The sequence below is a fragment of the Melopsittacus undulatus genome, chromosome 11 (assembly GCF_012275295.1).
Source record: "Melopsittacus undulatus isolate bMelUnd1 chromosome 11, bMelUnd1.mat.Z, whole genome shotgun sequence".
NCBI classification, from domain to species: domain Eukaryota; kingdom Metazoa; phylum Chordata; class Aves; order Psittaciformes; family Psittaculidae; genus Melopsittacus; species Melopsittacus undulatus.
In genome coordinates this window covers 261,428-376,909 of record NC_047537.1, presented here as the reverse complement: position 1 = coordinate 376,909, position 115,482 = coordinate 261,428, and the positions used below count along the sequence as shown (strand labels likewise).

General features: G+C 53.2%; 5 protein-coding genes across 14 annotated transcripts; 3 read left to right on the top strand and 2 right to left on the bottom strand.

Annotated features, from left to right (window-relative positions):
• The first annotated feature begins 634 nt into the window (after positions 1–634).
• Positions 635–21,186, top strand: SARDH (sarcosine dehydrogenase). Of its 4 annotated transcripts, XM_034067606.1 has the most exons (22): positions 635–908; positions 993–1,093; positions 1,581–1,881; positions 2,752–2,930; positions 3,305–3,484; positions 4,072–4,213; positions 4,329–4,429; positions 5,728–5,832; positions 6,267–6,396; positions 7,225–7,311; positions 7,436–7,526; positions 9,181–9,322; positions 10,570–10,653; positions 11,374–11,487; positions 12,002–12,140; positions 12,676–12,789; positions 14,177–14,324; positions 14,676–14,769; positions 18,408–18,570; positions 18,892–19,060; positions 19,443–19,578; positions 20,791–21,186. In XM_034067606.1, the coding sequence occupies exons 3-22, from the start codon at positions 1,584–1,586 to the stop codon at positions 20,914–20,916; spliced, it is 2,742 nt and encodes a 913-aa protein (XP_033923497.1). In that variant the 5' UTR covers positions 635–908; positions 993–1,093; positions 1,581–1,583; the 3' UTR covers positions 20,917–21,186. The 4 variants fall into 4 exon arrangements, with proteins under 4 accessions (XP_033923497.1, XP_033923496.1, XP_033923495.1 ...); XM_034067605.1 differs by having other exon boundaries at positions 635–1,093; positions 4,105–4,195; XM_034067604.1 differs by having other exon boundaries at positions 635–1,093; positions 4,072–4,195.
• A 2,100-nt stretch (positions 21,187–23,286) lies between these two features.
• DBH (dopamine beta-hydroxylase) lies at positions 23,287–36,779 on the bottom strand. The gene is made up of 12 exons (XM_005142487.4): positions 36,432–36,779; positions 34,181–34,327; positions 32,693–32,950; positions 30,965–31,141; positions 30,462–30,564; positions 28,920–29,086; positions 28,186–28,329; positions 28,049–28,087; positions 27,114–27,173; positions 26,458–26,585; positions 25,780–25,939; positions 23,287–23,421 (listed from the first exon to the last, which is right to left on the bottom strand). Exons 1-12 carry the CDS (start codon positions 36,771–36,773, stop codon positions 23,287–23,289), a joined length of 1,860 nt encoding a protein of 619 aa, XP_005142544.2. The 5' UTR covers positions 36,774–36,779.
• An 8,477-nt stretch (positions 36,780–45,256) lies between these two features.
• On the top strand, positions 45,257–63,958 carry FAM163B (family with sequence similarity 163 member B). 4 transcript variants are annotated; one of them, XM_005142475.3, is made up of 3 exons: positions 45,257–45,354; positions 63,207–63,322; positions 63,472–63,958. In XM_005142475.3, the coding sequence occupies exons 2-3, from the start codon at positions 63,230–63,232 to the stop codon at positions 63,859–63,861; spliced, it is 483 nt and encodes a 160-aa protein (XP_005142532.1). In that variant the 5' UTR covers positions 45,257–45,354; positions 63,207–63,229; the 3' UTR covers positions 63,862–63,958. The 4 variants fall into 4 exon arrangements, with proteins under 4 accessions (XP_005142532.1, XP_030899058.1, XP_030899059.1 ...); XM_031043198.2 differs by lacking the exon at positions 45,257–45,354 and adding an exon at positions 56,272–56,511; XM_031043199.2 differs by lacking the exon at positions 45,257–45,354 and adding an exon at positions 57,621–57,681.
• A 2,758-nt stretch (positions 63,959–66,716) lies between these two features.
• Positions 66,717–91,224, bottom strand: ADAMTSL2 (ADAMTS like 2). 4 transcript variants are annotated; one of them, XM_034067414.1, is made up of 19 exons: positions 91,070–91,224; positions 89,581–89,692; positions 88,515–88,657; positions 87,802–87,877; positions 87,288–87,390; positions 85,547–85,692; positions 85,327–85,450; positions 84,323–84,403; positions 83,160–83,335; positions 81,898–82,240; positions 80,831–81,212; positions 77,014–77,117; positions 75,157–75,283; positions 72,764–72,977; positions 71,261–71,416; positions 70,083–70,253; positions 69,794–69,970; positions 68,797–68,941; positions 66,717–67,577 (listed from the first exon to the last, which is right to left on the bottom strand). In XM_034067414.1, exons 2-19 carry the CDS (start codon positions 89,689–89,691, stop codon positions 67,459–67,461), a joined length of 2,898 nt encoding a protein of 965 aa, XP_033923305.1. In that variant the 5' UTR covers position 89,692; positions 91,070–91,224; the 3' UTR covers positions 66,717–67,458. The 4 variants fall into 4 exon arrangements, with proteins under 4 accessions (XP_033923305.1, XP_033923306.1, XP_030899045.1 ...); XM_034067415.1 differs by lacking the exons at positions 75,157–75,283; positions 77,014–77,117; XM_031043185.2 differs by lacking the exons at positions 88,515–88,657; positions 89,581–89,692; positions 91,070–91,224 and having other exon boundaries at positions 85,552–87,390; positions 87,802–87,830.
• A 7,934-nt stretch (positions 91,225–99,158) lies between these two features.
• MYMK (myomaker, myoblast fusion factor) lies at positions 99,159–107,782 on the top strand. The gene is made up of 5 exons (XM_034067754.1): positions 99,159–99,516; positions 102,109–102,223; positions 104,620–104,768; positions 106,486–106,602; positions 107,600–107,782. The coding sequence occupies exons 1-5, from the start codon at positions 99,382–99,384 to the stop codon at positions 107,744–107,746; spliced, it is 663 nt and encodes a 220-aa protein (XP_033923645.1). The 5' UTR covers positions 99,159–99,381; the 3' UTR covers positions 107,747–107,782.
• The last annotated feature ends 7,700 nt before the right edge of the window (positions 107,783–115,482 follow it).

The following is a 115,482-nucleotide window of genomic DNA, read 5'->3' as shown; positions in this document are numbered from 1 at the left end:
GTCTGTTTTGACCCAAAGGTCATATTTATAATTAGTGCATGCTGATGAAATGGTTCTGGCCTGTCAAACAGAAACACCCCCCTGCAAACAGGAGGTTAGATTTGTTTGCATCTCTGTGGTTTATTTTGTGCAATTAGTCCATGGAGAAGTTTGGAGGTACTGGGGCTCTTGCTTTAAAACTTAGACACTGATTTTATCTTTGGGAGGGAGAGAAATGCTGCCTGAGATAATGGCTAACGCTGGAACAAGGAACCCCTCCACTGCTGTTCAGACCCTTCCCGAGCTGGGGTATTTGCATGCAGGCTGCGTGTCCCAGAACAAGGGCGCAGGGTTGTGGGGAGCAGTTGAATGCTGGGATTCCCCAAAGTACCATCCCTTGGCTGCTGGGGGCTCCCTGAGGCAGGGAGCTGGGATGTTGCTGGGACACTGTGCTCAGCCCCAGCCCTTCCAACCACCGACACCACCCCGACCTCTGCATCCTGAGATACCAGAGTCCTCCGGAGCCACCTTTGCAACGTATCCTGCCCAAACAGGCCCTAATTCCAGGAGTGAGTCCTGGGAGACGTAAATGAAACGTTTGTTTTCCTGCCCACTCTAAAATACGTGGTTTTGCTGCTCCCACCCTCACGTTGAGCTCCCAGGGCTGCCTTAGCAAATGTGTGAATTGAGTTTAGTTCTGCTCTGACAACGTAACTGTTGGGAACGCAGTCAGAAGGTCAGATGGTGCTTTTCTCTCCGTGTTTGCTTTCAGGCATCCAGCTGACGGATCCCACTGGCCCTGGCTGGGCTGTTTGCTCCCTGCTGGGCACGGAGCCGGGCAGAAAACTGCCGATTTCCGCCCTGTTTTGAATTTCTCTCTGCTGCCTGACTTCATCCTTTATTGGGAAGCAGCAGAGCCACAAGAAGGGGTAAGAGGGACGTGAGCCTCCGCTTCCCGGCCGCCGGGGCTGGCTCTGCTCGTCTCCGCTGCTGGTTAATGTTTCTTGCAGCAGGGGCCGAAGGGGCAGCTGTGCACGGAAGAGGAGGAGGAGGAGAGCATCGGAGGAAGGCAGAAGCGGGGGAAGGGAGAGCTGGCCCCGAGCGCGCCTCGCTGGTGAGTGGGGTGCTGGGAACGGCCGCGGGGGGTCCGAGCAGGGTCTCGGTGGGGGAGCTCAGGGAGCCCCGTCCATGGTCTGTGCGAGGGGGGCTGGTGCTGGGCTGGGAGACCCCCTCTGCGCCCCGGGAGCAAACCCCGAGGGGAGGGGGGTGCCTGCAGGCAGGATCCTACCCCGTCTCCAGCCTGCAGCTATTGCACCGCCCATGTCTGACAGGGACAAAAGTGTGCCTCCGCTGCGGTCACACAGCTCCTCAATACAAGAGGGAGAAAGGAGATAGCTCCTGCAGGCGTGAGCGAGCGCAGGCGTTGCCGTGCCCTGAGCATTTGCAAGCCCCTTTTTAAGTGGGGCCCCTCGGAAGGGTGTTTGGGGCTGCCCACGTGTGCCCCCGGATCCCGTTTCCCTGCTCAGCGGGCTCCCAGGGCCGAGCCCCGGGGTGCGCTCCGTGCCTGGGAGCTGCTCGGTGCCACCGAGGTGTCTTTGCAGGACATGCGGTACCTGCGCTGTGCCCCCCTCCTGCCCGCCCCATGGAGGAGCCCCCGGCCCCGCGGCAGCGCCATCGGCCCCACCGCCAGGAAGAGCGTCCCGTACGAGAAGACGCTGCAGGAGGAGGGCTCCGGGAGCCGGGGGCCCAGCCGGCCCCCCCCGCGCACCGCAGAGGTGGTGGTGGTCGGGGGGGGCAGCCTGGGCTGTCAGACCACCTACCACTTGGCCAAGCAGGGGGTCAGCAGCGTGGTGCTGCTGGAGCGGGACCGCCTGACCTCGGGCACCACTTGGCACACGGCTGGTGAGATGGGGGGCACGGCGGGGCTCAGCGGGCACGGGGATGCTTTGGGATGGGCTGGTGTCCATGGAGCGTGTCTGTGGCACAGACTGGCTCTGGAGGTGCTGGAGGGGCTTTCACTGGGGTGAATTTCAGGGTTTCCAGGTTTTCCTTTGACACAAATTTTCTTGAGAAAACGGCCCCCAGGTTTTCTTTTATTTTTTCTTGAAGTTTCATATGGCCATAGGGAAAAGGAAAAAGGTTATTCACAGACTTTTTTTAATTCAACAAGCCAATTGGCTTTTGGGGGTTTTGTCCTTTTGGGGCCATCTGCTCCATAAAACCTTTTTTTTTCCAATTAATTTAATCCCAGACAGGTTTGGGTTGGAAGGGACCTTAAAGCTCCTCCAGCTCCAACCCCTGCCAGGGCAGGGACCCCTTCCACTGGAGCAGCTGCTCCAAGCCCCTGTGTCCAACCTGGCCTTGAGCACTGCCAGGGATGGGGCAGCCACAGCTTCTCTGGGCACCCTGTGCCAGCGCCTCAGCACCCTCACAGGGAACAGCTTCTGCCTAAGAGCTCAGCTCAGTCTCCCCTCTCTTGGGCAGGTTCAAGCCATTCCCCTTGGCCTGTCCCTACATCCCTTGTCCCAAGCCCCTCTCCAGGTTTCCTGCAGCCCCTTCAGGCACTGGAGCTGCCCTGAGCTCTCCCGGAGCCTTCTCCCACGGAACAGACCAATGATTTGCAGGGCTCCCACATCGCCACGAGATGGAGCGAGAGCCCCGTCAAGGGCCTCCCGTTCCGCGGGGGGGGGGACGGGGGACGGGGTCCCCTCCGCGTCCCACCGGTGACGGAGGTGTCGGGGCCGCGGTCCCATCCGTGTCCTGCATCCCCAGGTCTGCTGTGGCAGCTGCGTCCCAGCGACGTGGAAGTGGAGCTGCTGGCGCACACACGGGACGTGGTGAGCCGGGAGCTGCCGGCAGAGACGGGGCTGCACACGGGCTGGGTGCAGAACGGGGGTCTCTTCATCGCCTCCAACAAACAGCGCCTTGATGAGTACAAGAGGCTCATGTCGGTAGGGAGAAGCCCCTCGGGGTGTCCCCAGACTGGTGGGATTCTGGGCCAGCCTCCTGGCTCTGTGAGGCTGCTTGAAACAGGAAAATGCTGCAAATAGGCAATATTCAATCCAGCTGTGGATTTTTACCCCTTCAGATAGTGGTATCATTTCTCCAGCTGCACAGTCAGTTTGCATTGAATGTGGGACCATATTCCCTAAAATCTGTGCAGACCATCCCATGGTCGATTTAGGCTTCCCTTGGGCAGCAGCTGTCTCATCTGGGAGATAAGCGCATCCTAGGGAGTCTCTTTCTCCAGCAGCAATGGATGAGCAAAGGTTGTGGCTTTGTGTGCCTGCCTGCCTGAGCTCCTGGTTTTCTGTCCGGTTGGCAGCTGGGGAAGGTGTATGGAGTTGAGTCCTACGTCCTGACCCCATCAGAGACCAAGGACCTGTACCCGCTGATGAACATCAAGGACCTGTACGGCACGCTGTATGTCCCCAAGGATGGCACCATGGATCCCGCTGGTACCTGCTCGACTCTTGCCAGAGCAGCAGCTGCCAGAGGCGCTACGGTAGTTCCTAATTAGCAATTAATGCCTGTTGAGCCTGGGAGGAGATGTTATCCTCTGCCTTCCCCATCTCCCTCTTTCCTGCTGGAGCAGAGCTGCTCCTGCAGCATCAGACCTTTGCCCAAGAAGGGTGTTGTCCTGTGCAGCTTTGGTGGCTGTTTGGGTCACAGTGACAAAGCTGGCAGGAACTGTAAGATCCAGGGGAAATATAGGATGAAAAGAACCTTTAGGAGCAAGGTGAGGCAGTGCCCAAGGCAGGTTCCTTTAGAGAGCAGAGGTTTTAGGGTCAGGTAACACAATCTACTCCTTAAGACAGGGACTGCCAGCCTGTCCTTGGTGTGTTGCTTTTCTCACGTCAGATAAATAAACAACACCCTCTGCAAGTGCTGGGGCACAGAGCAGCGGTTTAAGTCTGCAGCTGGGGAGGGGTATGCTGGTGTCAGCACTGACAGCAATAGCTGTTGGATAGGGCCCTTGCCAAACCACTGCTCAGATTCACCTTTCCAGGCTTGGGGGCTGGTATCAGGTGAGCTGATGTCCTGCAGCCCTTGCGGTGCTGCCGCGATTCTGCTGCCCTTCCTCTTCCCCAGATCATTGAGAACTGCCCAGTCACCGGCATCCAGGTCAGAGCTGATGACTTCGGGGTGAGGAGGGTGTATGCGGTGGAGACGGCACACGGCACCATCCAGACTCCCTGCGTGGTGAACTGCGCAGGTACAGGGTGCTCAGCAGGTGGGACAGGGACTGCAGGGCAGGGGGAGCTCTGCCCCAGTCCCAGTGCCCCCAGGTGTGACCCACAGCTCCCAGGGGGAGCCCAGGGGTGCTCAGCACTGGCTGCTCTCTGCAGGGGTCTGGGCATCAGTGCTGGGCCGGCTGGCGGGGGTGCATGTGCCGCTGGTGGGGATGCATCACGCCTACGTGGTGACCGAGCGCATCGAGGGCATCCAGGTGAGTCCCGCATGCTGCAGGTCCCTGCTGTGCTGCAGGGCACAGCACTGGCTGCTGCCCCATGCATGCAGTGGGGCCAAGTGGGGATGACCCCCATGGATCCTGAAACCTGTGGGAGCTTCCCAAAATCCTGCCTGCAACACAGGTCGGGCTCTGCACCCAGGGAAGTGCACACCCAGCAGCTTCTGCTCCTAGCAGGACTATTGTGCTGCCCTTAGTAGAGTCACATTTAGTATTTAACAACGTTATGATGAGCAGGATAATTGCCTCTTTTTTGATCTCAGTAAAATTGTTATCAGGTCCCTGGTGTGTTTGCTGTCTGATGGCAGCATTCATAAAGATGCCAAGCACTTTCTGAATGAGCCACAGTCCCTGGCAGGCAGAGGTGCATTTCGAAGCTGTTGCAGGAGGTCTGTTCCTGTTCTTTGGCTATGGAGAATTGTCCAGGAGCCAAAGGACACTTCTTTCACTCAGGCACGAGGGCTTTGAGGGTGACACGTTCAGTTTCCATCATGCTGACACAGTCTGTGTCTGACTTTTCAGTCCAAGATGCCTCATTTTACAAAGTGCTGGTGCCCATGGTGACATTTGCACCCAGTCACTTGCTATGACACACAGTGAGAAGGACTTTGCAGAGAAGAGGCTGCATATTGCAGACCCCAGCACCTCCTGCTCAATGCACTTAATCCCATTTGTCAGCATGGCTCGCAGCAGGCCTCACACCAGTACTTCCACACTGTCTGAGTGCTTCTCTATCCATTATTCACAAGAACAAATCCCTGATTCTTTGCGCGCTGCTGCCCTCGTGTTTGCTGCTGCAGCCTCTGCAGAGCTGGGGGGCAGAGCAGTGATGCTTCCCAGCTGGGATCAACCAAAGGGGCTCCCCCCGAGCACTTCACGGTGCTGTGGGTGCCATGGAGGAGCAGCTGCTGCCCTGTGCCGGGGCTGCAGCACAGCTCCTGCCGGCAGTGCTGTGTTCCAACAGCTCCTAATGAGGCAGGATTTGTGCCAGGCATGGCTTGAGCTCGGGTGCCTGGTTAAGCCGCTTTGCCTGTGGCTTGGCTGGGTTTTGACCTGGGTGCCTTCTTCCTGGGACAATGTGGGCATCCAGATTTCAGGACTGAGAGAACCTCTGCAGAGCCACCGCTGCTCCCATCCTTGGCATGTCATTGGCCACAGGTCCGGAACCTCTGCCCCAGGTCCCAGCTCATCCCGCTCAGCCCCGCTGGGTGCAGTGGGTGATGTTGGGGTCTCCCTCGGCCCCTCTCACCCCTCTGCTCCCCCTCCTTGTTTCTCAGAACATGCCGAACGTTCGCGATCACGATGCCTCGGTCTATCTCCGTCTCCAAGGCGATGCCCTGTCTGTGGGTGGATATGAGTCAAACCCCATCTTCTGGGAGGAGGTGAGCGGTGCCGGGAGGTTTCTGGGGGAGCGAGGCAGGTTTCCAGGGAACCCACCCCAGAGGGTGTGCGCAGGCGCGTGTGCCTCAGCCCCGGCGCCTGCAGTACCAGGCATGGGATTGCATTTCCCCTTTGGGTCTGTTGTGGCAGAGATACGAGATGCAGAGGCAACAGGAATGAGATGCAAAGGCTGGGCTGGGGAGATGTAGAGGCCACCATTTGATCCCTGCCCTCCTGCATCATCCCTTATCCAGGTGTCTGAATTTGGGCTCACCGCAGACCTTTGGCTTGTCTGGGCTGTTCACAAAAGACCAAAGAAACCAGAGCCTGCAAAGCAGCCTCGATTTCCCACAGTCTCCAAGGCTGCCAGAGACAAGAGGTTCTTAGGCCATCAGCTGTGCTCTGGTTTGTGTCCTGACCCGTTTCCCATCTTCAGGTATCTGAAAAATTTGCTTTTGGCCTCTTTGACCTGGACTGGGATGTTTTCATGAAGCACATTGAAGGTGCCATCAACAGAGTTCCAGTGCTGGAGAAAACGGGCATTAAATCCACTGTCTGTGGGCCAGGTAACGTGGCTGCGGTGGCATCAGGGTGGCTGCATTCCTCCAAGGATCCTGCTGGAGGCAAAGGGGAACTTCATAACCTGGGGAGAAGACAACACAGAGAGAGTGCCTGTGGCCTGGCTGCAATGGTGTCATCTCCAAGGGGTGGCATCGAGATGGGAATATTCTTTCCGCTCTGCTCTTGCTTCTCCTGCTCACAGCAGTCCTGGGAAACTACTGAGCATTGCTGGGTGGGAGATGCCTTCCCTCCTTCTTTGATGGATGTACAAACCCTGTAAGACAGGGAGGAGGGTTGCACACCTCTTCCAGGGCTCTGCCCTGTCCCTCCTGGCTGAGATTTACACAGGGATCATGGTTGAAAACACTGTAGGGAGCAACAGCTGCAGCGTGAGACATGGTTAGTGCAGGGGCCTTGGGCAGCATCAGCAGCAATCTCTCAGCTGAATAAAGTAGCTCAGATTCATGGAACTTCCCAGCAGAAATCAATGAGGGTGACAGTCATCATCATGAAATACAGCCCAGCTGCTGAAAAGGTAACAAACAGGTCGGTACAGCCCCCTTCACTGGCGGGCTGGGAGGTATAAAGAGGCTGCTTCAGCCACTGCAGTACCCACACACTTCTAGCTGGGGATTCATTCTGCTGCACAGGTGTTTAGTCTTAACCCTATGATCAGGGTGCACTCCTCATAGTGCTGGTGTGCAGAGGGGGGGGCATGGCTACCCTGAGCCCCAGATGCTCACCCTGCAGGGGCAGGTGATGCAGTGCTGCAGAGGAGCTGCTGTGTGAGTGTCCCCAGAGCACTGTCCTGGCACATCCCCTCTGTCTTGCAGAGTCGTTCACAGCCGACCACAAGCCGCTCATGGGGGAAGCCCCAGAAGTCCGAGGGTTCTTCCTTGGCTGTGGGTTCAACAGCGCTGGTAAGAGAGAGTTGGAGGGATCACACTTCAGGCATCCCTGTGAGCATCAGACTCCTGGCAGAGTCAGGTACCCACAGCTGAGTTAGCCTTCTGGCCTCAGCTTGGTCCTTGCTCCTTCCCCCAGGGATGATGCTGGGAGGTGGCTGCGGACGGGAGCTGGCTCACTGGATCATCCATGGGCGCCCGGAGAAGGACATGTACGGCTATGACATCAGGCAGGTCACCCCAGGTCCCTGCGTGCTCCATCACTCATATCCCTCATCCTTAGGTGGTCCTTGGGGATGGTTTTTGAGGCTGGATGCTGACATTAGGAGTGGGTGTCTGGGCAGCATCTGTGCCACAGCCTGTGTCCTCCAAGGAGGTGGAATCAATTATGCTCAATGGCTTTAATGAATTTACACGTGGGGTTTATCTCATTTGCCTCATTCCGCTTCTATGCAAACAGCTTCCATCAGACACGAGGAGATTGCGGTGATGGGAAAGGACAGGGTAATTACATTTGGGTTTTGTTGTTGTTCAATTAGCGCTGTGCCTAATCCTCTAAGCTAATAACTGGGAGTGATAATTTCAACAGGAGAAAGATTAGCTTCCCCCCCCAGCATGACAGAGCTTTGGCTGTACAGATGTTGGCTCTGTAATTGCTTTTGACTTGCTTGATTATACTTGATTGGGTTTGGGCTTTCTTACAGGGCTGCTAGAGACAGCAACCACCTTGTCAGGGACAAAGCCTTCAAAATCATATTGCTTGAGTGGCATAGCTGGTAAACACACCATTGACTCGGACTGGGAGGAGAGGGGAGTCAGTGCTGAAGCCCGCAGAAATCATCAGGAGATGCCAGCCCTTGTGTCTGGATTAGCCAAGCATCCCCATATCCCATCTGCCCCATCATCAGGCTGGTGTCAGTCCCGATTTTTCTTTCGGTGATGATTACTGAGCTCCTTTTTAAGTAACTCCCTTTTGTGCACATTTAAATGTTTATCCTCTCAAAACACCCGCTTGTAAATATTTCATCTGGCCGTTGCTGCTCCTCTTGTTGCTGTCGGCATCTCAGCTCATTGGGGAACGGGCTGGGGCTGATGGGGCAGATGGGATCCAGGGATGCTCTGGTCATGGCTTTGGAAGCATCACTCGCACTGCTGCAGTGCTCTCCCTGGTGCCTCTGCTCTGCACTCAAGCAGGGGGGAGGCTGAAAGTGGTGTTTTAAAAGGCCCTAGAGATGACTTCTGTCTTGCCTTGGCCAGCTCCAGCCTCCCTTTCTCCAGCCCTGGGAAAGGTGCCACTGGTGCCTGGGGCTGCTCTCCATGAGTTATAGGTCTCTGGTAATAACAACCTGAGTGTGTGCTGAGCTGGCACATTCTTTCAAGCTTTTCTGTTTGAAAGATGAAAATATGTCAAAACAGATTTAAAATGCTTTGGGTTTTATTTATATTTCAACCTAAGGAGAACTGGATGAAAAATGTAAGGAAAGTCCAAGGCTCTTTCTCTGGTCAGGGCTGGGTTTAAACCTGGCTCTGTGTGAGCTGCATTCTGGGGCCAGCCCCATGTTGAAGTGGAGCAGAACTAACATCAAGTTTCCTCTTTCTGTTTCCCATGGCCCAACAGGGCTGGTTCTGCTCCTGATTGCTCTGGGGTTGATGTGCCTGGAGCAGGGCTGGGGAGCAAAGTGGGGCCTGGCTCCCAGGGGCAGTTCTGCTGCATGGCCAGCACAAAGCCCCTGTGGTTCCTCTGCTCTCCCAGCCATGACCGGGGCACAGGAACTGTGGTTTACACCACAGCAGCTCCATCTGCAGCTGGGTCTGGCCAAGAGGGCCATGCTGAGGAGGCAGCCTGGAGCTTATGGGCTCATCCGGACCTGTCCCTGCCTCCAGGAGGTTTCACCATTCCCTCACCAACAACAACCGCTGGATCCGGGAGCGGAGCCACGAGTCTTATGCCAAGAACTACTCTGTTGTCTTCCCCCACGACGAGCCGCTGGCGGGGCGCAATGTGAGGAAGGACCCACTGCACGAGGTAGGACACAGACCCCAACCTGGGCTGCTCTGCAAGCAGTGATGGGAGACCCTGCAGCATTAAAGAGTTGCCAGGAGAGGCTGCAGCCGTATCACTCAAGAGGCTTATTCCATTCATTGCCTGTCTGGAGTGAGGGCTGTGGGATGCTGGATGCTCCCCACGCACAATGCGGGGCAAGGCTGGGCCATGAGGAGGGCTTTGGGAAGCGGGGAGCAGCAGTTCCTCTGCAGGGACCCATTGCTTGCACCCCCTGAGTCTGGGCTGGTTTCACTCCCTGGAGCCGCCAGCCAGGGCTGGCTCCGGCTCTGCCTCCTCCTGCACACCCCTCTGGAGGTGAACACTTCTGAGAGGCAGCACTTGAGATAAAACCTCCCATTTCCAGTGTTCTCCTGCACCAGCACAGTCCTGAGCCCCTCAAGCACCCAGCACTCCCAAGGTGCTCAGGGTGACTCGGGGCTTGTGCCTTGTCTCACATCCCCTAGCAAGGAGCAGCCACTTTCCTCAAGCCCATTCCTCCTTGTCACCAGTTCACACCACTCCCCTCCCGATGGAGAGCAGAGGCTCAAGTGGTAGAGCAGACATCCCTCCTGCCGGCCCCCGGTGTTTGCTTGACAGCTCAGTTGTTTTCTGTCACTGAGGATGCAATTTATTTCATAATAGCCTGTCTAATAGGCAATGCCCATTTGACTGACAGCCTGGTATTTATACACGCTGCTCCAGAACATGTGCTGTGTTTTATAAATAGGCACTGAATCACTTCTGAAACGTTCAACAAAATCTATTCTTTTCCAAACAGAGGCGCCAAACAAAAATATCTTAATGGATCCCTAATTAATTGTGTGCAGAGATTTTCCTGAGAGCACAGAGGAGGGATGAGAAGGTTGATGTATAAATCTTAAATGTTACTGTATAATTACTCTTGTAAGCACTGGGGAGAGTCTTCCGCTCTGGATTTAGCATCTCGGTTGGTAATGCCTGCACCGTGTGCTCTGGGGAGGTGCATGGCTGAGCCCGATCCTGGCTATTGAGGCAAACACATTCCTGGGGACAAAAAACCCAGGCAATTCGCAGGCAGTTTGGGTTTGCCACTGTTTTGAAAGGCAAACTGCAGAGCTGACTGTGGCTGCTGATAGCCAAAGCCAAGGAGTCACAGGTCCGGTCTCTGGGAGCGCAGCCTGGGCCGCTCAGAGAGCAGGGATAAGGCTTTTTAACCATTTGTTCCCATTTCTCTGGCTTTGCTCTTGCAGGAGCTGCTGCGGCAGGGCTGCGTTTTCCAGGAGCGGCATGGCTGGGAGAGGCCTGGCTGGTTCAGCCCCAGGGGCACAGCACCGGTGAGCACAGTGTGCAGTTCAGGGTGTTCATGGCACACGTGTTTGGGGGTATTTGTGTCCTGTGTTCAACCTGGAGGTGCTGGCTGTTCGTGGCATGTGTAGGATGCGTCCTGTGTGTGCAGGGTGTGTGATATGCTACAAGTAGTGCCATGTCCCCAGAATGGGTCCAGAAAAGCTGTTGGGCTTTAATTCAGTGTAACAGCGGTGAGAGGGAGATCCATGTGTGCACAGTGTGTGTGTCTGCCTGTTCCTCCGCAACAGAGAGCATCTGCTTGAAACGCCCCCAGAGGACAGGCACTGATCCCACTTCTATGTATGGAGAAGAGTAGTGGGCAGGGATGCCAGGGAGGGGACCCATCACCATGGGCAGGGATGCCAGGGAGGGGACCCATCACCATGGGCAGGGATGCCAGGGAGGGGACCCATCACCATGGGCAGAGATGCCAGGGAGGGGACCCATCACCATGGGCAGGGATGCCAGGGAGGAGATCCATCACCATGGGCAGGGATGCCAGGGAGGAGATCCATCACCATGGGCAGGGATGCCAGGGAGGGGACCCTTTGCCATGGGCAGGGATGCCGGGGAGGGGACCCTTTGCCATGGGCAGGTGCAGCACGGGCCCATTCTTCTCCTGGCATAGGGTGCATGTGATTTGAGCAGCCCCTTGGCTTCAGCCTCACATCATCTTTCTCCCTGTCCCCATCCTCCCTTTCCCCCAGGTCCTGGATTATGACTACTATGGTGCGTACGGCCGGGAGCGCCATAGGGACTACACCTACAACCGGCTGCTGGGGGATGAGTACACCTTCGACTTCCCCCCCCACCATGATGTTGTAAGTGTAGGGAAGAAGCAAAACCGCTGGCGCATCTGGAGCCAGGGTTTAGAGGCGGCAGGACCCCTGCCACAGCACTGCCTTAGGTGGAGTGGGTGAGGCTCAGGGGGAGGGAAGCAGCTTTGCCCAAAACTGGGGGAAATGTTCCAAAGAGATTGAGAGAAGCACATGGCCTGTGCTTGGAAACCTCAGAGGAGAGGCCATGGGGATTTCACTGCAGCTTTCTTCATGAATTGCAACTAGCTTTGGGGGGGAAACCCTATGTGATAAAGTTTAACTGTTATTATTGGTAACTGTCCCTGTGTAAGTGAGGTAAGGAGTGGGATCTTCGCATACAGGATGGCCTCTCGGGCTTGCTGCTTTCAAAACCTGGTTTTCCAGGCTTGTTTTGGAACTGCACTGCCTCTGAAGGCACTGGGCGAGGGCCCGGTCTTAACGTGCATCTTTTAATGTGCATCTCCTCTTGTGGAGTGAGGACGTGGCTCAGCTGCAGCAGCGTTTGCTCTAACTGCAGATCAAGACCGAATGCTTGACATGCAGAAATGCACTGGCGCTCTTTGACATGTCTTACTTTGGGAAGTTCTACCTCGTTGGTCCTGAAGCAACAAAAGCGGCAAACTGGCTGTTCACTGCTGATGTGAGCAAAGCACCAGGTACCGGCTCTGCCCCAGGCGGTCACATCCTGCCCCAAACCAACCCAAACTGGCTTTCCTTTCAAATGCTGTATTGCGGAGGGCATGGAGGTGTGGAAGTGACTGCTTTCCCCGCGTTCACCAGAGGCAGGATTCTGCTCTCATTGACACAGGGGCAATGTGCTCTGAGCTGGGGGGTGAAGGGTGAGGGGTGTCTGTCCCTCTGGCTCCAGCTGTGGCTCACAGCTGGAGATGTGATGCATGGGGTAAATCAAGTACAACCCTCTCCAGCTGTGGTTTGCACATGGAGAAGCTGTCCCCATCTCTGGGGCTGGGCAGCAGCTTATGGCATTTCTAAGGATGTAGCTTCAGCTCCTCCTGCAAGCCCCAAGGGGAAAGGGCATCGCTCTTCTCCCCCTCCTGGTGCTGGGACATTCAGGGTCAGTCAGGGCATGCCCATGAGTGGCAGCCAACGTTAGGATGAGCACAAACCTTCCTCTCCCCGTGGCTCTGTTGAGGGCTGGCTGATGGCAGCAGTGCTGGTCTCTTCCCACAGGCTCCACCGTGTACACCTGCATGCTGAACCAACGTGGTGGTGTGGAGAGCGACCTGACCGTCAGCCGCATCAGCCCTGGGGCCCCGGCCTCACCCCTGGCCCCTGCCTTTGAAGGTAAAACCCTGATCAGGGGATGCTGGATGTGGGTTTGTTTCTGCACAGCTGTGGGATCTTTCCCTGGGGTTACACACCTGCAGCTCAGCTCCCAGCCTTCCACAGAGACCTCCCCAGTCCCAGCAGCGGTGGTGACAGGCTCGGTCCAGCATCTCCATCCCTGCCACACTCAGGGTGATCACATTTACCTAATGGCAGCCGCCTGCTTCTCCCACCTCTGCCTCTTGGTCCCTGTAACCAGATTATCCCCCTTGTCCCTGGGGCCCTGCTCTGCTCATCGGTGTTATTGGGTTTGTCCAGCCCTGGCTGGCAGCTCTGACCTCTCCCCATGTCCTTATCAGCTGCAATAAAGAGGAATTGAAGCGAAGCAGAGCAGCCAGCCCAGAGGGCAGAAATGGCATTAGGCAGCAGCAGCAGGGGAGGAGGAGGGTGTTGAGCTCAGCTCCAGCAGCCATCAGGAGAGGTTCTCACTTGGGTGGCCACAGAGCCCTGTCCCCATGCACTGGCACCTTCAAGGGTCCAGCTCAGCAGTAGGTGCAGCCCCAGGGCTAGGGCGGTGCAGGGGTGGCCTCAGTTCTTCACCCTGGGGTGGTCAGGTACTGGTGAGCAATTCCCACCCCATGAGAGAATCCTGCATTGCTCTTGTCTGGGTGCTGGTGGGGGCAAGGGTGGTGGAAGCGGATGGCAGAGCTGCAGGTCTGTCGGGTGACGGAGGAGTTTAATTGCAGCTAAGTCTATTTCTCCAATGACAGTGGGTGGCCGCACTGCTGTCATTGTGACAGAGAGAAACTCTGTAGTGGCAGGAGAGACAGAGGGAAGATTGATTCCATAGTAATCGGCTCTCAAACTCCATCCCTGGGGATTTTTCCACCCAGGATTACTGATGAGATGAAATTCCTCCTCATACACAGAGCAGCCCCTGCACTGGTTATGGCCCAGCCGCTGCTGCCCTCTGCTCCCACGGGCATTTCGCACCTCCCTCCATGCTTTGGCTTCCATTCTGTACTGGGACAAAAGAACGGATGCTTTTGCTGTTGATCTCAAGGGACAAAGAGTTTTTTCTCTTCCCGTGCTGCTCACACACACAGAGGCACCTCCAGGGCTCCGACAACATCTTTTACCTTCTCCCAGGTTTTAATGATCATTTGTTTTTCACTGTGCTGAGTCCCACAAAAGGCAGCATGGATGTTAGCAGAGCCCAAAGCCCTCCTTTGACCCAGCACTATTTAATCCCTTTTCATGGCAGTCCCCCTGGGCTGTGCAAGTGAGAGGGGTTCAGGGCTGCAGCTCAGCCTCTGGAGAGCAAAACCAGCCCTGATCTGAGCTGGGCATCACTCCCAGCCCCACGTTCTCGAGCCTGAAAGGCTGCCGGGGGGGTGTCTTGCAGGGGATGGCTACTACCTGGCTATCGGCGGGGCTGTGGCTCAGCACAACTGGTCACACATCACTGCTGTGCTGCAGGACATGAAGCTGCAGTGCAAGCTCCTCGACTGCTCAGAGGAGCTGGGCATGATGAGCATCCAGGGCCCCCTGAGGTGAGGAGTGTTGTGTGCCCTTCCTTGCACACTGACCATAGAGAGTGGGTGGGAGGGATGGATGGAAGGATGCAGGGATGGGTGGAGGGATGTCTCAGGTGGAGGTTCCTGTGTCAGGCAAGGGTGGGTGTGAGCCCCATGACAAAGGCAATGCTCTGGCTGGAGCAACACTCAATTTGCTGGGGAATTGGCATTTCTTTTGAGGCTCTCGTAGCACAATGTCACCCACGTCAGCTCTGCTCTGGGGGGAGACCTTTGTCTTGCCAACAAGACAAGAAAGCACATTTAATGACAGCCCTCAGAGCAGGCTGGGAGCTGCACCCATAGTGGCTGTTTGCTGTTTCCCTACAGCCGCGTTGTCCTCCAGGAAGTGCTGGACACCGACCTCAGCAACGAGGCTTTTCCCTTCTCCACTCACAAGCTGGTCACGGCCGCAGGGTGCACGGTAGGATGGGGATGGCCCTTGAGCTGCCCAGGAGCTCTGTTCACTGCCAGCCTGAGCATCCTGCTGGGGAGCTGCCTGCCTCCACAGGGCTCAGTGGGCAGCTGGGAGGTGTCATTGGGTTGGTTTGGGTAGAAAAGGCCAAAAGCCACGGGGGGAGCAGGGTTTTCCCCCAGTTGCCTGCCTGGGGCCACCTGCTCCCCCAGCCACCCAGTGGTGTCAGAGCCAGGCTCAGCTCAGGGAAGGGACATGGTGACTTATGGCTTTGCAGTGATGTTGGAGGGACAAGAGACATCTCTCACAGACCAGGGCCCAGCTCTGCTGATGGAGAAATTTCTGACACTCTAGAAACTTTCTTCTTAAAAACACAGGGGGATGTAAAGTGAAGCATGTCAAGTACTGGCAGCGAGGGCTGGGCAGCCTGTGGAGCTGCTGTGTTTGATCACAGGAGAAGTCTGACAGCCTTAAGCCTCCTGTGCAAGCACAGATTATCCTGCTTTTGCCCAGACTTCAGGCTCATGTCAGTGGTTATGCAGGAAAGGCACAGAAATGCTAATGCTCCATGCTGACACCTCGGGCTAAGCTCCTCAGAGCTGGAGCAAGGGGATGGAAGCTCTTTGGGGTGGGTGGAAAGCAGCACCAGTGTCAGCTCGTGAGCCTGGGAAGAGTCAATGAAGGGGGGATGCTGCTGGCTCCTGCCCTGCTACCAAGACTTCTTGATTTGTGAGTAGGAGCCTAGTGAGGGTTTAGAGTGGTTTAACTAAGACACAGGTTTTGCCCAAGTCACATTAATCCTTCAAACTATCCCCATCAGTGCGCCCTGTGCTCCAGGTGCCAAAACCCCACAGTGTGACCAGTGTCACCCAATCCCTGTTGCAGGTTGTCCAACACATTGCATTTCAGCCTCCACCAGGGAGCTGTAACCCCCCCTGTGGCAACTGGTCACATCTCATAATAACCTCCTGACTCCCTGGGAAAAGTGATGAATGTTCCATTTCTGGGGTGTGATCCGTTTATTTGCAGTTCACTTGAAGTTTATACACAATAATCCAGCTGGAACTTGCTGTAGACATCTTGTGGGTGCTTTGGAGTGTACGTGCCCTGACTCTCAGGAGAACAGCCCAAGGGGTGTGTGAGGGCTCTGGACTGGGGGGTCTCTGCCTGCTGCTGGGCCACCCTTCGGGAGCAGCCCCCGCTGCATGGCGAGCACAGGAGAACCCATCCCACACCCACATCAGGGTTCTCAGGACAGTGGCTGGCACCTTCCTGACATTATTGCTTTCCAGAGGCATTAAACTGAGCCCAGCATCTTTAAAAAGTTATCACTGAGATTTTCATGCATTAACTCAGTAGTAGAACAAGATCAGCTGGAGTGAAAGGAGAGCTCCAGCAGAGCTAATGCCTCTGGAAATTACCGACTGGTTTGTGAGTTTATATATAGCGACTCTCATTGTATTGAGCAGCAGCGAAAGATCTCCCTTTGAATTTCACTGCTGGATACAGGGTGAAGTTCAGGTTTTCATTTTCTAGATACTTAAAATGCTTTTGAATTGCTGCTCAAAAGCCCAGGAATTGATGCTATTGCAGAGCTCTGCTTGAAACCTAACAGCAAACCCTGTTCCCAGGGGAATGCTGCAGGAGGCCGCAGGAGTGACTGAGACCAGCCCTCAACATCCCCCTTGGCCTCTGTGGTGGGATTCACATTCCTGCATGGAGTGCACACATGGGGCACCCCAACCCAGCCTGGCACAGTTAATGACTGGTACCCTGGTTTTCCCAAGGATTCCTGTTTTCTCTGGAGCCCTGCTCCTCCACTGCTCTCCATGGGATGCTTGGAGCAGTGTGTTGAGGCAGCTTCTCCCACGAGTAACTTGCTCCTGAAATGAAGTGCACTTCAGGCAGAGCCCTGGCTGTGAGCTGCAGGCAGGGTCAATGAGCCAGGGAGGAGCCTGTCAATCCCAGAGCATCTCCTGCAGGATGAGGATGGCAGCTGCCTGCAGTGGCTTCAGCGCTGGCTGCTCCCTAATTCAATGACACCTTTGTGTGGAGTGAAAAGCTCCTCCCTGCCCCTTGTGCCTGTGTACTTGCAAAGCGGTTGCCAGCCTTTGTGCTTCACCGTGGGGTCTGAAGGGTGGCTCACAGCTTGGAAGGAGGTTCAGAGTAAATTGCCCATCCCTGTGGCATTCCTTCCTCCTCTCCACTTCCACTGTAAAGGTTGAGGCATCTTAAAACCTGCCCTAAATTCTGCTTGAGGATATTATTTCTGCACATAGGTAAAGCCCACAGGTGCTGGGGAAAGCAAGGATGGGTTTGGGTTCTCAGCCAGTGCCTGTGACCATCCCCACAGCAGCCTGGGAAGCCCTTTGTTGCTTCTCGTGCCTGTCACCGCCTGTTGTTGTTTGTACCTGGGGTTAGAGAGCAGAGCTGACACCAGCTCCCAGTTGCAGTGAGAGCTCAGCAAAGGGCAAGATGCAGCCTCTGCTGCAGAGGCACCTGGAGCCAGTGTGGGCAGGACAGAACCAGCCTGGAAGTCTATTCCCAGGTGAAAACTGCTTTGGTAGTCTGCAGATCACAATCTAGTGTGAAGCTTGAGTTACTCTTCCTCCCAAGTGAGGTTTGCATTTGCAGTTGATGTGCATCTGAAGGGATGATCCACAGGGGTGGAGAAATCCAAAGGAATGCAACAGAGGGAAGCACAGCTCAGCCTCAAAGGCCATCTCCAGGGAAGGTGCCTGAGCTGGGGTGGCCCCAGCTGGCCTGGAAAGCTTTGGGAATGCAGACTGTTTCAGTAGGGACAACAGGAGGGTGCTGTCAAACATGGTGAGCAGGGGGAGGAACACAGGCAGGGCGATCTGAGCACGGCCCAGGGATCTGCAGGCAGGCGCGTCTCCCTGGATGAGGCTTCCCCTGAGAGGCACCAAGTCCCCTGTGCTCATTCCTCTTCCAGGCTTCATGCTTTTCTGGAGCTGATTTGGCAGCAGAGAAACAACACTTTGGGACACAGCCTCCACTGGGGGGACCCTGAGCATCCCCCTGGGGTGAGCGGTGCAGGGTGGGAGCGCAGGGCCTTTGGGTGCTGTGCTCTGAGAACACTGCACCAAGTGGGGTCATCCTCAGAGGACAGCAGCCACAAAGTACCCCACAGCAAGCCAGTCCTGCTGGGGATTGGCTTCCCCTTCTGATGGGCTGATCGGGGGAGATGCAGGGCTAGGGGTGCACACAGGCTTTCTTCTGGTGCTGATGGATCAGTAGAGGGAGACAAAACCTGGCTGGAGCGGGAGCATCACAGCTAATCCCAGCCTGGGTGGAGGCAGAGCATCACCTCTAACCCCAGACCATGTGGAGATGGAGCACCACAGCTAACCCCAGCCCTGGCTCTGGCAGCCCTGGGATCAGTAGCCAGAAGATGCTGAGCACAGCCACCTCCACCCGCAGGCCATCCCTGCTGCTTACTGGGAAGAGTTGGGTTTGAGGTGCCAAGTTCAGGCAGTCAGAGATGAGAAACTCAGGGAGAGCAGGGAAATGCCATCCCCCAGAGCCGGGTGCTCCTGGACAAGCCGGTGTTCCCCTGCGGCTCGGCAGCCTCTCCATGCTGCACAGCCCGGCTCCATCACAGCAGCATTGACTCTTGCCTTTCACAGGTCCGTGCCATGAGGCTGTCGTTCGTCGGGGAGCTGGGCTGGGAGCTGCACGTGCCCCGGGCAGACTGCGTGAAGGTTTACCAGGCGGTGATGCAGGCGGGTGCCCGGCACGGCATTGCCAACGCCGGCTACAGGGCCATCGACAGCCTCAGCATCGAGAAAGGTTTCTTGGTTTCCTTGCAGCAGTGCTCACTGCTTTGCCTCTGGCCAGGGACCAGATGGGCTTTTCCCAGCTTCAGGGATGGGTTGGTGTGAGACCAGAGCTCTGGTAGCTACTGGCAGGGATGCTACTGGTCCCAGTGCTCCTTGCTGAGACTTCACCAGTATGGGCTCCTCTTGAGGATGCTTTGTTCAGGGCCAAGTGAATTGAGGGACACAGGGGTGTCCAAGAGGCAGGGGTGATGTCTTGACCTCCTGATGTTGCTCACCCTGGGCTTGCTGCCATGGTAGGGAGAGGCTGTGGATCCGTGCTTGCTCTCTGCAGGGTACAGGCACTGGCACGCAGACCTGCGCCCCGATGATACCCCGCTGGAAGCAGGCTTAGCCTTCACCTGCAAGCTCAAGTCCAACATTCCCTTCCTGGGCCGGGAGGCTGTGGAGGCTCAGAAAGCCAAGGGCATCTTCCGCCGGCTTGTCTGCTTCACCACCGAGGAGTGAGTACCACCGGGTGCCCCAGGAGGGGCACCTTCAGCTGTCCCCATTCACCCTGTGCCTGGGCACACACATGGAGCTCCACTGCAGGCTGGCTCAGCTGCTTTCCACGCTCCAATTCTGTCTCTAATTTAAATCCCACCACAAATTCCCTGCCGGATGTTTAATGGGAGCTGGAAGCAGTGTGTGACAGGGAGTGGGTTTATCTTGCTTCACCCACATCAACAGGAGGTTTTGCAAGTCTGTCTGGGATCAGCACAGGGAGGTTCATGAACCTCCGAGCACTGGGACCCCTGCATGTGGGGTGCAGACTCCCCAGATCCCTCTGCCCCATGGGGTCCTGATGTGGGGTTTGCTGAGGGCAGCTCTGCCCTGTCCTTGCAGGAAGGTGCCGATGTTCGGCCTCGAGGCAGTCTGGAGGAATGGGGAGGTGGTCGGCTTCATCCGGCGGGCGGACTTCGGATTTGCCATTGACAAAACCATCGCCTACGGCTACATCCGTGACCCAGCGGGGGGCCCGGTGAGTGCAGAACCCAGGAGGACGTAGCACTGGTTTGGATTTGAAGCCACCTGCACAAGCCCATTGGATGCCAAGCGATGCTGCAGCTCGGCAGCAGGGTCGGTCTCCAGCTCAGGTGCTGCTCAGTTAATTGCAGCCGAGTAATTGCAGAGGTGAATTAACTTATGTCCTACAGAGCAGTGTCCAATAGTCGTGCAGCAGGTTCTTAATTAACCCTGGCTCTCCTGGTAGTAAATCAGATGCCCTCATTAAGCAGCATGCTATGTGCAGAGGCCAGGGAACTCGTGTGGGGACAGGAGGCTGCAGATGACGTCCCCAGAGATCCTCCCTGTTGCAAACCAAGAGCAGTGCATATGCTTGTGCTTTTATCCTCTTGCCTTGATTTTCAATCTGGCATCACTGGAAGATTCCCAAGTCAAGTGGTTTTGTGTTCCAGTTGCCCTCTCAGACCCTGAAGGGATCTTTTCTCCTTATGATGAATGTTGTGGCCTAAATGTTCCTTCCCTTTCTCACTCTCTCCTTTCCCTGTTACTCTCACTCATACCCACCTCTCCCTCCTTGCAGCCCCCAGCACAGCTACTCAGCACCTTGCCGTGCTGCTTGTAAGCCCATTAGTATCCTTCCCAAGGATGTGGCCCTTCAGTGAGCAGGTGTGATCTCCCTGGCTCTGGGAACAGGGCTCCTTGATGGAACGTGTCTGCAGCATCGGGGCTGTCACAGGAGCACAAGAGGTGCAGGGGGTGAAGCAGGGAGGAGAGAAACACGTTCTGTGAGGATGAATTACAGTTTCCAGCACTGGGTGACCCCATGGGCTCAGCTCTCACCTGTCACATCAGGTGGTGACATCCTGGCTGCCACCACAGTCCCCTCCTGCAGCCAGGGCTGACCGTGTGGTGTGTAAGGGTTGCCCCTCTGGCAATGAGCTCCCACAGCCTGGCTCTAAGTGCGCTTCGCACCAGGTGCCAATGAGCAAATGCACAGAAAACCCCAAAACAACCTCTTGAAAAACAAAATAGTGCATTGGTTTTGATTGGTTTTGGCTGAGTGCTTTTAACAACTCATGTCCCTCCTCCCTGTGCACCCTCCTGGGGCAGCAGAGCTGGGGCTCTGTGGGAGCTGGCCCAGTGTTGGAGCTGGGATGCTGCTGGGGACTGGTGCCCACGGGGGTCTCACGGCACCTCTTGGGGTGTTCTCCATGGCTCGGCCTTGCAGGTCTCCCTGGATTTCGTGCGGAGCGGCAGCTACGAGCTGGAGCGGATGGGGGTGCCCTACCCTGCACAGGCACACACCAGGTCCCCGTTCGACCCGGACAACCAGCGAGTGAAGGGCATCTACTGAGCACGGGGCCAGCAAGCGGGACTGTGGCTGCGATGGGAGAGGAAGATGCCATTGGAAGCTGCTGGCTGAATTCCTGGCCCCCATTGCCCCAGGTGGCCACAGGGTCTGCTGGGAGAGCCGGGGAATTGCCTGCAGCGAACTCATCAACCAAAATTGGGTCAAATGATTGGGGAAGATGAGGAAGAGATGCCAGAAAGTCCTAAGATGTTGTTGCTCTGTTTTCTAAATGAAGCGGTACCACTAAAGCAATAATTCTTTTCCTTGGGTTAAGTGGCCTGAAAACAATGTTTTGCTCGACTGCAACTGAAGTGGTTTCAATTTTTGACTTTGCTGGAAACTCTTTCCTTCAAAATGTAGTTTCACACTGTCTGGAAATGGATTCTTTAAGCCAACTGCTGTTAATACAGCTGTAGCCTCCAGCACTGCCACCCCTGGTCCCATCCTGCCTCAGTGCCTGATCCAGAAGTGTCCCCTGCCCTGGCTGTGCCGGGGGCACCCAGAGCTGGGGTGGGAGCACTGGGGGGTTGTGGAGGCCCAGGACACTCACACAGTGGATGCTGTGCCTGCTGCAGGGTTGTTCCGCACTGTGAAGCTGTTGGCTTTATCCAGGGGGTTCCAGGCATGTTTTTCCCCTCTCCACCAGCACAGGTTTGTCTCCATCCCCATCACAGCTCCAGCTTGAGGTCCTGCTCTGGCAAAATGCTCCACTGTGGCTCCAAAGCTCAGGGCGAGTTTAAGCACCAAGCTCTGGCAATCAGCACCTTTAGGAAACGGAGCCTGGGGTGTGGAACATGCAGTGCCCACCTCGGTTTTGGTGGTGGTGCCCCAGTGCTGTCTCAGTGTGCAATGGCTCTGCTGGAGGGTCCATCGAGGTCTGAACGATGACCTTGTCCTTCTGTGGGAGCAAAGGTGAGGCCTGGTTTTCAGCTGTGGGGATGGGGCTGTGTTGGTGCCTGGGAGCCCCTGGGTTTGAGATGAGCAGAGCACAGTGATGCTGTGCAGCCCTGGGACCGAGGAGAGGCTCTGGTGCTGTGTCCCAGAGAGTGAAAGAAGCTCCCAAGGGTGAGCGCTGTTGGAATCTGGGTCCTTGATCTCTGCTGAAGCTTTTACCTGCCTGAAGAAATAATCAGCTGCATGCTTTTCACTTTATTTCCCTCAACTAGGTTTGCTTGGTTTATAACCTCTTTAGAGCTGATTTCAGTTCCTTGGCTTCATGCAACAAGTGCCGTGGGCAACAGCCAGAACTCTCAAATGCTTTGGTTTTACTGGGAACATTGAAAAACGAGTTTGAGGTGAATTTTTCTCTGAACAGGAGGTGATTGCACCCCCTGGTCTTGCCCTGGTGAGAGCAGAGGAGGTGGCCCCTGTCCCAACCATTTGTCCTGGGGATAACTGAGGGACCAAGCTCGCTGCCTCCCTGCCAGGCTTCCACTGCATGCCTGCCAGGACCAGGTTTTGCTTCAGGCTTTCCCCTGTGTTCTGACCCAAGATCTTCCTTATCCCAAGCTGGCAGGGAGGGGAGGGCTCTGCTGCCGCCTGCCCTGGATCACCACTCCCCAGTGCAGCAAGGGGCAGGTGCCCAGCCAGGACCAGCGGCTCCGTGCAGCACCAATGGCCTCTCCTCAGGCAGTTTCCCCTCTGAGCACAACAACAAAGTGCAATTTCTAATTGATTTTTTTGCAGTTACATGTTTAATGGAGTCGTTTTTCCTGCAGAAAGGTTTGTCACACACAACCCCCCCCCCCCCCCCGTGTCCCTCCTCCCCATCCCTCCTCCTTTCTAACCCAACCACCGAGGTATCATTTGTTCCCAGCCATTGGCATCTGGTGGCATCAAGACAAATAATCCCCAGCATGGGGGAGCAGGAGAAGCATGGCAGGGAGCTTGGTCCCTGCAGCAGGGAGGTGAGTGCTGGGGGTTGTCCCTCCATCCTCCTGCCTCTGCTGCCAGTGTGGGAGAGTGCCCATGGGCTAGATGGGACTGTGGGGTGCTGGGAAGGCTTGTGTGCTGCTTCCATCCAGCTCTGTGCTCTGTGCCTCAGTTTCTCTGCAGGAAAACAGGCTTCTCCCCGCTCCCCAGGGCCACGCTGGGTTCAGCACAATAGCAAACCTCCACGTTATTATTCTGGGGGCGGAAAGCAGCATTACTCAGAGCCAGGATTGCTAATAACACACTAAATATAGCGCCTTCCATCTCCAGAGTACATTCTGAACTCGAGCTCATGAGCCCTAACCCCCTCCCAAGGCAGGGGCCAGGGCACCAGCCAGCACTCCTGTGTGGGCAGGGATCCGGGAGAGCAACAGGACAACGTTCCCATGGATGCTTCTGCCTGGAGGCGCTTCCCATGGAATGGAAGGAGCAGACGTTGGGTCAGACCCTCCTGAGCTTGCCCAGGTCGAGGGGGATGGGGGCCACAGGCCGAGGCCCCGGGGCAGGCGGGCAGTGTGGGACCGGTTCCCGCAGCCTCTTGGTGATGGTGGGAAGTGGCTGCTTCTCCCACTCGCCCTGCAAGAGAGTTCAGCACCATGAGACCAAGCCAGGGCTTTGGTACTCGGGGAGTCCATATTTCTCCCTACGTGTAAAAATGATCTCTAACGCTGCAAGTGTTTCTCACCCAAACCAGGATGTTTTCTTATGAGAGGTTACTAATGTATCTGTATTGTAGAAGCACCTACACCTCCCCTTAGCAGGTCAGACATCTGCAGTGCATCATGTTGTGCAAACCCAACACATGTAGGGAGCTTCCACCCCGAAAAGTGTTACCCACCAAATCAGATGGAGGTAACTCAAGCCACGGAGTGGCACCGAGCCGCAGCTCAGCCCTGAAAAGTGCTGTGTCCCAGGTGCCAGCAGGAACGCTGCTTGGAGGTGACACTTACACCATGCATGTTCATGGGCAGCTGCTGCAGAGCAGGAGGATCAGCAGCCTGGTGAGATGCTGCGGGGCTGTCACTGCCGTCAGTGCTCAAGGTGACCACAGATGGGGCAAATGCCCTGCTCTGTGTGTGCATGGGGGCATCTCGTCCTGGCAATGCTCCCTGTAAGGAGCAATCTGCCAGGGTCAGACAGTGCCAAGAGCTGAGCATCTGGGCAGGATCTACCCCAGATGTTGTGTGTTGATCCAGGTTGGTGGCTGAGGGGCTGTGACAGCACTGCAGGCTCAGGCTGGGCTCTGGTTCGGTGATGCCACTGTTTGGCTGTGCCGCAGTGTGAGCAGGAGGAGCGGGTTCTGCATGGGGAGTGAGAGCCATGAGTCACAGCAAGAGGGAAGCTGAAGTTGTGTTCAGATGAAATGTCTCATTGCATGGCAAGTGAAACGAGCAAACCCTGGGAAAGGTGGAGGGTGGTGGGTGCATGGGAGTGACTGGAGAGGGGACATCACTGCAGGAGATGCACTTCACTCCATGAACTGGAGAAACAGCTGTTTTCCTGCACCCTTATTGCTTAAAAGAACAGTTAATGGTGTTCAGGGTGCGCTTGCTCCAGTCCTGGGCCCCAGCCTGAGCCTGCCATCTGCCCTGCCAATGCATCCAAACCCTGTGCTCACTCCTTGCTGGCCCTTGGGGTAGGTCAGAGGCATTTAGATTGTTTTTATAGTTGCTTTCAGTGCTTTTGAGTGGAAATTTGAATGTAGAGAGCACAGAGAGTTCACTGCAAGCCCTTGTATTTGCAGAGGACTTGGGGACAGAGAAGTCCCTGCAGCCACTCACAATTGTTACCCTGAGATTCTGCTCAGTAATTAACAGCACTCAATCCTTCCAGAAATCTCTTCAGATTTGGGATCACTGAACTGCAAAAACACGAGCTTAATTAGAGCTGGTGCTTTTCTCTTGGCAGAAGCAGCGTGGAATAAATGAGATGTCTTGAACGGGGGCTGGCTCTGCACACACGGGCAGAGCAGGAGGGGCAGCTCAGCTCCTTCGCCCTCGCTGCCATGCTCCTGACCCAATTTGTGTTGGCATCAGCTCTGCTCCTCTCAAGGCACTTCCCAGCCCCCTCTCCCCCCAATCCTCTCTGAAGTCAGAGACGCGTCTGGGCCATAATTGTGAGGCTTAACTCATAATTGTGCTGCTGCACAAAACTTCTGCACCTTCTTTCCCTGCAGTGGAGCTCTACATGGCCAAGAGGTGCTGGGTCTCCAGCGCCTGGGTTCTGGGAAAGGGTTCCGAGGGACTGGAAAGGTTTCTGCCCCTTCAAAGGAGACTTTGCCAAAGGCGATTTACCGGGGCAGAAAGCTGACGATCTGATACAATCTGCTCCTCATCCTCCAGTGCTTCGGTGGATAGCACTGGATGCAGAAATAGCGTATCACGTAAGTTTGTTATACTGATGAATGGTGTTGGGAGCTGATGGTGATAGGGACCATGGAGCATCAGTGGTTTTAAAGGCTCACCACCATCATTGTCATGGCCATCACTGCTGGGCCTGGTTTTCATTTAAATATCTCACAGCCCTTTTATCTCTCACGTTCTGCCTGGTCGCTGCATTCGGAGGCTGCACAGATGCTGTGAGTAATGTGCTCGCTCTGCTGGGACTTGCTGTGCTTTGCCAGAACCCTAAAACCCACCTCGTGCTTCTCCTTGGTTCTGGAGCCAGCCCTGCTGAAATGCTCAGCAGCCTCCAAACTGCCTCAGGCAAAGGCAGCTCTGGCTGAGCCTGGCTGGGCACAGCCACAGTGGCTCCAGCCAGGCTCTTCTAAGCACCAGTGCTGGGTTCGGTGCCCCTCTGCCACCAGCATCCCCCCAGGAGCTCCAGCTCCCTGCCCTGAGCCCGTGGGGATCAGCCTTGTCCTGAGCTTTTACAAGCTGCCTTTTACCTGGGCCAGGAGCTGCTCTGTGGGGCTGGCTGTAACACTGTACATACCGGGAACCGGACAGCAGAGGATTGGTTGCAGTGCATTGAGATCGGAGCAAAGCTGTAGAGGGATTTCAGCACATCCCTGTTGAACGTGTTCCAGGGGATGGAGTAGAACTGCTGTGGGACAGAGACCTGCGGGCACGTGCACACCTCCTCATCGTTAAACCTGAAGGTAGGAGAAATGAGATGCTGAGAGGCAGCAGTGCTGTCCCTGTCAGCACTGAATGGGTCCAGTTCTCCCTGCTTAAAGCTCAGCCTGGAACAGCTCCAAAGTTGGTGCTGGGAGCAAGGAGAGTCCAGCACAGCCGGCAGCTCCATGGGGAAATCTAGGACTGCCTGTGATGAGGACACCCAGTGCAAGGGCAGCATCTTGCTCCCATGGCAGGGATGCTTGGAGTCTGCCTTGGGTTACAACAAGTACTTTGCATGCACTGGCACTTTCTGGGATGTCTCTTCCTGGGAATGCTCTCCCTTCTTGGCAGTTCTCCTCTTCAATTCCTGGGTTTGGCTGCCCATGCTGGTGCTGGGGAGGGCAGGTCTGTGCTCCAGCTCCTGAACCTGCCCTGTCCCAGTGCTCCCCATGCCCACTGTACAGCCAGCGCCTCAGAGCCCGTGCTGAGCTCTTTCCCAGGGTCACAAGCCAAGGGTGCTGCCCTGTCCCTCTCCCCTGAGCACAGCCGGTACCTGTTGACAAGGTTGAAGTACCGGTGCAGGTAGCCTGGATCCACAGCACTTTTGCAGAGCTCCAGCTGGATCCGGGGGTAGTAGTGCACGTAGTTCACACACATCTCCTCCAGGATGCTGAACCCTCCCTGTGCACAAGACACCAGGGTCCAGCTCTGGCCTGCTAGGGCACAGAGCTCATACCCATGTGCACACACACCTATAGATGCACCCCTTCATGTGCAGGGTGGGCAGTGCTCTGCTCATCTGCCTTTTATGCAAGGACAGACTTTGAGGCTAAATTGTGTGTTCTACAGTAAAATGCAGATTTCCTATAATCCCTCTGCTATATTTAGTCTTGTGTCTGTTGATGGTACTTCTGACAGGCTCTTTTTTTACTGCCTATGTAAGAAAATAACATGAACTGTCAAAAAATGCCACCTCTCTTTAATTACAATTAATCCCCAGTGGAAGAGAGTGTGATGGGAATTAGTGACACATGCTGCTTCTCAATTAGCTCCTTGGCATCCTGCTGCAGGCAACAGAGCCCTGTGGGCTCACTCCGTTACCACCCTCCCCCTGGGTTCTGGCTGTGATTCAGCCTGGGCTCATGCGGGTGCCTGTTTAGTGGGTGTCCCCAGCCCTGGGGTGCAGCACAGGCCAGACCCTGCACTCACCACCGTGGCTCGGCTGCGGTCCTCCGTGTTGTAAGTGCAGGTCGTGATGAGCTCGTCACCCTGCGGGGTTCAGAGACACGTGTGGGTGTCAGAGCGGCGGTTCCTGTCTCTGCTCAGGGGATGGGGAGCTCGGAGCGCAGCACATCTCTGCTCCCTGCAGCGGAGCAGCCCCCGGGGCAGCCTGTTCCCTCCAGCACCGCTGCAGTGCTGGGGGAGCACCGGCTGCATCCCCCCAGGACATTCCCTTTGGCAGCATCCCAGGGATGGCGTCTCCCACTTCCCTTAAGAGTCTTTGCAGGGCTGAAGCAATGAAAACCGTTCACTTTGGCAGCATTTTGAACTGCCAGACCTGGACCCGACGTGATGGCACAACTGCCTCCCTGGCGCAGGTGGTGCTAGAGCCCACAGGGACACCCTGGAGCACAGCCTGGGTATGGTTTCAATGGATGCTGTGTCTTTCGAGCAGGTCTTGGAGCACAGTGGCTCCTGTAGGCTCCCTTCACTCTGCAGCCAGGTCCTTTCTCACCCACACAGCACCAGGGCACTCCCGGCCTCTGTTTTTCCACCTTTTCCCACCACATTTTCTGCCAAAGCTCTTCTTCCACAGGGAAGGAGATGGCACCTCCAGTGCATGCATGGGCTGCCCTCACACCCTGAGGAGCCTCCCTTTGCTAGAGGAAGCCCAGCTAAATGAGGTGTTTCATTTAGCTCCCGGCACTGCTCATTTGCCCACATGGTGGTTTTGTGCCATATGAGATGGGCCCTGGTGTCCCCAAGGCTTCCACACAGGGGAGGGAATGTGGTTGGGGGCACAGGGATCCTGTCCTCCTGCACCCCCCACAGGTGGTGGAGGGGGTGAGGTGATGCAAAGGGGGAGCTCAGGCTGCGCTGTCATGGGAAGCTCTTTGTGCTCTCTAGGTTTTGGAGCTACTCACTGGGAAAACGGGAACCACCTCCTTCAGCATGCGGATATCCTGCAGGGAAGGAAGGGGCCGTGTCAGGGCAAGGCAGTGGCTCTGCATAGGGCACCCACAGGTGATGCCCAGTGAGACCCCCCCCCCCAACCCCATACCTGGAAGTGGGGGCTGTAATGATTGTCTGAGTTCACAACCTGCTGCTCCCGCCCATCCCGTGACAGCACCGTCACCACCTTCCTTCCTGCCAGGTGAGTGTGGAGCTGCGAGGCGAAGATGCGGATGCCGGCAGCAGGCAGAGCCTGTGGGAAGGATGGCTCAAGCCCCTGTCTCTGACCCCATCCATCACCCATCTCCACTCTGGAGCATCCCCTTCTTGTGTGCTTGGGACCAGCCATTCCCACACTGGCTCCCACACAGGGGTTTGGGATAGCACAAATGAGCCCATTTGGGTAGGCCCTACAAAAAACCCTACTAAAGCTTCCCTGAGAGGAAGGAAGGCACTTTGAAACCATCTGTGAGAGAGCTCTTGGTGAGCTCCTTGGAAGCAGATGCCAATGTTCCCATCACCATGGGGGAAAGCACCACTGGGGCACAGCCAGCTTGGCAGTAAGTTTGATGGGAATGGTACCCTGGAGAGCGGAGCAGATGGCTCCCCAGGAGAGCTGCTTTGAGGGGGACTCAGCGCATCCCAACCAGCTGCTCACTGTTTGTTCTACATGGCAGATTTTTCTTTCCAGTGCTACCTCATAGTAAGGGGCTCAGGGACTTTAAAACTGGGAATAGGGAGCCCAGAGCTTTGTGCCCTATCACTGCTGTCTGGGACCTTGGAAAAGGCATTTACAACCTCTCTTCTCCAAGGCAAAGCAGGGCAGAGAGGATGGGGACTCACCAACTGGGTGCACTTGTCGGTGCAGTAGCCTGTGAGGACAAAGGCGTCCTCGCCCGGCGGAATGGCCATCACTGGGGTGTAGACCAAGCCCAGCTCCATGATGCCGGCATCGTGGCGGCGCAGGGTGGCCGTGTAATAGAGGCGGATGCCTGAGGAGTCGCGGCGACCTGCGAGGTGAGAGGACACGGCTGCAGGTGGAGATGGCACCAGCCTCATGCAGCTTCTTCATAGCTGCAGGTTTATATCCCAGGTATTTCCAAGCAAGTCTCTATTGAGTGGCCCCAGGCACATACCCGGTCCCCTGGAGAGGTCACCAACCTGAGGCTGAATTTCTCCCAAGAGAGTAAGGTAAGAGTGCCTTTGGAGAGCCCAGGGTACAAGGGCAGACCCCTGCATGCTGTGGAGAACACCCCCAGAAATATGGCTCATTGCATCTTCTTAACTGATGCATGCAAAAAGCTAAGGCCATGCTGTTATTTACTGGGGGCCTGGCAGGAGGAGACATCCCTGTGGAGCAAGGACTCCTTGTGTTTGGAAAGCTTCTGGTCCCTCCTGCCTTTGAGTTTGCTCCATTTAACTTCCCCTCAGGAGGTGGTGGGAGCTGGAGAAGACCCTGTGCCCATGATGTGCCCTGGCAGGTATGGACTGTGGAGCAGGTGAGGCAGCAGTGAGCTCTGCTGAGATGCAAAGCCAAGCTCTGGCTCCCATTTGCTACCCAGCTTTGTGAGCAAAGGGAAAGAACAGGATCAGTCGGTCAGGAGGGGCCAGGCCAGCTCTGAACTCCCTGTCTCTGGGCTGGAGCCACCCAGGGATAAGAATAACGGGGGAAACACTATTGGTCAACATGCAAAAGCAGAATCATTATGAAAGATACAAGCTCTGTATTTATAGAAGTGTTTCTTCTTGAGCTGCTGAATGTGCTGTGATTGATCTACAGTACATATGCTCTGGTCTCCTAAAAATATACTTGGGTAGTTAAGAACCTACTTGGGTTTATGTTAATGAAGAAACTGAGTTGTTTGTAATCCTTTTTTTCCCAAATGTGTCTCCTGACGATGCTATGAAGCAGGAGCACCAGTGAAACAACATCCCAGGCAGGATGCTGCTGTCTCTCTGGTGACTGGCTCTGGGCTCAGCCCCACCATCCCCACCTTGCACAGACACTGGAGGGGCACCCTGTGAGGCTCAGCTAAGCACTGCTGTTGCCTTGGATCACAGCCCTTCAGGAACACCGCGCAGGGCAGGTTTCTGCCCTTGGGAATCAGCCAGGCTCCCTTCCCCAAGCATCCCTCCAGCTGCTGGGCAGGCAGGAAGATGGGTGCAACCCACAGTGAGGGTGGCTTTGCTGAGACCCCAAAGGCAGCATCTTGGTGAGGATTTAACACATTTCTCCTGCTAGGACAGGTCTGGGCTATCAGGTCTCCAGAAGGTTGGTTATGGTTTTGGCCAGGTTTCTCCTGTGTGGAAGGTGGAGCTCCCCAGCAGGTTGGCGTTCCCTGGCTTTACCTGCCCCTCGCCAGGCATCACCCATTGCACACTCACCTTTAAATATCAGGGGATTGTGGTAATGAACCTCGAGGCGCAAGTATCTGGAGGAGCCTGGGCCACCAAAGGCAACACCTGCTTCTTCAGGGTAGTAGAAAGGCTGGAAGCAGAGGGAGGGTGTTAGGGGAGATGTGGGATGGCTTTCCTGGGGACAGGGCTGAAAAGGGAAACGTCTGGGCATAATCTTTACCCCACTGTGGGCTGAGGGACATTACTTGTGCTCTTGGTTGTGCTTGGAGAGCTGGCCTTGCTGCCAAAGGCTTCATGCATGCCAACATACACATGCAATGGCATAAGTACTGAGCAGGAGCATCACACTGACCTGTGGTGGGTACGCTGGGGTGAGGTGGAAAATCGGACTCATCCATGGGGAGGATGGGGAGATCAGGTAGGGCTGCATCCAAAGGGGCAACCAGCATGGGGCAATCCCAAGGTGCAAGCAGGGAGGGTGGGGAGGCAGTAGGAATGCACCCATGGTGCTGGTCCCATCTCGCACCCACCTGCGCTCCCATGGCCCATGCCGCAAGCACGTGCCTGCAGTAGTTGAGCCGCTCGGGCTTCATCTTGGAGTCACAGGGCCCGTTGTAGTGGGGGAAGCTGTCGAACTCAGCAGCACACTGGAAGACTTCCATGTGGTGGACCAAGGCCTCGTTGCCCGCCGTGATCACTGGCTCATACTGCAAAGCAGCACACAAGGAGGATGCATTAAGAGCGTTTGTGGAGCCCAGCACTGGCAGCTGCTGCCTGTGCAGGCTCTACCAGAAGCCCAAGGCAGGGACGTTGCTGCCTGTTACCGATGGGGACAGTTTCTGTTGTGTGATGTCCACCACAACCCACAGAGAAACTTTGCGTCCTTTCTCCAGTGACAGATGCACCTGATCAGCAGAAGATCTTCATCTGCTTTGTGATGGCCGAGCCCTTTGCCAGGTTTTAGGGCTGCGGTGACCCTGGGGACATTGCAGTTTCCTGCAGAGGGTCCTCGCCCCCTTGCAGTACCTGTGCCCACAGCTACAGGGATTTGGTTATAGCCAGCAGCTGCTTGGGCACAAAGGGGGATTTGGGGTAGAAAGAGACTTCAAACAAGCCCAAGGAAGGGCTCTGGTTGAAGGCACCAGCTGCAGACATGGTCTGCAGCAGCAGGAAGGGAGCAGGAGTTACGCACTTTTTACTTACACACAGATGATTCATTTCACACCATCTGTTGCAGAGAAAATCCTCCTCCTGAGCTTTCCTTTGCAACATCGTCTCTACCCTGTAAATGGCTATGCACTTGCTTCAGTCAGGTTCCCCTCTCCCACTGCGTGCTTTGGCCCTGGGTGAATGAGGGCACCCCCCGAGCCTGGACAGGGCGACCGATGCTATTGATGCTCTGCCAGCAGCCCAAGATGGGCCTCAGATCAATCTCACCCTGTCCTTCCCTGGGCCCAGGCTGCCTGCACGGCTGCCTGTGTGCCACAATCCTGACTGCACAGCTCCCTGTGTGCCACGATCCTGCCTGCATGACTCCCTGTGTGCCACGATCCTGCCTGCATGACTCCCTGTGTGCCACGATCCTGCCTGCACGGCTCCCTGTGTGCCACGATCCTGCCTGGATGACTCCCTGTGTGCCACGATCCTGCCTGCACGGCTCCCTGTGTGCCATGATCCTGCCTGCACAGCTCCCTGTGTGCCACGATCCTGCCTGCACGGCTCCCTGTGTGCCACGATCCTGCCTGCACGGCTGCCTGTGTGCCATGATCCTGCCTGCACGGCTCCCTGTGTGCCACGATCCTGCCTGCACGGCTCCCTGTGTGCCATGATCCTTCCTGCACGGCTGCCTGTGTGCCATGATCCTGTCTGCACGGTTCCCTGTGTGCCACGATCCTGTCTGCACGGTTCCCTGTGTGCCACGATCCTGCTGCGAGTCTGCCCTGACAGCTACAGCTCTGCCTCGAGCAGGGATCAGCTTTGGAAGGAAGCTGTGTTGAGCCTGCTCTGGTACTTGCTCAGTGTGCCGGGTGGATAGTCACCAACCTGTCACCCATTCTAGGTTCTCCAGGAGATGTAAGGATGCTACTGGCTGGTGGGATGGCTCTGGGAAATGGTTTAGTACCGTGCTGGGAACATGTCTGGGTCTGAAAGCTTCCCTGTGAAAGGGTGAGGAAGAGGTGAACTTTGCAGTGTAGCTGAATGTGAACACGATGGCTGATCTGGACCAGGGAAGGCAACCCCCTTCTCCTGCCTCTTACCATGATAATGTGGTGCTTGGGGAAGCCATGTGGGAGCTCTGCCATGTAACACCAGTAGGTTGTCTCCCGGCTGGGAATGACAATGTCAGGGGCTGTTATCTCCATGGTCTTCATGTCGCTGGGCAGCTCAGGGATGGTGATGTTGGGCTTTAGCAGCTGCACCCTCTGCAGTCCCCTGTGGATGGCAGAGATGTTGATGGCTTGGAGGGAATGGACCGGCTTCTCCAGGATCCCATAGATGAGGTGCACGGTGCCATCCTGAAGAGAGAGTAAAGTGTATCACTCAGTTTTTCATGCAGGTGTCATGAATCCAGGAATGTGCCTTTTGACACATTTTGACACATGACCTAACCAGTATCTCACTTTGTTGTCCTAAGACTGTAGATTACAGGGCATTCCTTTGGCTGACATGATCACAGAGGGTTTCCTACCAGCTGGGAGACTCTGAAGTTTCCTTTGAGTGGCATCAGTAAAGGTAACATCTCCTTTCTGCTCTTTCAGAGCCCCTGCGCTGGAGGCTGGGACAGCCACCCCAGGGCTCATCCTGCCCTGCAGCCCCAGCCTCGCCCCCAGGCAGCAACCTGGGGAGGGAGAGCAGAAACAAAACTTCTCCCTCAGATCTTCCCTTTCTCCAGCTTCTGTTGGGGGCACCACAGGAAGCTCTGCTGAAAGCCTACTGCAAGCAATGAAGTTGCTGCTGAACCCAGTGAGCTCTGGACAGGAGATCGGAAAGAAAGGAACAAGAGCACAACTTTCCCTTAGAGGACCAGAGAACAGAGACCTGCAAGTCTTTTCCCAGTTCACACAGCAGGTTTTCTGCTTCCAGGGCTCTCTGTTTTGGCAGGCGGTAGACGTTTCTCACCACACGACAAGCTTCTGAAAAGCAGCAACAGAAAGTCGAGGGTGCTCTGTGCCCACGTTGGCTTTAAAATATCCTGCCCACCAAAGGCTTTCATCTGCAATGAGCCTTGCACCGATTCCTGCCTGCACCTGGGTCAATGGCTGAGACCCTGAAGCTCTTTGACGTCTCCCCTGGGAAGGTTTTTCCATATCCCATCTCACAGGTGAGTGGTGAATGCAGATCCCGAACCACACGCAAGTGCACTGCAGCAGTTCTGCTTGCCTCCAACTCCTGCCATACCCCTCTTTGCCTCCCATTGAACATCACCAACACCTTTCTGTAACACTCCAAACAGTTGGCTCCAGACTGCAAACCAGAGTGATGCAGGAGGGTATTTATATAGACCTAACACATGCTTAACAGGAGGGGATGATGCAAATGAGCTAAAATATACACTTTATAGAGGTTTATAAGGGGTTGTAAATAGATCCTGCCAAACATTACTCATGTCCCAGGACTGACATCTGTAGCATGCTTCCCTTCTGCCCTAGACAGCATAATCACCTGATGCTGCTCCCGAAACAAAGCACTGGTCAGGTACAACCGTGCAGGTTGGGTTTGGAGCCCTGCCCAGGGTGGTGCCGTACCTCTATGAGATAGTCCTTGGGGTCACAGGTGCTGAAGGCTCTTCTGAAGAGGAGGTAGAGCCCCTCCGGAGCCCCCCAGGCCCCGAGGAACTGGTAGTCCTGCTGAGAGTCCATGTGGAGCTGCCCCTGGGCATCGCTCCAGGCATCCTGTGGGAGGAAGAGCAGGAGCTCAGTGGGAGCCAGGCGCTGACCACCAGCGGCACCGCACCGTGAGTCCTGCTCACCCACAGTGGAGGGAGCCTGGGTTTCGGTTGCCCCAAGCCTGGTCCAGCAGCCCATGGCCTTTGCCATGGCAGCCCTATGATATAAGTGACCCAGCAGTGCCAAGCTGCAGAAAGACCTTCCCAAGGTGAGATGCATCTGGGGGAAAGCCCGGAGGGACATGGGGAGGTGTTACATCAGTCTGTGCTGCGGTTTGAGTGTACTTGGCTGGGGAGGGACCTTCAGGGGTTGATGTGCTCTGCCAGACCCCTGCCACAAAATGCTCTCAGTTCAAACCCAGACCCTGCTGGGCTGTAGTGTCACCAGAAACTGCCATGTCAAAATCCTTCATTTGCTGTGGCCAGATGCTCCCGGTAGCCCAGCATGGCCTCCCCAGAGCTGCTCGCTGGTGACAATGGTGACGAAGGCACATGGAGAAGCAGGGCAATAACTTACTCCTGTGCTCGTGCATTTCAAAGTTTGGAATATGAAATCATGCAATAATTTGGATTTGAGCAGTGCTGTTGTCTCGTTCTTTGCATCACCCATTGATATCTTTGGTTTACAGAGAGAAAGCACCTAGGAAGTTCCTCACTGTACATACACCAGTGGGACTGGTTCTCTTATCTTGGGGGAAAAAAAGAAGACAAAAAGAATCAAGCATCTTGGCTCCATTTCAGCCAGAAGTGTAGAGTGATATTTCGAGAACATATTGTCCTTAGAGGGGGAGAGTGAAATCAGCTCCATGAAGCTAGCATGACATTTGTCTTCATAGGAATATGGTGTGCAAATTGATCTCATAGTACATGGGGGGCTAAGCAAATTTGGATCTTTTTGAAAGCTGACATACTTGTCCAGAAGAAAGGCTGTTTGGAGAGAGAAAACCAGGACTGGAAAGACTTACAGAAACCTCCTTGCAGGATGCTGATGCTGTTCACCAACCGAAAGAGAAAGCCCAAATGCTGCCCAGTGCTTAATGCAGTGGTGTTTGTCATTCAATGAGCACATGAAAACAGATTAAAAATGACCCTTTATGTTTTCTTTACATGATTCTGTGAAATGTTGTAGCATTTGAGCCACCACACAACTGGAACGCTGGTAATTAGCAGGAAAACAGTACAGATAATAAGCCCTTCTTTTCATCATTTCATTATGCTGCAGCTCACACTGTGACTGATGGTGAAAGAATGTGTTTTATGGTTAATTTGAAGTAAGCAGAGAGGTAAAATTTAACTTACTGGAAAGCCTTACATGCGGAAAAATATGAACTGCTTTCTGCAGCCAGGCACGGTTGCAATGAACCCTTTTGTGGTGCTCTGGGGACAGGGAGCTGCTGGAGAGCAGGGGTTGTGCCTGCAAGTGCCACCCCAATGGGAAGACAAAGCAAACACAACCCTGTACAAGCCACCAGCACCAGGAAGGATGGGGATTGCGGCAGCACAGTCACATCAAACAGCAAAATGAGCCGTGTGTCCCTGGGCTGCACCAGGCGTTTGCAGGGTGCCCAGAGGTGTTTGCATGTGGGGTTCCTGGTAACGCTGCTGAAGGCACCGGAGCAGTTTTCCATGTCCTGCCCATCCCTGCGGCCGTGGCCGGAGCAGCCTCTGGCTGGTGACTCCTGCACTGGCTCAGTGTCATTATGGGAGCTGTGGTTAGCTTTTACTGTGACTGATCACAGCCCACAAGCGAACCAGGGCATTGATAAACCCTGTGCGCGTGTGTGAGCTGGTCTCCACAGCCACCGGTAGCTCTTTGACCTAAGCACAGCAGAGACACCCAGGCTCTGGCTTCACTCTGCCTTGCTGATGTGTTGCTGTATTTATTCTTTCTCTTTAGATTTAAGATCCTGTGCCAAGCCCATAGTGCAGACCTGATCTGTGGGTCCCTCTGGCATAGAAACCTCCAGCCCCTTCGGGACCCCTTCCACCTGAGCAGCAGCAGCGGTCCAGCATGTGCCGTGCCCTGGACCAGCCCTGCTTTCAGACCACAAGCCAGATTCACCTTTGGGGAGGCAGCCCCAAAGCAGTTGTGCAAACACACAGCAACTCACCCCAAAGTAGGAGTTGTGCCCATCGCTCCAGAGCACGGCCAGGTCCGCATTCTCGAACTCGCCCCTGTCCGACATTCCGAAGAGGAGCCCGAACTGCAGGTCCCTGACAAGGAGCTGGAAATGCACGACTTGCTTGGGATAGCTGACGTTCCAGGAGAGCTCCAGCAGCCCCTGGGGATCCAGGGGCACCTTGTAGGGAAAATCAGTCCCACGGGGTGCCAAGCCCTGCAGGGCCACCACCAAGATGACCAGGAACACCGCGATCATGGTAAGGTACACGGATGCTACTTCCCTTAGCTTGAAGCTGGGACAGGAGCAGGGCTTGCTCCTGGAGGTCTGCATGCTGGGCAGGACGCACCCGCGCGCCCGTCCTTGCCCATTTATGTGCTGGCCCTCCTGGGCAAGCCGGGTAAGTGAGAGACCTTAATTGCATTTGGTTGTTGGGAAATTGGACTGTTCTATTGACCCCCCACCTCCTGGCCAAACACTTGTCATTTGCTGCTTCCCCTTAATTGGCTCTAATTGCACATGGACATTATCAATAGCAATTGAATTTGACTGGGCTGATGTTATTCACTCTTAAATCTTCCTTAGTGGCCGTTTGCTCGCAGGCTGCTCTCGCTGAGCCCTGCGTGGACATCTCTGCCCTGCCTGTGCTGCCTCCTGCCCAGCTCTGCAGCCAGCCCTGCCTGTGCTCTGCAGGGCAAGAGTCCCGGGATAGCCCCAGGAGCATCCCAGCAACAGATCCCAGCCTGGGATCACGTATCACTGGAAAGGTGGCCAGACTAGGGGAGTTAGACCTCACCACAATACCCCATGGGGATGTATTGTCTCTGGAGGGCTCCACAGGGTCTCAGTTTACTTTTCCATGTGGAAAAATTACAGTTTTAGTTAGTAACTGTCACAGGCACTGAGTTCTGCTCTTCTCAGCCTCCTGCCCTGGCAGCTCCCAGCTGCTCCTCTCCCCTCTCTCCTCACCACAGGGCTTTGCAGTACACAGATTTCACTCCTCAGAGCAGCTGGGAGAAACAAGGGCTCAGCAGTGCTGCCCCGAGCAGCTCCTTAGGATGTGCTTCTCCTCTCAGATTACTCTAGGATGGGACAAGACGAGAGTAACTGCCCTGCACTGATTACTTAGATAATTATCCCATGATGTTGAGTATCTCAGGAATAGGAAGGCAAATGGGAGATGCTGCAGGCTTTGAGATTTGCTTTTCTGCTTTCTAACAATGTAATTAGCAGAAGGAGCCCTGATTGCAAGTAGGACCTTGTCTGAGCTCCCAGGCATCAAGTAATATTGTGTTTGGGATATTTTCCCTGCAGAGCTAAATACCAGAGCAAACACCCATTTCCCTCAAACCCTCCTCAAGGTGGAACCTACCTGCACCTTCAGAGATGTTAAATATTTGTTCTTTCTTTGCTTCTGTAGCAGATGGCACTTTGGCAGTTTAAAGGTGCCTTTTGTCTCTTCCGCCTCCCCCTTCTCGTTTAAGAGCTGATGTATTCTCTTTTGGTTATTAGCTTTTCTACATTAACTGCAATGGTAATGAACTGTCTCTAGCTCCTTGATGCACACACTCGCCTTGCTTTAGTCTCTGAGTTTGTGGTCTTGTTTTATTAATGCCCCTCACGTGACAAGTGATGCTCTCGGATGCCTTCCACGTGGAGTCCCCTCCAGTCCGCCTGTGTCTTGGGTTTCACTTGTGGTGCTTGCAGCAATGTCACAGGGCCAGATCCATGTTTCCCAGCCCTGTGTAATGAGGGGAAATAGATCCAGCTCAGTGCCCGGGTGTTTTAATGAATCATCAGTGAGTGCATCTCCATGTTAATTTTGATGAGGTTTTACTGTCCTAAGACACAACCATTGCTCAGGAATGCAGCAATTGATCCGGAGTATCTCTCCTTGTCAAGTGACCTGCTGGGAAGAGGTTTGGTCTGTCGTTAGCTTTATCAGGCAAAAGGCCAAAGCAGAGAGAACTGGGAGCTGCGCTCTCCCCAGTGAGCACATCCCTCACCCCATCCCTTGCCCCACGGGTGCAGTGACCCCACACACAGCACAGCCTCACACCAGCCCTCATGCTGCTGTGTCACCTCTAAAAGCCCATGTCCGGGTAGCTGTGTGCAGGAGGTCATTAGAGCTGCTGGGAAGGCTCTTGGGGCCACATTCAGGGGAGGTGTGAACTGAACCCAGCCGTGCCCCAGGCTCACAGCAAGGAGCTGGGTCTGAACCTCTGCTCATCTCCTGAGCGAGGAGGCAGCATCCTCCTCTCTTCCTGAGGCTCCTGAGCTCATCCCTGGACACGCTGTGCTCCAGGATTCTGGTGTGAAGGCATCAGATGGAGGTGCCTTGTCCTGCAGCCCTCCTTGCTCAGGCAGGCGTCTGCCTGAGTTACAAACCCCTGAGAACAGATTTTTGCTTTGCCCCATTCTGACCTCCAAGCACAGATTCACCCACTTCTTTCTTGGCTTTGTTTCCTCATTGTAAAGGGAAAGAAGCAGAGCTGCCAGCATGGCAGGAAGGCAAGTGATCCTCACTGGGGGATGTGGGGTCCTTTGCTAATGTGTTCTGCTTCCATCTATTAGAGATGGAACCCCAGGGTGCTGGTGTGTGTGAGTGGAGCTCCTGAGCGCTCCTGTACAGAAGGGATTTGCAGCGGAACAGCACAACATGGGCAGGTCAGCTTGAAAACAGCTGAACTTTGCAGATAAGCAGTGGGAATTTATTTAAAGAGAAAAGCATATGTATATCTCTGTCTCCCCTTCAGTTTCTGCCCAGTCAGTGCTCACAGATCCGGGTGCAGGGCAAGGATCCAGCTTTCCGCTCATTGCTCCTGGTGTTTAAGACTTCACTGAGATGTAGACGTGCCGGTTTCCCAACTCTGGCTGCCCAGGGGTGGTGCAGAGCTGCATTCCACTGCCGGGGCAGCACCGGGGAGGCTGTAGAATGGGAGCCGTGGGTCCATCCCTCTCCTTTTGCCCTAGCTAACGCCAGCATGGCTGGAGGGAGCACAGGAGCATCCTGTGCTGGAGACAGACACAGATATCCTCCACAGCCCTGCCAAAATCCCCACAGAAAAGAGCTAAAGGTGCAGTAACGCACAGGGAATAACTAGCACATGCTGCAAGCCCTGGAGAAGGGCTGTTCCTAATGGACAGTGGTCACTGAGTCCTCAGGCACATGAACCCCAGCACCAGTGTTAATCCCCTTCATATGTTGCTGACCCCATCCTCTGCAGAGCTGCACATCCCGGTGACGTGCTGAAACTGCCGTGGCCTTTCACTGCTGCAGGACCCTGGGTTCCAAGCCAGCCCTAAAGGGAGATGAGTCGTGGTTTCCAGAGCCGGGAGCAGCAGTGCCTGGTGTATGCACATGGAGCTCGGGAAGCAGCTGCCTCCCTCAGCAGGAGGCAAGGGCTGCCTGCCTGGAACAGACACTGACTTACAGGTAAGTGGGTTTAAACACAACTGATGCACCAAATTAGAGATTGAAGCAGGCAGCACCCCTCCGAGCTATAATCCATTGCCTTGCTAACATAAATGGAAATTCAATTTGGGTGAGGACAGGGAGGGAAGGAAGGGAAGGGATGCTGCTGTCTGCCATGCAGCTCCACTGCCCCAGGGCTCTGCTGTTAGAAGCCCCCCTCTGCAGACAGCCAGTGCCAGGATCGAATCTGCCTCAGCATTGATGATGTTAGGCAGTGTCTGGCTCAGGCTGGACCTGACATGGTAAAATGAAGGGGAAGAGAGGGCTGACATGTAGAGGAGATGCTCACATGGACAGGCAGTTGTGCGGAGCCCCCTGCCCTGAGCAGTGCTCTGTGCTATTTCCAGATCCACCCTTCAACCCAGAGCTGTAGAGGCTGGACCAGCCCCATGGCTCACAAGAATTGTCTGATAACATCCCAGGGGAGGGAGAATTGTTTATTATCCTTTTAAAAGGATCACTTTTGCTCAGTCCTGTTCCCATCAGGAATTGGAAGGGGTCTGCTCCTTGGCTTCATTGTGCACCAAGAGGGTGCTGGGCTGAAAATCTGACTTTCCATTTGCCCAACGGGCAAATATTTAATGTCTCTGTGTCACCTGCACCTTGGGCCACAGTGCAAATGGTTGGAGTGGCTGTGCCTAGCACCTTGTCATGGTGAGCTGGGGATGGAAGAACAGGAGAAAGGCAAAAGTTATTGATAGGAGAGCACCATTGCTAGGCCCCTTGCACTGGGCTGCTCACACAGCTCAGCAGCCCAGAGAAACTCCCTCCCTGGTGCTGCCGCAGCTGAGCCACCTAATGCAATGTAGTCGCCTGTGCATGCTATATTAGGGTTACCATGGATATGGTGCCACAAACACAGGGCTGTGGCTTTGTTATATAAACAGGAGAGGTTGCCACAAATACCCGAAATATCTGAAAAGGACAGGAAGAGACAGCAGCGCTCCCTGGGTGTGTTTGTGAAGGGTTGTCTGGTCTGGTGGGAGAGCTCTGCGTTAGCTGGAGCAGTGCAGCACAGCGGAGCGGGGGTCTAGGACTCGACAGCCCTGGGGACTCCTCCAACCTCTAGCAGGGTCTGTCTGAAACGCTCCACGTCCTGCCCCTGCCCATCGTGGGCACTGGATCCTGCAGCACACACTGACAAGAGCATCGTTCCTCATGCTCAAGTTCGTCCCAGCTGAGCAGATCTTGGCCTTACCCCATTGCTGCCATATGCAAAGAGATCCTGATGCCTGCAGCTGTTGCGGGCCAGGACTGGGAATGGTGGTTGAGACCTACAGTCATCAGCTCTCCCAAAACTGGCCATATGTGACCCTGCTCAGCAAGACCATCCAACTAATCCTGTACCATTTCAGGTACAGAAAGTCCCGTGTACAGTTCAAGGAATCATGAAATTTGAAGAAAAAGCTGCTCTAGGAATGGAGGTGGGATGTAAGGGAGATAGAGACATCAGAGTGGCTAAAATTGTATTGTACTCCCACTCCCCTGCCAATAAAACCACCATAAATAAAGTGGCTTTGCAATAACCATCTCCACGCAATGTAACACAGATCCACATGTCCCTGCAAAAGATGCTCCAAGCAGGATAAACCCGAGTCATGTTCTGCAAGAGGGGCATGACAAGCTTGCTCCAGTCCTATTATGGCAATGACTCTTCTCTTCCCAGCAGGTGCTACCCCCAAGCTCCCAGTCTCCACCAGTACTTCCTCCTCCCACCCTCCATGCTCACCAGCGGGTGACATTCCCAGCCCACGTCTGTTTCAGTTCCTCCCTAGCCTTCCAGATGCCCTTCTCCATGGATGACCATCTACTGCTTGTTTTCTGTCCTATTGCTCTCCCTGTGAGTCCAAGCAGACCTCTTCCCATGCTTTGACGTGGTGGAGAATACCAAGCTCAGTAAGGAAAGATCTGCTGCGTCACTTAAAACCACACCAAATCCATGTGTTGCTCTTCAGATGCAGCCTGCTTTGCCCTCCCACATGACCTCTCTCCCTCATTTTGCAGGACCTCTCTTACTTTTGTCGAGGTGACCTCTCATGTCTCCAGAGCCGTGGGGAAGAGTTCTTCAATGTGGTAAGAAACAACAGCAGAAGGAGCTGGAACATGCTGTGGGCATGGGTCCAGGGCAGAGTTGGCTGCCATATAAGTGTTCAGGGGGTGGGCTTGTGCTGAGTCCTTCTGCATGGGGCTCTGCTCTTTGATGACAGCCTTTCTTGTTGCTTTTCCTTGAGCCATTGCGTTCTGGCAGTAAGCTGCTTCCTGGAGATTACACAGCAAGCCAGGATCAGCATCAAGAGGAGCTGATCCAGGAGGAGACATGGGGCCAAAAGAGCCTGAGGAGTTTGAAGATGCGGCTTTATCAGCTTAGCAAAAGGGTTGATGCAGTGAATGACAAAGGCTGTGGGCCCTGCAAGCTTGAAGTTTGTAATAGGCAAGTAAAGCAGAAGGTTGAATAAAGGGTCAAAATACTGGATAAATACACTTTCCTTTGGAAAACTCAGTATGACTTCCCTACAGGGAGTGCTTGCCCTGTGAGTCTCTTGACAGCCTTAAAGGGATCAATAAGCTGAGGGGGAAGGTGTTGCCAGGAGATGCAGTCTCTTTGGCTCTCCTAGACTGTCACAGAAGGCCCTGCATGCTCCCACTATGGCCCAGATACCCATGGAAGGATTATTTCCCCAGCTCCTCCCGAGCCCCTTCAGTCCAGCAGCCCCCTGGTATTCCTGCCTCTGCAGTGAGGACTGAGTAAAGGGGCCTGAGGGAGTCTGTGATGAGCATCCTTAAACTCCCTGCTGCCTCTCTAAGCCCTCCCTGGGCACTGCTACCCAGCACAGTGACTCCACAGGATCACATCCTCATTGTCATGAGCTGACAGGATGTGCCAGGGGAGCCATTCCCCGATGCAGCCTTGGGGCACCTCTGCCCACGCTGCCATGGCTGGGGCTGGTGCCACCCGCCAGCCTGGGCGTGCGGTGTCAGTCGTGGGCTGGGGTGTGAATGCTGCGAGCGTGGAGCACACTGGCCTGTGGCACTGGGCAATCCGTCTGTTCAGGTTAAAGCACTTCCTTCAGAAGCAGTTTCTCTCTGTGGCTGCTTTATTAATTCTTTTAAGCAGATACATCCCTTGCCACTCAGGTTGTTACCTTCAAGGACAGAAATCTCAGAGTAGCACTTGGCAGCCCTGGCCCCAGGACACCTTCAGCTCCGAACCTGCCTGAAGCCGAGGGGTAAGCCACAGGGACCCGTGGGTGCGGGAGGGACACAGAGCAAGGTCATGGCAATTAATATTCACAGAACTGCTCTTGGAGTAAGCAGAGCTCATGCCAGAGTCCAGAAAACAAGTCCTGTACTTGTACAAGGCAGCCCAAGCATTCGCAAAGTCCTTGTTCTAACATTGTTTTTCCTTGCTTCTGTCCTGGGCTCAGATGAGTACAGAATTGCTTTGACATCCTCACTGGGAAGCAAGGAGGCTGTTTATTGCAGTGCAAGAGTCCAGGCATAGGAACTGGAATGAATGGCACAAGCAAAGTACCTCCATCATTCATATTTCTGAGCAGGGATACAGTGATAAATTGCCAGACAATGACATTTGACCCATAGAAGTAATAAAAAGCTAAAATTGTTTTTTTTCCTGGCATAGTTTGCAATCTCTTTTGCACATAGTCCAAGCAACCTTGAAGGAAACTGAACTGGAGCCATGATATAGCCAGCTCAGTACTAACTGATGCAGTCCATAATAATTAAACAATAATAATCTTAAGCAGACTCTCTAAAGATAAACCGTATTTTGCCCCCTTGCTTTCATTTCTTGTCATTAGGCTGCATGACTTGCTTTTCAGATCTCTGCACAGGCATTTGAACTGCATGCAAAGTGTGCTGAAATTACTGGCAGTAATTAGTTTATTTAGAGAGCAATTAATTAAATGCAACTGTTTCCCTCTCTATAGATTAAAAGAGTGCTATAAGCGATACCATCTTAAAAAGAGCAGATGTGCTATAAAAGGACCAGAGACTAATTATTCTCATCAGTCAACAAGGACAGAACAAGTATCAATGGGCTAAAACTGCCAAAGAGAAAAATTAAGTTAGCTCATAGGGATAACTCTGGGACTGGAAATGTGAGTCAGGGAATAAACACTGTGGGACAAGGGTCACAGATCCCCACAGCCAGAGGCACTCCAGGCTGGACATGCTTGTCCTCCTTGTGCCGTCACCGGGGGGCTGGCCAGGGCAGTGGCCTGCAGAAGGGTCCCTGTGGCCTGAGGAGGTTGATGTCTCACAGATGACGTGGGTGACAGCAGCCAAGGCTGATGGCAGCCAACAGACACCCCGAGCATCCCCCCCTGCCTGGGGAGCAAAGGCACTGCTTTGCTCAGGGCGACTGCTGCTCTCAGGGATGCAGCGGGAGGGCTGGGGCAGGTTTTGCCTCCCTGTCACAGCAGCCTGGGGATGGGGACAACCTCCCTGCGTGGCTGGGACAGGCGTTCAATGCCAGTGCCTCTGCAGGTTGCCAGCCTGCTAAGGGGTGATGCCAGCTCCAACCGCAGGGTTGGTCCAAGTTCTGCTGTTACCAAGCACTGGCTTTTTCAGCTCTGGGCCGTGACACCAAAGACTTGTGTCTTGTGAATCACCACTGCGAGTGCCCAGAATGCCCTGTACAGCGACGGTGACTTCGGAGGAAGCTGTGGACAAGGGCTTCTGCAGTAGCTGAGGCTGTCCTGGAACAGGTACGGGTTTGGGAAGAAATCTCAGTGGTGGCTTGTACAGAAACCAGCTGGCAAAACCCTCAACATAGCACCCGAGAAACATGCATGGGACAAAGTCGCAGCTCATGTAAAGTGTCCCATAACCCTTGTGGGGCTGAAGGGGGAATGCTGTGGGGTTTTCCTTGGTTTTCTATTTTTCCCCGTGGGAGGTGGGGTGGGTTCCCTGTGCTGGGGATGGAAGCTCCCTCGGCCAAACTGAGGTGTTCCCAGCTCTGTGCGAGGGAATCCCCCGGTTCCATGAAGTGTTCCCAGCTCCATAGGGTACACATAAGGTACACCGATTCCAGGGAGGTCACTCGGGTCTCCTCTGCTTCCCCCCTCCATGACCCCGAGGTCAGGCTCGCAGCCCTGGGGGGGTGCGGGGGGTGCTGCGGGCGGTGCGAGGCTCGGGGGGGGGGGCCGCTCCTCTGCTGCCGCCGTCATTGGCGGCCCCGGCGGCGCTGGGGCGGGGAGGGGGGGTCCCCCGCGGAGCCGCGGCTGCGGGGCTCGGCCATGTGCCGAGCGTAGCGCTGCCGGTTCCGCTCCGCCCGCACCCCGGCAGCGTCCGCGCCGCGCGGGGCCGCCTCCATCATTCCCTCATCAGTTCCAAGGGTTTCCTGTCGGGCTCTCCGGGGAGAGGCTTCGGGAGCTGCGGTCCTCACCTGCGAGATCCGGCACCATTCCCCCGTTGAAGGTAAGCGAGAGGCAGCGGCGCGGGGGCTCCGGCACCGCACAGCACAGGCACCGCCGGTGCCCGGCTCCTTGTGCCCGGCTCCCGTCACACCGAGGTCCCTGTTTACTTCTCTCCCACCACCCCCTCGGCGCATCCGGAGCCCCGGTCGGCAGCGGCGGGATGGGAACCGGCGGAACCCGCGGGGATGCCGGCAAGGGGGAAGGCGGGGACAGCCCCGGCTGCGGGAGCTGGGGCTGGGAAGGGATTGGGAGCGGGGTCCGAGCGAACAGGGAATGGAGAACTGCACAGCTCCTGCTCCCCGAGAGCCGGGCTCAGGGAGACTGGTCAGTTACCAGGGTGCCCCAGGCTTGGTTTTCCCTCGTCCTACAGCATCTTTAGTTTCCAAGCCATGCCTATAAAGGAGGTCATGAAAGCATCTCTCAGGGATGGGGTGGCAAAGCTGTCCCCATCCCCTGGCTTGCCTGAGTTACATCCTTCTCTGCCCCAGGGACAGCTTATCCTTTGCACCATCAGCATGGGGCTGAAAGTGAACATTCTTGGTAGCCTGTCTGGGCATCTCACCAGGACAAAGGTTTGTTTCTGTCTTGTGTCCTGGCTCCAAAGGACGTTGGGACCCCCCATTCCATCCAGAGGAGTTTGTAGAGAATATCCCAGCCCCAGGTTAGGCATCAAACCACCCAGCTTGCTCACACACAGTGAAGCAATGGTAATGGAGAGGACTCCAGGTTGAATGTGAGGAAGGCAACAGCACAATTATCTGTGGGCTGGGTTTTATCACTGTTTCACTAATACAGCAGCTGTCCAGGTCTGTGCTTTCTGAGGCACATGGACGTTGTTCAGGACACTGAAGGTAGTCTCTGGGCTCGGGGGGGGCTGTGGGAGGGAGAGAGAAATCCCCCAGGGAAGATGGCTTTTCATTTCCTCGTATCGCCTGGTTTCAGACAGGATTATTTATATTTGACATAACAGATCACCAAGCCTGGAAGGCAGTGGGGGTGTGCTCATACTCATTAAGGTAGACAGTTTTCTGACAGAATAAATTAAAGGTAAGAGAAGACTGCATTTTGAGGTTCAACAGATTGTCTCCTAGCCTAAAATGAGCAGTGAAATCAGCATAAGACCTAGGAGGTAAAATCACGAGCTTTAGTCTTTCATGACGGATGTCTGTCATTTTAGGAACCCTGGTGGATATCCCAGTGTTTAGAGTGCAGACAGTGCTCCTGGGTGACCTCGACTGAGCAACAAGCCCAATGAGATGGGGTTTTGGTCATTGGGTTTACCGTCACTGAGTAAGCATCTAAATTGCATACCCCTAAGAGAAAACAGTTTGCACCAATTGTGTGTGACCCTGTGGGTGCCTGAGCTGCCCCCCACACCTGTATTTAGGCTCCTGCCCCTTGCGATGGTGTGTGAACAATGGAAGGCTGTTTGCAGTCTTTCGCAGTTGGTTTTTGTCTTGTCTGAACTGAGCAGGAAGATGCATTATGGCTGTCAGGTGGTGAAAAGAGACTTCAAATACCTTAAAGACTGTGCAGCTGTAATTAGAAGTGAGCCTCCTTCCTCTGTGTGTCAGGATTTCTGTGCAGGATGATGACAGGAATGGTGCTGGTGCTCAGTAGATATAAAGAACTTCAACAAAATCACCTGCAAAGTGACTGATGTTGATTTATCATCCCTCGGTGCATTGGTTCTCACTTAAGAAGGATAGGGGGTTGTGAGGTTAAAGGAAGGAAACAGCAGTAAAAATACAGGTAGCTATTAAATACCTGTGCCTCCCCGAGCACAAGAGTTGCAAGACGCTGCCAGCGCTGTGGTTACTGGATGGCTCTCTGCTGGGCTTCAGTCTGTTTTCCAGCAAAGCCTGGATCCTTCTACTGTCACGTCTCCTCATCCTTTTCCATTGCAACTGCAGCAATCCCTAACCCCTCATGGAAGTGACACAAGAGTCAAGCTTGAAGGTTTGGTCTCATGGGCTTTGCAATCTAAGACCATGTTCAGGAGTGACCAAGTGACAGGAGACCTTTTTGCTGTCAGTGGCATGTTGACCCAACTTTTTCTAAAGGCATTCCCATGTCTAGGGCTGATTGACACCCACTGACCCTGAACACTCCTTTAGAAGCCTTTGAAAGTTCTTCCAGGCACCAGATTCAAAGAGACAAAGGAGTTTAACTCAGACAAGCATTTAGTGCAGCCCAGAGAGCTCAGCTGCTTACTCACAGGCTCAAGAAGTCTGTGCCCCATTCTTTGGGCACATCAGGACACATCCTCAGTGCCCAGTACATGGGTCAGGGAGGGTTTTGCCTAACTCAGACCTTTCCATGTGGCTGTGCAGTGCCTGGCTGCATTACTGCTGGTGTAAGAAATGGAGATGACTTGGTACCTTCTTGCTCGCTGTGTTCTGGTACCTGTCTGTCATGTTGTCATGGATATGGATAAGGACATGGCCAGTGAAAAGGTGCTTGTTGCTGGCAGGCCTCCGGCAGCCACAGCTTGTGATACAGCTTATAACATTGAAGAAGAGCAGGGAAGGGATGGGGAGAGATGGCAGATGTTGGGGCTGAGCTTGCCATTTGTTCTCATTCTAATTTACACTTCTTCCCATGACATTGTTGTCTCCTTCTGTCCTCCTGATCTAATTTATTACAGTAAGCTGGGTGTGTTCACCCTTGGCCTGAGAAAAAGGCACTATCCTAGCCCCGCAGATTGCAGAGGGATGACAAATAGGTTGCGTGATGGATTCTGACCTTCTTCAGACCTTTCAGATCACAGCTGAGGCCAACCTGGACAAGGCTGGGGCCTCAGGAGCCTGTGATCCCCATGAGAACAGCCCTGAACAGAGGTCAGCTGGAAAGGTTGAAGAAAAAAACTGAAAGTCATAACAACATTTTGAAACTCCTTGGACACTTCTGTCCCTGGAAAGCTCAGTAACAGCCATGACCCATTAACAGCAGTTCAGGGCACCAGAGGGAGGACCTGGCTCCAATGGACTGTGCGGTTCTCAAGGTGCCTGTGTCAGAGGCAGCGCAAAAGGAGGGACAGGAGCCAAGCTGCTTGAGGCCTAAGTCACACATCAGTGACTGTGCCCCATCCTCATGGCCCAGAGTGCAGATTCCTCAGTGCAGTTGGAGGGCAGTGGTGTGAGGTGCAGCCCTGGATGCTGCTGCTGGGCATCTCCATGGCGCTCTTCTGGGCAGGCCACAGAGTGGAGACAAGCGATGAGCCAGGGGCTGGAGCAGTTCTGTTCACCCACTTCAGGCAGAGATTTATCCTGCCCATTGAAACAAGCACCTGTGTTTGATCAGAGCTGGTGTTTGTCTCCATGCAGAATAAATGGCACTGAGACATCTTCCCCCATTCTGCCTGGCCACGAGGTAGCTCAGCCTCTCCTCTGTGCCTCCAGTGCTTCTCTCCCCACCACTGACCTGCAGGACACGTGCCACATGCAGCAGCACTCACCCAGCACAGCAGCATGGGAGCTCTGCCCAGTCCAGTGCAGGAGCCACTGGAGGCACTGAGGTGGAGGCTCACGCAGCTCTGCCGCCCTGAAACCATCTCTGAGCTTTGGTCAAAGAGATGGAAACTTGTCACATTCTCCCTACAACACCATCTGACATCAGCCAAGCAATTTGCCTGTGGTGTGTTTCCAGAAATAGGCCTACGGTAGACACGGGTGACATCTGGATGCATTACTGTTGCATTCAGAAACATGCAGTAAATAAGACAGGATCTATTGTTTAAAGGTCATTTCAAAAGACTCCTGGCAAGTTGTCTGGCTGTGCAATGGATAAAGCCTTAATGGCACTGTGCTAATTGCCTTTTTCTAAAGGACATTTTAGAGGAAACTTAGCAGAAACCCAAAAGCAAGACTCAGCGCACTCTTGCCAGGCCAGCGACCTGATCCAACCTGAAAACAGGAGGAGATTTTCCTTTTACTTCAGTAGTGGATGGATCAAGCCAGGGCCAGGTGTGCCTGGCTGTGGGGAGCACAGGTGGGGATGGAGAGGGGACCACCAGCAGTTCAAAAGTAAAAACCAGCCTGAGATCAGCATAATAGGGCAGCAGGGTTCACATCAGCAGGGAGGTCAAGAGAAGGAGTCCTCCCCAAGGCTCTGCAAAGAAAAGGAGTATGAGCAGTGAATAGAGCAGGTGCTGCTGAGCACCTGAGCAGAGGGCGGCAGCTCTGCAGGGAGAGGGAGGCTGCAGCACTTGAGGCCGCTGTAGGAGACGCTCTGCAGCCCACACCTTTATTCATCATGTCCCAGCCCCGGCAGCAGCCTTAACACACAAGGGATAGGAGGGCAAGTGAATGTTCATCAGAAGCCAAGTGCCAGCATCATCCCCTTCCCTCGCTCGGGTGCCGGATGCTGCTCACATGTGGCAGGAGGGAAGTGATGTGACTTCAGTTACTCACTGGCCTTGCATCTGTACCCACTCCTGGCAGAAAGCGCTCCCAGCTCTTACTTCAGCCCCAGGCAAACACAGTCATTCTCACCACTGGGTTCATGCCCCTCGGAGGGCCATGATGGGAAGGAAAGCGAGTCACTGGTTTTGTCTGTTCGAGGTGGGGAGATCAGAGGGTGCTGGTGGAGTCCTGGAGCCAACTGGGGCGCTCTGCCCACACCAGGACTGGCTCCAGCCCTCCTCAGCCTCACCCAGTGCTGCCGTGAGGCTGTGTCAGTGCTGTGGAGCACCCCAGCAGTAAGTACCAGCTCTGGGATGCCCAGGGGTGTTCAGCAGGGCTCAGGGATGCTCAGGACATGCACAGGCCAGGCTGCCTTCTCCCTCCTGTTTGTGTGCCAGTGCTCCTGCCCTGCCCTCACTCAGGTCAGCCACTGCTCCTGTTCTGCAGCAGTCTTCTTCTTCCTTCCTTTCCGAGATATCCATTACAGAAGGCTTAGGTGCTGCAATAACTGGTGAAGCTCAGCCTGAAAAATGGCCTTGGGTGACAAAGCTTGGTTTTGTTGTTTTTTTAATTGCTGCCAAACTCCAGCTTCGGCTCCTGCAAGGCTGCACTCGGTGGCCTCTCTTGGGCAGGGGATAGAGGAGATGATCTTGTGAGGTGGGGGATGAAGCTCTCCACACTGCCAGCTTTAGGTATGGCTTTGAGGCCACACTGTGGCTTTTGTCCTGGTACAAGTTCATCAAAGGGTCTGAGCTGCAGAAGCTCATAAGCTTATTATATTGGGGGCATTGCAAGCAGTGGGCATGGCACACAGCTGGGATTTCCTCCCTTTCTGCTGGGGGGAACTCTTAGCAAACTGGGAGGAGAAGTCCTTTGAGGTTTCATTTTTTCCTGTGCAGAGCAGTCCCTTGTCCCTCAGCTGCCTGGAAACCTGGGCTGGACCATGTGAACAGAAGTGGCCTTGTGTAGCACTGACTGTTCTGCCCATACCTGCAGAGCTGGCATCAGTTAAAACCAGGCTGTCTCTGCTCACAGAGAGGTTTGGGCTGTTTGAGATCAAAGGGGAAAGCACACCAGCATTAGTGAAAGGCAAGCGGCTGCCTGGGGGAAGGTGAATAGTCAGGTTGTGGGGTGATCCAGCTGCTTGGAAACCCTCTGGGGACAGCCGCAGCCTCCTGATGGATCCAGAAGTCATTGTCCCCACTCTCCACTTCTCTCCATCTCAGGTCACTTCAACTGAAGTGGATCAAAATGTTTTGAGGTTCAGACTCGTAAACTGCCACCAGTCACAACAGGGAGATGTCAGACTGCTGCAAAAGCTGGTGCATGGGCTCCATGGATGCTGGTGCATGGGCTCCATGGATGCTGGTGCATGGGCTCCATGGATGCTGGTGCATGGGCTCCCCAAATGCTGGTGCTTTGTGGTGAAGCAGAAATGTGCCAGGAGACAGGGAGTACACAGGCAAGTGCCAGATGAGTCCCCAGCAGCTGTGTTACAGCCTGCAAGTCACAGCACTGCTAAAGCATCCCCTCACGTTTCCTGTGAGAAGAACTTGCCTACAGATAGCTTTGCTCATGTTTATTCCCAACCTTCCACCTTCGCTCGTCCGGATTGTTTGTTCTTTTCCCTAGGAATCAGTTCAGTGTTTCTGAGGTGATGGGCAGGGACAGTGCAAACCCATTGCGGAGCTGCTGCCCTGGAACCTGTGTTTGCTTCCCCATTTAAGCAGGGATATCGCTCGTGCTTTGCCATGTAGTTTACATCTGTATTCTCTTTGCTTTTGGTATGGATTTGTTTTAAGACCTGGTGTGGATCTTCCTGCCTGAACTCTGGCAAACCATTAAGTCTCTCCTTTATGAGTTGTCTGCCTCCATAGCTGGATTACAGAGCTTGTTCTTCCTGCTGGTTTCCCACCCTTGAATGCACAGAACCACACCGTGCAGGTTGTCACTCTTTAGTTACACAATATACGTGAGTTACAGAGTGAGACATTGGTGCCTTTTGTGTCAATTTGAGTTAAACTCCCGCCTGGGAAGAAAATGCAGTGTGGAGGCTGCTTGAGGCTTGCTTTTGAGCAAGGGCTACAGTGCCCTGGCTGAGGAAATGCAAGGCCTTGTTGTTGGAGATCTCTCTGTCTCCTCTGTGAGCCAGTGCAAGCAGGGATTTACAGGGATGCAATTTATAAGGCTCTCATGTGGAAGGAAAAGGAGGTGTCTTGGTTTAATTGGTGTTGCCTGCTGGGTAGTTAAGCCCTGGGAAGATTAGTGGTGGGATCTGGGGAAAATAGCCGTGCTGTGAGAGTGGGAGTGGAGTTGGGAGGGAAGGATAATACATGTTGATATGGGTTTGCTATTAGGAGAATTCTGTGGGTTTATTGTTATATTACACAAAGGAGGGGCTGGGGTAATAGTTCCAGATCATGAGTGGGATGCTCTGACTGTGCTGCACAGGGAAAGTCTGGTGGTATCCCTCCAGCCAGGGCTGGATGTGACATCCTATGGGCAGGAGTCACCCTGAAAGACAAGCATAATATGTGTGTAATTAGTATTAGACAGTCCCAGCTTGCTGCTTCTGATCCACAGCAGCTCAGCGTTACTGTCTTCTCAAGAGTTATTCCTGATTCTCACAGTAGCTCGTGGGAGCAGATTCAGCCCACAGAAAGTGGGGTTTTCTTGGCTGCACATATTTTCCCTTGTGTTTCTGGCATCACATCTTTGTTTTTGTTGTACTTTTAAACAAAACAACATAGGTTATAGAAAACACAAGACTGTGATACCAGTTTCTGAGAAACTAAGCACTGATCTTACTTGCTTTCTGGGTACCTTTGTAAATCTTGTGTTATGTTGTTGAATGTTAGGATTGACAGACAACAGGTTGGTCGTTAAAACACTGTCTGGCTTGATTGGTAGTGAATATAAAGCATGAACTTTGCTGGGCTGTGGCAGTGCTGTTGACCTCAGAGTATTAGAGTTGCCCAGGCTCAGAACTCTTGCTATAGCCAGGGCTTGGGTCTTGCTCAAAAACTTAATGCTTCCAAACATGAACAAAAATGAGAACACTTGCAGGAACCTGAAATGACATGCTTTGTTTGGTAGGAATGCTGGCATTGCCTGTAACCTGCACATCACAGCCTAGTGCAGTTTCACCATATCCTAATTCAACCCATCAGAAGCGTCCCATGCTCTCAGCAGGAGCTCCTGGTCCCTCTGCTGTCAGGCCCAGACACAGGCAGCAGGCTGCAGGGTGTTTTATTAAACAGGCCAGTGCTTTAGGCAGCAGTGAATGTATTTCCAGTTCCCAGAGGAGACCTGTGGTCTGTTTAACCTTGTGAGGGGCATCTCCTGCAGGCAGAGCTCTATCGCAAGTCAGGCACCTGGTTTCTGATGGGCTCTGGTCTGCCAAAGAGCACTCCCAGGCTCAGGGCACATTTGCAGGTCTGGGTTTTGTAAGACTAAAACTTCAGGTTCCTGTACAGTTTGCCATTGAGGTGGGCTGTTAAAGAAGTGCTCCTTTTGGTGCTACAGCATCAGTATCTGATGTCCAGGGGTGATGTCCAAAGAGCCCAGAACATCAGCATAGGTTCAGTGAAAGGTTTTGATGCTTTGGTTGTGAGCTCCCAGTTCATCACAACTACAAGGTTAGTGCTGGGGCAGAAAGTGGTATTTAACAGTACAACATACCCAATTTCCAGCAAGTTCAAGAAAACACATTCAAGCAAAGTGAACTCATGGTGCAAGTAGAGAATGGTGAAATTCAGTTGGGATTCATAGGGTGGAGGGGGGAAGTGCTGATGTGTGAGTCTCCTCTTGCTTTCCAGGATGGATGGAGCCATTTCTTCATGGTCAGGGGTTTTAGTGATCTGACATTGGTGGCTGCAGGGAGCACAGCCCACTGCACTGCAAGAAGAGCTGCTGTTGGTTCCCTGCCCTGTCCACTCTCCAGAAAGGCCAAGGAAGGGCTCAAGATGCTCAGGGGTGATTCACACACTGGTCTGAGGCTTGGCTTTCAAAGAGGAGACGTTTGATGTTTTCTGGTCCTGTGAGTGCTGCAAGCCAGACGTCATTTAAGCAAGGAAGGCAGAAAGTGCAGCCTGCTGGGGAAGCTGCTGGCACTGATCTGCTGCAGACACGAGGAGCTGGGGAGAGCAGAGCCGGACACGTGTGGCAGTGGTGGGAGCTCCTTCCGCCGGTCCTGGTGCCACTGGGTGCCCGTGGGAGCCCTGCTCTGGCTCCTGGAGCTGGCAGGAAGGGAGCATGTGGAAGCACGAGCCACCACATCGCTCCCAAGGGCCTCTCGCACAGGAAGGAGTCATTTCAAAGACAGGGCTTGCATCGTCCTAGTGCTGATGCTGGGCAGAAAGGCCCATTACGTGTATTGTGATTTCTGAGAGATGCTGTCCCTGGGAACTGTCTAGATTTCAAACATCCGATCCCAGCATCAATGTTAAGACCAAGTGCTTTCAAGTAGAACAACTTGTGTGGGTTTCCTGATTCTTTATTAGCCTTACGATGGTTTTCAGCTGAGCTGTATAAATTACTTTATCTTTTCTTCTTTTTTGCACTTCATTTTGTTGTTGTAGGTTTGTTTTTTTTCCCAGGAAAAGCTGTAACAGAATTAAGGTGGGAAAAAGGAAAATTTACTGGAACTGGCTCAGTGTAAGTTGCCAAGATTCTGAAAATTACCCTCCCAGACAGTCTGTATTAATTCCCCTGATGCAGCAATGATAAATCCTTACTAAAAAGGATAACATAAGGAGATTTTACTGCCTGTAGGAAAACTCCTGGTCACAAGCAATGAGGAAGCTCTTCGCCCTCTTGTTCATGACCAGAGTGGTTTGCAAATGTGTGTGTCCTTCTGCATGAGCCACGGTGCTGGCACCAGCCCTAAGTGTGTAATTTTTGTACGAGGCATGGATAAGAAGCAAGGGAAACCCCATGTCCCCAGATCCTACAGGCAGTGACTCCACTGGCAGCAGCACAGATTCACTGCTTGTGCTGGCTCCTGTCTCTCTGAAGTCCAACCCTGGGAGCATCATGTGGGCAGCAGTTTAAATGATGTGATTTTGGCCTCTGACCACATCAAGTGGCATGCAGGTGTGTGCCTCACTCACCATGCAGACAAGTGGGAGCTGTGAGGGCTCCTTCCCTCCTTTCCTACAAATGCAACCCATGCCCCATCCAAGCGATGGGGCAGGCAGGGCAGGGAGCACAGCGCTAGTGGCAGCCTCACATCCTGGTCCTTAACATTCAGCTGTTATTTCCAGAATCACTGAGCTTTCTCTCTCCCCACTTCTTTATTCATGCACCATGCTGCCTTGTATGGCTGAAGTGGGAAAAACACTCTGCTTCCTTATCATTACATGGGTTGAACCTGAGTCTGTGCCAGAGGGATGTAAAGCTGTAGCTATGGAAACTACGGAAGCTCCCTTCCCCTTTTTGTGATGTGTTTTCTTGAGGCAGCATCATACATCCCTGCTGGTCCTGGCTGGAGCTGCTGGTGCTGGGTGGTTGTGGAGGCAGCTCCCAGGAGTCATCCAGTTCACACAGGGTGCAGGGACTCTGTCATGAGTGCAGAGGAGCACGAGGAATAGGCAGTTTGCCTGGAGAGGCAGAGCCCAGGACAGCTCAGGAAACAGCACATGTCAGAGGGGTGCTGGTCCCCCTCCTGCACCTCAGTGTGGTGGGATGGAAGGAGGTCCCTGGAGCTGTCAGGTTGCTGCACTTCATGAGCATCAAGGAGATGGTGCTCCCACCTCAGGAAATCCTGAGCAATGAGAGTGAGTTGTGCAGCTGGAAGGACTTCAATCTGCTGAAGCTCTTCCCATCCTGAGGAGCTCTGTTCATACCTCTTGGAAATGCAGAGCTGCTGGATTTACTCTCAGCCCCTGGTTGATGGATCATCTGCATCTCAGGACATCTTCAGGAGCCATTGGGTCAGGTTTGGGACTCATCCTTCCCAGCCCCTGGTGTAAGGGGTGGAAGGAGAGTGGATCTGACCCCAGCTCACTGCTTACCCAGTGCCTGGCCTGATATCTGATAGATTTCAAGCGGCCGAGCTTCAAAAGCAGAGCCTTAACCAGCCCAGGGCTCAGTATCCCTGTCTGTAAAACAGGCTTTTGGCATAGCAATGCCTTCTCTCTCGGCAGGGTGTTGCTTCGTTTGCCAAAGCCAGAGGGGAGCTGAGGCCTGAGGCCCAGGGCTGAGCCAGGGCTTTAGCTGGGTTATTGCACAAAGGCTGGTGCTCAGTGGGGCTGCTGCTCCTGGTGCTGTGCAGGGAGCTGCGTGGCTTTGTGGCCGCCTGGGCCAGAGGCACAGACACAAGCTTCAAAGCATGTAGTGTTTCCAATAGCACAGGACTGAATCCCAGCACGGCTGACTCAGTCCATCTCCCGCAGGCCAGTCCTCCCAGTCTCCCATAGGAATGAGGCTTCGTGCAGACACTGCTGCATGGCCAGAGCCAACAGATCTCTGGAGCTAAAGCAGCTGCTGCTGGGGAAGCCACCAAGAGGGTGGCTGCTTCTGTTGCTTTTTGTGGCCATCAGAGGGTACCCAGCCCCTGCACAACTTCCCTGGCCCCTAAATGACTTGTCCCAGGACCACAGTGATTGGGAATGCCAGACTCACCCCAGCCGGGGCTGGAAGGCAGCTCCAGTGCCCAGCCAGGGCTGGAATCTGCCAGGAGCAAAGCTGGTGACTCTGGATCTCATCCTGGTGCCCCACCAGCCCTGTCTGAGCCGTGAGACCCTGCCCTCCAGGTATCTGCTTGGAGATGGGACAGCAGGAAAGCTGCTGTGAGCTGCTGGGGTAAGGCACCAGGTCCCCCAGGGCTCCTCTGCCTGGGCTGTGCTCCTGGGGCTGGTTTTCAGCCTGAAGAACTTTTAAAATCCAGGTGAATGGAGCAGTTTTGGAAAGAGTTGCTCTTTCAGGAGAACAAATTCCTTTTTTCCTGCCTTTGGTGCCTCATTTCAGCAGCGTTTTGTAACAGCGAAGGCTTTTTGATCTTTCTGTGGGCGCTTCAGCAGACGGTGCCTTGCTGGGGGCTGCACTGAGCTCTCCTGAGGGATGCTGATGGAGAGGAGTGATGCCTGCTCGGTGAATTGTGCAGGAAAAGGTACTGATCGGGAGTCAGATTTGTTGTCAGTCCTCAGTAAGATAACCTCAGCTTTTCAGGTTGGCCAGGGGACATTTCCAGTCCCTGGGGTGGGCTGGTGGGTGCTCCCCACACTGACTTATTTGCACTCTGCAGTGATTGCAGTAGCTTATCTCAAGCTGCTAATACCAAACCCTGCTCTCTCTGATGCTGGGATCTCAGGCTGACTAACCCGTAATGCAGAACATGATTAAGTGATGGAGAGCCTGTCTTTCTTTTTTCTTTTCTGGGTTATTTGGGGGTTTTTTTTGAGGAGTTCAAGCTGCTTTTGTGTGTTTGGGATTATGGCCTGCTTGCCAGCTGATTTATGGAAATAATTCCTGGTACTTAAGCAGAATGTGAAGCAGAAAGGTGGGACTGGGGAGGTTAAAACCATCTGCTGTGGTTTGACAGCAGCTCTCAAATCCTGACAGCCCCTGCAGCAGCTCACTGTGCGTGGGTTGGACCTGAGGTGAGTCCGTCACATCTGGAGCAGCTCCTTCCTTGTGCCTGGGTTTAGGGCAGATGACAGTGCAGGCTGGTGTCCAGTGATGAACTGCTGGGCAGCACCAAATCACTAGCATCCCTGTCAATGTCACTAGCATCCCTGGTGATGCTTTTTAGGATGTGGCTGTACGGTTTTACAGTGAGTCAGAAGAGCAGAGCAGGGTGAGCATACTCTGCTTTATTCCAGGTGATGCAGAACTGCCCACAGACACCTTCTCTACTACCTCTGAGGCAAGATAGGAGCACCTTCAGATGGCCCCAGGGGCACTGGATGGGAAGCGCTGTCTGGGTAAATGAGCATTTCCCCCATCCCTCCCCAGCAGCACTGTTGCACTCTGTTCAGCATCTGAAGTCATTGAAATTCACGCCGGCAGTTGTGCCTGGGAAGCCTCAGTGCCACTTTGATGAGCTGTGCAAATATTTTTCATTAGGCATAATTTGGTTGTATTAAATGAAATTATTGCCTCATCACTGCAGAGCACAGACTCCCTCTTGCGCACTTCTGGGGCCGGCATCCCCTAGACTGATGCTCTTTGAAAGCAGCCTGCTCAAGTGTGCTCTCTAAAAGCTAATCTCTGCTTCAAAAACTAATGGCAATTGGTGGGATGGGATCCTTAATTGTCCCAAGAAACTACTGTTTTTTTTAAGCTTCAGAAAAACCCCAAACTCCAAGTGGCAGTTGCTGTGTGATGTATCTCCTGAATAGCCTGGGCCTCCTTTGCTGGGTTTTATTGCTGATGAACTGCCCTGGCAGTGCCACCACTGACAGGAACACCTGCAGGGGTACGTACACTGTGTGTCCTCACCCACTGGAAACGGCTGACACACTGGTAAGCACCAGAAGAGCAGTGGCTTGTCTAGGAGGTTTTGGGCTGCCATGCGATATTTAACTGAACAGTTTGGATTATAAAATTATGTGTTTTAATGATATATAATAATTATATTGGATGATAATAACAGACAAATGGAGCAGGTCACTGTGACATTTGAGCATCTGTATTCCCCGTTGCAGCCCAGCCATCACACTGCTCTGAGAGCACAGGGGAGCTTTCTGGCTGTAAGGGCTGAGCTGAGAATGGGCAGAGCAGCAGTTCCTGGCTGCAGTTTATCATGGGGTGTGACTGATGCAAATACAGGGGTTACAGCCCCGTATCAGCCCGATGCTTGTCTTGCACTAGTGTGATGTACCTGCAGGCTTAACCCTCCCTGCCAGGGCTCTAAAACAAGCATGAAGGTGGCTGATCCAGTGCCCAGAGACAGCCCAGCTCTTGGCACCTTTCCCTGGTCCCCAGCACAGCCTGCCCCAAGCTCCTGCCTGGAGGTGGCCAGGATCCTGTTCTGCAGAGCTCAGCAGTACTACAGCAATGTCCTATCTGCTGAATAATTTATCAGGCACTGTGTACAGATTGCCTTTGAAATCTGGTGCTCCTGCTCTGGGCATCAGCAGGAGTAAACACCTATTTTCTGGGTAGGGAAAGCCCCTGCTGACTGCAGAAGCTGCCCTGGAAAGGACCAGTGTCCAAAAAGAGATGGGACGAGCACAGTACCGGTGAGCACAGATAGAAGGACAGAGCTGCTGGGATCCTCAAGGCATCTCCAGCACTCAGGAGGCCCCGTCTCCTATGGATGAGCCTCAGAAATTGTGAGAAGCCTTCCCAGAGGGGACAGCAGGGAGTGAAGGGCAGTATGTTCATAGGATGCTCAAAACAAACATGGAGGTCCCACACAGGAAGTACTTGCTGAGATGGGGAAGGATTGATGAGACAGGTCTCATCCTTGTGTTGGCGGGTGCTCAGGTGCTCTTGTTGAAGTGACGGGTCCACAGGCACGGAGCCTCCCCTGCTCTTTCCCACCCCCCCCCCCCCCATTAGGCCTGGCTGTTCAACTCCCTGCTATTTACAGAGCATCAGCCCCCAGGCCAGGAGTGCTGCTGTCAGGAGGAAGAGAGAGAAAGCAAACAGAAGTGATGCAGGCCTTCTGCTCAAAGTGGTTCTCGTATGGAAAGCCGTGTCCTGTGCCTGTGTTTCTGGCAGGTGCCCTCTCTGCTGGCTCTGGCAGTGTGATGTCTTCGCTGGCACGCTGCCTGCGGCTCCTAGCACCGGCTCTTGTTCATTGACTGGGTAAGATTACAGGAACAGGGTAAATGCAGAAATAAGGCTGTATTTGCCACCAAACTGGTTCTGGATCCTAGTTTATTTGCTTCTTTCCTGCCTCCCAGGCTGGTGGCTGATGGTGGGAAGTGGCTTTTCCTTCACACTGATGCTCTTTTGGGTTTACCCTTGGCAGAGCTTTGGCACTTCTCTGGTGGCACCAGAGGGGAAACAGGGAAGTGTGAGCCAGGCTCACACAGAAACTTTGCAGCATCAAGGGCTCAGATCCAGCCTGCTCTGCCTTCACCAGTTCATTATACTGTGTTTTCTTGTTACTCTGTGCTGCCTGCACCCAGCTCTAGGCAGAAAACAGCAGCAGCAGCTTGGGGAAGTGGCATCTCAGACATCGAGCATCACTCGTGTGTTCTTCCATTTCCTTGGCTTTTTGCTGAGCCTTTCCTTTCTTCTGAAGTGGGACTTCGTCAAAAGTGTTGGCATCATGAGTCATTGTGTGTGGATGAGCTGGGAAATCACCACATTGCCCACCAAGAGCAAGACCCACAGAGGTCGTGACTTTGGATGATTTCTCATGCCCCTTTTCCTCTCTGCATTATCAAGTGGAGTTCTGTGCCATCCCATTCTCTGTTGCTCCTGAGAAGCTTTCTCCAGCCCCCTGGGTTGGACTGTAGCATGTTAGGAAGGTCCAACAGTCCCCCATAGCCATGCCCAAGTGAAGGGGAGAGTGGAAGCTAATGCAGTCCTGGCTCCTGAGCAGTGAATGTCTTCAGCCATGCAGGGACATGCAGGGGATGTCAGCAAGGATAAAGGCTGCCAGTCTGGGGCTGGAGCTGGTGTGAGCTCTGCTTGTGTCTCCTCCAGGCTGCAAGGAGTAGGAAAGGACATTTTCTTGCACTCTGGGATTTCCCGGCCCCTGCAGGGCAGCAGGGATGGTGCTGCTGTAGCTGCAGCAGAAGCCCTGGGAAAAGCAGGCAGCTGGTACACGGGTTGTGTCTAAAGCCGAACAGCTCACCCAGGAGCAACCTGAAGCAACCACGCATTGGTTTTTGCAGTGTGATCTGTCCTTTGTGCACTAGGAAGTTAAAGCAGGGTGGGGTGCTGGGGAAGGAGAAAGTATTGCACCCAAGCTCCTGTGTGCCCCAGCCAGTGTGGCAGCTCCTGGTAACCCCAGGAAGCACCATCCTGTCACCCTGCAGCACTGGGACGACTTTCCTAAAGAAAAGGGTTCCAGGGCTGGCAGCATCAGCCTGTGCAGAGTTAACATCCCCCCACAGCCCCTTCCCTGCCTTCTGGCAGTGATGGAGAATGTGCTGGGGGCTGGATTCAGATGGGGCAGACGGGCTGGGGGCGTTCACTCATCTTCGGTAGCTGGAGGGCTCCTAACGTTACTGAGGGGGAGGAAGAAGCCAAGCGGCCCGTCTGGTGGGACCACATCTCTCAGTGCCTGCATTCCTCATACCAGGGCTCCTGCATACTTTCCCCAAGACCACAGTGGAGCTGCAAAGCACTTCCTTCTACCAGGATATTTATTACTAAATATATGAATCTGGGAGCCTGTGGAGCGTGAAATTAGGAACAAATGTAAAAAGAGGTCTAGACAGGAATTGTTCTGCTTATGGGCCTCCACATGCTCTGCTTTCCTTGCCCTTTGCATGCTGAAGAGTTTAATGCTTCCAGGTACACAGCTTTAATCAGACAAGTATGTTATGGGGGGATAGAAGAGCAAATGCCTTGCTCTGTACGGAGCACGTCCCCTGGCTGCAGCTGGGCAGAAACAGGGGGCACTGCTCCGTGCAGCCCTTGCTTGTCCCCCGGGTGAGGGAGCCAGGGCACAAGGTGCTGGGCAATGATGGAGTGCACAAGACACTGCAGGCCTGAGTCTGCTCTCCCCAGGGCCAGGTCCTGCCCTGCCCGGCCCTGGGCTCCGTGGCCACACTGTGATTGCACACGGGAGCAGCCCACAGATGGGCATTTCCAGCCAGCTCTGCTGGGCCTGTGCGTGTGCCCACAGCACCTGAGGTCTGCAGCCTTCATCCCTCTTTGAACAGGAATCAGTTTCCAAACAGGCAGTGCCCTGTTTTACAGACCCTTCCCCTGACTGCATTCCCCCCATGAGCCACGTCAGAGCATTTTGCCTGAGGAATGGGTCAGGATTTGGCCAGCACTTGCCCTGTGGCTGTGCTGCTCGAAGGCATTCAGACATCCTTATAAATTACCTTCCCTCCTGCAGCGCTGCTCAGCAGCAACATAAAATATGATACTGCTTTATCCATTCAGCACTTGCCCAACTTTAGCAGGACATTACACGCCTGAAAATATGCCACAGATTTATTTTCTTTGGAAGCGAGTTAAACCCTTGACAGATACGGTTCCTTTTCCTCGGGTGCTGAAGTAATTTGGGTCTGGGATGGCTGTTTTTTTGTTTTAACCCGATAGCATGAGCTGAAGGACAGCTTTGCTAAAGCGCTTGTAGGGTAGGTGGTCAGGGTATGACTTTTCTCCTAATGTGCTGCTTCTCCTGCTCCCAGCCCAATGTCTGTGGCACTGAAGTGCTGCCAGAGCTTTAGCTGTGGAGGGGTGCTGGTGTTAGTGCTGCTGTCTGCATCCCTGCAGGTGTGTGCAGGCAGCTCTCCCCAGCAGCTCCCCAAGCACCCTTCCTGTAACAAAGAGCTTGGTCTTATTCTGTGTGGGAGGAAAGGAAACTCAAGTTCTCGCATGAGCCCCTGGCATAGGGATGCTGAGAGCAAGACATGTACTGGCACTGCAGGGCTCATGCACAGCATCTGCCCTCTGGGGGAGACCAGCAGTGTCAGAAGTAGGGACCTTCCACCACTACCACTCTGGCAGCATGCGGCTTCCTCTAAGGGACACTAAGGAAAGAAGGGTGCAGGTGGTACCCTAAAACACAAATATGGGGTGAGCTGAACCATGGTGGTACCCTAAAACACACATACGGGGTGAGCTGAACCATGGTGTCTCGGTGATGCCCAGCACACTGTGTCCCAGATGCACATTTTGCTGTGGTGGGACTGAACAGCTTGCCTGAAACTGTCAGAAGCATCATCCCGAGATGTCCCACATCCCCCCAACCCTGTGGCCTGGCTATGGTGAAGGCGAGGAGCTTGGTGCCTCCTGCAGCCAGCAGACACATCCCAGGAGGCGAGAGGCCTGTCCCTGCTGTCATTAAAGGCTCACTTAGCAGCTCCAGTTATTCCAAATTAAAATACCACATTGTTTTCATGGGGAAAATGGATTATAGGCTCAGAGAAAAATGTGTCCAGCTCAGAAATCCTTACAGCAAAGCTCCTTCTCCCTTCACTGAAGCTCACTGCCACCAGGCAGGAGCCGAGGGGTGCCCTGTGTGCTGCTGCTGATGGATAGGTTTTATTTCCGCTGAGTCCTGCATGCAGAATAGCCCAATGTGACCCCAGAGCTTCTGCTCACTCAATTCCTCACCCACTACATGAACCCTTTTTTATCCCCCTGCACCCCTAAGGTGGCATTTAGTGGGGATGGGGACTCCCTGATGGCTTTCACAGGCACCCAGTGCCAGGATCTGGCCTGATCCTGTCCCTCACCTCCCAGAGCTCTCCCGATGGCCAAACCTGAGCTGAGGGTTTGGGGAGCTGTACCCCGGTGCATCACCCAGCACCAGGCTCACCACAACCACCCCACACCCCATCACCTCCTGCGCTCACTTTTGCAGGCTGTTAATGGAGAAGAGTGCGGATGACAGCCGGGACCGTGGTCATCACAGGTGGAATATTAGCGACTGTCATTTTGCTTTGTATCATCGCTGTCCTCTGCTACTGTAGGCTCCAGGTAAGGCTGGGGACACATCCCCAGGGCTGCTGCAGTGGGCTGGGAGTGCAGTGCCTCCGGGGCTGGCACGCAGGGTCGTGCCCCTCAGTGGCTGGGTGGGAGATGGGGACGCGGCTGAGCTGCAGCCTCACGGGGCTGTCCCATTTCAGTACTACTGCTGCAAGAAGGATGAGTCCGAGGAGGATGAGGAGGAGCCCGACTTCGCTGTGCACTCCCACATGCCGCCGCTCCACTGCAACCGCAACATAGTGCTGACCAACGGCCCTTCCCTCTACACCTCGTCCCCCTTCAGCAAGAAGCCGGCCCCGAGCCGGCCGGGCTGCCCCAGCTGTGGTCCCTATGAGCCCCCCACCTTCCTGCTGCAGGAGCCCCCTGAGGAGCTGCACAATGGTGGTGACCGCGTGAGCTACACATCAGTGAGCCAGGAGGACCTGGAGCTGCCGGTGAGTGTGGCCAACCTGCAGGCACTCAACCCCAACCGGCTCTCGGCCATGCGGGAGGCCTTCTCCCGCAGCCGCAGCATCAGCACGGATGTGTGAGGAGCTGCTGCCTGCCAGCCCACAGCAGCACAGCACCCATCACCACAGCAGCACAGCGCCCATCACCACAGCAGCACAGCGCCCATCACTACAGCAGCACAGCGCCCATCACCACAGCAGCACAGCACCCATCACCACAGCAGCACAGCGCCCATCACTACAGCAGCACAGCGCCCATCACCACAGCAGCACAGCGCCCATCACCGCAGCAGCACAGCACCCATCACCACAGCAGCACAGCACCCATCACCACAGCAGCACAGCACCCATCACCACAGCGACCATCACCACAGCAGCACAGCGCCCATCACCACAGCGACCATCACCACAGCAGCACAGCACCCATCACCACAGCGACCATCACCACAGCAGCACAGCGCCCATCACCGCAGCAGCACAGCGCCCATCACCGCAGCAGCACAGCACCCATCACCACAGCAGCACAGCACCCATCACCACAGCAGCACAGCACCCATCACCACAGCGACCATCACCACAGCAGCACAGCGCCCATCACCGCAGCAGCACGGCGCCCATCACCGCAGCAGCACAGCGCCCATCACCACAGCAGCACAGCACCCATCACCACAGCAGCACAGCACCCATCACCACAGCAGCACAGCGCCCATCACCACAGCACCCATCGCTGCAGCAGCACAGCAATTCATGGGAGAGTTTTGCAAAAGAAAGAAAAGGGAAAAAATTACTGTGTTTCTGCACTGTGTAGGCAGAGCCATGCTAAATGGTGGTACGGAGGGGTAGCAAGAAACCAAACCCAATAGGGGAGCACAGGGAAGGACCTTTGCAGCTGGGACACAAGGTTTCCTAGTGCTGTGTTGCATCTTTTCTCCTTTTCTAAAGAGGATTTTGATATTGTGCACCCTTAAACGCTCCCCCTCACCATTCCGTGGGGCACATGGTTGGCTGCAAAATGACTCCTGCTGTGAGTCAGCAGGTGCCTGCTGCCAGGCCGTGGGGACACTCTGCAGCCGACAGCACCTAGCTCTAGTGCCCATACACACTTGTATACACACACACAGAGCAGGGCTCCTGTTGCCCACCCTCCTGCCACCCCTCCATAGTGCAGTCCTGTGTTTGTGTGCACAGCCCTGCCCTATGCCCAGCTCATCTCACACTCGTGTTGGTCACTGATTCCCAGGTGTGAGGTGCAGTACTCCTCAGGGTTATGATGGCCACTGGGAGCACAGCACTGCCCCTGGAGCCCGGGGGCAGCCCCATGGATCCCCTGTGGAGCTGGGCTGGGGAGGGTAGTTTGCAGACCCATTGCATTACCTGGATATGGGAATAGCACATGGTGTAATTTACACCCACAGCTGGCCTCTCTGAATAATCAGCATCCCTGCTCCAAATAATGAATCCCACATGTGACTTCTGAGTGCTGAGCAAGCAAGACCATGACCATGTATGTGCCCACTCTCCTGCATGCACACATTTACATGCATTTGTAGGGGGGTTAAAGAAAAAAAGCCATGACACTTTCTGTCCATCCAGAAACGTGTTAAAACACTGTCAATTTAGGCAGAGCCCCTTTTTCACATCTTTCCCGCAGCCCTTCCCCACAGCTGGGCAGTCCAGAGCCACCAGAGAGGAGCCATGTCCCCTGCACTGATTGCTCTGGCTCCTGCTGTCTGTCTGGATTCCCTGCTTCAGCCTCATGCTGCTCCCACTTTGTCTGATCAAACACCCTCTTTCTCCTGGACCGTGCATTATTCAGGTTAAAAGCACCACGCTGGACCTGGGGACAGTGGTGGAGGACGGACTGGATGCAAAAGGACACGGATGGCCTCGGCTGTGCTCTGTGCCAGCCCCTTTTTAAGGATGTGATGGGAAGGAGAAGCTGCAGCTTCAGCCCCATCGGCTCCCATGCCTTGCACGCACCCAGCTGGACAGTTTACTTTTAACCATGAGGGTTTTTAATTCCATAGCAAATCTTTTGAAGTATGAGTCAGTCTTTGCAAATGAGCATCTTTGACTTTCTCGGGGGGGTCTGTTTGGGGTGGGAGGGGACTAAGTTTGGGTTTGTATGTGTTTGATATTCCTGGCTTGGTCTGCGCAGTGCCACCTCCGGGAGCATGAAGCCTCTGCTCTGGGGGTCAGCGCTGCCCGGGCCCTGCTCCTGTGTACAGTGCTCACCAGGTTTTCATGCATCGAGCCCTTCTCTTGGCATTTCTTGTGACTGTAGTTCTCTCACCAACCTTCCTTCCCTCCTTCCTTCCTTCGTTCCTTGCTTTTGTTCTCTGTAGCTTGGATTCTGAGCAGAGGGTTGGTGGCTTTCCCTAACCCTTACCTGGTGATCTGTTGTACAGGGAATCGGGGGGAGGGGGGAGGAGAAGAAAAACAAGAAAATAAATGACTTTGTCCTGGGATCTGGGGCTGCCCTTTCTGTCCATCTTCAAATACAGGGGGGGGCTATTTGCAAAGCTTCCACACAGGCACAGGCATTTCCCTGGTGGAGGTAACCACAGTGCACACACTGGTACGGGCAATGCTGAAGAGACTCTGGCTCAGCCTTGAGTCACCTCTGCAGAAATGTGGGGCAAGGAAAGGCTTTTTCTTGCTGACACAGTATCAGGCCTCTTTATTAGCAGACTCCTGAGAAGCTTCAGGGTCACAGCTCCTAAAGCCGCACACATAACCCCAGAGAACCCCTAACCCAGAGCAATGGTCCCATAGTCTGCCACTGCTGGGACCTTTCCTTGCATCCCTGCCCAAACAACCATGATTCTCCTTAGACTATTCAGGACTATGAATGAGCAAGATCATAGCCCAGACTCCAGTGTTCCCAAGTACACAAGGCAAACACTCACTACAAACTGGAGAATAAAACAAGATACCACCATAAATATGACAACTTTATTAAAATATACATATGAGTACAAATTAGTGATTATATGGATAAAGTTCACTGTCTGTAAACAAATATATTAAAAAAGAGCACGTCTTTTTTGTGATATAAAGTGCAGTTATGTTTCCATATTATATACAATATGTCAGCATTATGGGGAGGGTTGGAAGGACTATGGAACTAACATCTGATTATAAGATAAAATTCTCTGAAAAAGTATACACCTACATATTACAGAAGAAGGGCTTGGGCTGGAGCTTATTTAGCAAACAACAGTCTGCTTCCACCACCTTAACACAGCTAACGAGAGTGCAGGGCTCACGACAAATTAGGAGAGAGGCACTAAACCCCTTGGTGAAGGGAAACTTGGGACTTCACAGAGTTCACTCCTTCCCCTTGTCAACCCCAAACTTGCACAGAGGAAAGAAATCAAAGGACAAGACCTTGTGAAACACATGCATGTGTCTGCAGTTCAGGGGAATCAAATATACACGACTTTATGTACAGCTCTGATAATGGGGGGTACCAATGTACAGAGGTAACAGCTTTGCAACCAAGCCATGCCAGCACTGGTCCTTACACAGGAGAGGGATGAGGAGAGTAGTTCTGCATCAATGGGAAAGACAAACAACCCAAAAGCCTCCGTAACACCAGTCTGTGCAGTGTGTTCTGCTTACTAAATGGCACAGGGAGCCCTTGCTGTGGGAAGCGCAACCCGGTGCTGCCGGGCACTAGGAGTGGGGTGTGCGGCAGGAGCGGCAGCAGGCTTTGCTGTAGTACCAGTGGCTGCAGAGGTTGACTTTGATGGCCAAAGCACAGTTGGTTCCTGCCTGGTCCTGGCAGCTGTCATCTGGGGAAGAGAAGGTAAATGGCAGCGATACGGAAAAGAAAGAGAAAATAAACCATTGTGAGCTAATGAGCGCAACTCCCTCCTCTACACAGTCTGCCCTAAAGCACCAGGGGCTGTTCAAGTAACCATCCCAGCCGTGACTGTCACCTCCCTGCCCCGGTATCTGGCAGGGCATCACCTGAAAGACACCATGGAGCTTGTCCATAAATACCATTGCCAGCCTAAGCAAAGGCAGGAGAGGGCTGACCCATTCCATCATGCCTAGCCTGGCTTGGGGAGCTTCATTTCATCCCAGCCCTGAGGCTAAAGATCTCCCCTGTGCAACAGAGCTGCCCAGGCATTGCTGGAGCCACCAAGGCAGCCTGGCAGGGAGCTGCCTCAAGCCAAGGACCTGGCAGAGTATAGGGTAACCCTAATGTACTTGCACTTTCTGCACCGAAGAGGCTATTTGAGAAAGGGAATGGTAATCCAGCTCTGTTACAGCAGGAGTTAGGGGTGAGTGAGCTGCTGGAGACAGGGAGGAGGCCAGAGACTGCTTCAACACTCTCCCAGCTCCTTTCAGAGCAATATTTTGCTTCAAATCCATAGGATTTATAGTTATATATATATATATATTGCTTAAGGTCCATAGGATGTATGGAATATGAAGGCAGCTTGCTACACAGGGGCCACAAGGCACCCCACAGGCACCATGCCACATCCCTGACCCCATGGAGCAGAGCACCCGGCAGAGCCGGAGCCAAGCCCAAAGCTAACCCCAAACCTGTCTCCTATTTTCATGCTTTTCTCCCACATCATCCTTATTCCTGAATCCTATTAAAGGATTAGAACCGTGTGCTCCCTAAACATCACAGGGAGTTTTAGCCAGCAGACAACTCAGGTAACAAAATAGTTACAAATGCTGCAGGACATTTGAAGACCAAAAATCATTAAAAATACAGCACAGATGAAAGTTCCCAGATATTAGCTGGAATCACACAGAAACACACTGAGTCAGTGTTCCAAAGCTCCCATTTATCCTAAGGTCATCACATGCTTCTTTTGAACTCTCCCCTTCATTTAACGAAGTTACCTCCAGAAAGAGCCCCATTGCTTGGGCACAGAGCAAGAGGGATGATGATCAAATTGGTGGTCAGTAGGAGCTGATGCTGGCCAATGCTGCTTAGGGGGAAATTAGTGGCACAAGAGGCTGGGGAGTGCTGCTGGCAGTGGGGCTCACCTGGGGGCTCTGTGGGGCACGGCTGCAGGTCACAGGTCTGCTTGCCCACTGGCTTCACCAGCGGGTCACAGCCCCGGACAATGTCCTTCCCTTGGTAGCACTTCACATCCCGCATCCTCACACCGATGCCACAGGTTTTTGTGCACTGGAGAAAAGAGAAGGGGGCTGAGGCAAGGCCCCAGGACTATGCAGACCTGTGCTAAGCCAGAACCTGCTAAAAGAGTGTGCTCACAGGAGATGTCAGGGCACGGAGCTGAACCCTTCCCCTGGCTGAGAGCCATGTCTCCGTCCAGCACCACCAGCCCTGCACTCCATCTTTGCTGCCTGCAGCAGCTTCTGCTTGGGATACACGAATGTGCTCCCATCCCATGGCACTGTGACTATCCCTCCTCCTGCTGCTCTTTGCAAACAGACATGAATGAGCTGGCCCAGTCCATACACTGTTCCATGGCAGCAGGATGGCTGCAAGCACCTCCAGATCCCCCTCTAGCACCTTGCGCTTGCAGAGCTGCGCCTGGGCTGGTGCTCTGCTCACTGCCCCTCCAGCACCTCATGGGGCTGGGATTACAGCAAGGCTGCTTTGGGTGATCACAGGCTGCAATGATGGTTTACAAGACTAAACAAAACACGATGCCCAGAGCCTCAGGAAGAGGAAGGCTGCATTAGAGAGGGCTTGCAGGGACCCAGCTACAGCCCTTCACAGCAAGAAAAAAGCCAAAGCTGATCCCAAACACCTCCTCTCATTCCTGTTCTCCTGGAGCACAGCCAGTTCCAATTGTACCAGAGCTGCCAGTGCAGCAGCATCCCCCTGGGTACTCCCCTGAGGGCTGTGCTCTGCAGAGATTCACCGAGCTCCCTGGGCTATCGCAGGCAGTGTAACATTTGAGGGGATGGGGCATCACCACTCTGGGCAAGTGCACCGTGAAGAAGGAGCATTTCTCCCCTACCCCCCCCGCCCCAGATTCCCTGAGCTGCCCCCGGCTCTCTCCCCGCTCACCTCTGACCAGGGGGTCGTGTACCACTTAAAGCAGGGACGCTCAAAGCACGTCGTCTCCTCCACAGGTTTCTTGGCCACATCACAGTCAGTGGTGCTGCGAGTCTTGATCTTGCCATTGATGATCTCCAGGCAGAGCACGATCCTCTTCTTCACACCCCGGCCGCACGTGGTGTTGCACTGTCAGACGCAAGCAGGGACGGCTGAAACCCGCACCCTGGACCCATCACAGGGCACCCCCCTGAACCAAGCCCCTGCTCCAGCCACCCCAGCCCAGGAGCACTGCACTTACCCGCTCCCAGTCCTGTGCCAGCCAGTGTGAGGGGCAGTTCTTGTCCCCGCAGGGGTGGATGGCCAATGGCTTCGTCTCCAGGTTGCACTGCGACTCTGGCACCACGCGCCCATCGCTGGTCTTGCAGTACACGTGCCGGATCATCCTGCCCTGCCCGCAGCCGCCGCTGCACTGAAACCACACCATGCACGGCGGCAGTCAGCAGCGGCAGCAGAGCTCCATCCCCATCCCCACAACAGGGCAGACATGGCCCCAGAGGGCTCAGCCACCTTCCCATCCCCACCTTCCCCAAATCATGGGGGCATTATTTGGGTTCAACTTCAAATAGCTGCAGGGAAGTACAGCACATCCTTTCCCACCATAGCCAACATACCCCACGGTCCCATTGTGCCCGTGCTGAGTGAAACTCAGCACTTCTCAGGCCAGGCAGGAGGGGAAACCACAAGCAGGGAACCCCAAGGGGGATCTCGGAGAGGTCGAGGCAAGTGGCTACAAGTATTCCCCTGCACTGCACCAGGGCAGGCAGTGCCACGCTGAGCACCGGTTAAGGCCGCGGGAGCCCCATGGTGTTCCACAGCACTGCCGCTGCCATGGAAACTACTTATTTTTAGCTGACGCTAATGCATCAAAACCTGGGTAAAAATAGCTTAGGATGGAGGGGGTCTCTGTAGCAAAACTGTGCAGGCAGGGAAAAGAGCAGGGGGGAGAAAAAAGAACAGGAAAAGGCTCATTTTCTGGGCACGAAGCACCAGCATTGTCATGATAAGCTGTGCAGCAGACAAGAGGACTTTGACACCTACTAAGGTCCTTGGACAGGTCTTTTGGGGTTTAAGACCTCCTGCACCCTATCTCCCACAAGGGATAAGCTCCAGGAGGACCTACTGGGAAGTGGTGGGACCTACAGGGATGCTGGATCACCCCTGGTGCCACGGGCAGAGCCGAGGGGGTCAGTCAGGGTGACAGCGCTGGTGGGCACGTCCTGGCAGAGGTGACATGGGCACGAGAAGAGCCAAATAGCGGAATTACTTGGAGACTGGCAGTGGGTGCAGGCTGCCCACGGGTCCATCATAGCTGGAGCTGCCAAGGATAATGAGCCCGACCCAAACCTCCCAGCACCAGTGACACCAGCAAGCCTGCACCCAGGGCCAGGGGCAGTGATGGCCACCCCAGGGTCTCACCGGTCCCCAGTCGGAGACCGTCCACTGCCGGTCGCAGGGCGGCCCCGTGCAGTTCTTCTCGGCCAGGGGCCGGGTGCTGGCGTCGCACAGCTTCTCGTCCTCCGAGCAGCGGATGTCCCGCGTCACCACGCTCCGCTCCCCGCACCGCGCCGAGCACTGCCAGGAGGGAATGGGATGGCATCAGCAGGGTCCCATCACCGCAGGGACCGGGAGCCGCTGCCGTGGGTTTCAGCTCTGTCTGTGGTTTTACATTGGGAACATGACCTCTAAAAGCACACAGTGACTTTCTGTGACTGTCCCTAGCAAAGTCACCCCTCAGCAGCTTCAGCTCCAGGTGCAGGAGGGCTGCATCCTGCCCAAGGCACTAAAGACGCCTGGCCAGTTCTAAAAGGTTTTCGCTGTCACTCATAGGCAGGGTGAGCTCTCCCCCAGCTCCTGCCCAGAGCAGCCTGCTCCTTCCCCCTCTTTGGAGAGTCTTCCCCAGACTGCACAACTGCAGTTTTTGTGCTGTGGATAAATCTGGCACCGCGCAGCCCAGTGACATTATTTAGAACTGGATTTGAGTTACTACAGTCTCACATACACACATTTGCTTCGTGCATAACATAAAGCAGGGAAGTGTCACAGTGCAGCACTCAGACGCGCTGCTCGATATGTTAATCCTCAGGTCCTGGAAATATGCTTGCTTTTTTTTTAATGCCTATTTCCCCAGCCAATTTGGCACCCGGCTTCAGATGCGATCCAAATGAGATTAGCTTTGCTGCTGGCTAAGTACAAACTACTCCAGGACTGTCTCAAGTGCTCGCTCCCTGACACAGGCTGGAGGAGAATGCAGATTTCTGTAAAACACCAGTTCCCACTGGCAAAGCACAGGGCACAGTTACACCCATTGTACTCCCTGTGAGCCACCCTGCATTCCCCTCCCTGCACCATGGGCCATGGCAGTCAGGGGCCTGCTCCCAAGCCACCCCAGCTTGGAGACAGGCCCCAGCTCCCCAAGGAAGAGGCATTGCTTTGGTTGTATCCACTGGTTTACATTCACACTGACCATGCTTGGAGATGGACTCAAGGACACAAACCCTTTCACAGGCTTTCCCAAGCAAGACAAGAAGCTGAAACAGGAGCAGCACTGCACTGCCCCAAACCATCTTCCAACTGTTTAGGGATTTGCTTAAGGCACAGCAGGAAAAGGTTCAATTCTCCACAAGTCACAGGGAAACTGCAGGTGAGGAAGGGAAGTTTACAGGAACGTAATTCACGTGTGAGGTGGGATCTCCCCTGGTCAAAGAGGCTGCCAAGGAAGTAGAGACGGGAGGACCTGAGCAGTGGGCTCTTGACCTGTCTCACTGGGCAGTCAAAGGCCTCACAAGTGGAGAGGAGGACTCAGGGCTTCATTTTAGGGAAAAAGATGTCCTGCTGCACGTTGGTGCCCTGCAGTCAGTGTGCTGAGGGCAGAGCCTCAGCTGGCCACAGAGGAGCCAGGCCAGCCCCACACGGACCTACCTCGGACCACTCGGACATCTCCCACTGGGGCCCGCAGGCCGGGTTCCTGCAGACCTTGCGCTCATCCGGCCGCGCGATGTCAGCGGACTCGCAGAGGTCACTGTAGACGGAGCTGTCGAAGCCTGGAGAGATCATCTTCCAGCAGCGCACGATGCGGAACTGGTATCCCTCCCCGCAGGTGCGGGAGCACTCACTCCAGCTGCTGGTCTCCCACCTGTGGGGGCACGAAAGGCTGGACCACAGCCAGAGCATCCCACGGGAAGCCCTGCCTGCTCCCAGCTGCACGGAGATAGCTGCAGTAGCAATGAGCTGTGGTCAGACTGCCAGTGTGCAAGAGGTTTTCCTGTGGGATGGGATCTGTTATCATAGAAATATATTAGAATTACAGCCTTGTTTTGGTTGATGGGACCTTGAAGCTCATCCTGCTCCAAGCCCCTGCCATGAGCAGGGACATCTTCCACTAGAGCAGCTTGCTCCAAGCCACTTCCAACCTGGCCTTAAACACTGCCAAGGATGGAAGTGTTTATTGGTGGTTTCACCCAGCAGACCTGAGCTCATGCTCTTAGGGGCGGATGCTAAAACCAGACAGGAAGCAGATGTCAGCACAGTGGGGCACAGACTGATACCCTTGCTGCCCAGTGCCTGTTACAACAGGCTGCACACTCCCCAGCTGAAACCCTGTGTATGCACCATGTTTCTTTGCCATGCTTAAGGCCAATGTTTGCCCTTTCCTTTTTGCCTGATCCGCTGAAGTACGATGAGGACACGATCATCCATCCCCTTGCAAATCCCAGTAATAATGTCACACAAAGCTGTCTGAGCCCTGGTTGGACAGAAATTCATGTACCACCATCAGTCTAATTCTGCTAATGTCATGCTGCAATGGGCTGCAAGAGCTGAGATCTGCTCTGAAACACTATCAGCCCCATACTGTCCTCTGCCACAACTGTCCTGATGTTACAAGAGGAAAGCAGCTTGTAAACCAAGGGGAAAGACATAAAAAGTCAAGATTTTTACAGTACAGTAACATTATAGCAATTCCCAATTAAAGAATAAGCTGAAGATCTAAAAATTTAACTGGCTTAGAATTCACAGCCCCTCTGGACTCAGGGCCATTGCTGCTGCCACTGAGCAGGACAGACATGTCCCCACTGCATGCACAGGGCTCTGGGCACAAGCAGCAGCCATAGGGAGATATCACACATTTAGAGGTACCACCTAAATTCAGAAGGGAGATGAAACCAAAGCCCATCCAGATGAGGCAAAACTCTCCTAGTACGTTCTGCTGGGAAAGCATGGGCAGCCCATGAAGCATCCCACTTGCCCAATGAATGTGCTTCACTGCCCCAGCTGTTCCTTGGTTTACCCATCACCAAGCTGCCACCACCAGTGATCACAGAGCAGCTCTTCTCTCTTACAGTGCAAGCCCATGGAGCAGAAACGACATAACCATAAGGAGCAGCTTTATAAAACACCAGTGAGATAATCTAAGCATGAGAAGACCCCTAATGCTTGGGCTAAAAAATTACAAAGTTAATGCAAGTAGAGGTTAAGATCCTCATGGTGTCTACAGGGCTCCCAGCAGTTGTACCATCCATCTCCTAACACTTTTCTTGCCTGAATGACAGCCCACCCTGGCTTTCAAGCAAGATCATAACTGCTAAGGGCACGTGCTTTCCTTCCCACTCCTTCACAACTACCCGAGGCAAAAGCAAGCCCTCTCTGGGTGCCTTTCCTGCTCCCTGGAATCACTGTAGTCTTGCTTTGCAGTGTTCAAAAGTTTCAGGGCATGCACCAGGCAGCTTTACTTCTCCCCCTGCCCTGTCCATAGTCTGACACCACCGCAGTCATCCTTGCTTCAGCAGACATTGGTCTGTCCTATGTACAGTTGCAGATGCTGCAAACCTCCCAACAAGCACAGCCCATGTTACAGACCAGCGGCAGGGCTGCTTTTCAAGTAAAGAGCCACATCAGAAGGGAAACATTCTACAGGACTTCCAGCAAAGGCTCTCCTCTGCACCAGCTCTTGCCCTAATACAAGCAAACCTCAGCGATGTTTAGGATGCAGAAAAGCACAGTTTGCAAGCCCAGCCCTTCCACTCACTTTGCACACATGCTCCTCCAGGCAGGATGCTGACCAGGCAGGATGCTGCCCAGTGTTTGAAGCCAAACTTGCTGGGAATCCATGTGCAAACTCTGCCAGGATTTATGGAAGTTTTAACCTGGCAGCTTGAGCTAAAGCACTCAGGAGGGAAGCAGCCCAGGCAGATGCAGTGGGGTGCTAGAGGCCATCCCTGCTGCCTCACCACCAAATCCACACCGACCCCCTCCCCAAATACATCCATGGCAGAGGAAACACGGAGCTCCCCAGGAGCACCCTGTTGAGGTGGTACCTTGGCTGGCACTCTCTCCCAGCACAGAACTCATGGATGGGCTCAGGACGGGTCATGGCATCACAGTATGTATCATCCACTTCGATCCCATCATAGCGAACACACATCGCATATGTGGACATCACTCCTAGTTTCAAAGAGAATACACACACACAACAGAGGACGTTTGGTGATTTTGACAGCCAAACTTTTCTTTTTTTCTTTTTCTTTTGAGCTGCATTTTCCAAAGCTTCCTCCCGGCAGCAAGCCAGGCTTTCCATCCCATGGCATGGATGCTGCTGGGAGGGGAGGACCACTGCGGTCACCCAGCCAGCATGGGCAGTGCGGTTGAGCTTGGCCTCTTCTGCAGGCAGGTACGGCCGCCCCTGCCAGGGCTTGCCACCAAGATCAATACATGACTAACTCAGTTTTATAGGAAACACTTGGGACAACGCGTCTGCTGGGCGGCTCCCACTCTGCCCAGCTTGAGGGTGGAGGCAACAGCAAGCAGTCCCCAACCCACTCCATCCACCTGCTCTATATGTGCAGTACACCCCAGCTTGCACCCGGGTGCTCCCAGGGGCACCCAGCACTGTGGGCCAGGACAGGGCTCTGCAAGGAGGCACCTCCTGCTCCCCCAGAAGGCAGCCAGTGTCATCAGACCAAGACCTTTTCCCCGCAGCCTGCAGTGCCAGAGTAAATGTTGTGAAGTCCATTCTGGGACCTGGCTGGGGACCAGGAGGCTGCTCTGGCTACAGGTAACAAGAATTGCAGCTCTCAGGAACATACAGTTTACATGAAACTAAAAAAAGCTCTATGGCCCTTGACATGTATTGCTTCTCTGTGATATGTCATGAAGAAAGGGCAATGAGAAAGAAGAAACTTAAGTAAAACCTCTCTCTGCTCACTGCAAAACCAGGGCAGCCTGGCCTGGACAAGGGGGAAATCTGTTCAGAGGGGATCAAAGAAGTCAAAAATGTCGCAGCCATGTGGCTGATGGGATCCTGGGGATGGCTCGGGAAGCTCCTGCTGCAGCACACTGGGGGCATGGGTCTGTCTGTGGGGCAAGAACAAATGCTTAAGAAATAAGATCCTTACATTTGTTCTTTTAAGAGATGTCCTTCAATTGCAATCCCCTCTCTCCCCCTTTCTTCCTACTTTTCAGTTCCAGGAGCACTGTAAACCTGGATCATTTCAGGGACTGTGCTACTGTGCATGACCCCCACATATGCTTCATCACAAGTGGTGGGCTTAGCAAGGGGTAAAGGAGGAGAGAAATCAGGTGGCTTGAAGGTTTTGGGGGCAAAAAGGGGGAATTTATGCAAAAAGAATACAGGCCCAGATCTGACATCCTGGCACCTACAATGCATTTATACCTTCGCAGCCCAGATCAGGCTCCAGGGTAGGAGTGGGAGAAATGAAACAAAAAATCAGAAAGTAAAACACTGTTTTGTTTCCTGCCAGAGCTGAACAATCTTCAGAACTTCACCATGCAGGGAAGCAGATGAGGGTTTCAAACCCTGCTGAAGGTTCAAAAAGGGGAGGAAGAAAACAATGAGGTAACAGAATGGGACTCAGCAGGGGTTTGGGGATCCTGCTGAGCTCCAGGGCATCCCCGCTGGGCTGGGAAGACAGCACTGGGAGCCCACCCAGGGAAGGGTGTTGTGCAGGATGATGGACAAGTCAGGCACCAGCACCCGGCCCCCACAGCCTTTGCACCCACGCGGAGCAGATTTGGGGTTGTGCCAAACCAGCTCCAGAGACTGCAAGATCCCCTACACAGCACCAGGTCCTTCCCATCCCTAACAGACAGAAAAGTGACTCACACACGAGGTGATTTCAGCAGTTGTGCAGAATTTGGCTGCTTCTTATAACTACCTGTGGTGCATGTAGAGCTGCAGGGTTCATGGGAGGAAAGCTTCCACCTGTACATGTCAGCAGCACTCACACCTTGGCCCTTTCTTAACAACTTCAATCTGTTTCTAGCGATAAGCAAACAAAAGAAAAACAAAACAAAACAAAACAAAACAAGGCATTTACAAGGCGAGCGGTGATAGGCCACGTCAGACACACACATCTGCCAGCAGCTGTCCGGTTGGGTTTGGGTTTGGGAGGGGATTTACTGTGTTTGGCGGTTGGGTTCGGTTTTTCTGCGTTTTGGGGGTTTGTTTGTTTGTTTGAATTGGTTTGGTTTGGTTCACAACATACCTGTCCTGAGCCCCAAGTAGAATCCCCAGCCCGGTTAGAGGCAGAGCTTCCACTGTCTAGAAATAGAGAGAATGGGATAAAAATACCCACAAGTAGAAACAGTTCAGAATTTAACAAAGTTTGCATTTTCTGCTCAAATACACCTGGCCCTGGGCATACAGTGACTAAAGGTGCAGTATCTCCTCCCCTGCAGCTGTGGGGCCAGGCATGCCTGCTGCTGCTCAAATCTCAGCAGCCCACTCCTTCCGAAAGCCAACATGTGGCACAGGAGTTTCTAAGCTTGCTTCTCAAAGCACACTTTGCTTTTAAACACCAAGGCATGCCATTTGCCTACCCACTGCTTTTGCCACTCTTGTTTTGGTTTGGTTTATTTTGGGTAGGCAATTTGCATCTCTCATATCCATGCTGCGCTCAAACACATAATGCCATTGAGAAAGGAGTAACAGAGTCAGCCTGGTGTATGAAAAAGCATTTGTCAAACCAAGAATAACAGCTTATCCCACTTCAGTGCATCCTACGTGCTGTGAGGTTTAACGCACCAGGGATACTGCACCTTTACAACAGAAGGCTTCAATTCTGTTCTCATACCTTTGTTCAAACCCTTGAGATGGCTACACTGAAATAGTGTACAAGGTTGTATCCTGACATCCAGTTGTCTCTGGCCTGGCAAGATATGCAGCTTGTAAGATTTCTAGGCAGCAGAAGCTCTGAAATTGCCTTAATTGTTCGTAAGAAAACGTTCAAGTCCAGTCTATCAAATCAACCTTTAAAAGGACACTGTGGAGAATCCAGCATTTCCTTTCGGACCCACCCTCCTTCCACCGCCAGCACTGAGCCTCCAGAAGGATTAAAAACAACAATCTCATTTTTCCCTGTTGATTTTGTCTCTGTCAGTTTGGCAAATGGTTGCTTCCTGCATTTAAAAGGGAATCGAAATGAGTATGATACTTCTTTGTGGAAAAATAACGACTTCAGCTCACTATAAATAGTGTTTCATCTTCCCAACCCAGCTCTGCCTGGGGACCCACATCAGCCCCTGCTCCCAGCTCAGCCCCATGTGCTGCCTCTTGCCACCCAGCTAGGAGAGGGCTCACAAAATGACAGTTTTCAGTAAGAGCCATTAAAACACGACAGTTGCTTTTTATACTTTAATTTGCCTAGAAAAAGCAGTATTACCTAGATCCTCCAGTCTAGGGCCACTAATTCCCTGTGACTGGACTGTGACTCCTCTCCCTTCAAAGGGGAAAATAATCTTCAAAATCAGATTTATGCCACAGCTGAGTACAGAAGATCTGTAACAGCATCCCTTTAATGTATGTGATCCTAACTAAAGAACTGCTTCCACGGATAATGAGGCTGCAGCGACAAGTTGTTTCCAGATAAATCGGACATTTGGTCACAGGGCAGTGTGTGGATCAGTCACCACTTCAAGCAAAGACAGAACTGTCATTTTGTTCTCCTCTAAGTGCAACAGTAGCACACTGTCCCACAAAGCTGCTGGGCTTCTTGCTTTTCTTTCTCCTGTTTATTCTAAGCTTTATGATGAAGACAAGTGTTTTCTTCCCTGCCTGCACTCTGCTTCTGCTTTTCAAGCACACAGCAGCACCAGAAGTCATCACCATTCCATGACCCCAGCTGCGGTCTGGGCTGCCCATCTTCCCAAAGCATTCCCTGTAGCAGAAGAACCTTTTTGCGTGCACACAAACAGCACAGGTCAGCAGCCAGAGCCCCTGGGCTCACAGCTCTGGGGTTTATTTCAGTTTTGATTTTGAAGAAAGGGGGAAACTCAAGGCTGCTGCTGTAGGATCAGCCCTGGCTGCACACTGCACCAGTGGCATAGGGTAAAGGACAAAGGGTGCCCAGATCTGCCCTGGAATGACATGGAAAGGGTTTAACTGCTCCAGGAGAGGAAAAACAGCACTGCATCCCTGCCACAGCACAAGAGCCACCCACTGCCATTGCCCAGGGAGGTTTGTTCCCAAAGAGGAATTATAACACACCACACTGGTGCAACATGCTCCTACACTCCATCCGCACTAAGAATTACAATTGTTTGCCAAGAAGATGACCACCTCTAATCAACACTACCCCACATGGATGGACTGGTTGGATACAGCATGCAAAGAGACAATCTTCCTGTACATCTTCATTGACATGAAAGTGAGCAAAAAAGCCACCATCCATCCCAAGCTGAGCCTGGGAAGGATTTAGGAGATCTCAAGTCCATGCTCCTGCCCAGACCTAGGCTGACCCCAATAACAGACAGGGTCCCACAGGGCCTTGCACAGACCAGTCTTGCTGAGCTCTAAGGATGGGGGGTCCCCCACACAGGGCAAGATGTTTCCCCTTGTGCCCCATCACCATTTCCTTCAGCACAGCTCCTCCTGGAGGAACAAGCCCAATCCCCAACACTCTTCACCTGCCTCCAGCATCCTGCTCCAGACATGCCAAACCCAAACCTGCCTCCTACCTGGCAGTAGGATGACTCCCAAGGCTTCAGTGGCAGCTCGAACTCCCTGGGGAGTGCACTAACGTATCTGTTACCTGCTGTCCTGCAGCAATGGTCCCATCTCAGCCCTGTGTGCCTACACTGGGGATCAGCTCCCATGGGCTGGGATTAAAATCTGCTTCCCAGGCAGCATCAAGGCACCTTCGTAAGATGCTAGACACAGACTGGATAAGCAGTAACCTGAGACTCCCTTTTACCCAGCCCATCCCTGCCTGGACAAACTCTGCTGCTACAGCTAGATTAAGTCTTTATTACTTCCCACTGCATTTCATAGCACTACTTGCCCAAACCAGCTGTTAAAATGAATCCCAAGTGACAATCCCAATATCAATGAGCTGCACTGGAGAGCTTTTGATACTCTTGTCAAAGCCATGACTAACTGCACTGCTTCTGTTTCTGTCGCAGCAGCAAACCTGGGCTAGCTCTGCAGGCCCCACCAAGGAGTTCCTCCTGTCCCACTCTGCCTCTCCAGCAGCAGGTTAAACAGGCAGGGCCCTGCCTGGGAGCATGTTCCTGCCAACACAACTGAGGTTAATGAGTGGCAGTCAACAGGGTGGGTAAAAGGGGCCAGGACCAACTTCTGCTGCATCAGAACTCAGAAGGAAGGGCCTGGGGAATCAGGGCAGGATGTCAGAGGCAAAAGGAAGAGGCTTCCTTATAGTCATGGATCTGATAATAAGCAGGCAGACAGCAATGCGTAAGCTGACAGCCATCAGCATGGACTTGCCAACATCCCCACTAAGGAGGGTAGCAAATATTCCTTGTTTAATGCTCTCTTGACTTTCTGCTCCCAAACCCCTGCCCCTTCCTTCCAAATTAATCACCAACAGAAAGTATTCACATACAACATTCTACCCCCACTTACCTTTGGCTTCCAAAGCAGATAGAAAGCACACAGTGGGGTCTGCATTGAGTACAGGGCTGAGGCAAGAATAGCAATAAATAGGATTTACTGTAATTAAAGGACGTATCTCCTACCTTGCTTTGTGAGTTCTGTTCCCTTGAGGGCTGCTCACGGTGACAGTGGCATTTGAAAATGGTGTCTCTGCAGAGGTGTTGACAGTTTTGCCGTTGCTCAGCTCCATGTAAGTGCTGTTAATGGTGTAAGTCACACCACCATCAGTGTCCTCATAGTCAACATAAAGGCTGTCAATCTGTGACCCCACAGAGTTGATTGGGTCTCCCTGGGCAAAGATGCTGTTCATGGTCATGTTGAGCATCAGCTCCTTGGAGTCTGAGGTCTTGTCCTGCAGCTTGTCCGTGATGGCATTCTCCAAAAGGAATTCCCTGGAGGTGAACCTGGGGTCGAAGCCGCTGTCGCCATGGTCTGTCTGGTAAGTAGACCTGGTTACGTTTGAATCTAGATTGGAGCCAACAGGGGGAAAACAACAGTGACAACCACAAAATGCATTCAGGCTGGGAGGCGAAAGCAGCCTGGAGCAGCAGGGACACGGCAGAGCCTGAGCAGCCCAGGGGATAGAGGCAGGAGCTGGATTCCTGGGGAGGACAAAACTGATGGCATTGTATCTCTCTGAGAAGGGGGTGCAGCTCTGTGGGTTTTATCCTGCTATTGCATAGCCAGAAAATAGCTTGGCACCCGCCAGCACTGCCCCAAGAAATAGCAGATGTCAGAAAGGAAGATGCTGTCCTGGCCCCAGAGCCCACACTGCCATGCTGGGAAAGCACTCAAGACAGTTTGGTGGCAGGATGCCCAAGGACTGGAGCAGGAAGGAGGTTGCTGGGGCCGTGGAAAGGCAGGAGGCAACAGCAGATGTGACAGGGAGCTTTGTGCACCCAGGGCTCCCTCCTGTCCTTGGCATGAGGCAAAGCACAACAAGGCACCAGTGGGGAGACCTCACCCATGGCCACCCCCCACCCACCAGAAACCAGAAACTGGAGGGCAAAGAGGATTTATGGGAAGAGATGTTTTAAAGAACTCTCCAAGGTTTCCACACAATGAACCAGCAGAATCAGAGGTAGAAACCGAGCGTTTCTCAACAAGAGCCCCAAGAAACACAACACTGAGGCCCAAGTCTCCTCCTTACCTTGGGGTTGTTTGCCCTTCAGTTTTGCCTCACAGTCAATTGTTTCTGCTCTTTCATAGACCTCATTGGTTTCCTGACCTTTGCTCAAGTTCAAGTCTTCCTCCATGTCCTGACTTCCAAACACCTGGTTCTCCAAGTCTATCCTTTCCCTGGAGATTTTCCCAAAATAGGTTGCATTGTGCTGGATAAAACCTAATGGCACATCTCCATCGAACTCTCTGCTTTCTTCGCTGTCTGACTCAGAGAAGGTGTAGTAGATGGGCTGCAGATTTTTTGAGTGTGGCTTCCTCAGGAGGGTGTATTCAAATGTGATGGATGGATTCTTGCCATTCTGATTCCAGACCTAGCAAACAAACGATTACCGGATGCAGTAAGTATATGGCATGCAAAGCTTGTGATTCATCTTGGATGTGACAGTTGGTGAGCAGCTACTCTGCTTTTCCAATCTGCTTTCCGTCATATTTTTGCCAAGAAAGGTTGGACCAGATAACCCTTGGGGTCCCCTCCCAACCCAGTATTCTATGCCTCTGTCATTCATGCTGCCAACTTCTTACAGCTGGAGCCCAGTACCATTTTCCAAGAGTTATTTGGCAGCACTGCCTCAGGGATTGGTCTCAGCACAGAGATTGGGAGCCACAGGTCCTCTTGTGAGCAGAGAGCCACCTGAGAAGTTACTGACCATCACCTGCAAACCCATTTCTGTAGCTGCTGGGGATGGGGACTCGCAGATGATGCACTACAACCTCTTACTGGTTTTACGCCTTATAAGCACCCAAGCATCCCTCCTTTCCTGTCCCAGAGGAGCCTGGAGCTACATGAAGATGGCGCTGCCCAGAAGAAAATTAAATGACTTTTCTTTGTATGCCTGACTTTAGATGGGCTGCTTTCAATAGAGTTGGGGCTTAAGTTTGTGCCTTTGTCTAAGCTGTCAGCCCAATTTCTTAGTTTTACTTTTCCTGACAGGTAACTTGGATAAAAATGCCAAGGAAGAGAAACCCTCCAGCTGTGCCTGAGGCATCCTCACACTGCAGAGGGGAGTTACCAAGCCCACGTTCATTACTCACAGCCCTGCCTGCATCCAAGAGCACTGATGCAAATAATAAGAACCAGGCACAGTCCTCACTCCCACTCCCCTCAAGCTCCCCAGGGAGCTGCGAATCCACGGCAGGATTCTGCCCCATGCCCACCCCTTTCCGAATCCAACAAAGATATTCCCTTCCCCATCACCCCCAGCACTGCGAACCTGAAAAGCCAAAGCTCACCATTATATTTAACCCTTGATTTGTCGGTCCTTGTGCAACAATATATTCTATGCCAGTCTCATAAACATCCATGGGCCTGCGGTACTTAAACACTGTGCCTGCAATGTTGAAGTTCTTTGGACTATCAACTTTGTAGTTCCCATTGAAGAAATAGTACCCAGCTTCATCAGCCACAGCTTCCAACAAGAGAGAAAAAAATAAATCAGCACCGTCACAAGGCAAGAGGAATGTAATAGTGCCAATTGTTCACTCACAGGATAAAAACCAGAGTGTCATAGTAACAAAACAAGTATTTCTCCCATATTACAATGCATTTGTCACTTATTTCCAACATATACCATGAGATTATATGCCCTGAATTCTGATCATGCATCTCTCTACATTGCAAACTCCTGAGTATAGGGCTTACACTAGTCCGTGGCTCCTCTCACCCTTTTGGCATTAGCACAGCATGAACACTGAATAATCACAGCTCTGCAGACAGCAAGACTGTCAGATGGCCAACAGCAGGAGCTGCCTCCTTGGGAGCACTGAGCTGATGCCACCTGACACAGCAGTGACGCAAGACAGATCTAGCCAAGGGACTGTACTACATCCTCCTGTCCCATCCAAGCCTCCCTCTCCCTGCACATGGCCACATGAGGCTGCAGAGCACAATGGCTTCTGCCAAGTGAGCAACCGTGCTTCTCCTGGGCAACTCCAGATTTGTCCCACACTCATCCTGAGCAGCTCCACCATCTCCATTGTGAGATGGATGTTGTGGCCACCAACACTTCAGAAAGGCAACACACAGGTCACATCTCCTTGGTGCTGTTGTCATGTGGCCATTGCACATTCCCCAAGCAGAAGATCAAGATCACAAGAGAGGTGAAGTCACTTGGCTATCAGTGATCCAGCACCAGTGTGTTTGTCACACCACACTGAAGCAGCAATAATATTGACCAACAGTTTCTGCATTAAAGCAACCAGAGTGGTGATACACACAGACCAGGTGCTCAGGCTAAAGAAAGGAGAAATGCACTGGCTTAGACAACGTGCTTGTGATTTACACCAACATGAATTTAGCTCATGTTTGTAATAAAACTACATTCTGCCTCACATTGGAAAAAGCATTAGCTAGTATAGGCACACATGCTAGGGAAGTACCAAGAGGTTATACACACCCAGAACATCTGCAGACTTTTTCCGCTCTACTATCTGGATATCCCTTGCTCCAGCAGGAATGTGCGTTACCAGGGAATAGCCTATGGGAAACTACGGATTAATGAAAGGAACTTTGCAACAGATACTCTGAACAACACACTCTGAAGTCAATACTGCAACTATCGAGCACACTGGCCTTCATCTACAATTACTTTTGTTAATCACTGGATTAAAAAAACTAATAACGATAATTTAGGCTGCAAACAGAACCTCAGCAATAACAGAGAAATGTGTGAACTGCACATCCTGGCTTACGGCAGAAGAACACAAGTAAGGAAGTGAAAGGACACAATCCTTACATGCACAGGTATCACATTTACCTAAACTGCTGCAAGGATCTATACCTGAAGACTGCTTTGTTGCTAGTGAAGCAGTCCTGTGGTTCAGTATTGAACCCTGTGCTAGCCAGTCTTCCCAAGACCCCACAGCAAGAGACTACAGCTCCGAGGCCCCTTAGCACTAGGTAAGTGATGGGACGAGTCCTGCTAAGGTCACTGAAGTTCCTACAGCTGGCTCCATCCTAAACTGATCCTCAGAGAGCACTGATCATTACTCCCAAGTCAGACTGCAGTATTTAGGACAAGTAGGTTCTGTTGCTTTACATCTCACTAATTTTGGAAACCCTGGTCTTTCAAAATATCCCTGTTTCCTGTTAGAACAAGTGATTTCCTTCTAGTCTTACTGGGTCATGAGAAAGACTAAAACAGACACCAGCCGTTTGCGTAACCCTTTTCACCATTCAGATTCAGAGACCTCATGCTTCTGACAAACACCAAGCAGAGATACTCGTTTTCTTTAAGGAAGGCTTTCCCTGCCCAGATTACAAGTGGCATTAACACACACAGAACACGTGGGAAGAGCTGAAGCAGTTGGGAAGAGCTGGAAACCATTTACAACAAAGATAAGCTGATTTAAAAAAAGTAGCCCTGATTCAGATAAAGCAAAAGGTCCCCAACAGCCTTACCCAGATGAGCATTTCCTTTCCGGTAACTGCCGGTGACGTGAGTGCAGCTGCTCCCATCTCCTTGGCAAACTCCACATTTATCCAAGGTGTGGGTGGAAAAGAGAATGCCATCGCATCCAATCGGCTACAACCGTACAGAGTATTGAGGGTCAGGAAATGTTGCACCCATTGTAGCTTTCTGAATGCTACTAACAATATTTTTGCTATAATGTTTAACAACCTCACATTTTCCAGACACGCAAACCCCTCGGAAATCAGTGTATTTGCAGGATGTTCCATCCCGAGCCTGAACCATTATCTGTCTCTGACCATCCACAGTGGTGCAATGGAGGTCACAGGGCTTGCTAGAAATGTGAACATAGTCATCTAAGGGGAAAGGATATAAAGATACATTCAAAACAACAGAAACACGAAAACTTTCATCCTACCAATGCCAATGAATCTCTGCCAAACTAAACAGCAGCAGCACAACTACACAGCAGCCAGCAATCAGAAGCCACCACCTCTTGTGTTCCATGCTGGACACGAGATAGCACTTCTGACAGTGTGGCAACCCGCTGCTGCAAGCCTCTGCACAGCCAGGCAGTCCTCTGCTGACAGGAGCAGATGCCCCTCCTGATGCTAGAGGTACCACTAACATCAGCCCAGGGAGGCACTGAAGCATCAGCTGCCACTATTCTGTGAAAGGACTTGCAGCAGTGATATACGTACACATTGCACAAAAACGTATGCATGCTCACATATCAACATCTAATACATGAGTTAAATTAACATAGACATAAATACATATACAAGTAAGACTACAGTCAAACCCACAGCAGCTTAAAACATAAGAACTTTTCCATAAACATTCACCCAAGCTGGGCTTCAGTCACCCTTTGCTTTCTGCAGGCAACTGGCTGGCTGCATCCATTGGCAATATCCACAGGAAGCAAATGACATTCATATATGCATCAGAAGCCCAGCACTAAGTGTTGAACTCCAGCTAGTGAGCAGCATATACCCACTGGCCTGCGCGCCCAAGCAAGACAGCATCAGTGTCAAAACCTTATTCTGCAAATCCCCCAGGAGCCACGTGAACGCCTGCTAAAACACAAAACAATTCACTGTAACTGTTCTGGTGAATCATCTCAAAGAGCAAGTGTGTTTAAAGGAACTGTCACCTTGCCATAGGAAAGGACAAAGCAGCCAAGTAGCTATAACTAACCAGGCTGCCACGAGCCAAGTCCTACCACAATGACCCTGCCAAAAAGGCTGGCGAGACAGGGGCTTGTTTCACATAGAAGGAAGCAACAAGGGATTTAATGAAGCATAATTTTGTTCTTAGGTATCTACAGAAACCCCTAAAATAAGAAAGTCACATTAGATCCCATCTCTATTTTTTATACACCCAAATAGCGCTGTGAATCTGAAGAACCAGCACTTGGGAGCTGCCTCCTTGGGAGCAGGATCCAGGGTTCCCAACACCTCTAAAATTGGCCTTGATTTTCTTAGTGCTCAATTTTGATGGGAGTTTTGTGCCTAAAAATTAAAGAGAGATCTCATTCTGACCCCCAAGAGCTTTCCGCAGCTCTGTGCACATGAAGGGTGTGGAGAAAGTGCCACCAAAACACAACACAGCCAGCAATGGCCCCAGCTTTAAGGACACTTGTTTGGGTGAGCCAGACTCTTCCTGCCAGCGCAGCCCATCACCCAATGCTCCCACATCCTCCTTCAGCCTTTCAGCTCTCTGGTCCTCAAGGGATGCGACCTACACAGGCTACAGCCACAAATTCATGTTGTTTTATTTTTAAGCTACACTGCAGCTGCAAAATGCGCCTTTGAGCTTGGGAGACAGTTGATTGTGTCTCTGAAAAATCACTTTAAAACAGCAGAGAAGGAGCCTTCCTGCAGGCTATAGCATCATAACTATCAAAATATTTGGCTAAGCATTATGAAACACACAAAGAATGTCTTGTTACCAGGATATAAAGGTTTCCATTGATATGTTCTGCCATTATACACATGGGAGTTAAATGATGAACACTGCTCCTCTCGAAAGCTCCTTCCGTTTGCAGGGCACTCCTAGAATGGGATACATTAATATCCTGATGAAAACAAAGTGCAGGAAAGGTTTCTGGCACATCTTAACTGGCTGCAAGGAGTGTTTCCATTGCCTGCCCCATCCAGAGCCACATCATTCTCCTCCTCCTCCTCCCACTGCAGGGACAGCCAGGGGAAGCCCTCATGGGAGATGGTACAAGAGCCACCCACAGGGTTTTATGGTCCACAGTGCAGGCAAAAGGCCCAAAGCCCTGACACAATGGTGATGGGCACCAAAGAAGGAAAGTCCAGTTGCTTGGAGAGGCAACATGGTGACTGTTACAGGACAAATGGCATCCCCTCTCTGAGGGGCCCAGAAATGCCATTGCACAAAGCAAGCATAACTCCACATTCTGTATTGAGTGTTCCCAGGGAGAACAAGGATATCCTTACTTGCACTTTGCAGAGCTGGTATCTTTTGGATGTTCCAGTGCAAGTTTTATTAGCCAGCCCACTCACTGACTTCCTTCTGAATAAAGAAATGACAGTTAGAATGGTATCAGAAACCCTTCTATCCCCTCATTTAAATATACTTGTCCCTGCTTCTGCAACATCAGTCTCCAGGCAGTAGAAGCACACAGGGGTCTTTTACAATCCCACGGAAGTCGATAGAAAAGGTCTCTTTGGCTTTGTTACCTGCAGCATCCACTATTCATATTACAGTATCCTAGGAGGGATCATGGGGATGATGGCATGGGGACAAGATTTGCAAGGTGCCTTCTGGCAACCACACAGCCCAGAGAGGGCAGAGCCACACACAGAGCAGCCAGGATCAGCAGGTCCCCAACCCACTGCACCATAGTGTCCTTACTGTTGTACCCAGAAGCCTTGAGAATGGGCTTATGCCACATCTGCTGCCCATCTGCACTAATCCCCACATGAGAAACTTCAGGGCCAGCACAGGAATAGCTCAGCTGGCCCTTCTGGCAGGAATGCCCAGGGCACAGCATCCTCACAGCACCGTGCTCAGGGCCATGCTTGCCTTCTGCATGAGCAGCATTTGCCCGACAGCTCCTTCTCACCAGTGCTCTTCTACCGAAGAATGACCTCCCAGATGAAGCCACCCCCAGCAAGCTGCAGCTCCCTTCCCGGAGCTGGGGCCATACCTCTGCCGCAGGCAGTGCCGCTCCTGGGACTTGACTCCCCCCCCACAGGTCCTGGTGCACGCCGTCCACTTGGTCCACTCACCCCACCAGTACGCGGTGACGTCTGCCCCTTCCTCCAGGCTGTTGGAGGTCTGTGCCAGGTCCTGCTTGGAGCATCAGGAAGGTGGGGAGAGCAGCAGCAGTCAATACCCCCCCCACTTGTGTGGAATGAGGGTATCCCCCGTCCAGCCCCCCCTGAGCAACCGCGCATTTCCCTCTGCATCTGAGGTCAAGTTTGAGATTTCCGTCTTGCAAGAAACCCTGCATTTTTCCAATTGTGTTTTCATTACAAATTGGAATGAAATGGCAATATTTGGGATTCCTCAGGAAAGGAAATGTTTATTGTTTCTCTCAGTTGGCAAAACCAAGCTCACAAACAACCCTGAACCCTCCAAGTCTTTTGGTGCTCCCTGACTCTTGCTCCACAGCAAATTCAGGGAGCTGAAGAGCCACTTGCAGCCAAAGCTTTCACTGAAAGCTTCAGCAAACCCTTGCACATCCACTCTGCAGAGGAGACCATGCCAGTGGATGCCAGCAGGCTGAAGAGGCCCACGTGCTCTCTTTGCAAGGCCAGGTTCGCCACTTCAGGAAGGTCCTTGACACCCCCAGCCCTCAGCCACTGTGGGCAGCAGTGTCACCACACAGAGGGAAAGGATCTGCTCCACCAGCAGCGTCTCCACCACACACCTGTGCTCAACAAAGTGTTAGCATCCCCTTGCCAGGGCACAGAACCTCTGTGGGGGGGTCCCACCTATTCCTTATTGTGGGAGGAGGGACTGAGGACACAGTGCTCATCCAAGAGCAAGGATGGCCTTACAGAGCCCTAGAAATGGCCTATGCAGGCTCTTAGTTACAGAAAGTACAACTTAGGTTAAGCCGAGACCAAAGAGCTAAGCCAATTCATATATCCTCACACATGCTGGAGACCTGATGCATACACAAACCAGCCCTGCAGGTCCTGGGGCTTACCCATCCCAGACACAGCATTTTAAAACCCAGGGACCTCCCAGCAAGGCAATGTGCTTACCTGAGCTATCACAAAGGCAACGTTGCCCAGAAAGAGAAGGGTCAGAATGCCTTTCAGCTGGGATCGCATGCTGAGGGAGATGCTGTTCCACCTCCACTTAGGTATCTTCATCCTAGAAAACAACCAAACACCACACTAAGCAGAGCTCTCATCCAGCCCCATAGCCTCTCAAGAGCAGGAGAGTTACACAGCACACATCCTCTTCAGCATTCCCAGTCAGCTAAGTGACACCAGCCACCACTGATCACAGGCGCTTGATCCTGAAGTTATATTTAATCAATGGAAGCATTAACACAGTACAAAGTCCACATCCCACCTCAGCTGCCATCTTCCAAACCACAACTTCACACTGGTTCTCAGTGGCTGCACCTGATCCCACCAGTGTGAGTTGAAGCTCTAAGCATGTCTAGGAAGGGAGCACACCTTACACAGAAGCAAGTACTGCACAAGAAGGCAGCGAGTAACAAGAAGTATCCCTGGCTCTATAGCAGCAGTGCATCTTAACATCCCATTTACAGAACTGTTCCTACAACGGCAAGATGAAAGGCTCCATAAACTAATAAACAAATTATTTCATTTGTTCACTCCAATTCCTATCTATTCCCAGAGAAGAAGCCTGTTCTTATAGAAACCACCTGCAATTAAAGAGCAGAAATGAAGTATCCCAAGTGTCAACCTTTCATCTTTCTCCCTCTGCCTCATGAAAGAGTAACCCAGAATAGCATTTTCTGAAATAAAACTCAGCTCAAAACCACAATACATTTTATTGTAAACCTCACTGCAAGAGCCAGAAAGGAGCAGGTTTCAGGAAATCAAGCTTCCAAGCAATCAAAGCAGCTCATGTCTGCAAGTCAAAAATAAAAGTGTTCTCCCCTAAACTAATTCCCCTTGAAAAGTCACTAGGCAGAATCTTTGGGAAGTAGGGACGTGGAAGAGGTGCTGCAGACCTGCAACGTAGAGCTTCTTTCCTACCCCTTTTTCTTCTTGTAAGGGCTTTTGTAGCAGTTTGGAAAGGCAGATCGCCGGCAATGCCAGCATGGCTGTGGTACAGGGCTCACAGACATTGCCAGAGAGCCGCCAGCTCCCACCTCGCCTTCGCGACCGCCCCCGGGGAGAGGATCCAGCACAGAACCACAGAACTGGCGAGGCTGGAAAAGCCCTTCACATGCGAGACACCCTTTCCAAGAGGCAGATGCACTGATGGATGGGAGCGCGGCGCGCTTGGCCGGGGATCCCGGGACAGGTGGCTGCGCCTTGCCTTACACTTGGTTCTCATTAAGGCTCCCAGACAAGTCTGACTCGACGCCAGTAACGGAGCTCGCTCCCAGCTTATCCCCGGCCGGTGAGAGCTGCGTGTTTGAATGCAAGACCTGCGGGAGGGGGAGGGCTGCGGCCGGCGGCACCGCGGGGCAGGGGCTGCAGCGGGGCCGGACGGGAGCTGCGGGAGCCGGGGCGGGCGGCGCGGGGAGCCGGGCGGTACGAGCCGTACCTGGAGGCGGCGGGGCCGGGCGGGGGGCGCTCCGGGGCCGGGCGGTGGTGGCTCGGATCGGAGCGGCCGCAGCCGCTCCCTCCCTCCTGCTCCCTCGCCGGCTTCAAAGGGCAGCCAGAAGCGCCGGGGCTTCCAGCGAGGAGGAGCCGCCGCAGTGGCTCCCTCCAGCCCGCGCCGGCCGCTCTTATAGCGGCAGCCGGGGAGGGGGGGAGCGGGCGGAATTCACACCTCTCGGCCCGGGATGCCCCCACCCCGGTTAACCCCTCGGCTCCCCCGGCGCCGGCCCGCGGCCGCCAGCCGGTTTCCTGCGGCGAGGCCGGGGGACAGAGACGGGGGCAGCCCGCACGCAGCCCGCACCAGCCCGCACGCATGCGTCCGCCGCACCCGAGAGATGCGCTGCCCCCAGGCGGGGGGACGGTTCCTGCAGCCCCCAGCCCCGAGGGAGCGAGGTGGGCAAAGCACTGCGGGTCTCTGTGCTGGAAGTGCAGGGCTGGACTGCGTCTGCCGGGGTTTTAATTGCGCTTTCTGCTGAGTAATAAACCAGATTCCCTGCACTCTGCTGTTGGTGTCATTGGCTAAGGCTCGGCATCAGGCATGCGGCTTCAGACAGCTTTCTGGCACGTAGGAGGACAGTGGTGGTCAGAAAACGGGCTTGGTGCACATCAAGAGCCTTTTGGATGAGAAGAGTCCCCTGGCTCAGTGGCAGGCGTGTATATATCGTATCTGATCTATGTGTGTGCCAGGGAGAAATGCCTATGCATAAGGAAGGACACACACAGTGCATAACCTCTGTACGATATATGTGGTCTGTTCTCTGTAGTCTTGGCATGTAAAACATGGTTCCTGAGACACCTCACCCATGTGGTGAACACACTCCTGGGCACTCCCTGGCACATCCCCCCTGCACACACGGCAATGTCATCCCAGAAGCATTGAGCAGCTCACCTGAACTATTTCCTTCATTGCTTCAGCTCAAGCCTCTCTCCTTCCCCTCTAGACCTGCTCTACACAGGGCAAAAACAGTGCTCCCAGCATGGTGCTGCACCCCGGCACTGGTTTTGTGCCCAAGGTGAAGCTGAAGCTTATTGTGGTTATTGCTACAGGTTGTGCCCGGCCCTTGGTGGCAACATTCAACCTCTTCACCATCTGCCATGGGCCAGCTGCTCCCATCTGCAGGGCCTTGGGGTGAGCTCCCACCCCACCACAGGGCACAGACCCCTGCACAGCTCCCAGCACCTGGTGAACCACTGTGGGTCTGTGGTGGTGTTCATTCAGAACCAGGGTTGCTGTATGAAGCTGAACAGAGAATCCATCCCAGAAAAGTTATGGGAAATTAAGTCTCCTTTTCTGTTTGGCTAACTGTCTGCCAGCCTGTTCTAATTTACCCAGCCAGGTTGATTTGCAGCTTTCAATTTTCCATTGGTTGGCTGTGACCAGGACACTGGGAAAATTTAGCACTTGAGTTCACCCAGCTTCTGAATTTCAAAATATTCCAGCCTGAGACACACACGACAAAACCCTTTCCATTTTGGACCGGCCAGGAGGGAAACGTCTGAACACAAGAGGTTTTAAAACTATCAAATAGTTCACATTGAACAAGCCAGAGCAGCGCCAGCATCCCCCCACTGTCCCCCCAGGGTCCCCCAAGCCCAGGGGGTTGGCAGGAGCTTGCACCCCAGCAGACCCAGGGTGACCCTGTCCTGCTGCAGGGATTCCCCAGGGCTGGGGGTGCTGTCCCTGTGGCAGGCGCCAGCAGTGAGACGCAGTCGGTCAGCCTCTGCCTGCACCAAAGTTCACCAAAGCCAAAGGATTTTTCTCGTTTTTCTATGAAGCAGTTGAGATGACTCAGCGGTTTCTGACGCAATCCCTGGTTCATCGGAAAATTCCTAACCAGCTCTTAGTGGCAACTGATTGCTCCCATAAATCACGCAGTGTTATCCCTGGCTGCAGCAGCGCAGCATATGCAGCTCCAGCCCATCCTCGTGAAATCAGCAGGAGTGATGCCATTGCCTCAGTGGGAGCAAAAACATCCCCAAAAACAAAAGGCACCAGAGAGCAGCTCAAAAACACAAGCCTCTGTCCAGCTCCATGCTGACCAAACCCCATGGCTCCAGCCTGGGGCTGGACCGATCCCTGCTTCCAACACCCCGAAACCCCTGGGGCCAGTGCTGTCCCCAAAGCCCCACTGCTGCTGCCAGAGCTGCCGGCAGGTTCAGCATCAATCACTGGCAGCCGGGCTCAGACAACAGCAGTTTTTATCTCCCAGGTTTTGGCATAAGCATTAGAAATTATTTGCAGATGTTATTTACTGCTTTTGGGATTGGAATAAATTGAGACAAGATGCACCTGCATGGACAGTGAGAGGCTTTCCCACCGAGGGCTTGGATCAGACTTTCCCAGGGAAATTCAGGATTCATGTGAGGGTCCCTGAGCCAGACCTGCTCCCACGTCCCGCGCTCTGGCCAGGCAACCCAGTGGGCCCAGCACTGCGCATTCACCTCCCAGCACTGCACAGGATGGCTCAGAGCCACCTGCACAATGCCCAGCCCCACAGCGGCATGGGGCTGGTGGGCTCCTGCCCCAAGAGATACACAGCAGCCATCCAGCAGGCAGCTGCCAGGCTTTCCATCCCAAACCAGTGCCACGCGCCATTCAGAGAGCAAATAAAAGGAGAAACAGACACTCAAAATAACCTCCTCCAGCCGGGGGAACGTCGCCGGCAACTGGCTGCTGGTTTGGCCAGAGAAGTGCCTGCAGAGGAAAGGAGTTTCCTTGGCCGACATGAGTTCAGCAAAGGACTGGGCTGGGCACTGTTGCCACTCAGCAGGAGCTGGGGCTGCTCTCTGTGCTCTGCAGGATCAGACCCTCTCTCCTCTAGGGAGGGGCGGGGGGACCCCTTTGCTGTGGTCGAGGGGCATCCATCCTTGACCTGGAGGAGAGAGTGATGTTCAGCTCTGATCCACAAGACGGTGACTGTCTCACTGTGCGCCCCATCATGGGACACCTTCCCCATCCTGACCCAAGCACCAGCCCTGACCCACCAGAGCTGACACCCAGCACCACTGAGCCCCAGGCATGTCCCTGGAGCAGGTCCTGCTCTCAGTGAACCATGGGCTGGGACATTCCAGCAATGCTTTCCCAGCAAAATCAGCCCTTTCCTGGCTTGGGCCTGGTGCTGGCATGGCAGACAGGATGGCTCTGCTGTAGCCAGCCCCACCGAAACACCCGCTCAAGTCCAGGCGAGCCACGCTGGCGCAGGAGCATGGTCTGGAGCCTGTTGGCCCAGGACCCCCCAGCAGCTTTGTCTTTGCTCGGGGCCAGATGACTAACCGCTTTTCTTCTTCTGGAAGACTTCTGACAGAAGCAACCCATTTGTTCAACACTTCTGCACAGCCATGGGCATTATTTCCAGGCGAGCCCGGTGCTTTTTGGGCAAATTCAAGCCACACATGGAGCAAATGAGGTCCCTGCATGGCCAGAACATTGCCAGGGGGGTCAAAACATGGCAAAGCTGAAAAAAAGGCCCTGGCATCCAGCCCTACCTTCTGCTCAAGAGCTGTGGCTGTGTCCTACCACTGCATAACTGAAACAGGCAAGAGGAGACCAAAACCAGTGTCCTGTAGGGACAGTCCGGTCCCTTGCAGAGTGACCTGCAGCGCAGTGTTGGGCAAGCACTGTCTCTGCGTGCCTTCCTGGAATGTGGATGGGATGATTTATGTCTGTCAGCGTGAGGGCTGCTTCATGGAGACTTGCAAAATGTTGAGTCTAAACTGACAAAGCCGAAGCCCCCAAACTGCTCTTGCCACCAGACTCCTGCTCAAAAACGTCTCTGGGCAGTTTGAAAGCCCCAGGATCCCCAGGTATGGTCCTGACTGTAGAGTTTCAATGGCTTTAGAAGCCCCCTTTTTTTCTGTGCAAACTTGAATTTTACCTGTCCCCGAAGAGTCAACATCCCTGCAAGAACTTGGAGGAGCTTCAGATGAGTCGTGCTCGGTTCACAGTTTTAGCTATACAAAGATTAAAACCCCAAAAAGTACAAAGCCTTTTCTTGTAATGGAATGAGTCTTGCAGGGAAGCTGTGCTGAGGGACATCAGCAATGAGGCATTGCCAACCACAGGCATTCAAAAGTCATGAGTCAGACTCCCCAAAACCCAAGACCTGTTTTGTTCCCTTCTGGATTTTAAGCCTGGAAGCATCACAGCTTCAAGCTTTTCTCTTCAGAAAATGACACTTTTGACCATTGGGGTGGGAGCGCTGAGACCCTCACATCATCCCTGGGCTCCAGGAGTTGTGACTGTAAAAAGCCCATTAAACACCATGAAACAGGCAATAAACCCCTGTGCTGCCTCCTGGGATTAGGCCACCCAGGACACAACAAGGGGCAGAAGCAGTGACACGAAAAGACATGTTGTTACCGTTAGGGGTGACATGCTTGTCACAGGCCATGACAGGGCAGAGGAGAAGGGAAGAGTGAAAAAAAAGAGCCCTAAGGAAAAAAGAAGCAGCAATACCTGCAAGAAATATGCATGATAGGTTTATTCAACAGTGAAAGGGGAAATTTTAAGGGCAAATATTCAGTAAAGCTGCCTAAAATGGGGCCAGGCCTTATGGAGCATGGATATTTTAAGTGGCAATTTATTCCACTAATAAAAAAAAAGAAGGATGCAGGTGCTTTGGCAGGGCTGCGGATGGGACCAGGCCAGAGCTGTGGCAGATCAGAGCTGAGTCTACAGTGCAAGAGGCTCAGGCACAGCTGGTGGCTCTGACTTTATTGGGCTCTTTTTCCCTGGTGTTTGGATCCCAGCTATCCAGAAAGCACTACCCACACCGGCGACCTGTGCAACAGCTCTGGCCACAGGCTGCAGTGGGTCGTGAGAGGTGTTTTATCCAGGTGCTGCAGCCATGCCTTCTCCAGATGGGCAGGAAGGGATTGTGGCCATGGGCTGCTTCACACTTGCACCAGGTCCTTTCACACCAGGAGGTTTCTTGATCAAATTCCCAGGGCAGAGCAACAAGAAGACAAGGAACCTTTGCCAGCTGGATGGTGCGGTGCCCATTACATTGCTCAGGGCTCCTTGGGGCTGACTGTGCTGCTCCAGGGCCACGGCTCTTGAGCATCATCCTGGCCAGGCCATTGTCCAGCTTTTCACCACCATTCTTAAGACCAGAGTGTAAAAGTCACAGTGTTGCGGAGATGAAAAGTTGGACTCTGAAGTAATGGAAGTGGTAAACAATGTTCTGCAGTAAGCACTGAGCTGGTGCAGCCATCCATGCATACCTGCTCACATTGAACTTGTATTGAAGCACCGCGAGTTGCAGCCTGCATAGAAACTGCAACCTTGACCCTCCATTTCAGTGCCATTATCACCATTATTTCAAACCTGTAAGTAACTGGGGGCACACAATGGAGCAGGTTTCAATTCTGATGCAGTCTACACCCCACACAAATGAAAGATCATCCTATACTTAGTCCAAGAAGAATATACTCTCAATACTCACAATAGGCACAGACTCCTCATCCTCTGTTCCAATATATACTACTTTCAAATTATAACCTTATTATCAGAAATAAAACAAAGCTATCTATGTCTCTCTCTTTTGCTGCAATGTCTGTGTTGAAAGGGTAGGCGTGCTTATAGAAAATCATGGTTAATGTTACCCTGGAAGGATCCAGGACAGCATACCAGAACCTGGGTTTGGCATCTGGGAGCAAGTTTTCAGCCATATGTATCACCATTGCTGCGTGCACTCTGGTCCACACAAAATTAGCCCTGTGGAATGTAGATGTAAGATTTGCTTTCCAGAAATACTTAAATGCACAAGCTAAAATTTGCCTTTTCTACATTTCCTACCTGTTTAGGAGAGTGGGAGCAAAATCCTGGCCCTTTGTTCCTGGGCTCCTCCCTGGGAAGGTCTGCAAAGCCCACGTCTTGCACTGCAGCTCATTTGCAGCCTGAACAAAGACCTTTTAAGCAGCAGCTCCCAACAGGAGCTCACCACCTGCCTGCCCCTTGCCTTGCACTTCACTTCAGGGTCTCCTTTTTAACAATGGCTGGAACACGTGTGCAAACCAGTGGGATTTTTTCCCCTCAGTGCCTACAGCCCTGGCTGCAAACCAAACACCAGCCCCAGGTGTGCAGCTGGGGGAGAAAAAACAAACCCCAACAACCTGTGGAACGTTTTGTTGCTCCTGACAGCTCCAACACTTCCCTGCTCAGGGAGTGCTCATCACAGTTGGCACTTGCTGCATTCAGCAGTCAGCCGGGGTTTCCTTTCTGGTGGGCTCCAGCTGGATCCTGGGCACAGGATGGGGATGAGGGGAATGCATTTAACAACGGCATGATCGTGTTCTCACCTGATGCCATTTGGCTGACGGCACAACCACCGTATGTACAGGCCTTGCATGTAGGTGGCTTGTCGCACCACTGCACAGCTTTGCAAATGGACCCACAAGGGTGCAGATGGCTCCTCTGCACCCAGATGTGGCAGTTTGTGCTCACCAGCAGGTTCTGAGCTGTGTTTCACCTCTCTTGACACCAGCCTCATGGCCACAGAAGCAAGGTGGATGTGTTTTTCTTAGCCAGGAACCCAGAGCAGTTTGTGCAACCAGCCAACCCCACCAGGACAAGCGCTGCTGTGCGGTGGCCCCAGCACCTTCCTTGGTCCAAGCAGCTCAAGCAAGAATAACAGGGAATAAAGGACATGTCTGAGAATGTGCCATAGGAAAGGAACAGGTACTTTGGGGCACACTGGCTCTCGGTTCTGATTTCTGCCCAGGACTGGATGTCCTGGGAGAGGCAGGTATTCATGTCCTGGCCTTCAGGGATTGGTTTGCACAGTAAACAGGACAACAGTTTTTCACTATTTATTGGCAGAGAGATGAAATTTTGCAGGGGTTTGTGGTAAGTTCATGGCTTGTCCATGCAGGAGGGCAGCCGGAGACATGGTGTGGGCAGCATCCCACAGAAGGACGCTGCCTGCAGCCAGACAGGGAATGTGGATGGTTCCTGCAGTATCAGCTAAAAACAGGAGCCATACCCAGCTCATCTCTGCTGAGCCGCGAGCAAGGTTCTCAGCACAGCCCTCTCACGTCAGTGTTTTAATGCTGTCATGCCGTTCTCACTGCACACACAACACCCCATTGCTCCCCCCTCCCAAAGCCCCTTCCAACCTGGAGTGGTTTAAAGAGCATTCTTTGCTGTGTGCATCCTCTTTCCCAGCGGACCCCTCCCGGGGGCAGGCGAGCCCATCCTGTCGGCCTCAGGAATGGTGGCTCATACCACAGCTCACACCCTCCCCCCAGATCCGCAGCCACGAGGGCAGTTGCTCAAGTGCAGCATTCCTCGTCCTGCGTCCTGGGAACAGCTGTACCGAAGAGATGCCGAGAATCCATCCGAGGCTCCAAAGAAAAGATATTAACAGGGGAGCAGCAGTGGTATCATAAAAAGCCGTAACAAAAGAGAGAAGCCACTGAGTGGATTAACAGCCCCAGTGCTGGCTGGCGTTTGGTCTCCTTCCCTCCGGCTTTTCTGCTCAAATTCCTCCATCCCAGAGAAGCTCAGCTCCTGAATTTCAGACAGAGCTCCTGGAGGTGGCCATGCTGCAAAGCCTGAGGACATGGCTGAGAAACTTCATTGCAGTTAACTCCTATGTGCACAGGAGGGCACATAGGCACATACTTGGTGTTATAGACCCTCCATCAAATGGGTTCCCCATGCCTGTGCTCTGCTAGAGCAGGCCCACCTGCTCCAGGTATGTCCTTGTGAGGAAATAAAAGGCAGATCTGGGGCTTGGTAAGGCAGGTAAGGCAGAGGTAGCAGGACACATCCCACTGTTTTAGAATTGCCTGGTAGTTGCCATGTACCAGTTCTTCCCTACTTCATGCCAGTGTGGCACAGAGGATGCTTTTTCTCTGTAGGGCTGCTTCAGCAGCACTGACCCAGGCTCAGCACGGGGGCAGTAGGATGCAGTTGTGGGGTCTCCCCATGGGGAGCAAGCAAACCCTCAGTCCTCACCCACTCTGCACCAGCTCTGACGCTCAGCACAAGGCATGCAAGGACGACATTCCCCCTGGCTCCTTTAGGAACACCAGCGCAATGCTGGGAGGACAGAGCATCTGCTGCAGGAGCCGCCGGCTGTGCCAGGAATGTCGCTGCTGGGGAGTCAGGAGCGGAGGGGCGGCTGTGGCAGCAGCTGCTCCCTGCCCGAGCTCTCCCGCACCCAGGACATTTAAACTTTAAAGCACGCTCGACACAGCTCTTCCCAGCGCACAGAGATCGGGTCCCAGGAGCTGGCAGCACACAAGGCACCCATGGGCTCACTGGTGGCCAAGCTCCTTCTGCCCACCATCAGCACCTTGGTCTTCCTCCCCACCATCAGCATCGCAGCCAAGCGGCGCTTCCACATGGAAGCCATGGTCTACTTCTTCACCATGTTCTTCGTGGCGGTAAGATGCACCCAAACCCTCCATGCGTGTTGCATCCCCCAGATGCCCCCAGCACTGGTCTCCATGGGGAGGGGTACCTGGACCTCACTGAATAGCAGCAAGTGTGACCCCCAGAATATCCATTTTTAGTTATTTCCCACCATGTGCAGTGCTGACACTAATTCTTCAGTTTAGGATGTCCTAAGGGGTGGCCTTACATAGATTTAATAGTGGTTTATGATTGTGAGGTTAGGGAGAGGGTCTGGGTGCACAAAGACTTGATTGATTTGCAGTGTTTTGGAGCTGGTTTTTCTCTTTGTTTTACAGCTGGTAAGTGGCTATGCTGAATTTGGGGTTTAAATTGTATCCAGAGTCTCTTTCTACGCTTCTGTCAGTTTAGCCAAAAGCACGTAGTCAGATTATTGATTTTGCAATTGCTAACGGGTGGTGGGAGCAATGCTGGAGTCAGGGGAGTCTCTGCACTGTCAAAGACTAAAACTTGCTGAGCTATCAAGAAAAAATGTTATTAACCCTCCATGCTGGCAGAGCAGTTAGGAGCCATGTGTTTCACCAGCCTCGGGATCACCCTCCTTCCTTGCCTGGGAATAATGAGTGGAGAAATCAATTGTCTTTACTTATACAAAGTAATTCATATTCCTGATCCTGGAAGTAAGCTGCCCTGCACTCCGTATTCCTGCTAAGTGCCTCTGCACCACACGGGCTGAGCACCTAAAGCAGCATCCCAATAGGAAAAAAATGTCCTATTTAGCCCCCTGGCAATGCTCTGCAAAAGAATTTGGAGAAAATAGCCCAGCAACCCAACCAGCCATTTAGCTCTTTTCCCCACCTGTCTCAAGGTATGAGGGTTGTCACATCACTCACACAGGGACAAAGAAACTGAGACAGGGAGTAGATAAAGGACCTTCCTGGTGTGAAAAACTCTTCCATATTAGGAGGGCTCTGAGCAAGGTCAGTCTTTTAGTCCTAAGGATCCACCATTTAATCCTGCAATTAAAACACAATTCAGATGGGGAAATTCTGCCAGTTCCATCAAAACTATAGGACGAGTTAATAAAACTGTCCCATCTGAGTCCCCCCAGTTCCCCAGGGAAGCCAGACATCTACAGTTTCATTTGCACTAGTTTTGTGTCTGCTTCACCTCACCAAGAAGTCAACAGGAAAATTGGCATGCGTTTCAACAGGAGGTGGAATAGGTCCTCAGTAAAGAGCCTGAAGAGGCAGAATACCTGTGTGTGGGAAAGGGAAGGAAAAGAAGGGAACGGGAGGGAAGGGAAGTAAAGGGAGAGAAGGGAAAGGGAGGGGAAGGGAGCTGACAGCATGGTCAGGGGTGGGGGGTAGGAAGGGCAGCAGCTGCTGCTGTTGCCTTTCTTGTAGCATCCCACTCCTCCTCCCCCAGGAGACCTCATCAGAGCAGTGAAAGCAGATGTCCATCACAGACAAGTGCTGTGATGCCAGCCAGAAACACGCTCTTTGTCTTCTACCATCTCTTCCCTGTCTCCAGACAACCCAAGCCCAGTCTCAGGCACAGAAAAGAATTACGGCTGTGGTGCAATCTTTTCTAGAAACTGCAGTGAGACAAAGAGTTTGCAGCTATTCCCATTATAAATAATATCAGCATCCCCGCTGGGTCATGGCAGCAGGGATTGTTCCAAGGGCGTCCTGCCAAGCAGTGAAGGGACTTCTTCAGAAAGAGCAGAACACACTGATGCTACCACTAGCAGACCTGCAGGGCTGAATGCTCAGAGGGAAAGGCGAGTGCCAGGCAAACACTGAGAGCATTCCTCTGGTTGCACTGGAAAATTTCTCTTGCCTCGGTTTGCATTTATGTTGCATGACAATGGACTTTCTGCAAATAACCTGGTCAATGAGCTAATGGGCAGCAGCCAGTGGCTCTTAAGAGATTACACTGAGTGAATTCCCCACTATCTGGACTCTGGCCATGCAAACCCCATCTCCTGGCCAGTGACCTGGCATCCACACACATGTCATCAGGACACTCATTTTGAGTTGTTTTACAAGAACCTTTTGCAATTAGAACCACAACCCCAGAGTCCTCTGCTGGAGAGCACATCCCTGTGCTGCTTGAGGCAGCCTGGTCACAGAACCGTAGAATCATAGAATCACAGAACCCTTTAGGTTGGAAAAGACCTTTCAAGTCACTCAAGATGATCTGCTCCATAACCTTCCCCTCCACCAAGGTCAGGCTGACAGCCTGTCGTTCCCCAGATCCTCCTTCCAGCTGTTCTTTATAGATGGGCATCCCATTTGCTAACTTCCAGTCAACTGAGACTTTCCCAGGCCATCAGATTGCAAATTCCAGAACAGATCTAGAGGCCAGCAAAAGCTCATCCACAAATAATGCAGACTAAGGGAGAAGAATTCTCATTCTCAGGAAATGTGTGACATTATCTCTCAAATATATTCATTACCGTGTATCAGTAACTCTGGTGTATTTGAGACTGTATTGTTGTGGCTAGCCATGCTCTCAAGAGCCATGCAAAGGCTGTTTCAGACCAGTTGGTAGGAGCTTTTACCTCACTGTTCAGTGGGTAGTTTTCTAATCCTTTCTTCTTTTTTTTTCCTTTTCCCTAGATTTACCATGCGTGCGATGGCCCCGGCTTATCCGTGCTGTGCTTCATGCGCTACGACATCCTGGAGTACTTCAGCATCTATGGGACAGCTCTGTCCATCTGGGTGTCTCTCATGGGTAAGCACTGGTCTCTTGTGGTTCCACTGGTGTTTGCAGATCGGGCAGGATTTGTCAGCATCACTGGTGGGATGGTTAGTGGGTTCAGCCCCCAGAAACCCTGATACCTTTGAGCTGCCATCTGCAAGACTTAGCTCTGAGACTGTTTTATGGTAGTCAGCCCGTGCTATGGTTTAATCCAAGTCACTAATGACTTGGAAAGCTATTGCAGTCAGTGGGGTCCAGGCATACATGAAAACTGTCCTGAGTGGTGGCTGGGGAAGTTTCTCTCTTGGATAAACAGAGCTGTGGCACCTGCATTGGCGTTAGCTGGGTGCTCCCATGCCCTCACCAGCTCTTCCACATGTCCTTACAACACTACAATTCTTTATTTCAAATTGGCAAGTCACACATGAAGCCTTGTGCTTCAGTTCAAAGCAGGACAGTACTACACGATGACTTAGTCTGAAACCTCATCTATCAGGGAATCTCCCATTTCTCCTCATTTGCCCCATGCTGACCCCATTAGCTTGTCCTGTCCTGTCTTGGGTGACATTAAGACATGCAGAATCTACCATTTCCCTTGGTAACATGCAAATCAAAGTAGCTTAGTCAAAACAAATTTATCTTCCTAATCTATCAGAAGCCAAGTCTGGGTTGATGGGAAATATTAGATCTGCTTAGAAAAAACAGAAATTTATTTCACTTCTTTTTTTATTGAAATTCCTGACCCTTGCCCTGTTCCTCAGTTTTCCTTTTCCTACATTTCCTTCCTTCTTTTCTCTCATTTTGCCCTCATTTGACACTGAGACAAGGTGTAACAGATTTAAAAAAGAAAAAAAGGTGCACTAATAAAGAAGGATGAAAAATTCAAACCAATTATTTGAAGGTCATGAGTATTTCTGACAGGAGAAGAGAGCAGGGTAAGGGGAAAGATGCGGGACAGGCACTCAACAACAAAGGCTTTGCTCAACAGATCCAGACCTCCAGCAGCTGCACACCCAGTCCCCGCTCCAGCCAGGCAGGGTCCCCAGCCCTCCTAGTGCTGAACTGGGGTCACCACACTGATGTACAGCCCCAAAACACCCCCAGGATACTCCCCTCTTCTCCTTAGGACTCCAGGAATGGTGCAGGACCTCCAGCCAGGATGGGGGGCTCCTGCAGCCCCTGAGTCCAGCATGAGCCATGGGGCAGCATCCCCTCCACTGGCCACAGACCCATCCCTCCTCCTTTCACCACCAAGCAGTGCAGGGAGCATTATCCCCCTTCTAGGATATGCAACAGGATAACTCTTCCATGCAAGGAAAACTGAGTGGGGAAAATATTAACCTTAGAAATGGCTCTGTTCCCCCAGCTGCAAGTCCCAAGGTGGGCTCCCAAACTGTCCATGGCACTCCAGTGCTCTCTCTGCTTAGCTAGAAAAGACAATGAGGAAAACCATCTCTGAAGGTCATTTTCAGTAGACAACAGCAGTGTCAGGGCAGGTCAGAGCTGATGCAGACACTTTGGCTCCTTGCAGCAAAATTCAATTTGATTGCTTCATTACTGCATTCAAAAACCTTGCAAAAAATACAAATCCTGGACTCCAGTGTTTAAAATATTGACCCGCAGGGAAACAACAGAGATTAAAATACGGACATTATCCCTTAGACAAACTCCCTATAAAACCATGATCCAAGGACATGGAAGGTGTGGTGACTGAAGCCCAGGGAAGCCTCTTGCTGTGGCTTGTAAAGCCCAACTGCACATGTGTGGATGCAGACCCTTGGGCACACTTCCCGGAATGCAGATCCAGGACAGCCATAACACAGCTGTGCGAGCTGGAAAAGCATGGAGCCCACTGGGATCCATAACTTTTATCAGTTATTACCCCATTCTGTGTTAAACAAAAGCCTCTAATAATTCACTCACACTGGCGACTTCCAGCTCAGAACCTCAGGCAGGTGCTGGCGGGGCCGGGCAGCCCAGTCCCATGGCTCAGCGAGCACCGTCCTACCACAGCAGTGTGGTGGAGGCTGCTTAGGGCTGAGCCAGCAACTCTGGGAGGGCTGGAGACGCAGGATGAATCCAAGAGCTGATGGAGAGCCCACTGGGTGCAAATGTGTTTGCAATCACCTCCAACTTCTGGGTCGAGGCAGGGAAGGGGAAAGGCAGGAAATCTCCTTTGGCTCACACACACAACACTGTATGTAAGACCCCTAAAATGAGCTCCTAGACCCACCACTCAGATGTCACAAGGTGGTTTGCTTTGCCCCTGTGTGCCTCGGTTTCCCGATCAGTGAGGCATAAGAAGGGCAAATCGAACCTGGATGCTGAGGGGCCCCAGGGCAGGCAGGACAGACCCCAGTAAGGCTTTAGGGGAGCAGCCAAGGATGAGGGTGGGTGAGCTGATACTCCCTGTGCTCGGTGCCATGCAGCCCTGGCAGAGTTTGATGAACCAAAGAGATCGACCTTCATCATGTTTGGAGTCCTCACCATCGCCGTGAGGATCTACCACGACCGCTGGGGCTACGGCGTCTACTCAGGACCCATCGGGACAGCCGTGCTGGTGATAACCGTGAAATGGGTATGTAGGGAAGGGCTCAGGCCATCACAGTGATTTAATAGCACTTCTCCTTCAGCTTGAGCAGAAAGCAGGCAGACAGCAAGCATCCCCGCTGATAAATGCCAGATTTGACCAGTCTGAGCAATCTACCACATCTCCCGTCCCTGCATTTCTAATCAGGAGGAACATATTTATGGAGTTTTTACAGCTACTCGGATTCAGAGGGGTCTGGTAAACTGCCCCATAGCCGGTGGAGTATGTGCATAAAACACAGTGATAAAGTGGGAAGGAATCTGCCTGTAGCCTGCCTGCACTGGGCTGGGGTAGCCGGGCACTGTGCTGCAGCCTGTGCCCTGCACACAGGAGATTCTGCAGACCCAAGTGGGAGCACACTGGTGGAGCCACTGGCAGCAGAGGGCAAGGAGAAGGATCCAGTGATGGGATAAAAACTGCAGGAGATGCTGCCAAGCATCACAGAAATACACTGCTGCAATTCCCAGCTATCTACCGTCACTAAGACCTGTCCAACTGCTCAGCCAGCAGCTAAAAACAAGTGGCCGTGTTGAGGAAGGGATGGGCAAGGAGGGGACCAAGGCAGGGGACCACCCTGCATCCCCCAGCTGGCAGATGCTGCACTGGAGCCCACTGGGTTTCTGAGGGCACACACTCCCTGAGCTGGTTTGGGGGCTGAATATTAAGAAAAGAACATTATGATCACAAATGAGGCAGGAAGACCCATTGCAGCACACAGGTCCTCCTGCACATCACAGGCAGAGGTGCTTCCTATGGGCAGGCAGACCTCACAGGCGAGGGGAACTGCTCTGTGGGTCTTGCCTGGTTTTATTTCAGCATTTGTGAGGTGGACTGATGCCAACCTCATGAAGTTTAACCATGCCAAGTGCAAGGTCCTACACCTGGGTCAGAGCAATCCCAGGCACAGCTACAGGTTGGGCAAAAAGGAAATTCAGTGCAGCCCTGCAGAGAAGGACCTGGGGGTGTTGGTCGATGAGAAAATGAACATGAGCCAGCTTCAGTGTGTGCTTACAGCCCAGAAACCAACCGTATCTTGGGCTGCATCAAGAGGAGTGTGACCAGCAGGTCAAAGGAGGTGATCCTGCCCCTCTGCTCTGCTCTCGTGAGACCTCACCTGGAGCATTGTGTGCAGTTCTGGTGTCCTCAACATAAAAAGGACATGGAACTGTTGGAACAAGTCCAGAGGAGGCCACGAGGATGATCAGGGGACTGGAGCACCTCCCATATGAAGACAGGCTGAGAAAGTTGGGGCTGTTCAGCCTGGAGAAGAGAAGGCTGCGTGGAGACCTCGTAGCAGCCTTCCAGTATCTGAAGGGGGCCTACAGGGATGCTGGGGAGGGACTCTTCATTAGAGACTGCAGTGACAGGACAAGGGGTAACGGGTTGAAACTTAAACAGGGGAAGTTTAGATTGGATATAAGGAAGAAATTCTTTCCTGTTAGGGTGGTGAGGCACTGGAATGGGTTGCCCAGGGAGGTTGTGAATGCTCCATCCCTGGCAGTGTTCAAGGCCAGGCTGGATGAAGCCTTGGTAATATGGTTTAGGGTGAGGTGTCCCTGCCCATGGCAGGGGGGTTGGAGCTGGATGATCTTAGGTCCTTTCCAACCCTAACTATTCTATGATTCTATGATTCATGGGATCTTTCAGACGCAGAGCAGCAGCTAAATCTGAGTCAATACCCTTGGTGTGCTCTCTTTCTTTCCAGCTACAAAAGATGAAAGAGAAGAAAGGGCTCTATCCAGACAAGAGCGTCTACACCCAGCAGATCGGCCCTGGCTTCTGCTTTGGGGCATTAGCACTGATGCTGAGGTTCTTCTTTGAGGTACCTGTTTGCACACTCAAACTGACTTTACAAGGTGTAAAGGACATTACCAAGATAGGAGACCTACCCCCTTTGCACACAGGGCTGCCTCCAGCCTTGAACAAAACCCAGCTCTGGTGTGGGTCTCCAGGGTTAGCAGCAGGGATGAGGGTCCCTCCCTGCTTGCTCCCATCCCAACCCCTGGCCCATTAATTGCTGTGTGGGCAAGGACAAACATGGCAGCAACTGACACGCAGGGTGATGCTCCCTCTTCCCCCCTGTTGAGTCACAAGGACATGGACCATGCTTTCTTTAGCCATATGTGGTTCTCAAAACAGCTTTATCAAACATGACTGGTGTTTTTTGGACACTGGGCATGGGTGACAGAGGGCAGCGTGCAGAGCCACGGCAGGGCTGGATAGGGCCAGGCATGGCCAGATCCAAAGCTGGCTCACACCAAAGAGAAACCGATCCGTGGGCTCCCTGGGCACACAGTCCATGTGTACAAACTCTTGCTCCTCCACTGGCCGGGCTCCCACCCGGCATGGAAGGGTCTGTCCATCCCTTGGGGATGGCCATAACCCCCAACACGGCTCCGGTGCCGCCTGAGCCCGGCCCTGCCGCAGCAGCCGTGCCGTGCGGTGGGAGTCACCATGCACAGCCCCACTGCATCCCCAAGGGCACTACTCAAAGCATTCTGTAATTGCACGTTCTAGCAGCACATAAACCCGTCACTGAGCAGAAGCAGCCTCCCCCCGCGCCGCAGCCTCACCCGCAGCCTTTGCGGGGTAATGAAACACTTCATTCAATGACTGGGAAACGTGCAAATTAGAATGTGCTAAATCCACTTTGCTGGTTTGTTTTAAAGGCTGCACATCCTTTCTTCTCTGACAGAAAGAGAGGCAGAAGGCTCAGGAATCTGTTTTTATACCTTTCCTTTTGGCTACTTACAGAATCCTGATGTTTTGCACCTAGCACAAACACCCGGCAGGTCTCACTGACACTCTCCCCATTGTAGGAATGGGATTACACCTACGTGCACAGCTTCTACCACTGCGCCTTGGCCATGGCCTTCGTGCTGCTGCTGCCTAAGGAGAACAAGAAGGCCGGGAGTGGAGGGACCCCTGCCAGGCTCGACTGCTCCACACTCTGCTGCTGTGTCTGAGGTGCCTGGCCAAGCAGGGCACCAGCTCTTCTGCTCCTGCGGCCATGGAGGGGCACAGCCAAATGCCCACTGCATTTTCCCCTGGGACGTGGGCATCTTTTCCCAGCAGTCTGTGCACACTCTGGGATTTCCTTCTCTGGAAGGTCTTCACCTTTCCTCAATCAGCTATAGCAGATGTTGGGCTTCCAGATGGCCACACACCATACTTCTCCCTGGGGAAGCACTTGTCTGGGCTGGTGACCCTGTCCCAGGAGACTCAGGCATTCCCAGGCTGTCACTGCCTAGGCTGTCCCTTGCACTGGCCCAGGAGGACCCGAGTTGTCCCTTTGGTGCAGGCCTGCCCACCCCTAGCTCTCAAGGCTTCGTTTGCAAAGCCCGCTTAACAGAACCTGTATTTTTGTGAGATGTTTACTGTTTTATTTATGCATTCTCTTCATGTACATAATACAAACTAACAAAGACTTTGCAAGTGTGTGATAGTAGCATTTCTCAAGCAGCACAAGACACTTCCCAGCTTAGCTCCACACAGGGGCTGATGCCAGCCCCAGTGCAGAGCTCTGGGCATGCACATCCCAACCCCTGCCCACAACCCAGCGGATGCTGCGGCACTGGGCACGCTGTGCTTGCAGCCTGGCCCAGCTGCAGGTGCCTCCTTAGCATGGGAAGTGCATGGAAATCAGAGGCAGGGAAAAGAAGCTCCTGCAGGGGGTGGGATGGGGAGGGAGCTGTGAGTCTATAACATCTCCTCTAACAGACTATTTACTATAGCAGAAGTGTATGATTTATTTAGACTGTCTGGGAAAAATGCCAAGACTGTATGTCATGGACAATTAGAGCGGTATTGATATACAGTGATGTCCACAGAAAGCCTACATTAAGCCTGGGTTCCTCTGGAAGAGAAATCCATCCCAGTCATTCATCAGAGCAACTTCCTGCGACAGGGCAACAACCAAAACCAAATGGGCTTCCAACAAAAATATAAATGAATTATGAACCCTGAGCATCCAAGAGCCATTGGCAGGCAGTGGCACAGCTGATGCAGCCACATGCAGAGGCAGTGCTAGCAAAGAGTTTCCAAAGGGCTCACGAACACCTAAACCAACACAGCACAGGGGTCTTTTCCAGCATCCAGCCCTGAGGATGTTTTGCAAAATGCACTTTCCCACTGCTTGCACACAGCTGGAGAACCTTCCCATGAGAGCGCAGCTCAGGGCATCCCCAAAACCTGGTCCCAAGTGCTCTGACTCCTGATTCAGAGCCAAGCACAAGCAGCACCCTGGCAGCGTGTGCAGGAGCTGGCCCAAGGGTGCACAGCCGCTTCCCACAGCCAGGGCTGCACTGAGCACCCCAAGCACGTGTTTGGGTGCAAACACTCAGCACTGACCCCCCCAGGGCCCAGACCAGCCATGCCCACAGCCTCCGTCCCCCTGCATAGCCATGGCCACCTCGCTGCAGCCACTGAGCAGGGGCACCCTCACCTCCCAGCTCATCTGATGGCTGCTGGGTCCCTCCAGGGCTGCGGGCACATGCACAGCCCTGCAGCAAGCCACAGGCAGCGTGGGTATGGGGAGAGCCTTGTGCAGGTGAAGCGCTGAGAAGGAGAGGCACTGGGTAACTGCAACACTTTACCATGCCCGAGCAGGAGGGAAAATAGTTTGTCAAACCCCATGCAAACAAGGACATGTCAGCTAAGGCCCAGCTGAGGAAATGAAAGGTCCTGAACCCACCTGACATGTATTCAGGTGTTACACCAAAGAAAACACCCCAAGAGTATATTGCACACAGCAAAATCACAGGCAAGGTTTCCTTTCCCCTCTCTTGCTGCCGCTGCCCCAGGGCACTGCTCTGACTGTGCAAACCATCCATCCCTTTGCACCCAGTGCAGCAGGATCAGCAGCCCCCCTGGGGCCAAAGTGCAGCCAGGCACCTCTGCAGGGTCCTGTCCAGTGGCAGCGCCAGCACCCAGGGGTGCACAGCCAGAATTCACCATCACCCGGGCAGGATATCCCCTGCAATACAAATGCAGGAAAATATTCTAAACATTTTCAGCAGCTTAGACAAAACAGTCTTACAAACCTTTTAGCGCTGCTGAGAGCTGTGCCTGGAGGAGCTCTGGAGCCCCTGCCAAAAATTCTTGCTGTTTTCATAAGAGTAGGTGTTTTTGTCTAAGGTGCAGTCTGAGTGCTGTGACCTTTGTCATGTCTGCTACTGAAATTTCCTGCTTCTCTGTTATTCTCTTCTTTGGTAAGATGATATGAAACCCAAAACTTTTATTGCCCCTTTTAAAGTGTCTTTATAGCTCCCTGTCTACTTCATATACTGTCTTATTCTCAAACGCTGGGATATTACTTACGGGATCCGGGCTTGATGCTGCAAAAGGCATTTGGGTTTCATGAAGCCCAAACAGCCTGGGTTTGTTTAAGATCAGTCGAAGGGGGAAAGAAAAAAAATAAAGCAAAAAGGAAAGAAGGAACGAGAGGGGAGGGACGGGGCTTTCCGCTCCCGAGGCATCAGCATCTGCTGCCAGCGCAGCGGCAGAGAGCAGCGCCAGGGGCAGGCAGGAGATGACAGCATTCCCCCTGCTCTGCGATGCCTCCCCAGGCACAGAACCCCATTTGCTCTGTGCCAGCACGGGGTGCCTGCTGTCTCCGTGGGGACGGCGCTGCTCGGCCTCTCTCCCCGCACCTCCGGCCCCCGGCAGCCCTGCCCCAGGGCCCGCAGCTCGGATGTGGCCAAGCACGGCAGCAAGCGCCGGACCTGGCGTGCCATCTCCCATCTCCCTGCTCAGTCGCTGTCGGAACTGCCCGCATGGAGGACGCGTGTCCCAAGGCAAGGGCTGAAGCCGGGCGCCAGGGCCAATGTTCTGTGCCCCCACCCCACTCCATCGCAGGGTTCCCGGGACCCCGCTCCCCTCCGCACGCTCCCCAGCGCCCCCAGCCGGGGGGGGTCTGACCTGCGGAGGGGTGAGTGCTGGCCCTGGACTGCAGCGATGGTGGAACTGTCTCCTCCAGGGACACACGTCCCCCTGCACTCACAGGACAAGAGGGGAGTTAGTAGGACCTACTCTGGCTCAAGGGGAGGCTTCCAGAGATGTCTAGTCAGGCTTGGTGCCAGCTAATCTTCCAGGCAAACTTTATCCAGATACCTTTGGCTGCAGAAAGTGAAAATCTAGCCAGACCAAAACATAAAAGCCTGGTTTCTGCTGCCAGCTCTACGGGGCACTCCAGAAAACGTCTTATCACCATGTGATTTTGAAAGACTGCTTCAGGTTTTGTTCCAGACGCTGCTCTTCCCTCCTCACCCTCACGCCACCATTCCTCTGTGCGTGTTCAGGTTGTGAGCCAGCCCACCCAGGTTAACTCACAGACCCTAGGGCCAAGGTTTTCCTTCTCATCTTTTTTATGCCCTTCAGGTCACAGTGATGCTTCACTTCAGAAAGTCCTGCTGCTCCATCCTGAGGCACATGGAGCTCATTGAGAGCAGTGATGGACAACCTAAGGAGATGCATCCACCAGGACTAACAGAGAAGGCCTCCCTCCTCCCTGGCAGGGAAAGGAACCTGTTTCTTCTGGAAATTTGAGTGGTGATTTCTTGCGCAAGGAGGAGCAAGAGCAATGTAGGGAGCCTCAGGGAGAAACCTTGCCCTGGGGTCTTCCATCACCCTCTGGTTCTGATGTGCAGGAGGTGTCTGTGCCTTGTAACAAGGATAAAACAGGCCTTCAGGGGCAAAAGGGAACCATTACCAATGTCTTAAACAGACCAAAGACATCGGTACATAACACAGATGAGCTACCAGACACCAGTCCCATGTCAGCCTGGAAAAAAGGGGGAGATCGAGCAACTGAAGCACCTATCTGTGACCACTTTGTATCTCTCAGCTTTGCTCCAGCTATCCCAGCCCCAATACACATCTTTTTTCTGGTGCTCAAAGAAGGTATCCTGCACTTCAGAGGAGGCAGGGAGCGCCTAGGAGGAGCAGGGAGGGATTTCCCATGGCTGGTGCTGTTCTGCAGTAACCACCTTCTGCAGCAGCACAGAATAGAGACAGAGCAGATGCAACAAAGGGATCAACAAAGTGGTTCCTCTTGTGTGGGTGCAAAGCAGCCTAACCCAGCACCAACAAGACAAAAACCCTATGGGTGCACTATGGTTGGGTTAACGCAATGCCCTGCGGCCTCCTGACGGTTTCCCTTCTCCTCCTCCCACTCAGCCTTTCAGCAGGGCCAGAGCCTCCATCCCGGTCCCGGCTGTTCCCAAGGGCAGTGGGGCTGAGCCCCCTGCAGGTGTCCGCTCCCCACAGCCGCAGGCGATGGACGATGCCGGTGCTGAGCAGCTGGGCTCCAGCGGGGATGTGCTGGCGGCTGCAGCCCTGCGCCAGGGCCAGGGATGTGTCTCCAGCCACCCCCCTCCTCTGGTGCAGCCATCCCAGCGAGCCGGGTCCAAGGGGTTTGGTTTAGGCCGATCTCCCAGAAACTCTGTCATCATACAGCGCATCACGCACACTCCCGGATCCACATTACACAGAGGATGGCCCCTGTCCAGCGCCTCTTAAAGTCAGTGGAAAAACCCTCGCTACGATGGGAGCTGTCTTGGGCTGTGTATCTGACAGATACCACAGAGAGGGAGAAGCCGTTGTAATCTGGGAATATCTTGTGGCCCCAGAGCTTCTTCTGGAGTGGGACAGGGCAGCGTGTCTGCAGAGTGGGTGCTGCTAAAACCAATTCCCAACCTTGCAGAAGCCTTTCACTGAGCATTTAAGGAACCATTGTTACCTGAGCCATGTGCTCCGAATGAAAGGGAACCGCTCAGGTTTCCAACTGCACACATCATCTGATGCTCATAAAACAAGCTGATGTGTCTGGGAAGCCCAAAGAAACATTATTTCAGTGGGGAAATAATACTTCAGAAAACACCCGCATGCACAGACAGAGCTGGTGGCTGCTCTCCCCTGCCTACCTGTGGTTTTCCAGCAAAGCTAATGTTCTGATAAAACTCACAATCTCCTTATAAAGGCAGGATCTGCTTTGCCTGTAAAAGGGAAACTTTGGGGAAATTTTACATGCCTCTCTCTTCTCTATGTCTTTATTTGCATTTTCATTTTCACAGTAGTTGAGCTAATCTGAATGGAGCAGGAGTGAGGGTCCAGGTTATAACCAAAGTATCAGGTAGCACCTTCACATCTGGAAGGGATTTTGACACAAGTTCTCCCAGACTGTTACAGACAGTTTAAAAGTAAAATCTGATAAATAGCAAATGTTTAACAAGTCAATAGGAAGCTGCATTCACTAGAACATGTGGCTATAACCCGTCTAGTGCTGCCGCATTGCCAAGGCTCTTTAAACACATAGACACACATACCTGCAGCACGTGGTGAGGGTTTGCCGTGCCTCTGCCTGGTCCTGGTCTTAGTTACAGAGGAAAGGATTAAAGACAGATGTGTCTTGGTATGTCCAGACATGTCCAACAGCCCTCTTCAAAGCCTGAGCCTCCCTGCTTTGGTGGTAAGGGGTTTGCTTCTCCTTCCCAACCTAAACTGATTCCTTTTCATCTTCTGTATGCCCCCAGCCTCATGTTTAAGGTGGGAAGATGCTAGGAAGAGCTGAATAGCTAAGGAAAGCAGTGCAGAGCTCATTCCCACAAGCCCACCAGCGCACTGGGTACCATTGCCCCTGGCACAGGGTCTGTGAGGGTTGCACTGGCCATGAGGACCTGCTCGGATCACTGCACAGAGGGACAGAGTACACGAAGCCTCATCCCAATTCTGCACAGCCTGGGGTCCATCAGGGCCCCAACCCATAAGCGTCTGCACCTTTGGAAATGCTCTGCCAGCCCCAAAAGCCACAACCCCAGGCAGAGGCCGCTTCTGCCCTGGCAATGCCTTCCCAGGAAAGTGCCGCCGCAAGCAAAACATCCCAACACAAAGCTCTTGCAGTGTCACAACCCCGCCTGGTCTGGGGAGGCTTCAGACCAACACACAGCAACTACCCAAAATGTGGAAAGAGGCATGAAAATAGAGAGAATTATGCAAGGAGGGGGGAACGGAAGGGGAGATGGAGGAATAAGTGACCAGGAAAACCACCAGGAACCCTCTGGGATGCCTGCCTATATTTAAAGATGATGTGTCCAGCCAAGTCCCACTCATTTGGAGCTGGGTTCATGTTTTGGATTAATTTTAAGGCAGTTCCTAAATCATCTCACTCAAGCAAGGCACATTATTTGCCTCTTAGGCCAAAGTGACCTTTTAAAAAAATCTCACTTGCCGTTTTTCAACCTCTCACCCATTTAAAGCCATCATCACCAGGGAGCTGTAGGCACTGGCACTTAACCAGCCCCACAGCCATGGAGCATCCTGGAGCAGGGCTGGGACTGGAAATGAGGATGGGGGACCGGAAGAGGCATTTCTCTGCAAGTCTGAATCCTCCCTTTCTCCTATGAGCATCACTCAACCAAGTACTGAGAGCAGAAGTCACCCTCCTGGATACTTGAGCCTCTCCAGGCACCACAGCATGGGCTGGTTGAAAGTCTTCCACAGAAAGTCAGATCTATCTTTAACTTTGCAACCAAAATACTGTGTGGATGCATGCACGTGCTCTCCAGGCGGTGCCTTTGAGAAAGGGAAAAGCAAATTGCAAATATTGCCACCAAAACCATGCTTGTTCTGTTGCACCTCAGAGCTACCCCAGAAGGAGCCACCTTAAGAGATGTCCCAGTTGCTCAGCATCCATGGGGAGGACAAATTCAAGCTCCCAGCCACAACAGATGCAGAGGTTTTGAGGAGAAACATGAGAGTGGTCACCCCCAGACCCACCACCCAGCCCACCTCACCCCAGCATCCGCAGCATCCTAATCACCCTGGAATCCAAAGCACGTCCATGGCAAGGCTCTCAGATGCTTCCCATTTAGTTTGCAAAATGCTCAGCCACTGACTCATGCAGGGCCTGGTTGCCGCGGGCACTCTGCTGCCCTCACTTCAGCACCATGGCAGGATCATGCCCACTGCTATGGGGGTGTTTGGCAAAACAAAGTGATCTTTTGATGCTTCCCTCTGCAGCTCTCTCAGCATACTCATGGTGTCAGGCAGCTGGGAGCTGCCTGGGATGCTTGAGCTTGTGGGAGCATAATAGGTAGGGCCAAATACTTTCCTTCCCTCTCACCTCATGCCCCAACGATCCAGGAACAACACCAAGCGATAGCAGTGACCAGAAATAGTCTCTCTGGCTGGAAAAGAAATAAATCACATGATCTCACTGCTCTCCAGCTCCAAAGGTGCCAGACGCAGCACGAGGTCCTGCCGCATCCTTCCTGCAGCAGCTTTGGTAACATTAGCATCCAACCCCTGGGGAGCAAAGACACACAGTGACAGCCATGAAAAGGAGACAGATATTTGGGGTTTCAGCTAAGCAATTTTCTTACAAACAGCAAGAAAAGTTGAGCTTGGATTTGGCTGGATTTGAGAGATGAAGTTTCTGGGCAGCTCCATGGTTTTATTTAAACTAGTTTGACCAGCCATCGCATAACCTCATCCCAGGAGGGGAACGCAGGGACTCAAGGTGCCTCTTGTGCAATAGATGCTGCTCTCTACCCAAGCAGATCTGGGATAGTGCTCAGAGTCTTGCTCCATCTCTGTCCAGGCTAAAGGAAAGACCACACACAAACGGTTTCAGGATGCCAGCAGCTGTGCACAAAGCATTTGGTTTACATTAATTATGTCTGGAAAAAAAAAAGGGGGTGAGGGG

Bases quoted from the DNA above. Each gene is read 5' to 3' on its own strand.
- DBH (XM_005142487.4), bottom strand. From the start codon at position 36,773: ATGCAGACCTCCAGGAGCAAGCCCTGCTCCTGTCCCAGCTTCAAGCTA. The intron at 28,088-28,185 runs GTATGGGGTTGG...CCTTCCCTGCAG, and splicing joins ATTACAGCCCCCACTTCCAG to GATATCCGCATGCTGAAGGA. The intron at 26,586-27,113 runs GTGAGTGCAGGG...TCTTGTGCACAG, and splicing joins ACCGCAGCCGAGCCACGGTG to GGAGGGTTCAGCATCCTGGA.
- ADAMTSL2 (XM_034067414.1), bottom strand. From the start codon at position 89,691: ATGAAGATACCTAAGTGGAGGTGGAACAGCATCTCCCTCAGCATGCGA. The intron at 87,878-88,514 runs GTATGGCCCCAG...TTCTTTATTCAG, and splicing joins CGGCACTGCCTGCGGCAGAG to AAGGAAGTCAGTGAGTGGGC. The intron at 85,693-87,287 runs GTAACAAGACAT...CTTTCCCCTTAG, and splicing joins ATGGAAACCTTTATATCCTG to ATGACTATGTTCACATTTCT.
- MYMK (XM_034067754.1), top strand. From the start codon at position 99,382: ATGGGCTCACTGGTGGCCAAGCTCCTTCTGCCCACCATCAGCACCTTG. The intron at 99,517-102,108 runs GTAAGATGCACC...CCTTTTCCCTAG, and splicing joins TCACCATGTTCTTCGTGGCG to ATTTACCATGCGTGCGATGG. The intron at 106,603-107,599 runs GTACCTGTTTGC...TCCCCATTGTAG, and splicing joins TGCTGAGGTTCTTCTTTGAG to GAATGGGATTACACCTACGT.
- FAM163B (XM_005142475.3), top strand. From the start codon at position 63,230: ATGACAGCCGGGACCGTGGTCATCACAGGTGGAATATTAGCGACTGTC. The intron at 63,323-63,471 runs GTAAGGCTGGGG...GTCCCATTTCAG, and splicing joins TCTGCTACTGTAGGCTCCAG to TACTACTGCTGCAAGAAGGA.
- SARDH (XM_031043192.2), top strand. From the start codon at position 977: ATGTTTCTTGCAGCAGGGGCCGAAGGGGCAGCTGTGCACGGAAGAGGA. The intron at 3,485-4,071 runs GTAGTTCCTAAT...CCTCTTCCCCAG, and splicing joins CAGCTGCCAGAGGCGCTACG to ATCATTGAGAACTGCCCAGT. The intron at 14,325-14,675 runs GTGAGGAGTGTT...GTTTCCCTACAG, and splicing joins AGCATCCAGGGCCCCCTGAG to CCGCGTTGTCCTCCAGGAAG.